Genomic DNA, 109,313 nt, shown 5'->3' on the forward strand with positions numbered 1-109,313 from the left:
AGTAAGTGTGTCGTTAGTTTAAGAGTTCTGGCTGTAAAACAAACCTCGTCAGGATTATGATTTTATTATGATTTTGTGCCATGTTGATACAACTAAACTGGAATTAATTAACGTGTAGTTTTAAAGTGATAAAGTGCTCTCACAGCAGAGCAGACTTTTAAATATTTAAGAACTAATATGACAAAGTGAAACGTGGTAATGTTGTATTACTGCAGTATTATGGGATTATTATACAAACTATAGCTAGTGTTTAATTCTGGGTGGTTTATCATTATTATATTAATTATGGAATAAAAGTAGAAGTTTGATTATCAGAACCGTATTTGGCCATATTATTAGGCACATGTGAATGTGTTTTGTTTCATATAAAAAACAAGATTTCATGTACATTTAAACTAAAACAAGTATATTTTACTCTATTGTCTCATTAGAATATAGTTTAATTATGAAAATTCCCATATTTTGACAAGCTGGTGAATTTGTGGTGTGGCTGTAGCTCAGGAGGTGCAGCAGGTCAGTTCCAGTGAGCTCCAGTTTACCTGGACAGCAGACGTGGCTCCGATGGGATAGATGGTGTACACGCCGCTGGGTCGGCTGCTGTCTCCATTGTAGATGTCGCTGCAGTCCAGCGGGAGCACGAGAGGAGCACAGCTGCTCAGCAGAGGCACCAGGAGGAGGAGGAGGACTGACAGCAGCTGGAACAGACATTCTCATGTTATTTCAGCATCATGTAGAGCTGCTGCATTTCTGACTGTCACTCAGCAGCAGTGCAAACTCAACCTCAGAGCCGACGTTCTCCGATTTTATGAAAACATCGTGAAGATCAACAATTTAAAGAAAAGAATAAAAAAAGAAGAAGAAGATTTTTAATCTAATCAAATATCAAATTACTGGTGAATCTTTCAGATGTTTGAAGTTCTGAGCTCACCTTCATCGTCATAGTTCTGATGAAACGATCTGATGAAAACCTCAAGTCTGGGATTTTTATGTGGAAAGGTTAATAATTAACTGATCCGCTCTGTGTGGTTCAATCTGGGTAAGATGACTGTATGGGATTTATAACCCTTATTAGCTCTGACATGGTCCTTGAGGACTTTGACTTATTGTCAAACTTGAGCTTTGAGTTAGATTAATTATTCTGGCACATTAGCACAGCCTCTGGATATCCACTGTCCTTCAGATCAGCCAAAACCCTGTCAGCATGTCGGACAGAAGCAAGAAACATGGGAATAAATGATCAGAATGATCGATCACACACGCAGAGCTTTACAATCTGTAAACACGTTCTAGACCAGAAGATAATGTTTGTGTTTTTCTTCTATCGGTCCAACAAATACACGTTTGTACTTCCTCGAGCGCTGATATAAAACTACAATAATAAGTCAGAATTAGTACTGAGTTACTGATACAAACAGCTCAGGTTATTATAGCAGCACAAACACTGACTCGTTGATTGGTTGATTGGTTGGTTGGTTGGTTGGTTGGTTGGTTGATTGGTTGGTTGATTGGTTGGTTGGTTGGTTGGTTGGTTGGATGATTGGTTGGTTGGTTGGTTGGTTGGTTGGTTGGTTGGTTGGTTGGTTGGTTGGTTGGTTGGTTGGTTGGTTGGTTGGTTGGTTGGTTGATTGGTTGGTTGGTTGGTAGTCATTAGTGTATTGTGAATGTGGAACACCAGACTCTTTCCTAAAGCTGAACCTGCTGTGGTTTGCAGTGACTGGGATTAAAGTGAAAAACACAAATAAACACATGAAGGTCTGAGTGGAAAGTAAACCACTGACAAACAGAAAAACAGCACCCAGAACACGTGTGCTGTAAGGCACAGACCTTACTTTCAGCTTCACGCTACATTATCTGTAATGTTTTGTACTGTGTGATAACTGTAAGGGAACAGATCAGTGCATGACTGCAGACCGCGTGGGGCTGATGGTCCAGCCTCTGGCCCAGAAACAAACTTCCTGACACGTGCAGTTTGTAGAGTCTGGGCCACCCGCGGTGAGTGTTTCATTCCACCAAAGCGCTGTTATCAGGTGAAGTCATTCCTGGTAATGTTTGTGGGAAACACCTTCATGTACCTTCTGGAAGTCCATGTGTTGTATCGGCAGTCGTGAACAGGAAGCACATCAGAGACAGAGACCGTTTGCTTTAAGCCAAAGCAGCCGGACGACAGCAAGACTCCAGAGGGAGTCATGGATGAATTAAAGCTTTGGGAAGAAACGCAGGAAATCAAAAGGCACTGCAGCAGTTTGAAGCTTGCACACACAAAATCAAGCAAAATGTCAGGGACACAGTAAGGCTGGACAACCAGGACAACAAACTGAAGACAAAAGCACAGAAACTTCAAGAAGCAGAACTGCAGACTGAGTCAGCACAGGGAGAACTGGCAGATTCATGTTTATTATAAAGCACCAAATGACAACAACAGTCACCTGGAGGGGCGTTATACTGCAAGATAAACTCTACGGGAGAAACCCAACAATCACACGACCCCCACGAGCTGATCCGGGATCAGGGTGAGGCATCCATCTGTGAAGGGGAGGGGAGGAGGGCAGAAGGAGGCAGGTCAAAGGAATATATACGCCCCTTTCCATTAGTACCTACTCGAATCGATTCGGCACGGTTTGCCACAGTTTCCCATTAGGTCACAGTATCTGCTACTTTTTTAGTACCTGCTCGGTCGGGTTCCAAGTGATCCGAGCAGGTACCAAAATGTGATGTCGGCAGACTGCATGCCACCGATTGGCTGGTCAGTGGTGTCATCGATGAGTTGTGAGAGCTTCTCATTCACGAAAATGAAAACTGACATTTTTGGAACCCGACAACGAGGGAAATGTCTCTAAAAACAAAACTGTGGTCCCCGAGTGAGACGAAAAGCCACAGACTGAGCAGCAGGTGCATCATCGCCTCAACGTCCACCTTTGTTGTTGTCGTGTTGCATACTAATGATGTCACTGGATTCTCTGAGTCGAGCCGAGTAGGTACTAATGGACACGGGGCTATAATGATGCATGGCTGTGGATCCATCCACAGAAGAGGGGCCTGAAAACTGAAGCTCTGCCTCCCATTCTACTTTTAAATACTCTAGGAACAACAAGTAGGCCTGCAGAGCGAGAGCGACGTGCTCTGATAGGGTGATATGGTACTACAAGGTCATTCTCTGCATTATTGTAGGGTCCACCTTACAACATAAAGCACAGTGAAGCGACTGTTGTTGTGATTTGATGCTGTTTCATTAAAATTGTTTTAGCAGAACGACATCATACAGATTAATATTCTCACTGAAAAAGGTGGAGCTGTAGTTCGAGGCTGTGACCACTAGGGGGCTGCAACCAGAGCACATCAGCTGTTTGTGTCTCGTTTATTATCGGTGAGCTCCACACAGACAGACTTCACCCAGCAGCACACTGTGGGTCAAACATTTAAAACATTTATTTTCGTTATATTTGTTAAAACGCAGGCAGACGATCAAAGTTTACATCACAGATCAGAAAGAGGCGGGAACATATAACACGAGGAGCATGTATAATTTCTCAGTGATTCATTTTAATTAAGTATTCTGACTGTGAACATGTGACCATCACGGCGTAGGGTGCATCGTCATGCTGACGGCCTTCAGGGAGTGGTTTCACCTTTCCAGGATTTCCACTGCAAAGTTAGGCATGGTGCAATCTTGACAACCCCCCCATGTGAAGTTTGGCACACAGTCCTTGTCAAAGGACCAGGACATGCATCTTTCTGCATGTGAGACATTCATGTGTCTCTGGAGCTGCAGCGGAGAACTTGAAAGGATGTTCTCCTCAGCCTCACACTTATGGAGCTGTTAGCAGCTACACTGAGAGATGTTTGCTCAGGGGGAGAAGTCAGAACAGACTAAACTCATGGGCTCATCACCTCACAGGTTATTGTGAATGACCACAAACCAACACCTCCTCCAGCTTCTCCAGGTCAGACCCCGAGGCCTCCTCAAACCAGCCGTTACGTCCCGGGTCTGTCCAAGGGTCAATGTGCCAAAAACGCCTGACCTTGGAGGCATCCATGTCAGCTGCTCCTTCCCATCAGCTGAGCAGAGACACCCACGTTTCTAACTGTAGACCCCATTAAAGGCTGAAGGACAAACTGAAGCAGGTGTATGTGCTCCTGACAGATTTGTGCCTAACATAATCAAAGCTCTCGGTCCCCTTTTGTGAAATCGTCTATCAGGAACTTTGGGGTAACGTTTGACTCCGCCTTACTTTGGATGTTCATGTCAAATCTCTGGTTCAGTCCTGCTTTGATCACTTAAGAAACTTTGCTAAATTAAGTCCTGTTGCCTCCTCCAGGTACTCACAGCTGCTGCTAATACAGCTGCAGTGGCTCCCCACTGAATTCAGAGTCCATTTAAAGATTCTGCTTCTGACCTTTAGAGCTCTTCATGGACCAGCACCAGCTTACACTATTGAACTTCTACAGCCCTGTGTGAGGTCATGTGATCAGCACACGAGGCTTTTGCCACTGTGACCACAGAGCGTGGAGCTCTCTCCCTCTGAGCTACAGATCTGTGGACTCACTCTCTTTTAAAAACAAATAAAACTCATCTTTCTTGAATTACGTTTGGTCTTTTCTTTTTGTTGCTCTGGTATTTTTCGTGATCTCTGTTGTGACAGGTCAGATATAAATCTAATTTTACTTTATTTCAGGTGAAGCTGCTCGTATGAGCCCAGAGCTCAGAGTAAGAATGTACAGTGACCACTAAACAACAGTCGCCTCAAGGCTCTTTATGAGGTCGAGACCCTCCAATAATACGAAAGCGTGCTGCTCTCGTGCTCAGACATCACCCTGACACGGTGAAAGTCCTCCATGTGGGGCAGCAGCTCGTTTGGATTTCCTCTGTGTGACAGTGTGACCACACCAACACACAATGAGGTGCATCTATTTGAAAGACTGAGTGTAAACACACAAAAATTATTTTATGTGCTGGAATGTGCAGAAAATAGGTTTAAATGTTAAACTAATTTCTTCCAGTCAGAGAATGGTGCAGATAATTAAATGTTTGCTTGATGCATAAATTTAAAAGATTAAAACTAATAAAACAAGTTTTAAAAAGAGACTTTTCCATTTGATTACAGATTAGAATTGAGCTGAAAGATCTATCACTTTATCACCTGTTCAGGTTGTAAATCGTGTTTTTAGAAACAAAAAAAGGTTTCTTCCTGTTAAAAGGGAGTTTTTCCTTCCCACTGTCACCAAAGTGCTGCTCATAGGGGGTCATATGATTGTTGTGTTTTTCTCTGTATCTGTTATTGTAGGGTCAACCTTACAATATAAAGCACCTTGAGGTGACTGTTGATTTGGCGCTGTATAAATAAATTGAATTGAATTGGCGCCACCCGAGTGCCGCACTGCCTGCTGGGTAATACTCGTAGAATCAGAGACGGGACTTTTTAAATAGGGAGCTGATCCAGACTTCCTGTGTTGGGGCGCTGCAATTTTAATGTAAGTGAAAAGTGAATTGACTCCATTTTTGAACAAGGCTGCAACATGACAGCATCAGTGACTTTGTGGATGTGCTGCACAGGCACCTGAGACAAAAGCTCAGTACGAACTTCTCACAAGTAAAATCCGGTTGTGTAACTTTAGGTATAGAAATACTGAATATTAATATCAGTGTCTTCACCCTGAAGCAGGTGGAGCTGTAGTGCGAGGGCGGCTCCAGAATCCAGACAGAAACACACAAAGACCACGAGAACACCTCAGCTGTTTGCTTCTCATTTATTATCAGGATACAGCAGATAATGATTCACACCAGCTATCAGACCTCCACCAAACAGTCAGTGAGACGTTAAATCTGAGTGTGCTGAGCTGCAGACTGAGGAACAGCAGAGACCTCTAGTGGAGGAACGTGTTCATTGCAGCTGCTCTCATACAGGTGAACTACATCAGCTCAAACTGGTCTCCGTCCATCATTTCACTCCACCTGCAGCTGTTTGACAGCTGCTCACTCACACTCTGACTGCTCTTCTGAAATATTTACGTCTTCGACTGACTCTGAAAGTTAAAGATTCTCTGGGATTACATGATAAAGGAGAGAAAAGAGAGATCAACACGAAATGTTCTGCTGTGTTTGTCCTGCAGATTTACTGCACAGGACGGATCTTCATGCTGATGGTCTTCAGAGAGTAATCATAACCTTTCCACTCTTTCCACTCCACACCAACACCATGGATAGTACCATCAGCCCCCCAACGATAAACCCCGTTAGGGCCTGCAAGGTGACAGTCGCTGTACCAGAACCCCCCCAGATATGATTTTGCACAGTTTCCTGACCAGATGTCCTGGTCTTTGTCAAATGTGGAGAACTTCTTTCCGTTGTGATCACGCAGGGAATCTCCTGCAGAAACACAGATGAACAATCACAAAATTACCACTAATCCCAGTCAGACTGGTCTGCATGTGTACTGGGAGTGTTTTCAGTGGGCCATGACACAGACTGGACTCATACTGGGGAGTAAAAAGCAGCAGGTGCACAGTTTTGGGTTGGGTTTTTTTTCCTGTCCCGTTTGGCTCTTTTGCATCAGAATTATTGTCTAAAGGCGAATAAAGATGCCCAACGGATTTACTTTACCAAATTGACCATCCCAGCTTTGCCGTAATGGTCTATTTGATTCACCTTTTATTGTTTATTTTATTTTCACTTGCTGAATACGGGACAGACTTGACTGGGGGAAAGAAAAGGGAGAAAGAAAGAGGGAAAAAAAACAGTGGAGAAGAGGGACGGAGATAAAGGGCAAAAAACAAAAACCAACTAAATAAGCAGACAAAAAAATACATCCATCAATCACCTGGATCACCTGTTGAGAAAGAAAAAAGAAAACAAGCAGAAGAAGACTAGAGTAATACAATAAACAACATCATCGTGATGATATATGTGAATAACAGTAAATACTAAATATTAAACATTATTGTGCAGCACGTAAGATCGACAGCACAGTGTGCTTTGAGGTAGGAGCCAAAAAGGGTGTAGTTTGTGTGTGTGAGCACCCGTGTGTACACCTGTGAGCATGGACGCGCTTGTTTTTAAAAGGTTCCTTCATGTAATGATCTGCTAGAGGGTGTGGGGGGGCCACAGCCCCGTCCTCCAGGGCATGAAACAGGTATGGAGGAGATCAAGACTCCAGACATCCAGAGGCCCCCAGAACACAAGAGACCAAGAAGACCAACAGAGGGGCAGCTGCACCACTGTCCCAGCAGGTGCACAGTTTGAATCATACGTGGTTGACAGACTCCAGTTTGTTCATGTGAACTGGGAGACTTCGTCACACACTAAAGTCATTTTCATTGGTGTGTAGCTGATACCAGCTTTATTTATCCCTGAAGGCACATGAGACAAGCCAAGTAGTTAAACTGTGTCTATGGTCCTGACAACCTCACATAAAAAGTCCTGAAAACTGAAGGCTCTGCCATGACACAGACTGGACTCAAAGCAGGTTCAGCTCCCTGCTGATCCTGTATGTCTCCGCACCACCTGATCTGTGGTGGGATACAGCTCCAACCTTTTTATCTGTTTCCATGGAAACAGTCAGCAGAGACCTCGGTTAGCGACTCCTGTTTGCACAGCACGAAGGTCACATGATGCTGTGATGACATCATCAGTAAATGGAACAGCTGGAACATCTCTGGAACTAAACTTGTTGGAAGTTTAAGCTTAAACGAGGAACCAGATTTAAGACCTGACACTTATTCATCTTTCAGAGTCAGAGCAGAATATTTCCCCACCTGCCCCTCCGTTAATGAATCCAGACACGTGCAGTCTGTATCCGTCGGACTCTGGATCGATGGAGAACGAGGAGTAACGGGCAAACGCCATGTTTCCACTGAAGTCCTCCATGTCGACCAGCAGCTCGTACCTTTTCCCCAGAGTGAGGTGGAAGAGACTCTCGAGGCCTATAAACAACCAGAAACATGCACAAGTCTCTGATATGTGAAGCTTCTCTGGTTCAACATGTGTCCACAAAGTCACATCAGAGTTTCAGCTTTGCACTTTGCTCACCGAGCCAGTACTCTCTGGCAGCGTCACCGAAGCCCATCTTGTATTGACTCCAGGGTCTGTAGAAGTTCACCGAGCCGTCCATCCTCCTCTGGAACACCTGGGGACGAGAAGGTGGGTAACCAGCTGGACATACACGGCATTCAAGATTAGTCAGAACCACAGACAGGTACCACTAACGCCCTGCGACTTTAGTTTGGACATCGTGCAGACAGCTGGGCTGATTCCTTGTAGCCTCCAACAGTGAGTATCTGGAAGCCTGCAGCAGTGCAGCCAGACTCCTGTTTGCAGGTTTTCCCCACACCGCTGCTCCTCTCTGCTTGTTACAGAGAAACTCTGGTTTTCTCTCAGATGACAGCAAACAGTACATTCACAGTCTTTTACACACTTTAACTGTTTCTACAGCACTGTATCCTTTCTCCACACACGACCACCTCATGTTCTCCACCATCAGGTCATCATGAGCTTGTTGTGATCAACACCAGGGTCAGTGCTGTTCCTGTTACTGAACTGGTCGACCCCATTCTCCAGCCTCCTCTAAGAGCTATCTACACTTTTGCTGCTCCAGCATCAGACTCAAAATCCAGAGCTGATGCTGGTCACCGCCCATCCTGTTCCTGCACCACCTGACCTCCTCGTTCCTCAGGAGGAGACATTCAGGGAGACTGCTGTTCACATCAGTTGCCTCTGCTTGTCCTAGTAGGAGTTCCACCTCATTCACCTGCTACCGTAATCATCTGCCTTCCTGTGTACGACCACTGTGATCACCAAAGATGTGGGCTTCATAGATAATTGGGAAACTTTCTGGAGGAAACCTGGTCTTGTTAGGAGAGACAGTTATGCAGACTGCACGTGTCCATCAAAACAGTGGTTTGCTGCATGTATATTTTAACTTTGGTTTTTATTTCATTTGAAGGAGACCTTCAACTCAGTGTGTCTTTTTACAGAGTTCAGAATGTTTTCTTTGCATAAATAAAATTTCACCAGCAACTTTGAGCGTTAAAGGTTGCCAACCCCTGCCTTAGGCAGCATCATTAGAAGACATAGCATACATTTACACTGCTATGCAGATGACACCCAGCTCTATCTGTCCATGAGGCCAGATAACACACACCAATTAGTTAAACTGCAGGAATGTCTTAAAGACATAAAGACTTGGATGGCCACTAACTTTCTGCTTCTTAACTCAGATCAAACTGAGGTTATTGTACTCGGCGCTGAAAAGCTTAGAAATATGGTATCTAACCAGATTCTTACTCTGGATGGCATTACCTTGGCCTCCAGTAACACTGTGAGGATTTTCACAGGTTTCTTCCTGTTAAAAGGGAGTTTTTCCTTCCCACTGTCGCCAAAGTGCTGCTCATAGGGGGTCAAATGATTGTTGGGTTTCTCTCTGTATGTATTATTGTAGGGTCTACCTTACAATACAAAGCACATTAAAGCGACTGTTGTTGTGATTTGGTTCATAAATAAAACTTAATTTTACACACAAAATGAAAATAAGCTGGGAGTTCAAATACTCACAGTCCAGCGTCCATTTAGTGAGTCCATGTCACAGTACACCTACAAACACACACACACACACACACTAATGAAACATCTCAGTGTGTAATACTGATATCAGTTTGATTAGAAGTATCAGCAGGAACTGGTTGTAACTGGTCACAGTTTAACCTCCTATTGAGTCCTCAGCTCAGACTTTATAAATTAGACATTATAAATAAATTAGTATCATTAAACTGTAAAAGTATTTTATTAAAAACTATTTCATATACATTTCACAGAATATTAAAATATTATTTTAAATACACTGAACAAAAATATAAACACAACACTTTTGTTTTTGCCCCCATTTTTCATGAACTCAAACTCAAACAATTTTTCTACAGGGTGGGTCATTTATATGGATACACGATAATATCATGGGAATGGTTGGTGATATTAAAGTCCTGTTTGTGGCACATTAGTATATGTGAGGGGGCAAACTCCTCAAGATGGGTGGTGACCATGGTGGCCATTTAGAAGTCGGCCATCTTGGATACAACTTTTGCTTTTTCAGTAGGAAGAGGGTCATGTGACACATCAAACTTATTGGTAATGTCACAAGAAAAACAATGGTGTGCTTGGTTTAAACGTAACAACAGCAGCACTTTTAAGCTTGATCAGCTGTTGTTAGAATTTATTTAATATTATTTCTACACCAGGATCTTTTTCTACAGCTGACGTAACTGTGCAGGGGCGGATCTAGCAAAGTGTAGCCAGGGGGGCCGATAGGGCATGAACAGGGAAAAGGGGGCACAAAGACATACTTTTCTTTCTTATTCTCATTTAAAATGTCGAGCTTTTAATAAATAATTATCTGAATCTTACACCCAAAGTTTTAATCTGATGTAAAATATATAGAAGTCCATTACTGTATATAGTAACTGTTAAGTCTAATATACCCTAGTAAGCTATAGTACTTTTTCCTTTGGGAACCATCTGTGCAGTCTGCAGTTCTGTTGAAGAAAGATGTTGAATCTATTTAATTATTCTTGAAAAATTATTTATTTCTGTGTATTTTTTTCACACTGCATCAAATTAAAGTTGATTACGTCGATTAAGCATCATGAGGTGGAGGGGGGGGGGGGGTTCACTATTTTTTTTTTTTTTTTGCTGGGAGTTTGCAGCCCTATTAGTTAGGTTGCTTAATATTTCTGCTAAGTACTCTTTAAAATACCAGAATAGGGAGGATGGAGCAGGTTTAAGTTTATTTGATCAGTTTTGCTGAACTATGAAATATTTTGAGTGCAGTGTGTTTTTCACACACAGGTATTGTTTTGGAGGAAGGAAGGTTCAGGGTTTAAGTAGTCATCATCATGGGCTCATCCGATTAGAATGAAAATAAGCAGTCAATCATTTACAGGTTTTGTCGTTTTATTGAATAATGGGTAAAGGAAGGAAAGACACACATGGACTGCTATCTCTCAGCTGCCGCCCCATGTGGGAGTGAAGAAAAAGTGAGGGGTAGGTGAGTGCAATTAAGGCCAAGCACCACCCCCAATCAAAGGTGAGGAAAAGAAACAAGGTGCATTTGGTGAAGTGGATGTGCTGAAAGGTGAGCCTTTACAACAGGTGTAACAGAATAGCTTTAGTGTTTGTTTTTTAAACTTCAGTTTGAACTCATACAAAATGCAGCAAGATATAAAAAAAAACAGTTTTATTGATTAAACACACTATATCAGATTCATATCGGTATCGGACATAAAAAAAAAGTGGTATCGTGCATCTCTAGTCCAAACATCTTTAGCTGCTTTAGTTTGACTCTAGGCTAACTTTGACTTGTTAAAGTTAAGCTCTTATTAATTAAATCCAGTTTCACAGAGTTAAATCTGCGTCACTCTTTGGGACTCCACAGAGTAAATGAGTCTTTATTCATGTCACCTTTAATTGTTGGATGTTTTTCATTTTATTCCTGTTTTGTAGCCATTTGAAGAGAAAACTGTTGTGTTGGTTTTCTTGCATTTTCTGTTGCGTTGTTCCGGGACAGGAAGTAAGTGTGTCGTTAGTTTAAGAGTTCTGGCTGTAAAACAAACCTCGTCAGGATTATGATTTTATTATGATTTTGTGCCATGTTGATACAACTAAACTGGAATTAATTAACGTGTAGTTTTAAAGTGATAAAGTGCTCTCACGGCAGAGCAGACTTTTAAATATTTAAGAACTAATATGACAAAGTGAAACGTGGTAATACTGCAGTATTATGGGATTATTATACAAACTATAGCTAGTGTTTAATTCTGGGTGGTTTATCATTATTATATTAATTATGGAATAAAAGTAGAAGTTTGATTATCAGAACCGTATTTGGCCATATTATTAGGCACATGTGAATGTGTTTTGTTTCATATAAAAAACAAGATTTCATGTACATTTAAACTAAAACAAGTATATTTTACTCTATAGTCTCATTAGAATATAGTTTAATTATGAAAATTCCCATATTTTGACAAGCTGGTGAATTTGTGGTGTGGCTGTAGCTCAGGAGGTGCAGCAGGTCAGTTCCAGTGAGCTCCGGTTTACCTGGACAGCAGACGTGGCTCCGATGGGATAGATGGTGTACACGCCGCTGGGTCGGCCGCTGTCTCCATTGTAGATGTCGCTGCAGTCCAGTGGGAGCAGGAAAGGAGCACAGCTGCTCAGCAGAGGCACCAGGAGGAGGAGGAGGACTGACAGCAGCTGGAACAGACATTCTCATGTTATTTCAGCATCATGTAGAGCTGCTGCATTTCTGACTGTCACTCAGCAGCAGTGCAAACTCAACCTCAGAGCTGACGTTCTCCAATTTTATGAAAACATCGTGAAGATCAACAATTTAAAGAAAAGAATAAAAAAAGAAGATTCTGATTTTTAATCCAATCAAATATCAAATTACTGGTGAATCTTTCAGATGTTTGAAGTTCTGAGCTCACCTTCATCGTCATAGCTCTGCTGAAACGATCTGATAAAAACCTCAAGTCTGGGATTTTTATGTGGAAAGATTAATAATTAACTGATCCGCTCTGTGTGGTTCAATCTGGGTAAGATGATTGTATGGGATTTATAACCCTTATTAGCTCTGACATGGTCCTTGAGGACTTTGACTTATTGTCAAACTTGAGCTTTGAGTTAGATTAATTATTCTGGCACATTAGCACAGCCTCTGGATATCCACTGTCCTTCAGATCAGCCAAAACCCTGTCAGCATGTCGGACAGAAGCAAGAAACATGGGAATAAATGATCAGAATGATCGATCACACACGCAGAGCTTTACAATCTGTAAACACGTTCTAGACCAGAAGATAATGTTTGTGTTTTTCTTCTATCGGTCCAACAAAAACACGTTTGTACTTCCTCGAGCGCTGATATAAAACTACAATAATAAGTCAGAATTAGTACTGAGTTACTGACACAAACAGCTCAGGTTATTATAGCAGCACAAACACTGACTCGTTGATTGGTTGATTGGTTGGTTGGTTGATTGGTTGGTTGATAGGTTGATTGGTTGATTGGTTGGTTGGTTGGATGATTGGTTGGTTGGTTGGTTGGTTGGTTGGTTGGATGGTTGGTTGGTTGGTTGGTTGGTTGGTTGGTTAATTGGTTGGTTGGTTGGTTGGTTGGTTGATTGGTTGGTTGGTTGGTTGGTTGGTTGGTTGGTTGTTTGGTTGGTTGGTTGGTTGGTTGGTTGGTAGTCATTAGTGTATTGTGAATGTGGAACACCAGACTCTTTCCTAAAGCTGAACCTGCTGTGGTTTGCAGTGACTGGGATTAAAGTGAAAAACACAAATAAACACATGAAGGTCTGAGTGGAAAGTAAACCACTGACAAACAGAAAACCAGCACCCAGAACACGTGTGCTGTAAGGCACAGGCCTTACTTTCAGCTTCACGCTACATTATCTGTAATGTTTTGTACTGTGTGATAACTGTAAGGGAACAGATCAGTGCATGACTGCAGACCGCGTGGGGCTGATGGTCCAGCCTCTGGCCCAGAAACAAACTTCCTGACACGTGCAGTTTGTAGAGTCTGGGCCACCCGCGGTGAGTGTTTCATTTCACCAAAGCACTGTTATCAGGTGAAGTCATTCCTGGTAATGTTTGTGGGAAACACCTTCATGTACCTTCTGGAAGTCCATGTGTTGTATCGGCAGTCGTGAACAGGAAGCACATCAGAGACAGAGACCGTTTGCTTTAAGCCAAAGCAGCCGGACGACAGCAAGACTCCAGAGGAAGGAGTCATGGATGAATTAAAGCTTTGAGAAGAAACGCAGGAAATAAAAAGGCACTGCAGCAGTTTGAAGCTTGCACACACAAAATCAAGCAAAATGTCAGGGACACAGTAAGGCTGGACAATCAGGACAACAAACTGAAGACAAAAGCACAGAAACTTCAAGAAGCAGAGCTGCAGACTGAGTCAGCACAGGGAGAACTGGCAGATTCATGTTTATTATAAAGCACCAAATGACAACAACAGTCACCTGGAGGGGCGTTATACTGCAAGATAAACTCTACGGGAGAAACCCAACAATCACACGACCCCCACGAGCTGATCCGAGATCAGGGTGGGGCAGCCATCTGTGAAGGGGAGGGGAGGAGGGCAGAAGGAGGCAGGTCAAAGGAATATACACGCCCCTTTCCATTAGTACCTACTCGAATCGATTCGGCACGGTTTGCCACAGTTTCCCATTAGGTCACAGTATCTGCTACTACTTTAGTACCTGCTCGGTCGGGTTCCAAGTGATCCGAGCAGGTACCAAAATGTGATGTCGTCAGACTGCATGCCACCGATTGGCTGGTCAGTGGTGTCATCGATGAGTTGTGAGAGCTTCTCATTCACGAAAATGAAAACTGACATTTTTGGAACCCGACAACGAGAGAAATGTCTCTAAAAACAAAACTGTGGTCCCCGAGTGAGACGAAAAGCCACAGACTGAGCAGCAGGTGCATCATCGCCTCAACGTCCACCTTTGTTGTTGTCGTGTTGCATACTAATGATGTCACTGGATTCTCTGAGTCGAGTACTAATGGACACGGGGCTATAATGATGCATGGCTGTGGATCCATCCACAGAAGAGGGGCCTGAAAACTGAAGCTCTGCCTCCCATTCTACTTTTAAATACTCTAGGAACAACAAGTAGGCCTGCAGAGCGAGAGCGACGTGCTCTGATAGGGTGATATGGTACTACAAGGTCATTCTCTGCATTATTGTAGGGTCCACCTTACAACATAAAGCACAGTGAAGCGACTGTTGTTGTGATTTGATGCTGTTTCATTAAATTTGTTTTAGCAGAACGACATCATACAGATTAATATTCTCACTGAAAAAGGTGGAGCTGTAGTTCGAGGCTGTGACCACTAGGGGGCTGCAACCAGAGCACATCAGCTGTTTGTGTCTCGTTTATTATCGGTGTAATGAGCTCCACACAGACAGACAGGAGGGAACATATAACACGAGGAGCATGTATAATTTCTCAGTGATTCATTTTAATTGATTAAGTATTCTGACTGTGAACATGTGACCATCACGGCGTAGGGTGCATCTTCATGCTGACGGCCTTCAGGGAGTGGTTTCACCTTTCCAGGATTTCCACTGCAAAGTTAGGCATGGTGCTATCTTGACAACCCCCCCCCCCCCCATGTGAAGTTTGGCACAGTCCTTGTCAAAGGACCAGGACATGCATCTTTCTGCATGTGAGACATTCATGTGTCTCTGGAGCTGCAGCGGAGAACTTGAAAGGATGTTCTCCTCAGCCTCACACTTATGGAGCTGTTAGCAGCTACACTGAGAGATGTTTGCTCAGGGGGAGAAGTCAGAACAGACTAAACTCATGGGCTCATCACCTCACAGGTTATTGTGAATGACCACAAACCAACACCTCCTCCAGCTTCTCCAGGTCAGACCCCGAGGCCTCCTCAAACCAGCCGTTACGTCCCGGGTCTGTCCAAGGGTCAATGTGCCAAAAACGCCTGACCTTGGAGGCATCCATGTCAGCTGCTCCTTCCCATCAGCTGAGCAGAGACACCCACGTTTCTAACTGTAGACCCCATTAAAGGCTGAAGGAAAAACTGAAGCAGGTGTATGTGCTCCTGACAGATTTGTGCCTAACATAATCAAAGCTCTCGGTCCCCTTTTGTGAAATCGTCTATCAGGAACTTTGGGGTAACGTTTGACTCCGCCTTACTTTGGATGTTCATGTCAAATCTCTGGTTCAGTTCTGCTTTGATCACTTAAGAAACTTTGCTAAATTAAGTCCTGTTGCCTCCTCCAGGTACTCACAGGTGCTGCTGCTAATACAGCTGCAGTGGCTCCCCACTGAATTCAGAGTCCATTTAAAGATTCTGCTTCTGACCTTTAGAGCTCTTCATGGACCAGCACCAGCTTACACTATTGAACTTCTACAGCCCTGTGTGAGGTCATGTGATCAGCACACGAGGCTTTTGCCACTGTGACCACAGAGCGTGGAGCTCTCTCCCTCTGAGCTACAGATCTGTGGACTCACTCTCTTTTAAAAACAAATAAAACTCATCTTTTTGGAATTACGTTTGGTCTTTTCTTTTTGTTGCTCTGGTATTTTTCGTGATCTCTGTCGTGACAGGTCAGATATAAATCTAATTTTACTTTATTTCAGGTGAAGCTGCTCGTATGAGCCCAGAGCTCAGAGTAAGAATGTACAGCGACCACTAAACAACAGTCGCCTCAAGGCTCTTTATGAGGTCGAGACCCTCCAATAATACGAAAGCGTGCTGCTCTCGTGCTCAGACATCACCCTGACACGGTGAAAGTCCTCCATGTGGGGCAGCAGCTCGTTTGGATTTCCTCTGTGTGACAGTGTGACCACACCAACACACAATGAGGTGCATCTGTTTGAAAGACTGAGTGTAAACACAAAAATTATTTTATTTTATGTGCTGGAATGTGCAGAAAATAGGTTTAAATGTTAAACTAATTTCTTCCAGTCAGAGAATGGTGCAGATAATTAAATTTTTACTTGATGCATAAATTTAAAAGATTAAAACTAATAAAACAAGTTTTAAAAAGAGACTTTTCCATTTGATTACAGATTAGAATTGAGCTGAAAGATCTATCACTTTATCACCTGTTCAGGTTGTAAATCGTGTTTTTAGAAACAAAAAAAAGGTTTCTTCCTGTTAAAAGGGAGTTTTTCCTTCCCACTGTCACCAAAGTGCTGCTCATAGGGGGTCATATGATTGTTGTGTTTTTCTCTGTATCTGTTATTGTAGAGTCGACCTTACAATATAAAGCACCTTGAGGTGACTGTTGATTTGGCGCTGTATAAATAAATTGAATTGAATTGGCGCCACCCGAGTGCCGCACTGACTGCTGGGTAATACTCGTAGAATCAGAGACGGGACTTTTTAAATAGGGAGCTGATCCAGACTTCCTGTGTTGGGGCGCTGCAATTTTAATGTAAGTGAAAAGTGAATTGACTCCATTTTTGAACAAGGCTGCAACATGACAGCATCTGTGACTTTGTGGATGTGCTGCACAGGCACCTGAGACAAAAGCTCAGTACGAACTTCTCACAAGTAAAATCCGGTTGTGTAACTTTAGGTATAGAAATACTGAATATTAATATCAGTGTCTTCACCCTGAAGCAGGTGGAGCTGTAGTGCGAGGGCGGCTCCAGAATCCAGACAGAAACACACAAAGACCACGAGAACACCTCAGCTGTTTGCTTCTCATTTATTATCAGGATACAGCAGATAATGATTCACACCAGCTATCAGACCTCCACCAAACAGTCAGTGAGACGTTAAATCTGAGTGTGCTGAGCTGCAGACTGAGGAACAGCAGAGACCTCTAGTGGAGGAACGTGTTCATTGCAGCTGCTCTCATACAGGTGAACTACATCAGCTCATACTGGTCTCCGTCCATCATTTCACTCCACCTGCAGCTGTTTGACAGCTGCTCACTCACACTCTGACTGCTCTTCTGAAATATTTACGTCTTCGACTGACTCTGAAAGTTAAAGATTCTCTGGGATTACATGATAAAGGAGAGAAAAGAGAGATCAACACGAAATGTTCTGCTGTGTTTGTCCTGCAGATTTACTGCACAGGACGGATCTTCATGCTGATGGTCTTCAGAGAGTAGTTATGACCTTTCCACTGTTTCCACTCCACACCAACAGCATAGAAAGTACCATCAGCCCCCCAACAATAAACCCCGTTAGGGTTTGCATGGTGACAGTTGTCGTACCAGAACGCCCCCAGATGTGATTTTGCACAGTTTAGGCTTGAGATGTCCTGGTCTTTGTCAAATGTGGTGAACTTCTGTCCGTTGTGAAAACTCAGGGCATCTCCTGCAGAAACACAGATGAACAATCACAAAATTACCACCAATCCCAGTCAGACTGGTCTGCATGTGTACTGGGAGTGTTTTCAGTGGGCCATGACACAGACTGGACTCAAAGCAGGTTCAGCTCCCTGCTGGTCCTGTATGTCTCCGCACCACCTGATCTGTGGTGGGATACAGCTCCAACCTTTTCAAATGTTTCCATGGAAACAGTCAGCAGAGACCTCGGTGAGCGACTCTTGTTTGCACAGCACGAAGGTCACATGATGCTGTGATGACATCATCAGTAAATGGAACAGCTGGAACATCTCTGGAACTAAACTTGTTGGAAGTTTAAGCTTAAACGAAGAACCAGATTTAAGACCTGACACTTATTCATCTTTCAGAGTCAGAGCAGAATATTTCCCCACCTGCCCCTCCGTTAATGAATCCAGACACGTGCAGTCTGTATCCGTCGGACTCTGGATCGATGGAGAACGAGGAGTAACGGGCAAACGCCATGTTTCCACTGAAGTCCTCCATGTCGACCAGCAGCTCGTACCTTTTCCTCAGAGTGAGGTGGAAGAGACTCTCGAGGCCTATAAACAACCAGAAACAGTCTCTGATATGTGAAGCTTCTCTGGTTCAACATGTGTCCACAAAGTCACATCAGAGTTTCAGCTTTGCACTTTGCTCACCGAGCCAGTACTCTCTGGCAGCGTCACCGAAGCCCATCTTGTATTGACTCCAGGGTCTGTAGAAGTTCACCGAGCCGTCCATCCTCCTCTGGAACACCTGGGGACGAGAAGGTGGGTAACCAGCTGGACATACACGGCATTCAAGATTAGTCAGAACCACAGACAGGTACCACTAACGCCCTGCAACTTTAGTTTGGACGTCGTGCAGACAGCTGGGCTGATTCCTTGTAGCCTCCAACAGTGAGTATCTGGAAGCCTGCAGCAGTGCAGCCAGACTCCTGTTTGCAGGTTTTCCCCACACCGCTGCTCCTCTCTGCTTGTTACAGAGAAACTCTGGTTTTCTCTCAGATGACAGCAAACAGTACATTCACAGTCTTTTACACACTTTAACTGTTTCTACAGCACTGTGTCCTTTCTCCACACACGACCACCTCATGTTCTCCACCATCAGGTCATCATGAGCTTGTTGTGATCAACACCAGGGTCAGTGCTGTTCCTGTTACTGAACTGGTCGACCCCATTCTCCAGCCTCCTCTAAGAGCTATCTACACTTTTGCTGCTCCAGCATCAGACTCAAAATCCAGAGCTGATGCTGGTCACCGCCCATCCTGTTCCTGCACCACCTGACCTCCTCGTTCCTCAGGAGGAGACATTCGGGGAGACTGCTGTTCACATCAGTTGCCTCGGCTTGTCCTAGTAGGAGTTCCACCTCATTCACCTGCTACCGTAATCATCTGCCTTCCTGTGTACGACCACTGTGATCACCAAAGATGTGGGCTTCATAGATAATTGGGAAACTTTCTGGAGGAAACCTGGTCTTGTTAGGAGAGACAGTTATGCAGACTGCACGTGTCCATCAAAACAGTGCTTTGCTGCATGTATATTTTAACTTTGCTTTTTATTTCATTTGAAGGAGACCTTCAACTCAGTGTGTCTTTTTACAGAGTTCAGAATGTTTTCTTTGCATAAATAAAATTTCACCAGCAACTTTGAGCGTTAAAGGTTGCCAACCCCTGCCTTAGGCAGCATCATTAGAAGACATAGCATACATTTACACTGCTATGCAGATGACACCCAGCTCTATCTGTCCATGAAGCCAGATAACACACACCAATTAGTTAAACTGCAGGAATGTCTTAAAGACATAAAGACTTGGATGGCCGCTAACTTTCTGCTTCTTAATTCAGATCAAACTGAGGTTATTGTACTCGGCGCTGAAAAGCTTAGAAATATGGTATCTAAGCAGATTCTTCCTCTGGATGGCATTACCTTGGCCTCCAGTAACACTGTGAGGATTTTCACAGGTTTCTTCCTGTTAAAAGGGAGTTTTTCCTTCCCACTGTCACCAAAGTGCTGCTCATAGGGGTCAAATGATTGTTGGGTTTCTCTCTGTATGTATTATTGTAGGGTCTACCTTACAATACAAAGCACATTAAAGCGACTGTTGTTGTGATTTGGTTCATAAATAAAACTGAATTTTACACACAAAATGAAAATGAGCGTTCAAATACTCACAGTCCAGCGTCCATTTAGTGAGTCCATGTCACAGTACACCTACACACACACACACACACACACACACACACACTAATGAAACATCTCAGTGTGTAATACTGATATCAGTTTGATTAGAAGTATCAGCAGGAACTGGTTGTAACTGGTCACAGTTTAACCTCTTATTGAGTCCTCAGCTCAGACTTTATAAATTAGACATTATAAATAAATTAGTATCATTAAACTGTAAAAGTATTTTATTAAAAACTATTTCATATACATTTCACAGAATATTAAAATATTATTTTAAATACACTGAACAAAAATATAAACACAACACTTTTGTTTTTGCCCCCATTTTTCATGAACTCAAACTCAAACAATTTTTCTACAGGGTGGGTCATTTATATGGATACACGATAATATCATGGGAATGGTTGGTGATATTAAAGTCCTGTTTGTGGCACATTAGTATATGTGAGGGGGCAAACTCCTCAAGATGGGTGGTGACCATGGTGGCCATTTAGAAGTCGGCCATCTTGGATACAACTTTTGCTTTTTCAGTAGGAAGAGGGTCATGTGACACATCAAACTTATTGGTAATGTCACAAGAAAAACAATGGTGTGCTTGGTTTCAACGTAACAATAGCAGCACGTTTAAGCTTGATCAGCTGTTGTTAGAATTTATTTAATATTATTTCTACACCAGGATCTTTTTCTACAGCTGACGTAACTGTGCAGGGGCGGATCTAGCAAAGTGTAGCCAGGGGGTCCGATAGGGCATGAACAGGGAAAAGGGGGCACAAAGACATACTTTTCTTTCTTATTCTCATTTAAAATGTCGAGCTTTTAATAAATAATTATGTGAATCTTACACCCAAAGTTTTAATCTGATGTAAAATGTATAGAAGTCCATTACTGTATATAGTAACTGTTAAGTCTAATATACCCTAGTAAGCTATAGTACTTTTTCCTTTGGGAACCATCTGTGCAGTCTGCAGTTCTGTTGAAGAAAGATGTTGAATCTATTTAATTATTCTTAAAAAATAATTTATTTCTGTGCATTTTTTTCACACTGCATCAAATTAAAGTTGATTACATCGATTAAGGATCATAAGGTGGAGGTGGTGGGGGTTCACTATTTTTTTTTTTTTTTTTGCTGGGAGTTTGCAACCCTATTAGTTAGGTTGCTTAATATTTCTGCTAAGTACTCTTTAAAATACCAGAACAGGGAGGATGGAGCAGGTTTAAGTTTATAAGGTTGATCAGTTTTGCTGAACTATGAAATATTTTGGGTGCAGTGTATTTTTCACACACAGGTATTGTTTTGGAGGAAGGAAGGTTCAGGGTTTAAGTAGTCATCATCATGGGCTCATCCGATTAGAATGAGAATAAGCAGTCAATCATTTACAGGTTTTGTCGTTTTATTGAATAATGGGTAAAGGAAGGAAAGACACACATGGACTGCTATCTCTCAGCTGCCGCCCCATGTGGGAGTGAAGAAAAAGTGAGGGGTAGGTGACTGCAGTCCTTATATAATGAGTGACAGGTGAGTGCAATTAAGGCCAAGCACCACCCCCAATCAAAGGTGAGGAAAAGAAACAAGGTGCATTTGGTGAAGTGGGTGTGCTGAAAGGTGAGCCTTTACAACAGGTGTAACAGAATAGCTTTAGTGTTTGTTTTTTAAACTTCAGTTTGAACTCATACAAAATGCAGCAAGATATTAAAAAAACAGTTTTATTGATTAAAAACACTATATCAGATTCATATCGGTATCGGACATAAAAAAAAAGTGGTATCGTGCATCTCTAGTCCAAACATCTTTAGCTGCTTTAGTTTGACTCTAGGCTAACTTTGACTTGTTAAAGTTAAGCTCTTATTAATTAAATCCAGTTTCACAGAGTTAAATCTGCGTCACTCTTTGGGACTCCACAGAGTAAATGAGTCTTTATTCATGTCACCTTTAATTGTTGGATGTTTTTCATTTTATTCCTGTTTTGTAGCCATTTGAAGAGAAAACTGTTGTGTTGGTTTTCTTGCATTTTCTGTTGCGTTGTTCCGGGACAGGAAGTAAGTGTGTCGTTAGTTTAAGAGTTATGGCTGTAAAACAAACCTCGTCAGGATTATGATTTTATTATGATTTTGTGCCATGTTGATACAACTAAACTGGAATTAATTAACGTGTAGTTTTAAAGTGATAAAGTGCTCTCACGGCAGAGCAGACTTTTAAATATTTAAGAACTAATATGACAAAGTGAAACGTGGTAATACTGCAGTATTATGGGATTATTATACAAACTATAGCTAGTGTTTAATTCTGGGTGGTTTATCATTATTATATTAATTATGGAATAAAAGTAGAAGTTTGATTATCAGAACCGTATTTGGCCATATTATTAGGCACATGTGAATGTGTTTTGTTTCATATAAAAAACAAGATTTCATGTACATTTAAACTAAAACAAGTATATTTTACTCTATAGTCTCATTAGAATATAGTTTAATTATGAAAATTCCCATATTTTGACAAGCTGGTGAATTTGTGGTGTGGCTGTAGCTCAGGAGGTGCAGCAGGTCAGTTCCAGTGAGCTCCAGTTTACCTGGACAGCAGACGTGGCTCCGATGGGATAGATGGTGTACACGCCGCTGGGTCGGCCGCTGTCTTCATTGTAGATGTCGCTGCAGTCCAGCGGGAGCATGAGAGGAGCACAGCTGCTCAGCATGGGCACCAGGAGGAGGACTGACAGCAGCTGGAACAGACATTCTCATGTTATTTCAGCATCATGTAGAGCTGCTGCATTTCTGACTGTCACTCAGCAGCAGTGCAAACTCAACCTCAGAGCCGACGTTCTCCGATTTTATGAAAACATCGTGAAGATCAACAATTTAAAGAAAAGAATAAAAAAAGAAGATTTTGATTTTTAATCTAATCAAATATCAAATTACTGGTGAATCTTTCAGATGTTTGAAGTTCTGAGCTCACCTTCATCGTCATAGCTCTGCTGAAACGATCTGATGAAAACCTCAAGTCTGGGATTTTTATGTGGAAAGGTTAATAATTAACTGATCCGCTCTGTGTGGTTCAATCTGGGTAAGATGATTGTATGGGATTTATAACCCTTATTAGCTCTGACATGGTCCTTGAGGACTTTGACTTATTGTCAAACTTGAGCTTTGAGTTAGATTAATTATTCTGGCACATTAGCACAGCCTCTGGATATCCACTGTCCTTCAGATCAGCCAAAACCCTGTCAGCATGTCGGACAGAAGCAAGAAACATGGGAATAAATGATCAGAATGATCGATCACACACGCAGAGCTTTACAATCTGTAAACACGTTCTAGACCAGAAGATAATGTTTGTGTTTTTCTTCTATCGGTCCAACAAAAACACGTTTTATACTTCCTCGAGCGCTGATATAAAACTACAATAATAAGTCAGAATTAGTACTGAGTTACTGACACAAACAGCTCAGGTTATTATAGCAGCACAAACACTGACTCGTTGATTGGTTGGTTGGTTGGTTGGTTGGTTGGTTGGTTGGATGGTTGGTTGGTTGGTTGGTTGATTGGTTGATTGGTTGATTGGTTGGTTGGTTGGTTGATTGGTTGGATGATTGGTTGATTGGTTGGTTGGTTGATTGGTTGGTTGGTTGGTTGGTTGGTTGGTTGGTTAATTGGTTGGTTGGTAGTCATTAGTGTATTGTGAATGTGGAACACCAGACTCTTTCCTAAAGCTGAACCTGTTGTGGTTTGCAGTGACTGGGATTAAAGTGAAAAACACAAATAAACACATGAAGGTCTGAGTGGAAAGTAAACCACTGACAAACAGAAAAACAGCACCCAGAACACGTGTGCTGTAAGGCACAGGCCTTACTTTCAGCTTCACGCTACATTATCTGTAATGTTTTGTACTGTGTGATAACTGTAAGGGAACAGATCAGTGCATGACTGCAGACCGCGTGGGGCTGATGGTCCAGCCTCTGGCCCAGAAACAAACTTCCTGACACGTGCAGTTTGTAGAGTCTGGGCCACCCGCGGTGAGTGTTTCATTCCACCAAAGCACTGTTATCAGGTGAAGTCATTCCTGGTAATGTTTGTGGGAAACACCTTCATGTACCTTCTGGAAGTCCATGTGTTGTATCGGCAGTCGTGAACAGGAAGCACATCAGAGACAGAGACCGTTTGCTTTAAGCCAAAGCAGCCGGACGACAGCAAGACTCCAGAGGAAGGAGTCATGGATGAATTAAAGCTTTGGGAAGAAACGCAGGAAATCAAAAGGCACTGCAGCAGTTTGAAGCTTGCACACACAAAATCAAGCAAAATGTCAGGGACACAGTAAGGCTGGACAACCAGGACAACAAACTGAAGACAAAAGCACAGAAACTTCAAGAAGCAGAACTGCAGACTGTGTCAGCACAGGGAGAACTGGCAGATTCATGTTTATTATAAAGCACCAAATGACAACAACAGTCACCTGGAGGGGCGTTATACTGCAAGATAAACTCTACAGTAGAAACCCAACAATCACACGACCCCCACGAGCTGATCCGGGATCAGGGTGAGGCATCCATCTGTGAAGGGGAGGGGAGGAGGGCAGAAGGAGGCAGGTCAAAGGAATATACACGCCCCTTTCCATTAGTACCTACTCGAATCGATTCGGCACGGTTTGCCACAGTTTCCCATTAGGTCACAGTATCTGCTACTACTTTAGTACCTGCTCGGCCGGGTTCCAAGTGATCCGAGCAGGTACCAAAATGTGATGTTGTCAGACTGCATGCCACCGATTGGCTGGTCAGTGGTGTCATCGATGAGTTGTGAGAGCTTCTCATTCACGAAAATGAAAACTGACATTTTTGGAACCCGACAACGAGGGAAATGTCTCTAAAAACAAAACTGTGGTCCCCGAGTGAGACGAAAAGCCACAGACTGAGCAGCAGGTGCATCATCGCCTCAACGTCCACCTTTGTTGTTGTCGTGTTGCATACTAATGATGTCACTGGATTCTCTGAGTCGAGCCGAGTAGGTACTAATGGACACGGGGCCATAATGATGCATGGCTGTGGATCCATCTGATAGGTTTGTAGCTTAAACCTATTCGCTGGAACGTTGAAGACAATATAATTACACAGCAAAGCAAGACGCAAAGTAGGCAAAGTTTTTCATGTTACTCATGCATGAGGGAGACCTGCCTGGAGCCAAGTGTCGTTCCACCACTTGACCTCCATCAGACTCTCAGCCAGGTTCCCCATAGCACTCCTTTTATTGTGGTTACATGAATATGCATAGGTTCATTAACATATAACATCTTACATAGGTATACATGTGAACAAAGAATACTGTGTGTGTGTGTGTGTGTGTGTGTGTGTGTGTGTGTGTGTGTGTGTGTGTGTGTGTGTGTGTGTGTATGTGGGGTCAGAGTATGACCCCATAAATGACTTCCCTAAACCTACTGGTCTGGAAAGTCCAGCAGTCTATCTAAACAAAGGGCACTTAGACTAAAACAGATATTGCTATGTTAATCCTACTGTAAAACAATAAAACAAGGTACGACCTCTTCCCATGCTCCCAGGATGTAGGTGTGGATTCCAGAACACTCTGAATGCACACCAAGCCTTTGCAGCCTGCTAAAGATCACACATCCTATCACTACACAATTAATTATACACCTATAAGCATATATAAGTAGATATTTCTAAGCATAAATGACAATCAACAATACAAAACCTAACATTCCCCCCTTTTTGACCTTTATGCTAGAAAGGTTCCCAGTTATGATTACCTCATATCTGACAGTTTCAATGCAAACATTTTTATACACAGCATATGTCAATCACCCTAAATTACTGTAGAAGTACACAGTTTAACAAATGTATTAGCAGTTATCCCATTCCTCATTGATCTCATCCAATGGCAAAATGCATCCTACGACCAAACAAACGAATTGTTAATTTAATAGTCAAAAGAGAAATTAACATTTTCAAAAACATCTCAGCTTGGTGGTGCTCCTCTGGGCGTTCAAATCACATGTCTCTCTGCAGAGTGGTTTAAGTTCTGCAGGGCGTCATGAATGTCTCTTCCAGTTGTTTCCATCACTGTCCATAGGACCGGAGTCCAAATGTATGTAGAATAGACATTCAAACATACCAGTTGGGTTTGTCGTTTGTCAACATGGGTCTCAGTTATCTCCAAAGCTGCAGACCTCTTCAGCACTCTAGTTTTATGGCCTCTATCAACCCCCATCACCTCACTTCAGGCCTTCGTCCTGCGAGGGGGATACTTATGACTCCTCCATTGTCCATGCTCTGCAGAAAAACCCCTCTGTGGAAAGGGTGCTGGGTCCAGTTATCTTACTGCTGTTATGATCCCAGCAGTCTTCAGAGTGTCATCGTATGCACAGTACAGTGACACAGCATTAGGTGATGTTCATAGGAAACTGCTGCCATCACCACCATAGCTTCTGGTTCATGTGCTTTTCATAGAATCATGATGTCATCCTCGGACTCCCCCTGCGCTGTCGATGGAGCTTGGCACGCTCCCCTCATCCTTCAGGTGCCCGTCTGTTGTCCACAACCTCCTCTGTTGGCCTCTGGAAAGCCCCCTTGGCACAGCTCTCATTCCAACGCAGCTTCAGTTCCTTGCTGTGGCTCCAAAGTCTGATCTCATGATGGGCCCAAACAGAGTAATAAAGCATTCAACATCAGCAAGACAAGTATCATGTGCAGGTTTTTTCAAATCAGTAAACTACAATTATTTCCATAATTTGCCTCAGACATGGATCATCCCATGTACTCAGTTAACATTAATGTAATCGGTGACTTCCCTTAAGCAAAGTCACTCCACTCATGTATCACTAGGAGCTCAAAAGTGGCCAGTTAATGAGCTCCATATTTAACTATTCCATAAACACTGCATCTCTTATTTGTTTTTCTCATGTCACTTGTCCGCTTCTGCTGAATTCTCTACATGTACTCTTAGAAAAACAAACATTAGCAATACACATTGACCATCCCGGTGGTCAGACGCAGGTCGACAGGTTCCAGAGGTGCTATAAAAGGACCATAAAGTTAACCATCCATAGCTGTGGAAAGAAGTGACACTAGTTTTCAACACAGGAAATTTCTCACATGTTATTCACATTGTCAAAGTAACCTTCACATTTTCCCAAAAACACAGTGTAACAGCATCACCACTCATAACCTATAAACACAGTTTTCTTCACACATAAACCCAGAAATCCTGTAGGAAAAAAACATCAACCAGCTGTCCTGGTATAAATCACATGATCAATTCACATGAAGAACTGTAATGCTGTAGAAAAGAAAATGCAAATGTTAGCGCTGCGCAGATGTATACACTCTTTCTCACAGTTTCCTCTGTGAGCAACACAAGGTAGTGAATAACACCCCTGGTAGATGCACAGACACAGAAAGTGGCACCTAAAAGGTTAAATCATGACGCAACCTCGAATGTTGCTGGCATCTTTCTGCTCCTGTAAAAAGAAACACACATAGATTCATCCACCCCTTTGTCCTGTCTAGGTGGAGGTTAACCTTGAGTAGTGGTCAAGCCTTGTCAGCTTTTGTCAGCTTTTACCAGTCAGTCAGTTTTTTTTTCCTCTTTCACTCATTCATTCATACATTCATTCATTCTTTCTTTGCTGATAGTGGAAACTATCGTCGCATTTAGTTTCCACTCTCAGCAAAATGACGTCATTTCAAAAAGAAAAAGAAGAACTTTAGCTCGGATTACCTCGCTGAATCCTTTTTGGGCAGGAACTTACTCTCTAATTGTCCCAGATAAGTGACTTTCTCCTGAGCCCATTTTAATGTGGAGAAGCTCACTTGTAACAATTTTTTCGACGACGTGTCGTACAGCGCTTTCTGTTCTAATCGTGCAGATCTGCTCAAACAGAGATTATCGAACAAAACTTTCAGTGCACAGTGAAAGTAACAAAATAAAAAGGCCTTGTTAAGTCATGACACAAGCTCCTCATCTCAGGAGGGTAAATCATACCATCAGCATGGTTTATCATACCATCATACTAATTGGCAGGCTCAACTTCACAACAAAAGAAAAATCATCAGCTAGATTCACTCCAAACCAACCATCAGCTGCACAACACACAACATAACCCTAATATGTTATGAGTTTAATCCCCAGGTCTGTGCTCTTCACTCATTTAGGCCACACACCCATTTTATTCAGTTTTCCTTTTTCCCTTCATCATAAAACATGTGACATGTTGTCATGCACTTCACAAAAGAAGTTTGTTCTGACGTATTCAGAGTTGTGTATCTAGGTACAGGATACACTCGCACATCAAAACAGGAAACTCAGTGTTTTAGAGTCTCCACTCAACACACAACAAACTCCAACACATCTCATTCACTCATGCTAGAATTCAGTCACCTTTCCTTAATCTAAGAACAATCAACTAATTTGCATATCAGCTATTAACCCACTAAGATGACAGGACAACAGAAATGCATGTTCAAAATGTAATCACGAAAATAGAATTTCCCTCATACAGTAAATTATTTGTGCTGCATCAATCAAGCAGAAAACATCTCCCAATTTACTATATTAACAACTAAATTTATTGTCTGATCACTGGGTGGTCAAACCAGAATCTTTTTTCCCACAAAAGTTAAACTGTTGTCCTGCAACCTAGAGAGTCAACTTTTTTTGCATTGGATAAATTCAGCATTTGATAACAAGTGTCTGTTAAATTAACACTATTTTAACACTGATGAGAGATAACAAGCTAATTTTCATTGCATGTGTGTTTGTGTTATTAGGCAGGTTTAATGCATGTCTGTGGAGCTGCATGTCCAGCAGAGCATGTTCTTAAAGCTGCCTGTCCTACACACTTCTCTGCTATTATTTGATCATTTCTTAACTAATGTGCTATGAGTCCATTGATCTTTACATCACACTAAGTGACTTGGACAAGATGATAACCAGACTCACATGCTTAAGATGTTGTCTAATCTTCATGAGCTCTCTTGTGTTTGTGTTAGTAGGGTTAATGCATGTTTTGCTTGTGTGTGTGATTTTGTATATGTTTCTTTTTTTGCAGTGTTTCAGACTCCTTCACAATTTTCCAACTTAAGCAGTCAGTTTTGTTTTTCCCAGGTTTGCTAACCCAAATTTTGATTTCCCAGATTAAACAACAAAATTCCTATGTGTTCTCACCACTCCTCTCACTCTGTTGTCCTCTCCCACTTCAACAGTCCAATAGCAGGCAGTTCTCCTTCAGCTTTGTCTTGTGTTCCACTGTCTCTTCTTGCCATTTTACTCCGAAAGTGGCAAATGTCAAACTCCAACAGTCTCCTCAGTTCTCCTCAAACGTTCTTTTCACATGCACAGTGAATTTGCAGCTTGTTGGGAACACAGTGCCATTCATCCAATCAGGCAGGATGATGGGTTTGCTCTTCTTCTCTGATGCTGTTTGTCCACACTGCTGCTGCTTGCTGGGAATCTTTGCTCAGGACTCTGCTGCTGTCTCTTTATCTGCCATGTTATTGCTCTTTGGAGCTGCATTCCTTGTCTTCAGGGAGGAGTTAGAGCTCGCTTGTGAGTTTGAGAGACACATGGAGCTGTAAATAAGTTAGCCAGAAACTTGGCCTGAATGTTTTCAATGATGTTAAACTATAACTTTCTTCCGACCGCTGCATGTGGAAAATTGATTCAGGTCTGCTTGTCACCTGAAAGTGACAAACTAAGATATTTTCATTATTATTATCACTGCTTAATCAACACACATCTCTCTCCCTCTGTTTTTGTGAACAGTCCTTTAAGCAGAAAATGAGATTGTAGTTGTTCTTGGCTGATCAACACAAAACCTTTTCTCTATGATTATTTTTCATCTACAATGTAAATTTTGTCTCTTTTGTACTCTTTTTTTTCTTCTTTACAATAGCTGGTGACCTGCAGAATCACAATCAGAGGCAATTACTTTTACACAGCGCACAAAAACACTGTGACGTCAGACACATTCACACTCACTTTTTTCATCTGCGTAAATAAATCATTTGGCCAATGGCATGTGCCATCGTGATCCATAAATAAGATCACACGTTTATTGAATTATTTTTTAACCCATACAGGTGAACTACATCAGCTCATACTGGTCTCCGTCCATCATTTCACTCCACCTGCAGCTGTTTGACAGCTGCTCACTCACACTCTGACTGCTCTTCTGAAATATTTACGTCTTCGACTGACTCTGAAAGTTAAAGATTCTCTGGGATTACATGATAAAGGAGAGAAAAGAGAGATCAACACGAAAAGTTCTGCTGTGTTTGTCCTGCAGATTTACTGCACAGGACGGATCTTCATGCTGATGGTCTTCAGAGAGTAATCATAACCTTTCCACTCTTTCCACTCCACACCAGCAGCATAGATAGTACCATCAGCCCCCCAACGATAAACCCCGTTAGGGTTTGCATAGTGACAGATGTTGTACCAGAACGCCCCCAGATGTGATTTTGCACAGTTTGCGCTTGAGCTGTCCTGGTCTTTGTCAAATGTGGAGAACTTCTGTCCGCTGTGAGCACTCAGGGCATCTCCTGCAGAAACACAGATGAACAATCACAAAATTACCACTAATCCCAGTCAGACTGGTCTGCATGTGTACTGGGAGTGTTTTCAGTGGGCCATGACACAGACTGGACTCAAAGCAGGTTCAGCTCCCTGCTGATCCTGTATGTCTCCGCACCACCTGATCTGTGGTGGGATACAGCTCCAACCTTTTTATCTGTTTCCATGGAAACAGTCAGCAGAGACCTCGGTGAGCGACTCCTGTTTGCACAGCACGAAGGTCACATGATGCTGTGATGACATCATCAGTAAATGGAACAGCTGGAACTAAACTTGTTGGAAGTTTCAAACTAAGCTTAAACGAGGAACCAGATTTAAGACCTGACACTTATTCATCTTTCAGAGTCAGAGCAGAATATTTCCCCACCTGCCCCTCCGTTAATGAATCCAGACACGTGCAGTCTGTATCCGTCGGACTCTGGATCGATGGAGAACAAGGAGTAACGGGCAAACGCCATGTTTCCACTGAAGTCCTCCATGTCGACCAGCAGCTCGTACCTTTTCCTCAGAGTGAGGTGGAAGAGACTCTCGAGGCCTATAAACAACCAGAAACATGCACAAGTCTCTGATATGTGAAGCTTCTCTGGTTCAACATGTGTCCACAAAGTCACATCAGAGTTTCAGCTTTGCACTTTGCTCACCGAGCCAGTACTCTCTGGCAGCGTCACCGAAGCCCATCTTGTATTGACTCCAGGGTCTGTAGAAGTTCACCGAGCCGTCCATCCTCCTCTGGAACACCTGGGGACGAGAAGGTGGGTAACCAGCTGGACATACACGGCATTCAAGATTAGTCAGAACCACAGACAGGTACCACTAACGCCCTGCAACTTTAGTTTGGACATCGTGCAGACAGCTGGGCTGATTCCTTGTAGCCTCCAACAGTGAGTATCTGGAAGCCTGCAGCAGTGCAGCCAGACTCCTGTTTGCAGGTTTTCCCCACACCGCTGCTCCTCTCTGCTTATTACAGAGAAACTCTGGTTTTCTCTCAGATGACAGCAAACAGTACATTCACAGTCTTTTACACACTTTAACTGTTTCTACAGCACTGTATCCTTTCTCCACACACGACCACCTCATGTTCTCCACCATCAGGTCATCATGAGCTTGTTGTGATCAACACCAGGGTCAGTGCTGTTCCTGTTACTGAACTGGTCGACCCCATTCTCCAGCCTCCTCTAAGAGCTATCTACACTTTTGCTGCTCCAGCATCAGACTCAAAATCCAGAGCTGATGCTGGTCACCGCCCATCCTGTTCCTGCACCACCTGACCTCCTCGTTCCTCAGGAGGAGACATTCAGGGAGACTGCTGTTCACATCAGTTGCCTCGGCTTGTCCTAGTAGGAGTTCCACCTCATTCACCTGCTACCGTAATCATCTGCCTTCCTGTGTACGACCACTGTGATCACCAAAGATGTGGGCTTCATAGATAATTGGGAAACTTTCTGGAGGAAACCTGGTCTTGTTAGGAGAGACAGTTATGCAGACTGCACGTGTCCATCAAAACAGTGCTTTGCTGCATGTATATTTTAACTTTGCTTTTTATTTCATTTGAAGGAGACCTTCAACTCAGTGTGTCTTTTTACAGAGTTCAGAATGTTTTCTTTGCATAAATAAAATTTCACCAGCAACTTTGAGCGTTAAAGGTTGCCAACCCCTGCCTTAGGCAGCATCATTAGAAGACATAGCATACATTTACACTGCTATGCAGATGACACCCAGCTCTATCTGTCCATGAAGCCAGATAACACACACCAATGAGTTAAACTGCAGGAATGTCTTAAAGACATAAAGACTTGGATGGCCGCTAACTTTCTGCTTCTTAACTCAGATCAAACTGAGGTTATTGTACTCGGCGCTGAAAAGCTTAGAAATATGGTATCTAACCAGATTCTTACTCTGGATGGCATTACCTTGGCCTCCAGTAACACTGTGAGGATTTTCACAGGTTTCTTCCTGTTAAAAGGGAGTTTTTCCTTCCCACTGTCGCCAAAGTGCTGCTCATAGGGGGTCAAATGATTGTTGGGTTTCTCTCTGTATGTATTATTGTAGGGTCTACCTTACAATACAAAGCACATTAAAGCGACTGTTGTTGTGATTTGGTTCATAAATAAAACTGAATTTTACACACAAAATGAAAATGAGCGTTCAAATACTCACAGTCCAGCGTCCATTTAGTGAGTCCATGTCACAGTACACCTACACACACACACACACACACACACACTAATGAAACATCTCAGTGTGTAATACTGATATCAGTTTGATTAGAAGTATCAGCAGGAACTGGTTGTGACTGGTCACAGTTTAACCTCCTATTGAGTCCTCAGCTCAGACTTTATAAATTAGACATTATAAATAAATTAGTATCATTAAACTGTAAAAGTATTTTATTAAAAACTATTTCATATACATTTCACAGAATATTAAAATATTATTTTAAATACACTGAACAAAAATATAAACACAACACTTTTGTTTTTGCCCCCATTTTTCATGAACTCAAACTCAAACAATTTTTCTACAGGGTGGGTCATTTATATGGATACACGATAATATCATGGGAATGGTTGGTGATATTAAAGTCCTGTTTGTGGCACATTAGTATATGTGAGGGGGCAAACTCCTCAAGATGGGTGGTGACCATGGTGGCCATTTAGAAGTCGGCCATCTTGGATACAACTTTTGCTTTTTCAGTAGGAAGAGGGTCACGTGACACATCAAACTTATTGGTAATGTCACAAGAAAAACAATGGTGTGCTTGGTTTCAACGTAACAACAGCAGCACGTTTAAGCTTGATCAGCTGTTGTTACAATTTATTTAATATTATTTCTACACCAGGATCTTTTTCTACAGCTGACGTAACTGTGCAGGGGCGGATCTAGCAAAGTTTAGCCAGGGGGGCCGATAGGGCATGAACAGGGAAAAGGGGACACAAAGACAAACTTTTCTTTCTTATTCTCATTTAAAATGTCGAGCTTTTAATAAATAATTATGTGAATCTTACACCCAAAGTTTTAATCTGATGTAAAATGTATAGAAGTCCATTACTGTATATAGTAACTGTTAAGTCTAATATACCCTAGTAAGCTATAGTACTTTTTCCTTTGGGAACCATCTGTGCAGTCTGCAATTCTGTTGAAGAAAGATGTTGAATCTATTTAATTATTCTTGAAAAATAATTTATTTCTGTGCATTTTTTTCACACTGCATCAAATTAAAGTTGATTACATGGATTAAGGATCATGAGGTGGAGGTGGGGGGGGTTCACAATTTTTTTTTTTTTTTTGCTGGGAGTTTGCAACCCTATTAGTTAGGTTGCTTAATATTTCTGCTAAGTACTCTTTAAAATACCAGAACAGGGAGGATGGAGCAGGTTTAAGTTTATAAGGTTGATCAGTTTTGCTGAACTATGAAATATTTTGGGTGCAGTGTATTTTTCACACACAGGTATTGTTTTGGAGGAAGGAAGGTTCAGGGTTTAAGTAGTCATCATCATGGGCTCATCCGATTAGAATGAGAATAAGCAGTCAATCATTTACAGGTTTTGTCCTTTTATTGAATAATGGGTAAAGGAAGGAAAGACACACATGGACTGCTATCTCTCAGCTGCCGCCCCATGTGGGAGTGAAGAAAAAGTGAGGGGTAGGTGACTGCAGTCCTTATATAATGAGTGACAGGTGAGTGCAATTAAGGCCAAGCACCACCCCCAATCAAAGGTGAGGAAAAGAAACAAGGTGCATTTGGTGAAGTGGATGTGCTGAAAGGTGAGCCTTTACAACAGGTGTAACAGAATAGCTTTAGTGTTTGTTTTTTAAACTTCAGTTTGAACTCATACAAAATCCAGCAAGATATAAAAAAAACAGTTTTATTGATTAAACACACTATATCAGATTCATATCGGTATCGGACATAAAAAAAAAGTGGTATCGTGCATCTCTAGTCCAAACATCTTTAGCTGCTTTAGTTTGACTCTAGGCTAACCTTGACTTGTTAAAGTTAAGCTCTTATTAATTAAATCCAGTTTCACAGAGTTAAATCTGCGTCACTCTTTGGGACTCCACAGAGTAAATGAGTCTTTATTCATGTCACCTTTAATTGTTGGATGTTTTTCATTTTATTCCTGTTTTGTAGCCATTTGAAGAGAAAACTGTTGTGTTGGTTTTCTTACATTTTCTGTTGCGTTGTTCCGGGACAGGAAGTAAGTGTGTCGTTAGTTTAAGAGTTCTGGCTGTAAAACAAACCTCGTCAGGATTATGATTTTATTATGATTTTGTGCCATGTTGATACAACTAAACTGGAATTAATTAACGTGTAGTTTTAAAGTGATAAAGTGCTCTCACGGCAGAGCAGACTTTTAAATATTTAAGAACTAATATGACAAAGTGAAACGTGGTAATACTGCAGTATTATGGGATTATTATACAAACTATAGCTAGTGTTTAATTCTGGGTGGTTTATCATTATTATATTAATTATGGAATAAAAGTAGAAGTTTGATTATCAGAACCGTGTTTGGCCATATTATTAGGCACATGTGAATGTGTTTTGTTTCATATAAAAAACAAGATTTCATGTACATTTAAACTAAAACAAGTATATTTTACTCTATAGTCTCATTAGAATATAGTTTAATTATGAAAATTCCCATATTTTGACAAGCTGGTGAATTTGTGGTGTGGCTGTAGCTCAGGAGGTGCAGCAGGTCAGTTCCAGTGAGCTCCAGTTTACCTGGACAGCAGATGTGGCTCCGATGGGATAGATGGTGTACACGCCGCTGGGTCGGCCGCTGTCTTCATTGTAGATGTCGCTGCAGTCCAGCGGGAGCATGAGAGGAGCACAGCTGCTCAGCATGGGCACCAGGAGGAGGACTGACAGCAGCTGGAACAGACATTCTCATGTTATTTCAGCATCATGTAGAGCTGCTGCATTTCTGACTGTCACTCAGCAGCAGTGCAAACTCAACCTCAGAGCCGACGTTCTCCGATTTTATGAAAACATCGTGAAGATCAACAATTTAAAGAAAAGAATAAAAAAAGAAAATTTTGATTTTTAATCTAATCAAATATCAAATTACTGGTGAATATTTCAGATGTTTGAAGTTCTGAGCTCACCTTCATCGTCATAGCTCTGCTGAAACGATCTGATGAAAACCTCAAGTCTGGGATTTTTATGTGGAAAGGTTAATAATTAACTGATCCGCTCTGTGTGGTTTAATCTGGGTAAGATGATTGTATGGGATTTATAACCCTTATTAGCTCTGACATGGTCCTTGAGGACTTTGACTTATTGTCAAACTTGAGCTTTGAGTTAGATTAATTATTCTGGCACATTAGCACAGCCTCTGGATATCCACTGTCCTTCAGATCAGCCAAAACCCTGTCAGCATGTCGGACAGAAGCAAGAAACATGGGAATAAATGATCAGAATGATCGATCACACACGCAGAGCTTTACAATCTGTAAACACGTTCTAGACCAGAAGATAATGTTTGTGTTTTTCTTCTATCGGTCCAACAAAAACACGTTTGTACTTCCTCGAGCGCTGATATAAAACTACAATAATAAGTCAGAATTAGTACTGAGTTACTGACACAAACAGCTCAGGTTATTATAGCAGCACAAACACTGACTCGTTGATTGGTTGGTTGGTTGGATGGTTGGTTGGTTGATTGGTTGATTGGTTGGTTGGTTGGTTGATTGGTTGGTTGGTTGGATGATTGGTTGGTTGGTTGGTTGGTTGGTTGGATGGTTGGTTGGTTGATTGGTTGATTGGTTGGTTGGTTGGTTGGTTGGTTGGTTGATTGGTTGGTTGGTTGGATGATTGGTTGATTGGTTGGTTGGTTGGATGATTGGTTGATTGGTTGGTTGGTTGATTGATTGGTAGATTGGTTGGTTGGATGATTGGTTGGTTGGTTGGTTGGTTGGTTGGTTGGTTGGTTGGTAGTCATTAGTGTATTGTGAATGTGGAACACCAGACTCTTTCCTAAAGCTGAACCTGCTGTGGTTTGCAGTGACTGGGATTAAAGTGAAAAACACAAATAAACACATGAAGGTCTGAGTGGAAAGTAAACCACTGACAAACAGAAAAACAGCACCCAGAACACGTGTGCTGTAAGGCACAGACCTTACTTTCAGCTTCACGCTACATTATCTGTAATGTTTTGTACTGTGTGATAACTGTAAGGGAACAGATCAGTGCATGACTGCAGACCGCGTGGGGCTGATGGTCCAGCCTCTGGCCCAGAAACAAACTTCCTGACACGTGCAGTTTGTAGAGTCTGGGCCACCCGCGGTGAGTGTTTCATTCCACCAAAGCACTGTTATCAGGTGAAGTCATTCCTGGTAATGTTTGTGGGAAACACCTTCATGTACCTTCTGGAAGTCCATGTGTTGTATCGGCAGTCGTGAACAGGAAGCACATCAGAGACAGAGACCGTTTGCTTTAAGCCAAAGCAGCCGGACGACAGCAAGACTCCAGAGGAAGGAGTCATGGATGAATTAAAGCTTTGGGAAGAAATGCAGGAAATCAAAAGGCACTGCAGCAGTTTGAAGCTTGCACACACAAAATCAAGCAAAATGTCAGGGACACAGTAAGGCTGGACAACCAGGACAACAAACTGAAGACAAAAGCACAGAAACTTCAAGAAGCAGAACTGCAGACTGTGTCAGCACAGGGAGAACTGGCAGATTCATGTTTATTATAAAGCACCAAATGACAACAACAGTCACCTGGAGGGGCGTTATACTGCAAGATAAACTCTACAGGAGAAACCCAACAATTACACAACCCCCACGAGCTGATCCGGGATCAGGGTGGGGCAGCCATCTGTGAAGGGGAAGGGAGGAGGGCAGAAGGAGGCAGGTCAAAGGAATATACACGCCCCTTTCCATTAGTACCTACTCGAATCGATTCGGCACGGTTTGCCACAGTTTCCCATTAGGTCACAGTATCTGCTACTACTTTAGTACCTGCTCGGCCGGGTTCCAAGTGATCCGAGCAGGTACCAAAATGTGATGTCGTCAGACTGCATGCCACCGATTGGCTGGTCAGTGGTGTCATCGATGAGTTGTGAGAGCTTCTCATTCACGAAAATCAAAACTGACATTTTTGGAACCCGACAACGAGAGAAATGTCTCTAAAAACAACAAACATCAACCAGCTGTCCTGGTATAAATCACATGATCAATTCACATGAAGAACTGTAATGCTGTAGAAAAGAAAATGCAAATGTTAGCGCTGCGCAGATGTATACACTCTTTCTCACAGTTTCCTCTGTGAGCAACACAAGGTAGTGAATAACACCCCTGGTAGATGCACAGACACAGAAAGTGGCACCTAAAAGGTTAAATCATGACGCAACCTCGAATGTTGCTGTCATCTTTCTGCTCCTGTAAAAAGAAACACACATAGATTCATCCACCCCTTTGTCCTGTCTAGGTGGAGGTTAACCTTGAGTAGTGGTCAAGCCTTGTCAGCTTTTGTCAGCTTTTACCAGTCAGTCAGTTTTTTTTTCCTCTTTCACTCATTCATTCATACATTCATTCTTTCTTCCTTTGCTGATAGTGGAAACTATCGTCGCATTTAGTTTCCACTCTCAGCAAAATGACGTCATTTCAAAAAGAAAAAGGAGAACTTTAGCTCGGATTACCTCGCTGAATCCTTTTTGGGCAGGAACTTACTTTCTAATTGTACCAGATAAGTGACTTTCTCCTGAGCCCATTTTAATGTGGAGAAACTCACTTGTAACAATTTTCTCGACGACGTGTCGTACAGCGCTTTCTGTTCTAATCATGTAGATCTGCTCAAACAGAGATTATCGAACAAAACTTTCAGTGCACTGTGAAAGTAACAAAATAAAAAGGCCTTGTTAGGTCATGACACAAGCTCCTCATCTCAGGAGGGTAAATCATACCATTAGCATGGTTTATCATACCATCATACTAATTGGCAGGCTCAACTTCACAACAAAAGAAAAATCATCAGCTAGATTCACTCCGAACCAACCATCAGCTGCACAACACACAACATAAGCCTAACGTCTTATTAGCTATGAGTTTAATCCCCAAGTCTGTGCTTCTCACTCATTTAGGCCACACACCCATTTTATTCAGTTTTCCTTTTTCCCTTCATCATAAAACATGTGACATGTTGTCATGCACTTCACAAAAGAAGTTTGTTCTGACGTATTCAGAGTTGTGTATTTAGGTACAGGATTCACTCGCACATCAAAACAGGAAACTCAGTGTTTTAGAGTCTCCACTCAACACACAACAAACTCCAACACATCTCATTCACTCGTGCTAGAATTCAGTCACCTTTCCTTAATCTAAGAACGATCAACTAATTTGCATATCAGCTATTAACCCACTAAGATGACAGGACAACAGAAATGCATGTTCAAAATGTTATCACAAAAATAGAATTTCCCTCATACAGTAAATTATTTGTGCTGCATCAATCAAGCAGAAAACATCTCCCAATTTACTGTATTAACAACTAAATTTATTGTCTGATTTCTGGTTGGTCAAACCAGAATCTTTTTTTCCCACAAAAGTTAAACTGTTGTCCACTCCTCTCACTCTGTTGTCCTCTCCCACTTCAACAGTCCAATAGCAGGCAGTTGTCCTTCAGCTTTGTCCTGTGTTTCACTGTCTTTTCTTGCCGTTTTACTCCGAAAGTGGCAAATGTCAAACTCCAACAGTCTCCTCAGTTCTCCTCAAACGTTCTTTTAACATGCACAGTGAATTTGCAGCTTGTTGGGAACACAGTGCCATTCATCCAATCAGGCAGGATGATGGGTTTGCTCTTGTTCTCTGATGCTGTTTGTCCACACTGCTGCTGCTTGCTGGGACTCTTTGCTCAGGACTCTGCTGCTGTCTCTTTATCTGCCATGTTATTGCTCTTTGGAGCTGCATTCCTTGTCTTCAGGGAGGAGTGAGAGCTCGCTTGTGAGATTGAGAGACACATGGAGCTGTAAATAAGTTAGCCAGAAACTTGGCCTGAATGTTTCTAATGATGTTAAACTATAACTTTCTTCCGACCGCTGCATGTGGAAAATTGATTCAGGTCTGCTTTTCACCTGAAAGTGACAAACTAAGACATTTTCATTATTATTATCACTGCTTAATCAACACACATCTCTCTCCCTGTTTGGTTTTGTGAACAGTCCTTTAAACAGAAAATGAGATTGTAGTTGTTCTTGGCTGAAAAACACAAAACCTTTTCTCTATGATTATTTTTCATCTACAATGTAAATTTGGTCTCTTTTGTACTCTTTTTTTCTTCTTTACAATAGCTGGTGACCTGCAGAATCACAATCAGAGGCAATTACTTTTACACAGCGCACAAAAACACTGTGACGTCAGACACATTCACACTCACTTTTTTCATCTGCATAAATAAATCATTTGGCCAATGGCATGTGCCATCGTGATCCATAAATAAGATCACACGTTTATTGAATTATTTTTTAACCCAACAAAACAAATAAACAAAAACATGATGCTGATGCTATGAACACGCTACACACATGAGTCAAGATGCAGGAAAACTGCTCACAGAAACGCTGCACACTCCAGTTATCACAGTTATCATAGTTATCATAGTTCTGTTTCCCTCTCTTTGATGAGTTCTCAGCCAGCTCCTGATCTGATAATGTGTAGCTTGATCATCAGCTCAGAAGAGACCACAACGCAACCTCACACAGTGGTTGCGTGCCTTGCCCCACAGTGGCAAAGACTTGCACTTTCATATTCAATTCAGCTTCTCCATCAAGTAGTTTTCAGCTGCTTCATACAGGGTTCAGCATATTAGTTTTCACAGGTGTGCTCTATATCTCAACAATGGCTCATATTAGAATGACAATTTTTCCAAACAGGTCAAGTGCCTCTATGCACATCATTAGTTTAAATATTTGCCTATATCACTTCATCTCATATGTCATTGTACTTAATTTGAACAACCCTAAGCTTAATGCAGATTCTTTTAACAATTATCCACCTCAATTAAATCTATGGTCTGGAGCACAGGCTGTTGTCGATCAGGGCAAGCTAAAGAATAAACATTTTGTGTCAGCAAGGGGTGGGGGAAAGCCATTCACCAGAGCATATCTTAAGTGCTGCTGATGTGGGCTGGCCTTCTCCACACGCTCTTCAAGGCTGGTGTGTTTTCTGAAAACTTCTAACATTTGAATCTCTTCCTTTTATAAGCCTGCGATTAACCGCACGGCTCAGGTCCGCGTGAAACCCGCGCGACCGTGCTCGCGTGTACGCGCGCAGCTAAGGAGCCGTCGCTCTCTTTTAAAAAGAATACTAATAATACTAAATACTTTGCGCTGCCAGGAGCAAAGTCCAACATAAACATCTGTCACCCTCTGACGCACTCTTGGTTGCTTAGGAACCCATGATAACAACAACAGCTGGCGTCTCAGACCACGTGTTCTACTCCACACTCACTCACACAAACACAACGAACAACAACAAAGAATAGGCCTATTGTCCAGCACAATCTGGACCCCGCGGAACTTCTCAAATCCCCACAAAGCAGCGGACCCCACACAGCGGTCTACATTTCGTCCCACTAAGACGGCGAACCAAAAAAGTTCGAACTGCGCAACTCTGCGACTTAATGCTTCTGTACAAAAAAACCCCACTGAGCGGCTTTGTACATCGCCCCACTAAGACGGCGAATTTTAGCCCCACTAAGCGGCCACGGACAACGCCCCACTTAGCGGCGAAGACGTACAGTTATAGAGTTGGACTCTAAACTTACTCGGTGTTGCTTAGCATGTAATATCAGCCTCGGATCCCGCCGATCGTCATTCATCGAGGAGGAAAGACAGACAGTTCATCCACAGGAACTTCCTGGCTGACGTCAGTCTTTCAGTGTGTCTCTTCTCCCCTCGGTGAATGTCGACTCCAGGGATCCGGCTCGAAGGACCAATTAATGATAGGTTTGTAGCTTAAACCTATTCGCTGGAACGTTGAAGACAATATAATTACACAGCAAAGCAAGACACGAAGTAGGCAAAGTTCTTCATGTTACTCATGCATGAGGGAGACCTGCCTGGAGCCAAGTGTCGTTCCACCACTTGACCTCCATCAGACTCTCAGCCAGGTTCCCCATAGCACTCCTTTTATTGTGGTTACATGAATATGCATAGGTTCATTAACATATAACATCTTACATAGGTATACATGTGAACAAAGAATACTGTGTGTGTGTGTGTGTGTGTGTGGTGTGTATGTGGGGTCAGAGTATGACCCCATAAATGACTTCCCTAAACCTACTGGTCTGGAAAGTCCAGCAGTCTATCTAAACAAAGGGCACTTAGACTAAAACAGATATTGCTATGTTAATCCTACTGTAAAACAATAAAACAAGGTACGACCTCTTCCCATGCACCCAGGATGTAGGTGTGGATTCCAGAACACTCTGAATGCACACCAAGCCTTTGCAGCCTGCTAAAGATCACACATCCTATCACTACACAATTAATTATACACCTATAAGCATATATAAGTAGATATTTCTAAGCATAAATGACAATCAACAATACAAAACCTAACACCATCCACAGAAGAGGGGCCTGAAAACTGAAGCTCTGCCTCCCATTCTACTTTTAAATACTCGAGGAACAACAAGTAGGCCTGCAGAGCGAGAGCGACGTGCTCTGATAGGGTGATATGGTACTACAAGGTCATTCTCTGCATTATTGTAGGGTCCACCTTACAACATAAAGCACAGTGAAGCGACTGTTGTTGTGATTTGATGCTGTTTCATTAAAATTGTTTTAGCAGAACGACATCATACAGATTAATATTATCACTGAAAAAGGTGGAGTTGTAGTTCGAGGCTATGACCACTAGGGGGCTGCAACCAGAGCACATCAGCTGTTTGTGTCTCGTTTATTATCGGTGTCGTGAGCTCCACACAGACAGACTTCACCCAGCAGCACACTGTGGGTCAAACATTTAAAACATTTATTTTCGTTATATTTGTTAAAACGCAGGCAGACGATCAAAGTTTACATCACAGATCAGAAAGAGGCGGGAACATATAACACGAGGAGCATGTATAATTTCTCAGTGATTCATTTTAATTAAGTATTCTGACTGTGAACATGTGACCATCACGGCGTAGGGTGCATCGTCATGCTGACGGCCTTCAGGGAGTGGTTTCACCTTTCCAGGATTTCCACTGCAAAGTTAGGCATGGTGCTATCTTGACAACCCCCCCATGTGAAGTTTGGCACAGTCCTTGTCAAAGGACCAGGACATGCATCTTTCTGCATGTGAGACATTCATGTGTCTCTGGAGCTGCAGCGGAGAACTTGAAAGGATGTTCTCCTCAGCCTCACACTTATGGAGCTGTTAGCAGCTACACTGAGAGATGTTTGCTCAGGGGGAGAAGTCAGAACAGACTAAACTCATGGGCTCATCACCTCACAGGTTATTGTGAATGACCACAAACCAACACCTCCTCCAGCTTCTCCAGGTCAGACCCCGAGGCCTCCTCAAACCAGCCGTTACGTCCCGGGTCTGTCCAAGGGTCAATGTGCCAAAAACGCCTGACCTTGGAGGCATCCATGTCAGCTGCTCCTTCCCATCAGCTGAGCAGAGACACCCACGTTTCTAACTGTAGACCCCATTAAAGGCTGAAGGACAAACTGAAGCAGGTGTATGTGCTCCTGACAGATTTGTGCCTAACATAATGAAAGCTCTCGGTCCCCTTTGGTGAAATCGTCTATCAGGAACTTTGGGGTAACGTTTGACTCCGCCTTACTTTGGATGTTCATGTCAAATCTCTGGTTCAGTCCTGCTTTGATCCCTTAAGAAACTTTGCTAAATTAAGTCCTGTTGCCTCCTCCAGGTACTCACAGGTGCTGCTGCTAATACAGCTGCAGTGGCTCCCACTGAATTCAGAGTCCATTTAAAGATTCTGCTTCTGACCTTTAGAGCTCTTCATGGACCAGCACCAGCTTACACTATTGAACTTCTACAGCCCTGTGTGAGGTCATGTGATCAGCACACGAGGCTTTTGCCACTGTGACCACAGAGCGTGGAGCTCTCTCCCTCTGAGCTACAGATCTGTGGACTCACTCTCTTTTAAAAACAAATAAAACTCATCTTTTTGGAATTACGTTTGGTCAACTTTTCTTTTTGTTGCTCTGGTATTTTTCGTGATCTCTGTCGTGACCAGTGTTGGTCAAGTTACTTGAAAAAAGTAATCAGTAATTAATTACTGATTACTTCCCCAAAAGAGTAATCCCGTTACTTTACTCATTACTTATTTTCAAAAGTAATTAATTACTTAGTTACTTAGTTACTTTTTAAAAACATGATTTACAACCTGAATAGGCGATAAAGTGATAGATCTTTCAGCCCAATTCTACTTTTTCTACATAATCCATCATACAAAATGTAATCAAATGGAAAAGTCTCTTTTTAAAACTTGTTTTGTTAGTTTTAATCTTTTAACTTTATGCATGAAGCAAAATTTTAATTATATGCACCATTCTCTGACTGGAAGAAATTAGTTTAACATTTAAACCTATTTTCTGCACATTCCAGCACATAATAAATATATTATTGTGTTTACACTCACTCTTTCAGATGCAAGTAAAACACAGCAGAAAAGAAATAAAGTCAAAGACTAGCGGTCCTTTTGCTCTATTTTCACCTGTAAAGCAGGAGTGGGGTAGGCGGAGGGTTATCCTGGTGCAGGTGTGCCGCAGCGGTCAGTGTAAGGAAACGGCAGTTTCTCTGTGAGTTTCCCATTACGTCGTAGCTACTCGGTGCTTGTTTGGAAGTTTAGGGTTTTTTTCTCTGTAAAAAGAAGTTTTCTTCCCACGCACAACGGACACTAATGTTTTTGTCACTTTTTATGGAATCAAACTCAAAGTAAGGTCAGTACTTCCACGCTTTAAACGCTGCACGCTCATACTCTCTCTGCACTCGATATATGATCCATTGTTGATCTGCACACAGCTGTTGTCACGAACGTCGCACTCGCTTACGTCACTGTCATGAGACATTCTCACAAAAAATCACGGTTTTAGTAACGCGGTAACGCAGCGTTCCTACGGGAAAGTAACGGTAATCTAATTACCGTTTTTGCAATAGTAATCCCTTACTTTACTCGTTACTTGAAAAAAGTAATCGGATTACAGTAACGCGTTACAAGTAACGCGTTACTGCCCATCTCTGGTCGTGACAGGTCAGATATAAATCTAATTTTACTTTATTTCAGGTGAAGCTGCTCGTATGAGCCCAGAGCTCAGAGTAAGAATGTACAGCGACCACTAAACAACAGTCGCCTCAAGGCTCTTTATGAGGTCGAGACCCTCCAATAATACGAAAGCGTGCTGCTCTCGTGCTCAGACATCACCCTGACACGGTGAAAGTCCTCCATGTGGGGCAGCAGCTCGTTTGGATTTCCTCTGTGTGACAGTGTGACCACACCAACACACAATGAGGTGCATCTCTTTGAAAGACTGAGTGTAAACACACAAAAATTATTTTATGTGCTGGAATGTGCAGAAAATAGGTTTAAATGTTAAACTAATTTCTTCCAGTCAGAGAATGGTGCAGATAATTAAATTTTTACTTGATGCATAAAGTTAAAAGATTAAAACTAATAAAACAAGTTTTAAAAAGAGACTTTTCCATTTGATTTCAGATTAGAATTGAGCTGAAAGATCTATCACTTTATCACCTGTTCAGGTTGTAAATCGTGTTTTTAGAAACAAAAAAAAGGTTTCTTCCTGTTAAAGGGGAGTTTTTCCTTCCCACTGTCACCAAAGTGCTGCTCATAGGGGGTCATGTGATTGTTGTGTTTTTCTCTGTATCTGTTATTGTAGGGTCGACCTTACAATATAAAGCACCTTGAGGTGACTGTTGATTTGGCGCTGTATAAATAAATTGAATTGAATTGGCGCCACCCGAGTGCCGCACTGCCTGCTGGGTAATACTCGTAGAATCAGAGACGGGACTTTTTAAATAGGGAGCTGATCCAGACTTCCTGTGTTGGGGCGCTGCAATTTTAATGTAAGTGAAAAGTGAATTGACTCCATTTTTGAACAAGGCTGCAACATGACAGCATCAGTGACTTTGTGGATGTGCTGCACAGGCACCTGAGACAAAAGCTCAGTACGAACTTCTCACAAGCAAAATCCGGTTGTGTAACTTTAGGTATAGAAATACTGAATATTAATATCAGTGTCTTCACCCTGAAGCAGGTGGAGCTGTAGTGCGAGGGCGGCTCCAGAATCCAGACAGAAACACACAAAGACCACGAGAACACCTCAGCTGTTTGCTTCTCATTTATTATCAGGATACAGCAGATAATGATTCACACCAGCTATCAGACCTCCACCAAACAGTCAGTGAGACGTTAAATCTGAGTGTGCTGAGCTGCAGACTGAGGAACAGCAGAGACCTCTAGTGGAGGAACGTGTTCATTGCAGCTGCTCTCATACAGGTGAACTACATCAGCTCAAACTGGTCTCCGTCCATCATTTCACTCCACCTGCAGCTGTTTGACAGCTGCTCACTCACACTCTGACTGCTCTTCTGAAATATTTACGTCTTCGACTGACTCTGAAAGTTAAAGATTCTCTGGGATTACATGATAAAGGAGAGAAAAGAGAGATCAACACGAAATGTTCTGCTGTGTTTGTCCTGCAGATTTACTGCACAGGACGGATCTTCATGCTGATGGTCTTCAGAGAGTAATCATGACCTTTCCACTGTTTCCACTCCACACCAACAGCAAGGATAGTACCATCAGCCCCCCAACGATAAACCCCGTTAGGGCCTGCATGGTGACAGCTGCTGTACCAGAACCCCCCCAGATATGATTTTGCACAGTTCCCTGGCCAGCTGTCCTGGTCTTTGTCAAATGTGGTGAACTTCTGTCCGTTGTGAAAACTCAGGGCATCTCCTGCAGAAACACAGATGAACAATCACAAAATTACCACCAATCCCAGTCAGACTGGTCTGCATGTGTACTGGGAGTGTTTTCAGTGGGCCATGACACAGACTGGACTCAAAGCAGGTTCAGCTCCCTGCTGATCCTGCATGTCTCCGCACCACCTGATCTGTGGTGGGATACAGCTCCAACCTTTTTATCTGTTTCCATGGAAACAGTCAGCAGAGACCTCGGTTAGCGACTCCTGTTTGCACAGCACGAAGGTCACATGATGCTGTGATGACATCATCAGTAAATGGAACAGCTGGAACATCTCTGGAACTAAACTTGTTGGAAGTTTCAAACTAAGCTTAAACGAGGAACCAGATTTAAGACCTGACACTTATTCATCTTTCAGAGTCAGAGCAGAATATTTCCCCACCTGCCCCTCCGTTAATGAATCCAGACACGTGCAGTCTGTATCCGTCGGACTCTGGATCGATGGAGAACGAGGAGTAACGGGCAAACGCCATGTTTCCACTGAAGTCCTCCATGTCGACCAGCAGCTCGTACCTTTTCCTCAGAGTGAGGTGGAAGAGACTCTCGAGGCCTATAAACAACCAGAAACATGCACAAGTCTCTGATATGTGAAGCTTCTCTGGTTCAACATGTGTCCACAAAGTCACATCAGAGTTTCAGCTTTGCACTTTGCTCACCGAGCCAGTACTCTCTGGCAGCGTCACCGAAGCCCATCTTGTATTGACTCCAGGGTCTGTAGAAGTTCACCGAGCCGTCCATCCTCCTCTGGAACACCTGGGGACGAGAAGGTGGGTAACCAGCTGGACATACACGGCATTCAAGATTAGTCAGAACCACAGACAGGTACCACTAACGCCCTGCGACTTTAGTTTGGACATCGTGCAGACAGCTGGGCTGATTCCTTGTAGCCTCCAACAGTGAGTATCTGGAAGCCTGCAGCAGTGCAGCCAGACTCCTGTTTGCAGGTTTTCCCCACACCGCTGCTCCTCTCTGCTTATTACAGAGAAACTCTGGTTTTCTCTCAGATGACAGCAAACAGTACATTCACAGTCTTTTACACACTTTAACTGTTTCTACAGCACTGTATCCTTTCTCCACACACGACCACCTCATGTTCTCCACCATCAGGTCATCATGAGCTTGTTGTGATCAACACCAGGGTCAGTGCTGTTCCTGTTACTGAACTGGTCGACCCCATTCTCCAGCCTCCTCTAAGAGCTATCTACACTTTTGCTGCTCCAGTATCAGACTCAAAATCCAGAGCTGATGCTGGTCACCGCCCATCCTGTTCCTGCACCACCTGACCTCCTCGTTCCTCAGGAGGAGACATTCAGGGAGACTGCTGTTCACATCAGTTGCCTCGGCTTGTCCTAGTAGGAGTTCCACCTCATTCACCTGCTACCGTAATCATCTGCCTTCCTGTGTACGACCACTGTGATCACCAAAGATGTGGGCTTCATAGATAATTGGGAAACTTTCTGGAGGAAACCTGTTCTTGTTAGGAGAGACAGTTATGCAGACTGCACGTGTCCATCAAAACAGTGCTTTGCTGCATGTATATTTTAACTTTGCTTTTTATTTCATTTGAAGGAGACCTTCAACTCAGTGTGTCTTTTTACAGAGTTCAGAATGTTTTCTTTGCATAAATAAAATTTCACCAGCAACTTTGAGCGTTAAAGGTTGCCAACCCCTGCCTTAGGCAGCATCATTAGAAGACATAGCATACATTTACACTGCTATGCAGATGACACCCAGCTCTATCTGTCCATGAAGCCAGATAACACACACCAATGAGTTAAACTGCAGGAATGTCTTAAAGACATAAAGACCTGGATGGCCGCTAACTTTCTGCTTCTTAACTCAGATCAAACTGAGGTTATTGTACTCGGCGCTGAAAAGCTTAGAAATATGGTATCTAAGCAGATTCTTACTCTGGATGGCATTACCTTGGCCTCCAGTAACACTGTGAGAATTTTCACAGGTTTGTTCCTGTTAAAAGGGAGTTTTTCCTTCCCACTGTCGCCAAAGTGCTGCTCATAGGGGGTCAAATGATTGTTGGGTTTCTCTCTGTATGTATTATTGTAGGGTCTACCTTACAATGCAAAGCACATTAAAGCGACTGTTGTTGTGATTTGGTTCATAAATAAAACTGAATTATACACACAACTTGAAAATAAGCTGGGAGTTCAAATACTCACAGTCCAGCGTCCATTTAGTGAGTCCATGTCACAGTACACCTACAAACACACACACACACACACACTAATGAAACATCTCAGTGTGTAATACTGATATCAGTTTGATTAGAAGTATCAGCAGGAACTGGTTGTAACTGGTCACAGTTTAACCTCCTATTGAGTCCTCAGCTCAGACTTTATAAATTAGACATTATAAATAAATTAGCATCATTAAACTGTAAAAGTATTTTATTAAAAACTATTTCATATAAATTTCACAGAATATTAAAATATTATTTTAAATACACTGAACAAAAATATAAACACAACACTTTTGTTTTTGCCCCCATTTTTCATGAACTCAAACTCAAACAATTTTTCTACAGGGTGGGTCATTTCTATGGATACACGATAATATCATGGGAATGGTTGGTGATATTAAAGTCCTGTTTGTGGCACATTAGTATATGTGAGGGGGCAAACTCCTCAAGATGGGTGGTGACCATGGTGGCCATTTAGAAGTCGGCCATCTTGGATACAACTTTTGCTTTTTCAGTAGGAAGAGGGTCATGTGACACATCAAACTTATTGGTAATGTCACAAGAAAAACAATGGTGTGCTTGGTTTCAACGTAACAACAGCAGCACGTTTAAGCTTGATCAGCTGTTGTTACAATTTATTTAATATTATTTCTACACCAGGATCTTTTTCTACAGCTGACGTAACTGTGCAGGGGCGGATCTAGCAAAGTGTAGCCAGGGGGGCCGATAGGGCATGAACAGGGAAAAGGGGGCACAAAGACATACTTTTCTTTCTTATTCTCATTTAAAATGTCGAGCTTTTAATAAATAATTATGTGAATCTTACACCCAAAGTTTTAATCTGATGTAAAACATATAGAAGTCCATTACTGTATATAGTAACTGTTAAGTCTAATATACCCTAGTAAGCTATACTAATTTTTCCTTTGGGAACCATCTGTGCAGTCTGCAGTTCTGTTGAAGAAAGATGTTGAATCTATTTAATTATTCTTGAAAAATAATTTATTTCTGTGCATTTTTTTCACACTGCATCAAATTAAAGTTGATTACATCGATTAAGCATCATGAGGTGGAGGGGGGTTCACTATTTTTTTTTTTTTTGCTGGGAGTTTGCAACCCTAGTTAGGTTGCTTAATATTTCTGCTAAGTACTCTTTAAAATACCAGAATAGGGAGGATGGAGCAGGTTTAAGTTTATTAGATCAGTTTTGCTGAACTATGAAATATTTTGGGTGCCGTGTATTTTTCACACACAGGTATTGTTTTGGAGGAAGGAAGGTTCAGGGTTTAAGTAGTCATCATCATGGGCTCATCCGATTAGAATGAGAATAAGCAGTCAATCATTTACAGGTTTTGTCGTTTTATTGAATAATGGGTAAAGGAAGGAAAGACACACATGGACTGCTATCTCTCAGCTGCCGCCCCATGTGGGAGTGAAGAAAAAGTGAGGGGTAGGTGAGTGCAATTAAGGCCAAGCACCACCCCCAATCAAAGGTGAGGAAAAGAAACAAGGTGCATTTGGTGAAGTGGATGTGCTGAAAGGTGAGCCTTTACAACAGGTGTAACAGAATAGCTTTAGTGTTTGTTTTTTAAACTTCAGTTTGAACTCATACAAAATGCAGCAAGATATAAAAAAAAACAGTTTTATTGATTAAACACACTATATCAGATTCATATCGGTGTCGGACATAAAAAAAAAGTGGTATCGTGCATCTCTAGTCCAAACATCTTTAGCTGCTTTAGTTTGACTCTAGGCTAACTTTGACTTGTTAAAGTTAAGCTCTTATTAATTAAATCCAGTTTCACAGACAGAGTTAAATCTGCGTCACTCCTCATTTACTCCACAGAGTAAATGAGTCTTTATTCATGTCACCTTTAATTGTTGGATGTTTTTCATTTTATTCCTGTTTTGTAGCCATTTGAAGAGAAAACTGTTGTGTTGGTTTTCTTGCATTTTCTGTTGCGTTGTTCCGGGACAGGAAGTAAGTGTGTCGTTAGTTTAAGAGTTCTGGCTGTAAAACAAACCTCGTCAGGATTATGATTTTATTATGATTTTGTGCCATGTTGATACAACTAAACTGGAATTAATTAACGTGTAGTTTTAAAGTGATAAAGTGCTCTCACGGCAGAGCAAACTTTTAAATATTTAAGAACTAATATGACAAAGTGAAACGTGGTAATGTTGTATTACTGCAGTATTATGGGATTATTATACAAACTATAGCTAGTGTTTAATTCTGGGTGGTTTATCATTATTATATTAATTATGGAATAAAAGTAGAAGTTTGATTATCAGAACCGTATTTGGCCATATTATTAGGCACATGTGAATGTGTTTTGTTTCATATAAAAAACAAGATTTCATGTACATTTAAACTAAAACAAGTATATTTTACTCTATTGTCTCATTAGAATATAGTTTAATTATGAAAATTCCCATATTTTGACAAGCTGGTGAATTTGTGGTGTGGCTGTAGCTCAGGAGGTGCAGCAGGTCAGTTCCAGTGAGCTCCGGTTTACCTGGACAGCAGACGTGGCTCCGATGGGATAGATGGTGTACACGCCGCTGGGTCGGCCGCTGTCTCCATTGTAGATGTCGCTGCAGTCCAGTGGGAGCAGGAAAGGAGCACAGCTGCTCAGCAGAGGCACCAGGAGGAGGACTGACAGCAGCTGGAACAGACATTCTCATGTTATTTCAGCATCATGTAGAGCTGCTGCATTTCTGACTGTCACTCAGCAGCAGTGCAAACTCAACCTCAGAGCTGACGTTCTCCGATTTTATGAAAACATCGTGAAGATCAACAATTTAAAGAAAAGAATAAAAAAAGAAGATTCTGATTTTTAATCCAATCAAATATCAAATTACTGGTGAATCTTTCAGATGTTTGAAGTTCTGAGCTCACCTTCATCGTCATAGCTCTGCTGAAACGATCTGATAAAAACCTCAAGTCTGGGATTTTTATGTGGAAAGATTAATAATTAACTGATCCGCTCTGTGTGGTTCAATCTGGGTAAGATGATTGTATGGGATTTATAACCCTTATTATCTCTGACATGGTCCTTGAGGACTTTGACTTATTGTCAAACTTGAGCTTTGAGTTAGATTAATTATTCTGGCGCATTAGCACAGCCTCTGGATATCCACTGTCCTTCAGATCAGCCAAAACCCTGTCAGCATGTCGGACAGAAGCAAGAAACATGGGAATAAATGATCAGAATGATCGATCACACACGCAGAGCTTTACAATCTGTAAACACGTTCTAGACCAGAAGATAATGTTTGTGTTTTTCTTCTATCGGTCCAACAAAAACACGTTTGTACTTCCTCGAGCGCTGATATAAAACTACAATAATAAGTCAGAATTAGTACTGAGTTACTGACACAAACAGCTCAGGTTATTATAGCAGCACAAACACTGACTCGTTGATTGGTTGATTGGTTGGTTGGTTGATTGGTTGGTTGATAGGTTGATTGGTTGATTGGTTGGTTGGTTGGATGATTGGTTGGTTGGTTGGTTGGTTGGTTGGTTGGATGGTTGGTTGGTTGGTTGGTTGGTTGGTTGGTTAATTGGTTGGTTGGTTGGTTGGTTGGTTGATTGGTTGGTTGGTTGGTTGTTTGGTTGGTTGGTTGGTTGGTTGGTTGGTAGTCATTAGTGTATTGTGAATGTGGAACACCAGACTCTTTCCTAAAGCTGAACCTGCTGTGGTTTGCAGTGACTGGGATTAAAGTGAAAAACACAAATAAACACATGAAGGTCTGAGTGGAAAGTAAACCACTGACAAACAGAAAACCAGCACCCAGAACACGTGTGCTGTAAGGCACAGGCCTTACTTTCAGCTTCACGCTACATTATCTGTAATGTTTTGTACTGTGTGATAACTGTAAGGGAACAGATCAGTGCATGACTGCAGACCGCGTGGGGCTGATGGTCCAGCCTCTGGCCCAGAAACAAACTTCCTGACACGTGCAGTTTGTAGAGTCTGGGCCACCCGCGGTGAGTGTTTCATTTCACCAAAGCACTGTTATCAGGTGAAGTCATTCCTGGTAATGTTTGTGGGAAACACCTTCATGTACCTTCTGGAAGTCCATGTGTTGTATCGGCAGTCGTGAACAGGAAGCACATCAGAGACAGAGACCGTTTGCTTTAAGCCAAAGCAGCCGGACGACAGCAAGACTCCAGAGGAAGGAGTCATGGATGAATTAAAGCTTTGAGAAGAAACGCAGGAAATCAAAAGGCACTGCAGCAGTTTGAAGCTTGCACACACAAAATCAAGCAAAATGTCAGGGACACAGTAAGGCTGGACAATCAGGACAACAAACTGAAGACAAAAGCACAGAAACTTCAAGAAGCAGAGCTGCAGACTGAGTCAGCACAGGGAGAACTGGCAGATTCATGTTTATTATAAAGCACCAAATGACAACAACAGTCACCTGGAGGGGCGTTATACTGCAAGATAAACTCTACGGGAGAAACCCAACAATCACACGACCCCCACGAGCTGATCCGAGATCAGGGTGGGGCAGCCATCTGTGAAGGGGAGGGGAGGAGGGCAGAAGGAGGCAGGTCAAAGGAATATATACGCCCCTTTCCATTAGTACCTACTCGAATCGATTCGGCACGGTTTGCCACAGTTTCCCATTAGGTCACAGTATCTGCTACTACTTTAGTACCTGCTCGGCCGGGTTCCAAGTGATCCGAGCAGGTACCAAAATGTGATGTCGTCAGACTGCATGCCACCGATTGGCTGCTCAGTGGTGTCATCGATGAGTTGTGAGAGCTTCTCATTCACGAAAATGAAAACTGACATTTTTGGAACCCGACAACGAGAGAAATGTCTCTAAAAACAAAACTGTGGTCCCCGAGTGAGACGAAAAGCCACAGACTGAGCAGCAGGTGCATCATCGCCTCAACGTCCACCTTTGTTGTTGTCGTGTTGCATACTAATGATGTCACTGGATTCTCTGAGTCGAGTACTAATGGACACGGGGCTATAATGATGCATGGCTGTGGATCCATCCACAGAAGAGGGGCCTGAAAACTGAAGCTCTGCCTCCCATTCTACTTTTAAATACTCGAGGAACAACAAGTAGGCCTGCAGAGCGAGAGCGACGTGCTCTGATAGGGTGATATGGTACTACAAGGTCATTCTCTGCATTATTGTAGGGTCCACCTTACAACATAAAGCACAGTGAAGCGACTGTTGTTGTGATTTGATGCTGTTTCATTAAATTTGTTTTAGCAGAACGACATCATACAGATTAATATTATCACTGAAAAAGGTGGAGCTGTAGTTCGAGGCTGTGACCACTAGGGGGCTGCAACCAGAGCACATCAGCTGTTTGTGTCTCGTTTATTATCGGTGTAATGAGCTCCACACAGACAGACAGGCGGGAACATATAACACGAGGAGCATGTATAATTTCTCAGTGATTCATTTTAATTGATTAAGTATTCTGACTGTGAACATGTGACCATCACGGCGTAGGGTGCATCTTCATGCTGACGGCCTTCAGGGAGTGGTTTCACCTTTCCAGGATTTCCACTGCAAAGTTAGGCATGGTGCTATCTTGACAACCCCCCCCCCCCCCCCCCCCATGTGAAGTTTGGCACAGTCCTTGTCAAAGGACCAGGACATGCATCTTTCTGCATGTGAGACATTCATGTGTCTCTGGAGCTGCAGCGGAGAACTTGAAAGGATGTTCTCCTCAGCCTCACACTTATGGAGCTGTTAGCAGCTACACTGAGAGATGTTTGCTCAGGGGGAGAAGTCAGAACAGACTAAACTCATGGGCTCATCACCTCACAGGTTATTGTGAATGACCACAAACCAACACCTCCTCCAGCTTCTCCAGGTCAGACCCCGAGGCCTCCTCAAACCAGCCGTTACGTCCCGGGTCTGTCCAAGGGTCAATGTGCCAAAAACGCCTGACCTTGGAGGCATCCATGTCAGCTGCTCCTTCCCATCAGCTGAGCAGAGACACCCACGTTTCTAACTGTAGACCCCATTAAAGGCTGAAGGACAAACTGAAGCAGGTGTATGTGCTCCTGACAGATTTGTGCCTAACATAATGAAAGCTCTCGGTCCCCTTTTGTGAAATCGTCTATCAGGAACTTTGGGGTAACATTTGACTCCGCCTTACTTTGGATGTTCATGTCAAATCTCTGGTTCAGTTCTGCTTTGATCCCTTAGGAAACTTTGCTAAATTAAGTCCTGTTGCCTCCTCCAGGTACTCACAGGTGCTGCTGCTAATACAGCTGCAGTGGCTCCCACTGAATTCAGAGTCCATTTAAAGATTCTGCTTCTGACCTTTAGAGCTCTTCATGGACCAGCACCAGCTTACACTATTGAACTTCTACAGCCCTGTGTGAGGTCATGTGATCAGCACACGAGGCTTTTGCCACTGTGACCACAGAGCGTGGAGCTCTCTCCCTCTGAGCTACAGATCTGTGGACTCACTCTCTTTTAAAAACAAATAAAACTCATCTTTCTGGAATTACGTTTGGTCAACTTTTCTTTTTGTTGCTCTGGTATTTTTCGTGATCTCTGTCGTGACAGGTCAGATATAAATCTAATTTTACTTTATTTCAGGTGAAGCTGCTCGTATGAGCCCAGAGCTCAGAGTAAGAATGTACAGCGACCACTAAACAACAGTCGCCTCAAGGCTCTTTATGAGGTCGAGACCCTCCAATAATACGAAAGCGTGCTGCTCTCGTGCTCAGACATCACCCTGACACGGTGAAAGTCCTCCATGTGGGGCAGCAGCTCGTTTGGATTTCCTCTGTGTGACAGTGTGACCACACCAACACACAATGAGGTGCATCTATTTGAAAGACTGAGTGTAAACACAAAAAATATTTTATTTTATGTGCTGGAATGTGCAGAAAATAGGTTTAAATGTTAAACTAATTTCTTCCAGTCAGAGAATGGTGCAGATAATTAAATGTTTGCTTGATGCATAAATTTAAAAGATTAAAACTAATAAAACAAGTTTTAAAAAGAGACTTTTCCATTTGATTACAGATTAGAATTGAGCTGAAAGATCTATCACTTTATCACCTGTTCAGGTTGTAAATCGTGTTTTTAGAAACAAAAAAAGGTTTCTTCCTGTTAAAAGGGAGTTTTTCCTTCCCACTGTCACCAAAGTGCTGCTCATAGGGGGTCATATGATTGTTGTGTTTTTCTCTGTATCTGTTATTGTAGGGTCGACCTTACAATATAAAGCACCTTGAGGTGACTGTTGATTTGGCGCTGTATAAATAAATTGAATTGAATTGGCGCCACCCGAGTGCCGCACTGCCTGCTGGGTAATACTCGTAGAATCAGAGACGGGACTTTTTAAATAGGGAGCTGATCCAGACTTCCTGTGTTGGGGCGCTGCAATTTTAATGTAAGTGAAAAGTGAATTGACTCCATTTTTGAACAAGGCTGCAACATGACAGCATCAGTGACTTTGTGGATGTGCTGCACAGGCACCTGAGACAAAAGCTCAGTACGAACTTCTCACAAGTAAAATCCGGTTGTGTAACTTTAGGTATAGAAATACTGAATATTAATATCAGTGTCTTCACCCTGAAGCAGGTGGAGCTGTAGTGCGAGGGCGGCTCCAGAATCCAGACAGAAACACACAAAGACCACGAGAACACCTCAGCTGTTTGCTTCTCATTTATTATCAGGATACAGCAGATAATGATTCACACCAGCTATCAGACCTCCACCAAACAGTCAGTGAGACGTTAAATCTGAGTGTGCTGAGCTGCAGACTGAGGAACAGCAGAGACCTCTAGTGGAGGAACGTGTTCATTGCAGCTGCTCTCATACAGGTGAACTACATCAGCTCATACTGGTCTCCGTCCATCATTTCACTCCACCTGCAGCTGTTTGACAGCTGCTCACTCACACTCTGACTGCTCTTCTGAAATATTTACGTCTTCGACTGACTCTGAAAGTTAAAGATTCTCTGGGATTACATGATAAAGGAGAGAAAAGAGAGATCAACACGAAATGTTCTGCTGTGTTTGTCCTGCAGATTTACTGCACAGGACGGATCTTCATGCTGATGGTCTTCAGAGAGTAATCATAACCTTTCCACTGGTACCAGTTCACACCAACAGCAGGGACAGTACCATCAGCCCCCCAACGATAAACCCCGTTAGGGCCTGCATAGTGACAGTCTTTGTACCAGAACGCCCCCAGAAATGATTTTGCACAGTTCCTTGCAGAGATGTCCTGGTCTTTGTCAAATGTGGTGAACTTCTGTCCGCTGTGATAACTCAGGGCATCTCCTGCAGAAACACAGATGAACAATCACAAAATTACCACTAATCCCAGTCAGACTGGTCTGCATGTGTACTGGGAGTGTTTTCAGTGGGCCATGACCAGTGTTGGTCAAGTTACTTGAAAAAAGTAATCAGTAATTAATTACTGATTACTTCCCCAAAAAAGTAATCCCGTTACTTTACTGATTACTTATTTTCAAAAGTAATTAATTACTTAGTTACTTAGTTACTTTTTAAAAACATGATTTACAACCTGAATAGGTGATAAAGCGATAGATCTTTCAGCCCAATTCTACTTTTTCTACATAATCCATCATACAAAATGTAATCAAATGGAAAAGTCTCTTTTTAAAACTTGTTTTGTTAGTTTTAATCTTTTAACTGAAGCAAAATTTTAATTATATGCAACATTCTCTGACTGGAAGAAATTAGTTTAACATTTAAACCTATTTTCTGCACATTCCAGCACATAAAAATAAATATAAATATATATATATATATATATATATATATATATATATATATATATATATATATATCACTCTTTCAGATGCAAGTAAAACACAGCAGAAAATAAATAAAGTCAAAGACTAGCGGTCCTTTTGCTCTATTTTCACCTGTAAAGCAGGAGTAGAGTAGGCGGAGGTTTATCCTGGTGCAGGTGTGCAGCGGTCAGTGGAAGAATCCGCAAGTTTCTCTGTGAGTTTCCCATTACGTCGTAGCTACTCGGTGCTTGTTTGGAAGTTTAGGGGTTTTTTTTTTCGCTGTAAAAAGAAGTTTTCTTCCCACGCACAACGGACACTAATGTTTTTCTCACTTTTTATGGAATCAAACTCAAAGTAAGGTCAGTACTTCCACGCTTTAAACGCTGCACGCTCATACTCTCTCTGCACTCGATATATGATCCATTGTTGATCTGCACACAGCTGTTGTCACGAACGTCGCACTCGCTTACGTCACTGTCATGAGACATTCTCGCAAGAAAATCACGGTTTTAGTAACGCAGTAACGCAGCGTTCCTACGGGAAAGTAACAGTAATCTAATTACTGTTTTTGCAATAGTAATCCCTTACTTTACTCGTTACTTGAAAAAAGTAATCGGATTACAACGCGTTACTGCCCATCTCTGGCCATGACACAGACTGGACTCAAAGCAGGTTCAGCTCCCTGCTGATCCTGCATGTCTCCGCACCACCTGATCTGTGGTGGGATACAGCTCCAACCTTTTTATCTGTTTCCATGGAAACAGTCAGCAGAGACCTCGGTGAGCGACTCCTGTTTGCACAGCACGAAGGTCACATGATGCTGTGATGACATCATCAGTAAATGGAACAGCTGGAACATCTCTGGAACTAAACTTGTTGGAAGTTTCAAACTAAGCTTAAACGAGGAACCAGATTTAAGACCTGACACTTATTCATCTTTCAGAGTCAGAGCAGAATATTTCCCCACCTGCCCCTCCGTTAATGAATCCAGACACGTGCAGTCTGTATCCGTCGGACTCTGGATCGATGGAGAACGAGGAGTAACGGGCAAACGCCATGTTTCCACTGAAGTCCTCCATGTCGACCAGCAGCTCGTACCTTTTCCTCAGAGTGAGGTGGAAGAGACTCTCGAGGCCTATAAACAACCAGAAACATGCACAAGTCTCTGATATGTGAAGCTTCTCTGGTTCAACATGTGTCCACAAAGTCACATCAGAGTTTCAGCTTTGCACTTTGCTCACCGAGCCAGTACTCTCTGGCAGCGTCACCGAAGCCCATCTTGTATTGACTCCAGGGTCTGTAGAAGTTCACCGAGCCGTCCGTCCTCCTCTGGAACACCTGGGGACGAGAAGGTGGGTAACCAGCTGGACATACACGGCATTCAAGATTAGTCAGAACCACAGACAGGTACCACTAACGCCCTGCGACTTTAGTTTGGACATCGTGCAGACAGCTGGGCTGATTCCTTGTAGCCTCCAACAGTGAGTATCTGGAAGCCTGCAGCAGTGCAGCCAGACTCCTGTTTGCAGGTTTTCCCCACACCGCTGCTCCTCTCTGCTTATTACAGAGAAACTCTGGTTTTCTCTCAGATGACAGCAAACAGTACATTCACAGTCTTTTACACACTTTAACTGTTTCTACAGCACTGTATCCTTTCTCCACACACGACCACCTCATGTTCTCCACCATCAGGTCATCATGAGCTTGTTGTGATCAACACCAGGGTCAGCGCTGTTCCTGTTACTGAACTGGTCGACCCCATTCTCCAGCCTCCTCTAAGAGCTATCTACACTTTTGCTGCTCCAGCATCAGACTCAAAATCCAGAGCTGATGCTGGTCACCGCCCATCCTGTTCCTGCACCACCTGACCTCCTCGTTCCTCAGGAGGAGACATTCGGGGAGACTGCTGTTCACATCAGTTGCCTCGGCTTGTCCTAGTAGGAGTTCCACCTCATTCACCTGCTACTGTAATCATCTGCCTTCCTGTGTACGACCACTGTGATCACCAAAGATGTGGGCTTCATAGATAATTGGGAAACTTTCTGGAGGAAACCTGGTCTTGTTAGGAGAGACAGTTATGCAGACTGCACGTGTCCATCAAAACAGTGCTTTGCTGCATGTATATTTTAACTTTGCTTTTTATTTCATTTGAAGGAGACCTTCAACTCAGTGTGTCTTTTTACAGAGTTCAGAAAGTTTTCTTTGCATAAATAAAATTTCACCAGCAACTTTGAGCGTTAAAGGTTGCCTTAGGCAGCATCATTAGAAGACATAGCATACATTTACACTGCTATGCAGATGACACCCAGCTCTATCTGTCCATGAAGCCAGATAACACACACCAATGAGTTAAACTGCAGGAATGTCTTAAAGACATAAAGACTTGGATGGCCACTAACTTTCTGCTTCTTAATTCAGATCAAACTGAGGTTATTGTACTCGGCCCTGAAAATCTTAGAAATATGGTATCTAACCAGATTCTTACTCTGGATGGCATTACCTTGGCCTCCAGTAACACTGTGAGGATTTTCACAGGTCTTCCTGTTAAAAGGGAGTTTTTCCTTCCCACTGTCGCCAAAGTGCTGCTCATAGGGGGTCAAATGATTGTTGGGTTTCTCTCTGTATGTATTATTGTAGGGTCTACCTTACAATACAAAGCACATTAAAGCGACTGTTGTTGTGATTTGGTTCATAAATAAAACTGAATTTTACACACAAAATGAAAATAAGCTGGGAGTTCAAATACTCACAGTCCAGCGTCCATTTAGTGAGTCCATGTCACAGTACACCTACAAACACACACACACACACACACTAATGAAACATCTCAGTGTGTAATACTGATATCAGTTTGATTAGAAGTATCAGCAGGAACTGGTTGTAACTGGTCACAGTTTAACCTCCTATTGAGTCCTCAGCTCAGACTTTATAAATTAGACATTATAAATAAATTAGCATCATTAAACTGTAAAAGTATTTTATTAAAAACTATTTCATATAAATTTCACAGAATATTAAAATATTATTTTAAATACACTGAACAAAAATATAAACACAACACTTTTGTTTTTGCCCCCATTTTTCATGAACTCAAACTCAAACAATTTTTCTACAGGGTGGGTCATTTATATGGATACACGATAATATCATGGGAATGGTTGGTGATATTAAAGTCCTGTTTGTGGCACATTAGTATATGTGAGGGGGCAAACTCCTCAAGATGGGTGGTGACCATGGTGGCCATTTAGAAGTCGGCCATCTTGGATACAACTTTTGCTTTTTCAGTAGGAAGAGGGTCATGTGACACATCAAACTTATTGGTAATGTCACAAGAAAAACAATGGTGTGCTTGGTTTCAACGTAACAACAGCAGCACGTTTAAGCTTGATCAGCTGTTGTTACAATTTATTTAATATTATTTCTACACCAGGATCTTTTTCTACAGCTGACGTAACTGTGCAGGGGCGGATCTAGCAAAGTGTAGCCAGGGGGGCCGATAGGGCATGTACAGGGAAAAGGGGGCACAAAGACATACTTTTCTTTCTTATTCTCATTTAAAATGTCGAGCTTTTAATAAATAATTATGTGAATCTTACACCCAAAGTTTTAATCTGATGTAAAACATATAGAAGTCCATTACTGTATATAGTAACTGTTAAGTCTAATATACCCTAGTAAGCTATACTAATTTTTCCTTTGGGAACCATCTGTGCAGTCTGCAGTTCTGTTGAAGAAAGATGTTGAATCTATTTAATTATTCTTGAAAAATAATTTATTTCTGTGCATTTTTTTCACACTGCATCAAATTAAAGTTGATTACATCGATTAAGCATCATGAGGTGGAGGGGGGTTCACTATTTTTTTTTTTTTGCTGGGAGTTTGCAACCCTAGTTAGGTTGCTTAATATTTCTGCTAAGTACTCTTTAAAATACCAGAATAGGGAGGATGGAGCAGGTTTAAGTTTATTAGATCAGTTTTGCTGAACTATGAAATATTTTGGGTGCCGTGTATTTTTCACACACAGGTATTGTTTTGGAGGAAGGAAGGTTCAGGGTTTAAGTAGTCATCATCATGGGCTCATCCGATTAGAATGAGAATAAGCAGTCAATCGTTTACAGGTTTTGTCGTTTTATTGAATAATGGGTAAAGGAAGGAAAGACACACATGGACTGCTATCTCTCAGCTGCCGCCCCATGTGGGAGTGAAGAAAAAGTGACTGCAGTCCTTATATAATGAGTGACAGGTGAGTGCAATTAAGGCCAAGCACCACCCCCAATCAAAGGTGAGGAAAAGAAACAAGGTGCATTTGGTGAAGTGGATGTGCTGAAAGGTGAGCCTTTACAACAGGTGTAACAGAATAGCTTTAGTGTTTGTTTTTTAAACTTCAGTTTGAACTCATACAAAATCCAGCAAGATATTAAAAAAACAGTTTTATTGATTAAACACACTATATCAGATTCATATCGGTATCGGACATTAAAAAAAAGTGGTATCGTGCATCTCTAGTCCAAACATCTTTAGCTGCTTTAGTTTGACTCTAGGCTAACTTTGACTTGTTAAAGTTAAGCTCTTATTAATTAAATCCAGTTTCACAGAGTTAAATCTGCGTCACTCTTTGGGACTCCACAGAGTAAATGAGTCTTTATTCATGTCACCTTTAATTGTTGGATGTTTTTGAAAGTCCTCCATGTGGGGCAGCAGCTCGTTTGGATTTCCTCTGTGTGACAGTGTGACCACACCAACACACAATGAGGTGCATCTATTTGAAAGACTGAGTGTAAACACACAAAAAATATTTTATGTGCTGGAATGTGCAGAAAATAGGTTTAAATGTTAAACTAATTTCTTCCAGTCAGAGAATGTTGCAGATAATTAAATGTTTGCTTGATGCATAAATTTAAAAGATTAAAACTAATAAAACAAGTTTTAAAAAGAGACTTTTCCATTTGATTTCAGATTAGAATTGAGCTGAAAGATCTATCACTTTATCACCTGTTCAGGTTGTAAATCGTGTTTTTAGAAACAAAAAAAAAAGGTTTCTTCCTGTTAAAAGGGAGTTTTTCCTTCCCACTGTCACCAAAGTGCTGCTCATAGGGGGTCATATGATTGTTGTGTTTTTCTCTGTATCTGTTATTGTAGGGTCGACCTTACAATATAAAGCACCTTGAGGTGACTGTTGATTTGGCGCTGTATAAATAAATTGAATTGAATTGGCGCCACCCGAGTGCCGCACTGCCTGCTGGGTAATACTCGTAGAATCAGAGACGGGACTTTTTAAATAGGGAGCTGATCCAGACTTCCTGTGTTGGGGCGCTGCAATTTTAATGTAAGTGAAAAGTGAATTGACTCCATTTTTGAACAAGGCTGCAACATGACAGCATCAGTGACTTTGTGGATGTGCTGCACAGGCACCTGAGACAAAAGCTCAGTACGAACTTCTCACAAGTAAAATCCGGTTGTGTAACTTTAGGTATAGAAATACTGAATATTAATATCAGTGTCTTCACCCTGAAGCAGGTGGAGCTGTAGTGCGAGGGCGGCTCCAGAATCCAGACAGAAACACACAAAGACCACGAGAACACCTCAGCTGTTTGCTTCTCATTTATTATCAGGATACAGCAGATAATGATTCACACCAGCTATCAGACCTCCACCAAACAGTCAGTGAGACGTTAAATCTGAGTGTGCTGAGCTGCAGACTGAGGAACAGCAGAGACCTCTAGTGGAGGAACGTGTTCATTGCAGCTGCTCTCATACAGGTGAACTACATCAGCTCATACTCGTCTCCGTCCATCATTTCACTCCACCTGCAGCTGTTTGACAGCTGCTCACTCACACTCTGACTGCTCTTCTGAAATATTTACGTCTTCGACTGACTCTGAAAGTTAAAGATTCTCTGGGATTACATGATAAAGGAGAGAAAAGAGAGATCAACACGAAATGTTCTGCTGTGTTTGTCCTGCAGATTTACTGCAGAGGACGGATCTTCATGCTGATGGTCTTCAGAGAGTAATCATTACCCTTCCACTGGTACCACTCCACACCAACAGCATGGATAGTACCATCAGCCCCCCAACGATAAACCCCGTTAGGGTTTGCATGGAGACAGCCGTGGTACCAGAACGCCCCCAGATATGATTTTGCACAGTTTCCTGGCCAGATGTCCTGGTCTTTGTCAAATGTAGTGAACTTCTGTCCGCTGTGATAACTCAGGGCATCTCCTGCAGAAACACAGATGAACAATCACAAAATTACCACTAATCCCAGTCAGACTGGTCTGCATGTGTACTGGGAGTGTTTTCAGTGGGCCATGACACATACTGGACTCAAAGCAGGTTCAGCTCCCTGCTGATCCTGTATGTCTCCGCACCACCTGATCTGTGCTGGGATACAGCTCCAACCTTTTTAAATGTTTCCATGGAAACAGTCAGCAGAGACCTCGGTGAGCGACTCCTGTTTGCACAGCACGAAGGTCACATGATGCTGTGATGACATCATCAGTAAATGGAACAGCTGGAACATCTCTGGAACTAAACTTGTTGGAAGTTTAAGCTTAAACGAAGAACCAGATTTAAGACCTGACACTTATTCATCTTTCAGAGTCAGAGCAGAATATTTCCCCACCTGCCCCTCCGTTAATGAATCCAGACACGTGCAGTCTGTATCCGTCGGACTCTGGATCGATGGAGAACGAGGAGTAACGGGCAAACGCCATGTTTCCACTGAAGTCCTCCATGTCGACCAGCAGCTCGTACCTTTTCCTCAGAGTGAGGTGGAAGAGACTCTCGAGGCCTATAAACAACAAGAAACAGTCTCTGATATGTGAAGCTTCTCTGGTTCAACATGTGTCCACAAAGTCACATCAGAGTTTCAGCTTTGCACTTTGCTCACCGAGCCAGTACTCTCTGGCAGCGTCACCGAAGCCCATCTTGTATTGACTCCAGGGTCTGTAGAAGTTCACCGAGCCGTCCATCCTCCTCTGGAACACCTGGGGACGAGAAGGTGGGTAACCAGCTAGACATACACGGCATTCAAGATTAGTCAGAACCACAGACAGGTACCACTAACGCCCTGCGACTTTAGTTTGGACATCGTGCAGACAGCTGGGCTGATTCCTTGTAGCCTCCAACAGTGAGTATCTGGAAGCCTGCAGCAGTGCAGCCAGACTCCTGTTTGCAGGTTTTCCCCACACCGCTGCTCCTCTCTGCTTATTACAGAGAAACTCTGGTTTTCTCTCAGATGACAGCAAACAGTACATTCACAGTCTTTTACACACTTTAACTGTTTCTACAGCACTGTATCCTTTCTCCACACACGACCACCTCATGTTCTCCACCATCAGGTCATCATGAGCTTGTTGTGATCAACACCAGGGTCAGTGCTGTTCCTGTTACTGAACTGGTCGACCCCATTCTCCAGCCTCCTCTAAGAGCTATCTACACTTTTGCTGCTCCAGTATCAGACTCAAAATCCAGAGCTGATGCTGGTCACCGCCCATCCTGTTCCTGCACCACCTGACCTCCTCGTTCCTCAGGAGGAGACATTCAGGGAGACTGCTGTTCACATCAGTTGCCTCGGCTTGTCCTAGTAGGAGTTCCACCTCATTCACCTGCTACCGTAATCATCTGCCTTCCTGTGTACGACCACTGTGATCACCAAAGATGTGGGCTTCATAGATAATTGGGAAACTTTCTGGAGGAAACCTGGTCTTGTTAGGAGAGACAGTTATGCAGACTGCACGTGTCCATCAAAACAGTGGTTTGCTGCATGTATATTTTAACTTTGCTTTTTATTTCATTTGAAGGAGACCTTCAACTCAGTGTGTCTTTTTACAGAGTTCAGAATGTTTTCTTTGCATAAATAAAATTTCACCAGCAACTTTGAGCGTTAAAGGTTGCCAACCCCTGCCTTAGGCAGCATCATTAGAAGACATAGCATACATTTACACTGCTATGCAGATGACACCCAGCTCTATCTGTCCATGAAGCCAGATAACACACACCAATGAGTTAAACTGCAGGAATGTCTTAAAGACATAAAGACCTGGATGGCCGCTAACTTTCTGCTTCTTAACTCAGATAAAACTGAGGTTATTGTACTCGGCCCTGAAAAGCTTAGAAATATGGTATCTAACCAGATTCTTACTCTGGATGGCATTACCTTGGCCTCCAGTAACACTGTGAGGATTTTCACAGGTCTTCCTGTTAAAAGGGAGTTTTTCCTTCCCACTGTCGCCAAAGTGCTGCTCATAGGGGGTCAAATGATTGTTGGGTTTCTCTCTGTATGTATTATTGTAGGGTCTACCTTACAATACAAAGCACATTAAAGCGACTGTTGTTGTGATTTGGTTCATAAATAAAACTGAATTTTACACACAAAATGAAAATAAGCTGGGAGTTCAAATACTCACAGTCCAGCGTCCATTTAGTGAGTCCATGTCACAGTACACCTACAAACACACACACACACACACACTAATGAAACATCTCAGTGTGTAATACTGATATCAGTTTGATTAGAAGTATCAGCAGGAACTGGTTGTAACTGGTCACAGTTTAACCTCCTATTGAGTCCTCAGCTCAGACTTTATAAATTAGACATTATAAATAAATTAGTATCATTAAACTGTAAAAGTATTTTATTAAAAACTATTTCATATAAATTTCACAGAATATTAAAATATTATTTTAAATACACTGAACAAAAATATAAACACAACACTTTTGTTTTTGCCCCCATTTTTCATGAACTCAAACTCAAACAATTTTTCTACAGGGTGGGTCATTTATATGGATACACGATAATATCATGGGAATGGTTGGTGATATTAAAGTCCTGTTTGTGGCACATTAGTATATGTGAGGGGGCAAACTCCTCAAGATGGGTGGTGACCATGGTGGCCATTTAGAAGTCGGCCATCTTGGATACAACTTTTGCTTTTTCAGTAGGAAGAGGGTCATGTGACACATCAAACTTATTGGTAATGTCACAAGAAAAACAATGGTGTGCTTGGTTTCAACGTAACAACAGCAGCACGTTTAAGCTTGATCAGCTGTTGTTACAATTTATTTAATATTATTTCTACACCAGGATCTTTTTCTACAGCTGACGTAACTGTGCAGGGGCGGATCTAGCAAAGTGTAGCCAGGGGGGCCGATAGGGCATGTACAGGGAAAAGGGGGCACAAAGACATACTTTTCTTTCTTATTCTCATTTAAAATGTCGAGCTTTTAATAAATAATTATGTGAATCTTACACCCAAAGTTTTAATCTGATGTAAAACATATAGAAGTCCATTACTGTATATAGTAACTGTTAAGTCTAATATACCCTAGTAAGCTATACTAATTTTTCCTTTGGGAACCATCTGTGCAGTCTGCAGTTCTGTTGAAGAAAGATGTTGAATCTATTTAATTATTCTTGAAAAATAATTTATTTCTGTGCATTTTTTTCACACTGCATCAAATTAAAGTTGATTACATCGATTAAGCATCATGAGGTGGAGGGGGGTTCACTATTTTTTTTTTTTTGCTGGGAGTTTGCAACCCTAGTTAGGTTGCTTAATATTTCTGCTAAGTACTCTTTAAAATACCAGAATAGGGAGGATGGAGCAGGTTTAAGTTTATTAGATCAGTTTTGCTGAACTATGAAATATTTTGGGTGCCGTGTATTTTTCACACACAGGTATTGTTTTGGAGGAAGGAAGGTTCAGGGTTTAAGTAGTCATCATCATGGGCTCATCCGATTAGAATGAGAATAAGCAGTCAATCATTTACAGGTTTTGTCGTTTTATTGAATAATGGGTAAAGGAAGGAAAGACACACATGGACTGCTATCTCTCAGCTGCCGCCCCATGTGGGAGTGAAGAAAAAGTGACTGCAGTCCTTATATAATGAGTGACAGGTGAGTGCAATTAAGGCCAAGCACCACCCCCAATCAAAGGTGAGGAAAAGAAACAAGGTGCATTTGGTGAAGTGGATGTGCTGAAAGGTGAGCCTTTACAACAGGTGTAACAGAATAGCTTTAGTGTTTGTTTTTTAAACTTCAGTTTGAACTCATACAAAATCCAGCAAGATATTAAAAAAAACAGTTTTATTGATTAAACACACTATATCAGATTCATATCGGTATCGGACATTAAAAAAAAGTGGTATCGTGCATCTCTAGTCCAAACATCTTTAGCTGCTTTAGTTTGACTCTAGGCTAACTTTGACTTGTTAAAGTTAAGCTCTTATTAATTAAATCCAGTTTCACAGAGTTAAATCTGCGTCACTCTTTGGGACTCCACAGAGTAAATGAGTCTTTATTCATGTCACCTTTAATTGTTGGATGTTTTTCATTTTATTCCTGTTTTGTAGCCATTTGAAGAGAAAACTGTTGTGTTGGTTTTCTTGCATTTTCTGTTGCGTTGTTCCAGGACAGGAAGTAAGTGTGTCGTTAGTTCAAGAGTTCTGGCTGTAAAACAAACCTTGTCAGGATTATGATTTTATTATGATTTTGTGCCATGTTGATACAACTAAACTGGAATTAATTAACGTGTAGTTTTAAAGTGATAAAGTGCTCTCACAGCAGAGCAGACTTTTAAATATTTAAGAACTAATATGACAAAGTGAAACGTGGTAATGTTGTATTACTGCAGTATTATGGGATTATTATACAAACTATAGCTAGTGTTTAATTCTGGGTGGTTTATCATTATTATATTAATTATGGAATAAAAGTAGAAGTTTGATTATCAGAAGCGTATTTGGCCATATTATTAGGCACATGTGAATGTGTTTTGTTTCATATAAAAAACAAGATTTCATGTACATTTAAACTAAAACAAGTATATTTTACTCTATTGTCTCATTAGAATATAGTTTAATTATGAAAATTCCCATATTTTGACAAGCTGGTGAATTTGTGGTGTGGCTGTAGCTCAGGAGGTGCAGCAGGTCAGTTCCAGTGAGCTCCAGTTTACCTGGACAGCAGACGTGGCTCCGATGGGATAGATGGTGTACACGCCGCTGGGTCGGCTGCTGTCTCCATTGTAGATGTCACTGCAGTCCAGCGGGAGCACGAGAGGAGCACAGCTGCTCAGCATGGGCACCAGGAGGAGGACTGACAGCAGCTGGAACAGACATTCTCATGTTATTTCAGCATCATGTAGAGCTGCTGCATTTCTGACTGTCACTCAGCGGCAGTGCAAACTCAACCTCAGAGCCGACGTTCTCCGATTTTATGAAAACATCGTGAAGATCAACAATTTAAAGAAAAGAATAAAAAAAGAAGATTTTGATTTTTAATCCAATCAAATATCAAATTACTGGTGAATCTTTCAGATGTTTGAAGTTCTGAGCTCACCTTCATCGTCATAGTTCTGCTGAAACGATCTGATGAAAAACCTCAAGTCTGGGATTTTTATGTGGAAAGATTAATAATTAACTGATCCGCTCTGTGTGGTTCAATCTGGGTAAGATGATTGTATGGGATTTATAACCCTTATTATCTCTGACATGGTCCTTGAGGACTTTGACTTATTGTCAAACTTGAGCTTTGAGTTAGATTAATTATTCTGGCGCATTAGCACAGCCTCTGGATATCCACTGTCCTTCAGATCAGCCAAAACCCTGTCAGCATGTCGGACAGAAGCAAGAAACATGGGAATAAATGATCAGAATGATCGATCACACACGCAGAGCTTTACAATCTGTAAACACGTTCTAGACCAGAAGATAATGTTTGTGTTTTTCTTCTATCGGTCCAACAAAAACACGTTTGTACTTCCTCGAGCGCTGATATAAAACTACAATAATAAGTCAGAATTAGTACTGAGTTACTGACACAAACAGCTCAGGTTATTATAGCAGCACAAACACTGACTCGTTTATTGGTTGATTGGTTGGTTGATTGGTTGGTTGGTTGGTTGGTTGGTTGGTTGGATGATTGGTTGATTGGTTGGTTGGTTGGTTGGTTGGTTGATTGGTTGGTTGGTTGGTTGGTTGGTTGGATGATTGGTTGGTTGGTTGGTTGATTGGTTGGTTGGTTGGATGATTGGTTGATTGGTTGGTTGGTTGGTTGATTGGTTGGTTGGTTGGTTGGTTGGTTGGTTGGTTGGTTGGTAGTCATTAGTGTATTGTGAATGTGGAACACCAGACTCTTTCCTAAAGCTGAACCTGCTGTGGTTTGCAGTGACTGGGATTAAAGTGAAAAACACAAATAAACACATGAAGGTCTGAGTGGAAAGTAAACCACTGACAAACAGAAAACCAGCACCCAGAACATGTGTGCTGTAAGGCACAGGCCTTACTTTCAGCTTCACGCTACATTATCTGTAATGTTTTGTACTGTGTGATAACTGTAAGGGAACAGATCAGTGCATGACTGCAGACCGCGTGGGGCTGATGGTCCAGCCTCTGGCCCAGAAACAAACTTCCTGACACGTGCAGTTTGTAGAGTCTGGGCCACCCGCGGTGAGTGTTTCATTCCACCAAAGCACTGTTATCAGGTGAAGTCATTCCTGGTAATGTTTGTGGGAACCACCTTCATGTACCTTCTGGAAGTCCATGTGTTGTATCGGCAGTCGTGAACAGGAAGCACATCAGAGACAGAGACCATTTGCTTTAAGCCAAAGCAGCCGGACGACAGCAAGACTCCAGAGGAAGGAGTCATGGATGAATTAAAGCTTTGGGAAGAAACGCAGGAAATCAAAAGGCACTGCAGCAGTTTGAAGCTTGCACACACAAAATCAAGCAAAATGTCAGGGACACAGTAAGGCTGGACAACCAGGACAACAAACTGAAGACAAAAGCACAGAAACTTCAAGAAGCAGAGCTGCAGACTGAGTCAGCACAGGGAGAACTGGCAGATTCATGTTTATTATAAAGCACCAAATGACAACAACAGTCACCTGGAGGGGCGTTACACTGCAAGATAAGCTCTACAGTAGAAACCCAACAATCACACGACCCCCACGAGCTGATCCGGGATCAGGGTGGGGCAGCCATCTGTGAAGGGGAGGGGAGGAGGGCAGAAGGAGGCAGGTCAAAGGAATATATACGCCCCTTTCCATTAGTACCTACTCGAATCGATTCGGCACGGTTTGCCACAGTTTCCCATTAGGTCACAGTATCTGCTACTATTTTAGTACCTGCTCGGCCGGGTTCCAAGTGATCCGAGCAGGTACCAAAATGTGATGTCGGCAGACTGCATGCCACCGATTGGCTGGTCAGTGGTGTCATCGATGAGTTGTGAGAGCTTCTCATTCACGAAAATGAAAACTGACATTTTTGGAACCCGACAACGAGAGAAATGTCTCTAAAAACAAAACTGTGGTCCCCGAGTGAGACGAAAAGCCACAGACTGAGCAGCAGGTGCATCATCGCCTCAACGTCCACCTTTGTTGTTGTCGTGTTGCATACTAATGATGTCACTGGATTCTCTGAGTCGAGCCGAGTAGGTACTAATGGACACGGGGCCATAATGATGCATGGCTGTGGATCCATCTGATAGGTTTGTAGCTTAAACCTATTCGCTGGAACGTTGAAGACAATATAATTACACAGCAAAGCAAGACGCAAAGTAGGCAAAGTTTTTCATGTTACTCATGCATGAGGGAGACCTGCCTGGAGCCAAGTGTCGTTCCACCACTTGACCTCCATCAGACTCTCAGCCAGGTTCCCCATAGCACTCTTTTTATTGTGGTTACATGAATATGCATAGGTTCATTAACATATAACATCTTACATAGGTATACATGTGAACAAAGAATACTGTGTGTGTGTGTGTGTGTGTGTGTGTGTGTGTGTGTGTGTGTGTGTGTGTGTGTGTGTATGTGGGGTCAGAGTATGACCCCATAAATGACTTCCCTAAACCTACTGGTCTGGAAAGTCCAGCAGTCTATCTAAACAAAGGGCACTTAGACTAAAACAGATATTGCTATGTTAATCCTACTGTAAAACAATAAAACAAGGTACGACCTCTTCCCATGCTCCCAGGATGTAGGTGTGGATTCCAGAACACTCTGAATGCACACCAAGCCTTTGCAGCCTGCTAAAGATCACACATCCTATCACTACACAATTAATTATACACCTATAAGCATATATAAGTAGATATTTCTAAGCATAAATGACAATCAACAATACAAAACCTAACATTCCCCCCTTTTTGACATTTATGCTAGAAAGGTTCCCAGTTATGATCACCTCATGTCTGACAGTTTCAATGCAAACATTTTTATACACAGCATATGTCAATCACCCTAAATTACTGTAGAAGTACACAGTTTAACAAATGTATTAGCAGTTATCCCATTCCTCATTGATCTCATCCAATGGCAAAATGCATCCTACGACCAAACAAACGAATTGTTAATTTAATAGTCAAAAGAGAAATTAACATTTTCAAAACCATCTCAGCTTGGTGGTGCTCCTCTGGGCGTTCAAATCACATGTCTCTCTGCAGAGTGGTTTAAGTTCTGCAGGGCGTCATAAATGTCTCTTCCAGTTGTTTCCATCACTGTCCATAGGACCGGAGTCCAAATGTATGTAGAATAGACATTCAAACATACCAGTTGGGTTTGTCGTTTGTCAACATGGGTCTCAGTTATCTCCAAAGCTGGAGACCTCTTCAGCACTCTAGTTTTATGGCCTCTACCAACCCCCATCACCTCACTTCAGGCCTTCGTCCTGCAAGGGGGATACTTATGACTCCTCCATTGTCCATGCTCTGCAGAAAAACCCCTCTGTGGAAAGGGTGCTGGGTCCAGTTATCTTACTGCTGTTATGATCCCAGCAGTCTTCAGAGTGTCATCATATGCACAGTACAGTGACACAGCATTAGGTGATGTTCATAGGAAACTGCTGTCATCACCACCATAGCTTCTGGTTCCTGTGCTTTTCACAGAATCATGATGCCATCCTTAGACTCCCTCTGCGCTGTCGATGGAGCTTGGCACGCTCCCCTCATCCTTCAGGTGCCCGTCTGTTGTCCACAACCTCCTCTGTTGGCCTCTGGAAAGCCCCCTTGGCACAGCTCTCATTCCAACGCAGTTTCGTGGTCCTTGCTGTGGCTCCAAAGTCTGATCTCATGATGGGCCCCAAACAGCTCGACCTTTGACCTCAACCACTGCCTGGACTGTCAGCTATGCCTGGAATGGTTCTTGTTTCTCACTGGGCCTCTGAAGATTTCTCAGGAGATGACTGCTGCACCTGTATTTCCTTGCTAGGAGGAAAAACTTCTATTTGGAGAGCATGTCAACAATCATCAAACCACATTCTTTAGTTCAGTGAACTTCACTTATAGGTCATCAAAGCCTCATCTGAACATGGATGCACCACTTGCATAGGTTTAATACCCATAAATGAACGGTTAATCACACAAATCACTGCAACAATAATAGAAAACATTGTTTCATGTTAATCCTGGACCCCTCCTCTTGACGCATGGACACTCCCATGAGTCAACTCATCAACCCTAGATTCCTGTCTTAAAGAAAAAAGGTTAGCTAGATCATGTCCCAGGCAACATCAGGGTGTCTCCTCTGGAGTAGCTCCGTAACCCTGCAATAAAAGATGTTAGTGTGTTTTGCATATTAGGTTTGCTTAACACCTGGCTCCGCCAGGAGCCTGCATACACACCATCATGGCCTGGAAAACAAGATCTGGAAGTGAAATCAAACTTCACACCTATAAACAATTGTATCATAAGAGTAATAAAGCATTCAACATCAGCAAGACAAGTATCATGTGCAGGTTTTTTCAAATCAGTAAACTACAAGTATTTCCATAATTTGCCTCAGACATGGATCATCCCATGTACTCAGTTAACATTAATGTAATCGGTGACTTCCCTTAAGCAAAGTCACTCCACTCATGTATCACTAGGAGCTCAAAAGTGGCCAGTTAATGAGCCCCATGTTCAACTATTCCATAAACACTGCATCTCTTATTTGTTTTTCTCATGTCACTTGTCCGCTTCTGCTGAATTCTCTACATGTACTCTTAGAAAAACAAACATTAGCAATACACATTGACCATCCCGGTGGTCAGACGCAGGTCGACAGGTTCCAGAGGTGCTATAAAAGGACCATAAAGTTAACCATCCATAGCTGTGGAAAGAAGTGACACTAGTTTTCAACACAGGAAATTTCTCACATGTTATTCACATTGTCAAAGTAACCTTCACATTTTCCCAAAAACACAGTGTAACAGCATCACCACTCATAACCTATAAACACAGTTTTCTTCACACATAAACCCAGAAATCCTGTAGTAGGAAAAAAAACATCAACCAGCTGTCCTGGTATAAATCACATGATCAATTCACATGAAGAACTGTAATGCTGTAGAAAAGAAAATGCAAATGTTAGCGCTGCGCAGATGTATACACTCTTTCTCACAGTTTCCTCTGTGAGCAACACAAGGTAGTGAATAACACCCCTGGTAGATGCACAGACACAGAAAGTGGCACCTAAAAGGTTAAATCATGACGCAACCTCGAATGTTGCTGGCATCTTTCTGCTCCTGTAAAAAGAAACACACATAGATTCATCCACCCCTTTGTCCTGTCTAGGTGGAGGTTAACCTTGAGTAGTGGTCAAGCCTTGTCAGCTTTTGTCAGCTTTTACCAGTCAGTCAGTTTTTTTTTCCTCTTTCACTCATTCATTCATACATTCATTCTTTCTTTCTTTGCTAATAGTGGAACCTATCGTCGCATTTAGTTTCCACTCTCAGCAAAAAGAAAAAGGAGAACTTTAGCTCGGATTACCTCGCTGAATCCTTTTTGGGCAGGAACTTACTTTCTAATTGTCCCCAGATAAGTGACTTTCTCCTGAGCCCATTTTAATGTGGAGAAACTCACTTGTAACAATTTTCTCGACGACGTGTCGTACAGCGCTTTCTGTTCTAATCGTGCAGATCTGCTCAAACAGAGATTATCGAACAAAACTTTCAGTGCACAGTGAAAGTAACAAAATAAAAAGGCCTTGTTAAGTCATGACACATGCTCCTCATCTCAGGAGGGTAAATCATACCATTAGCATGGTTTATCATACCATCATACTAATTGGCAGGCTCAACTTCACAACAAAAGAAAAATCATCAGCTAGATTCACTCCAAACCAACCATCAGCTGCACAACACACAACATAAGCCTAACGTCTTATTAGCTATGAGTTTAATCCCCAAGTCTGTGCTTTTCACTCATTTAGGCCACACACCCATTTTATTCAGTTTTCCTTTTTCCCTTCATCATAAAACATGTGACATGTTGTCATGCACTTCACAAAAGAAGTTTGTTCTGACGTATTCAGAGTTGTGTATTTAGGTACAGGATTCACTCGCACATCAAAACAGGAAACTCAGTGTTTAGAGTCTCCACTCAACACACAACAAACTCCAACACATCCCATTCACTCGTGCTAGAATTCAGTCACCTTTCCTTAATCTAAGAACGATCAACTAATTTGCATATCAGCTATTAACCCACTAAGATGACAGGACAACAGAAATTCATGTTCAAAATGTTATCACAAAAATAGAATTTCCCTCATACAGTAAATTACTTGTGCTGCATCAATCAAGCAGAAAGCATCTCCCAATTTACTGTATTAACAACTAAATTTATTGTCTGATTTCTGTTTGTTCAAACCAGAATCTTTTTTTCCCACAAAAGTTAAACTGTTGTCCTGCAACCCAGAGAGTCAGTTTTTTCATTGGATAAATTCAGCATTTGATAACAAGTGTCTGTTAAATTAACACTATTTTAACAATGATGAGAGATAACAAGCTAATTTTCATTGCATGTGTGTTTGTGTTATTAGGCAGGTTTAATGCATGTCTGTGGAGCTGCATATCCAGCAGAGCATGTTCTTAAAGCTGCCTTTCCTACACATTTTTCTGCTATTATTTGATCATTTCTTAACTAATGTGCTATGAGTCCACTGATCTTTGCATCACTTCTCATCACACTAAGTGACTTGGACAAGATGATAAACAGACTCACATGCTCAAGATGTTGTCTAATCTTCATGAGTTCTCTTGTGTTTGTGTTAGTAGGGTTAATGCATGTTCTGCTTGTGTGTGTGATTTTGTATGTTTCTTTTTGCAGTGTTTCAGACTCCTTCACAATTTTCCAACTTAAGCAGTCAGTTTTCTTTTCCCCAGGTTTGCTAACCCAAATTTTGATTTCCCAGATTAAACAACAAAATTCCTATGTGTTCTCACCACTGCTCTCACTCTGTTGTCCTCTCCCACTTCAACAGTCCAATAGCAGGCAGTTCTCCTTCCGCTTTGTCTTGTGTTCCACTGTCTTTTCTTGCCATTTTACTCCGAAAGTGGCAAATGTCAAACTCCAACAGTCTCCTCAGTTCTCCTCAAACGTTCTTGTCACATGCACAGTGAAGTTGCAGCTTGTTGGGAACACAGTGCCATTCATCCAATCAGGCAGGATGATGGGTTTGCTCTTCTTCTCTGATGCTGTTTGTCCACACTGCTGCTGCTTGCTGGGACTCTTTGCTCAGGACTCTGCTGCTGTCTCTTTATCTGCCATGTTATTGCTCTTTGGAGCTGCATTCCTTGTCTTCAGGGAGGAGTTAGAGCTCGCTTGTGAGTTTGAGAGACACATGGAGCTGTAAATAAGTTAGCCAAAAACTTGGCCTGAATGTTTCTAATGATGTTAAACTATAACTTTCTCCCGACCGCTGCATGTGGAAAATTGATTCAGGTCTGCTTTTCATCTGAAAGTGACAAACTAAGACATTTTCATTATTATTATCACTGCTTAATCAACACACATCTCTCTCCCTGTTTGGTTTTGTGAACAGTCCTTTAAACAGAAAATGAGATTGTAGTTGTTCTTGGCTGAAAAACACAAAACCTTTTCTCTATGATTATTTTTCATCTACAATGTAAATTTGGTCTCTTTGTACTCTTTTTTTCTTCTTTACAATAGCTGGTGACCTGCAGAATCACAATCAGAGGCAATTACTTTTACACAGCGCACAAAAACACTGTGACGTCAGACACATTCACACTCACTTTTTTCATCTGCGTAAATAAATCACTTGGCCAATGGCATATGCCATCGTGATCCATAAATAAGATCACACGTTTATTGAATTATTTTTTAACCCAACAAAACAAATAAACAAAAACATGATGCTGATGCTATGAACACTCTACACACATGAGTCAAGATGCAGGAAAACTGCTCACAGAAACGCTGCACACTCCAGTTATCACAGTTATCATAGTCCTGTTTCCCTCTCTTTGATGAGTTCTCAGCCAGCTCCTGATCTGATAATGTGTAGCTTGATCATCAGCTCAGAAGAGACCACAACGCAACCTCACACAGTGGTTGTGTGCTTTGCCCCACAGTGGCAAAGACTTGCACTTTCATATTCAATTCAGCTTCTCCATCAAGTAGTTTTCAGCTGCTTCATACAGGGTTCAGCATATTAGTTTTCACAGGTGTGCTCTATATCTCAACAATGGCTCATATTAGAATGACAATTTTTCCAAACAGGTCAAGTGCCTCTATGCACATCATTAGTTTAAATATTTGCCTATATCACTTCATCTCATATGTCATTGTACTTAATTTGAGCAACCCTAAGCTTAATGCAGATTCTTTTAACAATTATCCACCTCAATTAAATCTATGGTCTGGAGCACAGGCTGTTGTCGATCAGGGCAAGCTAAAGAATAAACATTTTGTGTCAGCAAGGGGTGGGGGAAAGCCATTCACCAGAGCATATCTTAAGTGCTGCTGATGTGGGCTGGCCTTCTCCACACGCTCTTCAAGGCTGGTGTGTTTTCTGAAAACTTCTAACATTTGAATCTCTTCCTTTTATAAGCCTGCGATTAACCGCACGGCTCAGGTCCGCGTGAAACCCCGCGCGACCGTGCTCGCGTGTACGCGCGCAGCTAAGGAGCCGTCGCTCTCTTTTAAAAAGAATACTAATAATACTAAATACTTTGCGCTGCCAGGAGCAAAGTCCAACATAAACATCTGTCACCCTCTGACGCACTCTTGGTTGCTTAGGAACCCATGATAACAACAACAGCTGGCGTCTCAGACCACGTGTTCTACTCCACACTCACTCACACAAACACAACGAACAACAACAAAGAATAGGCCTATTGTCCAGCACAATCTGGACCCCGCGGAACTTCTCAAATCCCCACAAAGCAGCGGACCCCACACAGCGGTCTACATTTCGCCCCACTAAGACGGCGAACCAAAAAAGTTCGAACTGCGCAACTCTGCGACTTAATGCTTCTGTACAAAAAAACCCCACTGAGCGGCTTTGTACATCGCCCCACTAAGACGGCGAATTTTAGCCCCACTAAGCGGCCACGGACAACGCCCCACTTAGCGGCGAAGACGTACAGTTATAGAGTTGGACTCTAAACTTACTCGGTGTTGCTTAGCATGTAATATCAGCCTCGGATCCCGCCGATCGTCATTCATCGAGGAGGAAGACAGACAGTTCATCCACAGGAACTTCCTGGCTGACGTCAGTCTTTCAGTGTGTCTCTTCTCCCCTCGGTGAATGTCGACTCCAGGGATCCGGCTCGAAGGACCAATTAATGATAGGTTTGTAGCTTAAACCTATTCGCTGGAACGTTGAAGACAATATAATTACACAGCAAAGCAAGACACAAAGTAGGCAAAGTTCTTCATGTTACTCATGCATGAGGGAGACCTGCCTGGAGCCAAGTGTCGTTCCACCACTTGACCTCCATCAGACTCTCAGCCAGGTTCCCCATAGCACTCCTTTTATTGTGGTTACATGAATATGCATAGGTTCATTAACATATAACATCTTACATAGGTATACATGTGAACAAAGAATACTGTGTGTGTGTGTGTGTGTGTGTGGTGTGTATGTGGGGTCAGAGTATGACCCCATAAATGACTTCCCTAAACCTACTGGTCTGGAAAGTCCAGCAGTCTATCTAAACAAAGGGCACTTAGACTAAAACAGATATTGCTATGTTAATCCTACTGTAAAACAATAAAACAAGGTACGGACCTCTTCCCATGCACCCAGGATGTAGGTGTGGATTCCAGAACACTCTGAATGCACACCAAGCCTTTGCAGCCTGCTAAAGATCACACATCCTATCACTACACAATTAATTATACACCTATAAGCATATATAAGTAGATATTTCTAAGCATAAATGACAATCAACAATACAAAACCTAACACCATCCACAGAAGAGGGGCCTGAAAACTGAAGCTCTGCCTCCCATTCTACTTTTAAATACTCGAGGAACAACAAGTAGGCCTGCAGAGCGAGAGCGACGTGCTCTGATAGGGTGATATGGTACTACAAGGTCATTCTCTGCATTATTGTAGGGTCCACCTTACAACATAAAGCACAGTGAAGCGACTGTTGTTGTGATTTGATGCTGTTTCATTAAAATTGTTTTAGCAGAACGACATCATACAGATTAATATTATCACTGAAAAAGGTGGAGTTGTAGTTCGAGGCTATGACCACTAGGGGGCTGCAACAGAGCACATCAGCTGTTTGTGTCTCGTTTATTATCGGTGTCGTGAGCTCCACACAGACAGACTTCACCCCAGCAGCACACTGTGGGTCAAACATTTAAAACATTTATTTTCGTTATATTTGTTAAAACGCAGGCAGACGATCAAAGTTTACATCACAGATCAGAAAGAGGCGGGAACATATAACACGTAGGAGCATGTATAATTTCTCAGTGATTCATTTTAATTAAGTATTCTGACTGTGAACATGTGACCATCACGGCGTAGGGTGCATCGTCATGCTGACGGCCTTCAGGGAGTGGTTTCACCTTTCCAGGATTTCCACTGCAAAGTTAGGCATGGTGCTATCTTGACAACCCCCCATGTGAAGTTTGGCACAGTCCTTGTCAAAGGACCAGGGACATTCATCTTTCTGCATGTGAGACATTCATGTGGTCTCTGGAGCTGCAGCGGAGAACTTGAAAGATGTTCTCCTCAGCCTCACACTTATGGAGCTGTTAGCAGCTACACTGAGAGATGTTTGCTCAGGGGGAGAAGTCAGAACAGACTAAACTCATGGGCTCATCACCTCACAGGTTATTGTGAAATGACCACAAACCAACACCTCCTCCAGCTTCTCCAGGTCAGACCCCGAGGCCTCCTCAAACCAGCCGTTACGTCCCGGGTCTGTCCAAGGGTCAATGTTGCCAAAAACGCCTGACCTTGGAGGCATCCATGTCAGCTGCTCCTTCCCATCAGCTGAGCAGAGACACCCACGTTTCTAACTGTAGACCCCATTAAAGGCTGAAGGACAAACTGAAGCAGGTGAATGTGCTCCTGACAGATTTGTGCCTAACATAATGAAAAGCTCTCGGTCCCCTTTGGTGAATCGTCTATCAGGAACTTTGGGGTAACGTTTGACTCCCGCCTTACTTTGGATGTTCATGTCAAATCTCTGGTTCAGTCCTGCTTTGATCCCTTAAGAAACTTTGCTAAATTAAGTCCTGTTGCCTCCTCCAGGTACTCACAGGTGCTGCTGCTAATACAGCTGCAGTGGCTCCCACTGAATTCAGAGTCCATTTAAAGATTCTGCTTCTGACCTTTAGAGCTCTTCATGGACCAGCACCAGCTTACACTATTGAACTTCTACAGCCCTGTGTGAGGTCATGTGATCAGCACACGAGGCTTTGCCACTGTGACCACAGAGCGTGGAGCTCTCTCCCTCTGAGCTACAGATCTGTGGACTCACTCTCTTTTAAAAAGAATAAAACTCATCTTTTGGAATTACGTTTGGTCACAACTTTTCTTTTTGTTGCTCTGGTATTTTTCGTGATCTCTGTCGTGACCAGTGTTGGTCAAGTTACTTGAAAAAAAGTAATCAGTAATAAATTACTGATTACTTCCCCAAAAGAGTAATCCCGTTACCGTTTACTCATTACTTATTTTCAAAAGTAATTAATTACTTAGTTACTTAGTTACTTTTTAAAAACATGATTTACAACCTGAATAGGCGATAAAGTGATAGATCTTTCAGCCCAATTCTACTTTTTCTACATAATCCATCATACAAAATGTAATCAAATGGAAAAGTCTCTTTTTAAAACTTGTTTTGTTAGTTTTAATCTTTTAACTTTATGCATGAAGCAAAATTTTAATTATATGCACCATTCTCTGACTGGAAGAAATTAGTTTAACATTTAAACCTATTTTCTGCACATTCCAGCACATAATAAATATATTATTGTGTTTACACTCACTCTTTCAGATGCAAGTAAAACACAGCAGAAAATAAATAAAGTCAAAGACTAGCGGTCCTTTTGCTCTATTTTCACCTGTAAAGCAGGAGTGGGGTAGGCGGAGGGTTATCCTGGTGCAGGTGTGCCGCAGCGGTCAGTGTAAGGAAACGGCAGTTTCTCTGTGAGTTTCCCATTACGTCGTAGCTACTCGGTGCTTGTTTGGAAGTTTAGGGTTTTTTTCTCTGTAAAAAGAAGTTTTCTTCCCACGCACAACGGACACTAATGTTTTTGTCACTTTTTATGGAATCAAACTCAAAGTAAGGTCAGTACTTCCACGCTTTAAACGCTGCACGCTCATACTCTCTCTGCACTCAATATATGATCCATTGTTGATCTGCACACAGCTGTTGTCACGAACGTCGCACTCGCTTACTCACTGTCATGAGACATTCTCGCAAAAAATCACGGTTTTAGTAACGCGGTAACGCAGCGTTCCTACGGGAAAGTAACGGTAATCTAATTACCGTTTTTGCAATAGTAATCCCTTACTTTACTCGTTACTTGAAAAAAGTAATCGGATTACAGTAACGCGTTACAAGTAACGCGTTACTGCCCATCTCTGGTCGTGACAGGTCAGATATAAATCTAATTTTACTTTATTTCAGGTGAAGCTGCTCGTATGAGCCCAGAGCTCAGAGTAAGAATGTACAGCGACCACTAAACAACAGTCGCCTCAAGGCTCTTTATGAGGTCGAGACCCTCCAATAATACGAAAGCGTGCTGCTCTCGTGCTCAGACATCACCCTGACACGGTGAAAGTCCTCCATGTGGGGCAGCAGCTCGTTTGGATTTCCTCTGTGTGACAGTGTGACCACACCAACACACAATGAGGTGCATCTGTTTGAAAGACTGAGTGTAAACACAAAAGATTATTTTATTTTATGTGCTGGAATGTGCAGAAAATAGGTTTAAATGTTAAACTAATTTCTTCCAGTCAGAGAATGGTGCAGATAATTAAATTTTTACTTGATGCATAAATTTAAAAGATTAAAACTAATAAAACAAGTTTTAAAAAGAGACTTTTCCATTTGATTACAGATTAGAATTGAGCTGAAAGATCTATCACTTTATCACCTGTTCAGGTTGTAAATCGTGTTTTTAGAAACAAAAAAAAGGTTTCTTCCTGTTAAAGGGGAGTTTTTCCTTCCCACTGTCACCAAAGTGCTGCTCATAGGGGGTCATGTGATTGTTGTGTTTTTCTCTGTATCTGTTATTGTAGGGTCGACCTTACAATATAAAGCACCTTGAGGTGACTGTTGATTTGGCGCTGTATAAATAAATTGAATTGAATTGGCGCCACCCGAGTGCCGCACTGCCTGCTGGGTAATACTCGTAGAATCAGAGACGGGACTTTTTAAATAGGGAGCTGATCCAGACTTCCTGTGTTGGGGCGCTGCAATTTTAATGTAAGTGAAAAGTGAATTGACTCCATTTTTGAACAAGGCTGCAACATGACAGCATCAGTGACTTTGTGGATGTGCTGCACAGGCACCTGAGACAAAAGCTCAGTACGAACTTCTCACAAGCAAAATCCGGTTGTGTAACTTTAGGTATAGAAATACTGAATATTAATATCAGTGTCTTCACCCTGAAGCAGGTGGAGCTGTAGTGCGAGGGCGGCTCCAGAATCCAGACAGAAACACACAAAGACCACGAGAACACCTCAGCTGTTTGCTTCTCATTTATTATCAGGATACAGCAGATAATGATTCACACCAGCTATCAGACCTCCACCAAACAGTCAGTGAGACGTTAAATCTGAGTGTGCTGAGCTGCAGACTGAGGAACAGCAGAGACCTCTAGTGGAGGAACGTGTTCATTGCAGCTGCTCTCATACAGGTGAACTACATCAGCTCATACTGGTCTCCGTCCATCATTTCACTCCACCTGCAGCTGTTTGACAGCTGCTCACTCACACTCTGACTGCTCTTCTGAAATATTTACGTCTTCGACTGACTCTGAAAGTTAAAGATTCTCTGGGATTACATGATAAAGGAGAGAAAAGAGAGATCAACACGAAATGTTCTGCTGTGTTTGTCCTGCAGATTTACTGCACAGGACGGATCTTCATGCTGATGGTCTTCAGAGAGTAATCATGACCTTTCCACTGTTTCCACTCCACACCAACAGCAAGGATAGTACCATCAGCCCCCCAACGATAAACCCCGTTAGGGCCTGCATGGTGACAGCTGCTGTACCAGAACCCCCCCAGATATGATTTTGCACAGTTCCCTGGCCAGCTGTCCTGGTCTTTGTCAAATGTGGAGAACTTCTGTCCGTTGTGAAAACTCAGGGCATCTCCTGCAGAAACACAGATGAACAATCACAAAATTACCACCAATCCCAGTCAGACTGGTCTGCATGTGTACTGGGAGTGTTTTCAGTGGGCCATGACACAGACTGGACTCAAAGCAGGTTCAGCTCCCTGCTGATCCTGCATGTCTCCGCACCACCTGATCTGTGGTGGGATACAGCTCCAACCTTTTTATCTGTTTCCATGGAAACAGTCAGCAGAGACCTCGGTTAGCGACTCCTGTTTGCACAGCACGAAGGTCACATGATGCTGTGATGACATCATCAGTAAATGGAACAGCTGGAACTAAACTTGTTGGAAGTTTCAAACTAAGCTTAAACGAGGAACCAGATTTAAGACCTGACACTTATTCATCTTTCAGAGTCAGAGCAGAATATTTCCCCACCTGCCCCTCCGTTAATGAATCCAGACACGTGCAGTCTGTATCCGTCGGACTCTGGATCGATGGAGAACGAGGAGTAACGGGCAAACGCCATGTTTCCACTGAAGTCCTCCATGTCGACCAGCAGCTCGTACCTTTTCCTCAGAGTGAGGTGGAAGAGACTCTCGAGGCCTATAAACAACCAGAAACATGCACAAGTCTCTGATATGTGAAGCTTCTCTGGTTCAACATGTGTCCACAAAGTCACATCAGAGTTTCAGCTTTGCACTTTGCTCACCGAGCCAGTACTCTCTGGCAGCGTCACCGAAGCCCATCTTGTATTGACTCCAGGGTCTGTAGAAGTTCACCGAGCCGTCCATCCTCCTCTGGAACACCTGGGGACGAGAAGGTGGGTAACCAGCTGGACATACACGGCATTCAAGATTAGTCAGAACCACAGACAGGTACCACTAACGCCCTGCGACTTTAGTTTGGACATCGTGCAGACAGCTGGGCTGATTCCTTGTAGCCTCCAACAGTGAGTATCTGGAAGCCTGCAGCAGTGCAGCCAGACTCCTGTTTGCAGGTTTTCCCCACACCGCTGCTCCTCTCTGCTTATTACAGAGAAACTCTGGTTTTCTCTCAGATGACAGCAAACAGTACATTCACAGTCTTTTACACACTTTAACTGTTTCTACAGCACTGTATCCTTTCTCCACACACGACCACCTCATGTTCTCCACCATCAGGTCATCATGAGCTTGTTGTGATCAACACCAGGGTCAGTGCTGTTCCTGTTACTGAACTGGTCGACCCCATTCTCCAGCCTCCTCTAAGAGCTATCTACACTTTTGCTGCTCCAGTATCAGACTCAAAATCCAGAGCTGATGCTGGTCACCGCCCATCCTGTTCCTGCACCACCTGACCTCCTCGTTCCTCAGGAGGAGACATTCAGGGAGACTGCTGTTCACATCAGTTGCCTCGGCTTGTCCTAGTAGGAGTTCCACCTCATTCACCTGCTACCGTAATCATCTGCCTTCCTGTGTACGACCACTGTGATCACCAAAGATGTGGGCTTCATAGATAATTGGGAAACTTTCTGGAGGAAACCTGTTCTTGTTAGGAGAGACAGTTATGCAGACTGCACGTGTCCATCAAAACAGTGCTTTGCTGCATGTATATTTTAACTTTGCTTTTTATTTCATTTGAAGGAGACCTTCAACTCAGTGTGTCTTTTTACAGAGTTCAGAATGTTTTCTTTGCATAAATAAAATTTCACCAGCAACTTTGAGCGTTAAAGGTTGCCAACCCCTGCCTTAGGCAGCATCATTAGAAGACATAGCATACATTTACACTGCTATGCAGATGACACCCAGCTCTATCTGTCCATGAAGCCAGATAACACACACCAATGAGTTAAACTGCAGGAATGTCTTAAAGACATAAAGACCTGGATGGCCGCTAACTTTCTGCTTCTTAACTCAGATCAAACTGAGGTTATTGTACTCGGCGCTGAAAAGCTTAGAAATATGGTATCTAAGCAGATTCTTACTCTGGATGGCATTACCTTGGCCTCCAGTAACACTGTGAGAATTTTCACAGGTTTGTTCCTGTTAAAAGGGAGTTTTTCCTTCCCACTGTCGCCAAAGTGCTGCTCATAGGGGGTCAAATGATTGTTGGGTTTCTCTCTGTATGTATTATTGTAGGGTCTACCTTACAATACAAAGCACATTAAAGCGACTGTTGTTGTGATTTGGTTCATAAATAAAACTGAATTTTACACACAAAATGAAAATAAGCTGGGAGTTCAAATACTCACAGTCCAGCGTCCATTTAGTGAGTCCATGTCACAGTACACCTACAAACACACACACACACACACACTAATGAAACATCTCAGTGTGTAATACTGATATCAGTTTGATTAGAAGTATCAGCAGGAACTGGTTGTAACTGGTCACAGTTTAACCTCCTATTGAGTCCTCAGCTCAGACTTTATAAATTAGACATTATAAATAAATTAGCATCATTAAACTGTAAAAGTATTTTATTAAAAACTATTTCATATAAATTTCACAGAATATTAAAATATTATTTTAAATACACTGAACAAAAATATAAACACAACACTTTTGTTTTTGCCCCCATTTTTCATGAACTCAAACTCAAACAATTTTTCTACAGGGTGGGTCATTTCTATGGATACACGATAATATCATGGGAATGGTTGGTGATATTAAAGTCCTGTTTGTGGCACATTAGTATATGTGAGGGGGCAAACTCCTCAAGATGGGTGGTGACCATGGTGGCCATTTAGAAGTCGGCCATCTTGGATACAACTTTTGCTTTTTCAGTAGGAAGAGGGTCATGTGACACATCAAACTTATTGGTAATGTCACAAGAAAAACAATGGTGTGCTTGGTTTCAACGTAACAACAGCAGCACGTTTAAGCTTGATCAGCTGTTGTTACAATTTATTTAATATTATTTCTACACCAGGATCTTTTTCTACAGCTGACGTAACTGTGCAGGGGCGGATCTAGCAAAGTGTAGCCAGGGGGGCCGATAGGGCATGAACAGGGAAAGGGGGGCACAAAGACATACTTTTCTTTCTTATTCTCATTTAAAATGTCGAGCTTTTAATAAATAATTATGTGAATCTTACACCCAAAGTTTTAATCTGATGTAAAACATATAGAAGTCCATTACTGTATATAGTAACTGTTAAGTCTAATATACCCTAGTAAGCTATACTAATTTTTCCTTTGGGAACCATCTGTGCAGTCTGCAGTTCTGTTGAAGAAAGATGTTGAATCTATTTAATTATTCTTGAAAAATAATTTATTTCTGTGCATTTTTTTCACACTGCATCAAATTAAAGTTGATTACATCGATTAAGCATCATGAGGTGGAGGGGGGTTCACTATTTTTTTTTTTTTGCTGGGAGTTTGCAACCCTAGTTAGGTTGCTTAATATTTCTGCTAAGTACTCTTTAAAATACCAGAATAGGGAGGATGGAGCAGGTTTAAGTTTATTAGATCAGTTTTGCTGAACTATGAAATATTTTGGGTGCCGTGTATTTTTCACACACAGGTATTGTTTTGGAGGAAGGAAGGTTCAGGGTTTAAGTAGTCATCATCATGGGCTCATCCGATTAGAATGAGAATAAGCAGTCAATCATTTACAGGTTTTGTCGTTTTATTGAATAATGGGTAAAGGAAGGAAAGACACACATGGACTGCTATCTCTCAGCTGCCGCCCCATGTGGGAGTGAAGAAAAAGTGAGGGGTAGGTGAGTGCAATTAAGGCCAAGCACCACCCCCAATCAAAGGTGAGGAAAAGAAACAAGGTGCATTTGGTGAAGTGGATGTGCTGAAAGGTGAGCCTTTACAACAGGTGTAACAGAATAGCTTTAGTGTTTGTTTTTTAAACTTCAGTTTGAACTCATACAAAATGCAGCAAGATATAAAAAAAACAGTTTTATTGATTAAACACACTATATCAGATTCATATCGGTATCGGACATAAAAAAAAAGTGGTATCGTGCATCTCTAGTCCAAACATCTTTAGCTGCTTTAGTTTGACTCTAGGCTAACTTTGACTTGTTAAAGTTAAGCTCTTATTAATTAAATCCAGTTTCACAGACAGAGTTAAATCTGCGTCACTCCTCATTTACTCCACAGAGTAAATGAGTCTTTATTCATGTCACCTTTAATTGTTGGATGTTTTTCATTTTATTCCTGTTTTGTAGCCATTTGAAGAGAAAACTGTTGTGTTGGTTTTCTTGCATTTTCTGTTGCGTTGTTCCGGGACAGGAAGTAAGTGTGTCGTTAGTTTAAGAGTTCTGGCTGTAAAACAAACCTCGTCAGGATTATGATTTTATTATGATTTTGTGCCATGTTGATACAACTAAACTGGAATTAATTAACGTGTAGTTTTAAAGTGATAAAGTGCTCTCACGGCAGAGCAAACTTTTAAATATTTAAGAACTAATATGACAAAGTGAAACGTGGTAATGTTGTATTACTGCAGTATTATGGGATTATTATACAAACTATAGCTAGTGTTTAATTCTGGGTGGTTTATCATTATTATATTAATTATGGAATAAAAGTAGAAGTTTGATTATCAGAACCGTGTTTGGCCATATTATTAGGCACATGTGAATGTGTTTTGTTTCATATAAAAAACAAGATTTCATGTACATTTAAACTAAAACAAGTATATTTTACTCCATTGTCTCATTAGAATATAGTTTAATTATGAAAATTCCCATATTTTGACAAGCTGGTGAATTTGTGGTGTGGCTGTAGCTCAGGAGGTGCAGCAGGTCAGTTCCAGTGAGCTCCAGTTTACCTGGACAGCAGACGTGGCTCCGATGGGATAGATGGTGTACACGCCGCTGGGTCGGCCGCTGTCTCCATTGTAGATGTCGCTGCAGTCCAGCGGGAGCACGAGAGGAGCACAGCTGCTCAGCAGAGGCACCAGGAGGAGGAGGAGGACTGACAGCAGCTGGAACAGACATTCTCATGTTATTTCAGCATCATGTAGAGCTGCTGCATTTCTGACTGTCACTCAGCGGCAGTGCAAACTCAACCTCAGAGCCGACGTTCTCCGATTTTATGAAAACATCGTGAAGATCAACAATTTAAAGAAAAGAATAAAAGAAGAAGATTCTGATTTTTAATCTAATCAAATATCAAATTACTGGTGAATCTTTCAGATGTTTGAAGTTCTGAGCTCACCTTCATCGTCATAGCTCTGCTGAAACGATCTGATGAAAAACCTCAAGTCTGTGAATTTTATGTGGAAAGATTAATAATTAACTGATCCGCTCTGTGTGGTTCAATCTGGGTAAGATGACTGTATGTGATTTATAACCCTTATTATCTCTGACATGGTCCTTGAGGACTTTGACTTATTGTCAAACTTGAGCTTTGAGTTAGATTAATTATTCTGGCGCATTAGCACAGCCTCTGGATATCCACTGTCCTTCAGATCAGCCAAAACCCTGTCAGCATGTCGGACAGAAGCAAGAAACATGGGAATAAATGATCAGAATGATCGATCACACACGCAGAGCTTTACAATCTGTAAACACGTTCTAGACCAGAAGATAATGTTTGTGTTTTTCTTCTATCGGTCCAACAAAAACACGTTTGTACTTCCTCGAGCGCTGATATAAAACTACAATAATAAGTCAGAATTAGTACTGAGTTACTGACACAAACAGCTCAGGTTATTATAGCAGCACAAACACTGACTCGTTGATTGGTTGGTTGATTGGTTGGTTGGTTGGTTAATTGGTTGGTTGATTGGTTGATTGATTGGTTGATTGGTTGGTTGGTTGGTTAATTGGTTGGTTGGTTGGTTGGTTGGTTGATTGGTTGGTTGGTTGATTGATTGGTTGGTTGGTTGGTTGATTGGTTGGTTGGTTGGTTGGTTGGTTGGTTGGTTGGTTGGTTGATTGGTTGGTTGGTTGGTTGGTTGGTTGATTGGTTGGTTGGTTGGTTAATTGGTTGGTTGATTGGTTGGTTGGTTGGTTGGTTGGTTGGTTGGTTGATTGGTTGGTTGGTTGATTGATTGGTTGGTTGGTTGGTTGGTTAATTGGTTGGTTGATTGGTTGGTTGGTTGGTTGGTAGTCATTGGTGTATTGTGAATGTGGAACACCAGACTCTTTCCTAAAGCTGAACCTGTTGTGGTTTGCAGTGACTGGGATTAAAGTGAAAAACACAAATAAACACATGAAGGTCTGAGTGGAAAGTAAACCACTGACAAACAGAAAAACAGCACCCAAAACACGTGTGCTGTAAGGCACAGGCCTTACTTTCAGCTTCACGCTACATTATCTGTAATGTTTTGTACTGTGTGATAACTGTAAGGGAACAGATCAGTGCATGACTGCAGACCGCGTGGGGCTGATGGTCCAGCCTCTGGCCCAGAAACAAACTTCCTGACACGTGCAGTTTGTAGAGTCTGGGCCACCCGCGGTGAGTGTTTCATTTCACCAAAGCACTGTTATCAGGTGAAGTCATTCCTGGTAATGTTTGTGGGAAACACCTTCATGTACCTTCTGGAAGTCCATGTGTTGTATCGGCAGTCGTGAACAGGAAGCACATCAGAGACAGAGACCGTTTGCTTTAAGCCAAAGCAGCCGGACGACAGCAAGACTCCAGAGGAAGGAGTCATGGATGAATTAAAGCTTTGGGAAGAAATGCAGGAAATCAAAAGGCACTGCAGCAGTTTGAAGCTTGCACACACAAAATCAAGCAAAATGTCAGGGACACAGTAAGGCTGGACAATCAGGACAACAAACTGAAGACAAAAGCACAGAAACTTCAAGAAGCAGAGCTGCAGACTGAGTCAGCACAGGGAGAACTGGCAGATTCATGTTTATTATAAAGCACCAAATGACAACAACAGTCACCTGGAGGGGCATTATACTGCAAGATAAACTCTACAGGAGAAACCCAACAATCACACGACCCCCACGAGCTGATCCGGGATCAGGGTGGGGCAGCCATCTGTGAAGGGGAGGGGAGGAGGGCAGAAGGAGGCAGGTCAAAGGAATATACACGCCCCTTTCCATTAGTACCTACTCGAATCGATTCGGCACGGTTTGCCACAGTTTCCCATTAGGTCACAGTATCTGCTACTTTTTTAGTACCTGCTTGGCCGGGTTCCAAGTGATCCGAGCAGGTACCAAAATGTGATGTCGTCAGACTGCATGCCACCGATTGGCTGGTCAGTGGCGTCATCGATGAGTTGTGAGAGCTTCTCATTCACGAAAATGAAAACTGACATTTTTGGAACCCGACAATGAGGGAAATGTCTCTAAAAACAAAACTGTGGTCCCCGAGTGAGACGAAAAGCCACAGACTGAGCAGCAGGTGCATCATCGCCTCAACGTCCACCTTTGTTGTTGTCGTGTTGCATACTAATGATGTCACTGGATTCTCTGAGTCGAGCCGAGTAGGTACTAATGGACACGGGGCCATAATGATGCATGGCTGTGGATCCATCCACAGAAGAGGGGCCTGAAAACTGAAGGCTCTGCCTCCCATTCTACTTTTAAATACTCTAGGAACAACAAGTAGGCCTGCAGAGCGAGAGCGACGTGCTCTGATAGGGTGATATGGTACTACAAGGTCATTCTCTGCATTATTGTAGGGTCCACCTTACAACATAAAGCACAGTGAAGCGACTGTTGTTGTGATTTGATGCTGTTTCATTAAAATTGTTTTAGCAGAACGGGTGATATGGTACTACAAGGTCATTAAGATAAGATGTCTTTACAGCTGAGCTCTTCCTTCATGTGTCTGAGAAGCTGAAGTCGATTGTAATGGCAGCGACCGGCCAGCAGAGGGCGCCGTGCGACAGACCTGTGGTGGACCAGCTGCTCCATCAGCTCTTTAATGAAGAGTCAGGATGAATAATAAGAACTTGGATATAAAGCACAGAGATTTTAAATTTTTCTCTTGACTGTTTTCACGGCTTTGGCCTGTTATTCGTCGTGCAGTTCTACTGTCAGGGCGATTGGTGGATGGTGTTTTACCACCGAGTCATGCACCAGGTTTTACAATATCAGGCTACTGACAGCTGCACAGTCTCAATGATACAAACTTTAATCTTCAATACAATTTTAGTTGTGAACACTGATGATTGTCTCTGACCCCAGTTGCTCTGTTTATTATACCAGCGGTCCCCAACCCCCGGGCCTCGGCCCGGTACCGGTCCGTGAGTCGTTTGGTACCGGGCCGGAGAGTTGAGGCTCAGGTGTGAAATGTCTGGTTTTCAGGGTTTTTATTGGTTTTCAGTGTTATTTTGTTATTGTTTTTATCGTTAACATCTGGACGTGGACGTGTGAGGTGATTCCCGGATAAACGCTCTGCATGGGCAGCATGGTGCCGATCCTCTGCCCCTTCCTCGCCGTTCCTGAGGTTCGGTCCGGCCTCACATAGAACAGCTTGAAACAAAGACCTGCAGGACACAAACGCAACGCCTCGATCAGCAAATCAGAACCAGGATCAGTAAGTCTGTCAGTGCTGCTGCGCGTGATGACCCACCCTCTCCTGACAGGTTGATGCCCTCGTTGATGACTGCCTTGTTGGGGTCGGTGTAGACGGTCAGTCTCCCGTTAAGAGTCACGTCAAACGGAGCGTAGACGGCGTCGCCGTCGCTGCACTTGATGTCCAGCCCTTGGTGGAGTCTGGTCCCCCTGTAAGCAGCAGACATCCAGCTGTGAGCAGCTGTGCCACATCGTCCACACCAGCCTTACAACACAAACGTGATCTCTGAGTACCGTCCGGCTCCGTACTGTCCCTGTCCCCATCTGTCCGACGTCCTCCGGTTGTTGCTCGGGTTACTGCTGCACAGCTGACCGAACTTAACGCCGTCACACACCCACAAAACAGCTGGACACACACAGATGTAGACTTTTATGGACACAGCCTTGGGTTTTTAGTTAGGAGAAAATAAATAACCAGAATTATTGCATATTTATTCAGACCAAATATTTTCATATAAGTTAAAACACTAAAAGATGGTCTTTACGTAGTTAAACTCAGTTTAGGACAAAAGTATTCAGATTTTCTCTTTTATTCTAAAGTTTAACGTTAATTACGATTTGGTTCATATCATTACGTTACTAAATTTAATCATTTTATTCCCTCATTAATTAAATGCAAAGTTAAACTCAGATTTTCAATCAATTACAGATAAAAGTTTATGACATTTCTGAATAATCCCAAAACCTCGAGGAAAGTTTGATGTTTGTGGGGACCTGACGAGTCTCGCTGTCCTCAGTGAGTCCTTATGAGCAGGTCCCCGTAACGCCACAAAGGTAAGTTTATGTTTGTGACAATGAAACTTGTTTTTAAACACCGTCATCATTATCGGGCATGCATGTGAAAAATCTAAAGATTGATTTTAACAGGTTTATCATCAGTGCAGAGCAGAAAACTCACCCAGTAAAACTACGACGTGTCTCATTGTCAGGTCTTCAGATTTGATCCTGAGTTTCTGCTGCTTTTCTCTGTTTTTATAGTCTGAATTTGGAAACACCAGGAAACAAACACCATCAAATGATTTCACAGGAAAAACATCTTCTTCCTTCAGTGAAGCTGTAAAATCATAATCTGTATTGTCTGAACAAAGTTCAAAGGTCAGAGCTGCCAGTAAGATATTAAAGTCGTGTAAAGTGTGTGGGTGGATGTGCTGCAGGAGGACATGGAGGACAGTTTGGTGCTCGTTACTCAGACTAGACTGAGAACAGTTAACCCTCGACAATAAAACCTTGGCGTGTAAAGCTACTGTGACCAGGTACATGCTAGCTGGCTAACTTTCCTGTCACGCATCATTAGTTACTTACCTTTGCTTGTTACAGTCACCTGGATAACGTGAACTTTAAGGTAAACCAGCCAATTAACCCCTCCATGATTTTATTAGCAACAGCATTCATCGCCGCTGCAGGGTAGCATCGCCGCGATGGGTGAATCTGCCACAGACACGAATCATCACATTGAGATGAATCAGCTGATCTCAGACCAGCGGACTTTTGTCTTCGCTGCTCATTTGTTCATCATTTTATCAGTGGAGTCACAAAAGAAACCGAATCAGGACAAAACCACGTTCATGGTTCACCGGAGACACCGGGAACGTTTGCACTGGTGGGACGAACCTGTCCTTAAACCCTTAAACCCTTTGACCTTTAACCTCACTCAAACAGGATGCAGCAGCTTTTGGACTCACACATTTATACACAACTAAAAGTCAAAGGGCTCAAACTGTTCCAATAATGCGTCTGCAGACACGACACTGCACAACCCTGCAGCCCACAGGTGTTAATCAGTCACTGAAATGTGGTTGGTGCACGGTCCAAACAGCGTGACAAAGTAAAAGGATAGTGATGATTGCTCTGGCTCTGTCACAGCAGGAGGCCTGACACTGTTAACATTAACTGAAGAGGAGACGCACGACCAGCAGTAAGGCGTCCAAAGGGCCGAGTCGCTGCAGTATCCACACAGAGGAGCAGGTTTAAGGGTTTTATTGAACTGCTCGTAATCAGACACAGCCGGCACGTGTTTGTGGAAATGTCACGTTTTGAACTTGGCCCAGTTTTTCTAACTCGTGTTTATCCTTCGGCCTTATCGTGAGCCGACTGAATCACTGATCCAAACCTGGAAAGCTGGATCACAACACCCTGGCTCACATCCTCCAGCGAAGGTGGAGGCCGGTTAATTCTTTACAGCTCTGACTGAGAAACAGAAAGAGCAGCAGACACACAGTTTGCAGTAAAGTGGAGTCACACGTGTACAAATGCACATGGATCCAGATGTGAGCTGTCTTTGCAGTTTGCACACATCCAATCCAACTTTATTTATAAAATCGAAGCACAAAGTTCTTTCCAGTAAAACACAGTAACACACATTAAACAGACAAAGAAAATTAAATAACAATAAAATGAATAATTAATGAATAAAGAAAGAAGATTAAAATGAAGTAGGAGCATAATCTGGAGAAATGTGGAGGGGCAGCTTATTCCATAATCTGGGGGCCACAACAGCGAAAGCTCGACCCCCGTGTTTCAGTCTCGACATGAGGACAGCGAGGAGAGACTGCGATCTGAGAGACCTCTGTGGAGTGCACAGGTGCAGGTCTGCCAGGTACGTAGGAGCTCGGCCATTCGAATCTTTAAAAGCAAACAATAACATTTTTAAATGAATTCTAAGATAAACAAGCAACAAGTGTTTGTCCCTGTCAGCAGGCGAGCAGCAGCATCCTGCTGTAAGCGTCACAGTGAGGCCTGATCACACCGACATTACCTGCATCGTTACCTGCATCAGCTGTGTCAACTTTCACTCCAAGGCTGGTGACGCTGGTCTGATGGTGGCACACGTGGCTCATAGAGGTGGGAATCACCATACATCCCACAATACGATATTATTGCAATTTTTTAAAATATTTTGCGATATTCAGATTCTGTACATAAAGGTAAACTTTATCAATATTCATTTTCTCTAATATCAAAGTCTCACACTCAGTCTTTCTCTCATTTCAGTTTTATTGGTGACAAACTGAACGGTTTGTATCACAGTCTAGTCCAACTTAACTGAATCAACCATCTGGTACAATTATAGCTATTCTGAACTATGCAGTTTATGAAAACTATGCAGCCCCTTCAGCAACTGAAGAATTTGAAAGTAAATTAAAACAAAATATAATTTTACATTAAATAAAAAAGTTTTAAACTTAATTAAAATAAAACATGTCTTAAATTAAAATAAGTAAACTGTCATGTTTATTGCTGCCAAAAACAAGTTAAACACATTTGGACAGTGAAGGAATGTCAGGATTCTTGCTCAGAAAAAGGATCAACATGCTCTGAAGTCAGAGCACAAAAACCTTTTTTGTAACAAAGTATCGATTTCTGCTGTCCCTGTATCCATACATTATTAGCAAACAAAACATCACCATGCTACACAGTATCCATTTTTTCCCCCACCCTTAATGGCTCATGCACCAGGTGTTTCACAGGTGATCACACTCAGCGTGCTAATTGGTGGAGGGCTCCACCTGCTGGCCATGTTTCTCGGAGTGACGGCTGATAACACTAAACACACCAGAACATTTACTGTTGTCTGAAATGTTATTGGGTTACTGGGTTGTGTCACACCCCTCGGGTGTGTCACACTGGTTGCCGTGGAACACACTGTGCTCTCTCTGGCCTGTCTGACTGGAAATGCTTGTTTGCGTCACCCGACACCTGAGACATCCTCCCCTCAGTCAGCCCCACCCACCCCTGGCCCTGGGGGGAGGTAGGGTGTGGAGAACTAAGCGCTCCCTTCGCAGCGGTACTCTTTGCTGACTCTGCTCTCATCAGGGCCGGGCTGGGGGCCTCAGCGTTCACACAGTGTGGTTAATGATTGAGGGGTGGGGTGGGGGGGTGTCACTCATTGACCGCAGGAACTTTTACACCCACAGACAGAATTAGGGTGGCGGGACTTCACTGTCACTCCACTGGGACTCTACTGGGTTCGACTCGGACTTTTAATCTGCTGGAGACAATCTGAACGTCTTCCTTTCCTTCTTCTGTCCTTCTGCCTCCCAGCTTCACCTGGCCGATCTCCACCCCTCATTGGGGGAGGGCTGAGTGCCCCTGGATACCTGATCACCTGCGGTCCAAGCCACACTTTTACCTTTGTTTCTGCTGTTGTGAAGCAGCTGACCAGCTTCAGGTTTGCACCAGAAGCTCCAGGATCAGCTCCGTGGTGAAGCTGCAGCGATGGCTGCTGGAAAGCAGCGGCACAGCCGGGGGGTGCCACCAGATGGCGGGTGGGGGTGGGTGATTGTTGGATGCTGCTTCATGGTGACGGTGTGCACGCGTGCAGTGACCAGGTAAAGCACACACGCACATCCATATACTGGTCTTTATAGCTATGTGAGGACCCTTGCAGTCTGAGGCGCTTCACCTCAAAGGACTCACAGAGTGAGGGATCGTGGACGCCCACACCAACACTGCACACAGCCGTGTTAGTGTAGCTGCAGATGTCTGTTAGACTGGCTGTTGTATCGGAGTTTACTGATTTGTGCAAACATAAAAGAGACTGGCAAGAATCGCTTCTGTTGTTTTGCTTTGGGTTCATTATGGCCCTGATACACCTTTAAAGAGGCACCTGAGTGTGTATGTGGACATGTTTAAAGAGATCCAAACATTTTCAGAAACAAAATCTTCAGTGAAAGAAGAATCAAAGACAGACAACATTCCTGTGACTCAGGCGCCACATGACTCCATGACTCAGTAACGAGAACTTCAGGCCAATTACAGCGATTGGCAAACTGCCTTTAACCATTCAACAGAAAACGGTCCAGAGATCCAGAGATCTGCCCTAAAATTAAAACCAGTCTTCTCACTGTGACGCAGCAGCATGTTTCTCTCTCTGTTACACACGCAACAAAAAAGGAACATTGTGTACTACTTTTAAAAAAACCTGCTGGAGAAACATCTGCCAATTACTGAGGTTAATTATAGGGATGGGTACCGGTATCCAGTGCCATGATGGCACCGGTTCTGACATAAACGGTAGTAACCAGACCGAAAAGCAGCATACATTTCTTTTTTTCCCCTGAGATGTCACACACTTTGAATTCTAGCCAATCATTTTACCTTTGCAAGGATAGTAGACGGGTCCAGGTACGTACGTTCTTTTAGAGCAGAGCTACAGATTAAAAATGCCCAAGGCGAAGCGTCAAAAGTCTGGCTGTACTTCACAGCAAAAGATGCAAACTCAGCAGCTGCAACAAGTGCTTTAAGCTGATACTGTGATACTGTCAAAGGAGGTAACACCTCAAATCTGATGAAACACCTGGCGACGCATAGCGTTTTTTTTAAAAGCCGAGAAATGCGCCGTATTTGATAGCTTGCTGCGAGACCTCACACCGTGCACATCTACTGCCGGTGTGGTTCCTGTTATCGGACCGGAGTTAGCAACATCCCCCAAAAACCCGAAGAGGAGAGTCCTGGCCCCTAGCCCTGCCAGTGTAGCAGATGATGATGATGATGCAGCAGCAGCTTCTCTGCGTGAGTAGCTTAATGTTGTTCGTGTGTAATTTACGCTGAGTAGGCTAACCACGTTATTACATTAATGCATGTAAGGTGAACTAGCAAACACCATCATAGCTACATGCAGCTGTCTTCTTGTTTGATGGCAGATACTCCCTTCACCCTGGACAAAAAGGCTAAAATGACCAAAGAAAAAGTGGAAAACAGTTAAACATGAGAGGTTTTTGGACAAAGTGTGTGGTTTTTTTTCCATTGTTTAAGCTGCTTCCAGCCAAGAGTGATACCATATATGCCCCATAGCTGCAGAAAAGGCTAACATTGTTATCTTTTTACAAAAAAACAGCTGAACATGAGACGTTTTTGGACCAATTTTGTGTTCTCCATTCTTTAAGCACCGGTTTGAGCACCGTTTAAGCACCGGCACCGTTTCAAAAGTACTGGTTTGGTACTGGTATCGGATAAAACCTAAACGATACCCATCCCTAGTTAATTAGTGACGTGGCTGCGTGTGAAAAAGTGTCTGAGGCCTTAAGCTGGGTGGCGTGAAGTAGGGGTGGGCGATAGAAACGATATAAATTTGGCCAACAATAGAGATTTTGACTATATCGCTCTATCGCGATAGCGCATGTTGATGATGTCATCAAGCTGCGCCTGTTTTGGTCGAAAGCGTCACAGCGGCTACAACCATTATCATCTGCAGATTATGGCGACAGTCACAGCAAAGAGATGAAGCGCTTTTGAAATATGGGGAAAGCCAAAAACTGCGCTTCCTCCACTTCCGTAACATTGATTCATTAATGCTGAATTCTCTGCAGCTGCTCTGTTCCCATGTTGTTGCAGTATATTAATGACTAACCTCGTATTGTGGATGAATGATCTCAGTTGTTCTCCTGACTGAAGTTTGGCCCGTGTATAGCATCCTGCTATACACGGGCCAGCAGGATGGCCCGTGTATAGCGGGCCAGAATCCCTCACGTTAACTTTTATCGAGTGGAAAAAAGTTGGCGTTCATCCTCCAGCTTCACTGTGTTTATGCTAACATAGCTGTGTCGCTAGCAGTCACGTAGCACATCATTATATACCAGGTAGTGCAACTTCAGTAACCCTGCAAACGTCACTGCTGTTTAGTTTTCTGTCTTCATTTATGTTGGAAGTGATAACAGAGCTGTACGTTTGAATTAGTTTCAGAAATCTCTCAGTCAGAACATGGTATGAAATGTTTAGGTGGAAACTAGCGAGCTAACTTCCTGTTAACTTCTAACTCCGTTAAATGTAATAAATTCTATTTTCATGGATGCCTGGATGTTAAACTTAATTGTTGCACCTGATAAAGCAGCAACACTGATGATTTAATTAAAGATGAAAGAATTTAGACCGTTTTTAACTCTCAATGTTCGTTTGACTTTGGGACCTGAAGCTAACGGAGTTTTGGACCCAGATTACTCCGCGCAGCTCCTCACTACAGCAGCCATAATGCTCTGACAATCCATCAAGCAGTGCGGCTTACCAAAGCTGTACTAAAACATTTTTTAACAGATTTCTGCCAAAATCGGTTCGAGGTCAGTAAGCACAACCAGAATTCATACATAAGGCACACTCTCGATTTTTGAGAAAATGAAAGTATTTAAGTCCTTATAGTGTGGAAAATACATTATACAGAAGAAAAGAATATATCGCAATCAGTGTTGGGAAGGTTACTTTTAAAATGTATTCCATTACAGAATACAGATTACATGCCCCAAAATGTATTCTGTAACGTATTCCGTTACGTTACTCAATGAGAGTAACGTATTCTGAATACTTAATATATTATCATGCTGTTTACAACTACATGAATGTACTATTGCTGTGATTTATTACTGTTACTGAAGGTCCGCGGCTCCGAACCGTAGTAAAGGGACCTCTGGCTAATACGGTGGGTTCTGTGTCGGCTCGTAGCTGAAAACTAGCTTTACTTTGTTGTCTGGGTCAACTTTGCTAGCAGAGACAGAGAGAGGCGTTGAAAGGCTGCTCCAACAGAACTTATTGTTTCAGAGGAAAACACGAACACGGTGTACAGTCGAGTCTTAATAGCTTACTTACAGCTGGGCTCGTCAGGCTCTCTTCTTGGCTGCAGTGGTTATTATTATATTTACATGCTTCCAGCTCCCGTTTCTGCTCGATGACAGCTCGTACTTTTCCTTTTTCTCCCTCCCTCGCTCACAGACACATAACGGGTATGGCAGTCCATTCTCCCTGCAGCACGGACTACACTGCCCATGATGCTACATTCTTTAGAGCTATACCTGTAGCATTCTGCCTGTTAGCTTAGCACAACAACAACAAAAAGGCCTCTCTCACCCAGGAAACACGCAGAGAGAGAGCGTCACCCTGTAACCATGGCAACCGTAACGCTGCCGCCTGGAACAACAGAACGTAGCTGTCAAACAAAACCCAAACAGTCCTGGTGTTGCTGGATGTTTGTTGCTGGTACTTAGCATCCAAAGTTTTAAAGAGTATGAGCCTCAAACATGCCTGACGAGGTCTACAGAATTCATCCTTCTGCACAAAAAGATGCGACTTCTGCTCCGCCTCATTCACCATCACACGTCCACACCATCAGTCTGAACGCCCTGCATTAGGAGCATGCTCAGTAGAAATAACTTATAATTATATTGGGCACCTGTGCTTGTTTGTTAGAGTGGGTCATCGGTGGGACATCTCGTTTGACTGAAGTGTGTGAAAACTGAGACTGAGTAAAAAAGCAGTATAAGTACCATCACACCAGCTAGTGCTACGTGTTTATGATGAAGGATTACACTCTGCAGGTCGGGCAGTAATAACAGTAAAAACACCTCACAGGTATTTTCAGCAACATACAGGGGTGTGTCTACAGGGGGGCATGGGGTGTGCACTGTTTTACACTGTAGTTCCTCGTTATTCTGCAGATTAAGATCATTAATAAAATATTTAAGAATATGTTATGTGGTTACAGAGTAACAAACCAGCAGCATGTAAGCATGTTTCTCAGCACGTGACACTGGTCTGAGAGCAGTCAACATCTAATTATGTGTGTGCGTGTAGCTGGTCTCACTGGGAGATGGGGGCTGTGTGTCGGGATGAACTGGTTTTAATGGGTGGGAGAGGCTGAGCTGGCATTGGCTCCACATGGTCCTAGTGCCTGCAGGCTGCTTGTTTCAGGTTCAGTTAGTCTTAGTACTCAGATTACTTTTTCCTCGTAAGGAGTGAGCTGCGTGACCGGTTTTCCCTCTGAGATCGTCTCCGAACAGCCTCGGCCGGTGTTTGCTCGCCTTCTACCCTCAGAACGCCGTTCCAAGCTAACAGCAGAGCTCTCCAGCAGGAGAGCGTCTTTGTACGTGAAGGACACGTGCAGCTCAAAGACTCTGGAGCTCTGCTGCTGCGCTCGGGGGATTTACAGCCCCCAAACACCTGCACCGCTGCACCACCAGCAGCATCTGTGATGTTGTCGTTAAAGACTCCGCCCCCTGAGGACGGCAGAGCGGTTGACATTTCAGAAACGCCCTGACACTGCTGTCAGCCAAAGGAAACCTGCTTCCATCCAGTGATTAGTGACACTCAGCTGTGATTCCCGGGTGGACGCGTCTGACGGAGGAATCCTCAGTGCTCGCGGTGATCGTCTATGCTATTCCTGTCCTCCAAACAGGAAGTTTACCGGAGGCGCCGGGTCCGCCCTGCTGCGGCCTGGCCCCCGGGGCTGAATGGGTTAAACACAGAGACACGCGGCCTCCTCCTGTGACCTTTGACCCACATTTCCTGCTCCAACCAGAGACCGGCGTGACTGCTGCTGCAGCTGGAAAACTTCTCAGAAACATGTGTTCAAAGCTCCGCCTCCCTTCCATCAGCTCGCTGTGAAAGAGTGTGTTTGTGCGTCTGTGGGTGTGTTGTCCTCACAGTGAGGCGAACAGGCCCGTCCCCCATGTTTCTCTCTGCAGTTATACAACAACACATTAATCCTGAAGTTATGTGTGACTGGCACACATTACATAACACACTAGAGCTGGGCGATATATCGAGTTTTTAAAAAATATCGATATATTTTTATACGAGATATAAGATGTGACAATGTCGTTTATATCGATATAGTCTATGTTAGTTGTGGAGCCGCAAGTTTGCCTCTCTTTCGTCCACTTTTGTCTTTACGCAACATTACTCGGCCTCGCCTCTCCTTCACTGAACACAACTCCCCCTCCTCCCCCATCGCTTCACCTGCAGGAAGCGACAAGATGGACACGGCAAATCTCCGTTAACGAGTTACTGCGCATCGCCCCGTGCGTGGGGCTGGACGCCGTCAACGTGTTGGCTAGCTAACCACGCTAACGAGCTAACCACGCTAACGCCATGCAGCCCAGAGGCGCTGCACAGCCTAAAATCCTTTCATTCTCTCAAAAGTTGACAGCGCGTCTTATGTATGAATTCTGGTTGTGCTTGATGGCCGCGAACAGATTTTATGTGGTACACAGCGCTCAGCAATCTGTCAAAAAATGTTTTAATACGACTTTGGTAAGCTACGGTGCTGCAGCGCTTGATGGATTGTCAGAGCATTACGGCTACCGAGGAGCCTCGCGGAGTGATACGTACTGTGCTTCAACGTAATATTACCCTACTGTGTATAAGGACCATAAATGGCACCTGTTAAGAGACGTGGTTACGAAGAGGATTTCAAACTCAATGCTGTCAGTCACACAGTAGAAGTTGGGAACAGAGCAGCTGTGAAATCTGTCTTTGTTACTATGCTCTGCATCTTTTAGTTTACATTTTGACTGCCCAATTGTGAGCTTTTTGTTATGCACAAAAACAACATTGTTTTCTTTTATTTATGGAGCATTATTATTTAATAAATGCTCATAATTTATTTTTGAGTAAATTTTATGTACATCTATGCTCCATGTTAATAAAAGTGCCTGTGTGACATCTGGGACACAGCTTTGACTAAGAACTCTCTTTTTGTTCTTACTTTATGGCTTTAAAAAAAAAAAATCGAGATATATATCTTATGTCGCCGTCCAGGTAAAAAATATCGAGATATGAATTTTGGGTCATATCGCCCAGCCCTATAACACACACACACACACACACACACACACCTACACACACACACGCCTGCCCTGCTGGTTAACGGGGACTCTCTCTCTGCTGATAGGAAACAGGAACAGGCTTGTTTACAGGAAGTGCCACCTTAAACCCTCCCCTACTTCCTGCTCTGACTCTAATCAGCGTTAGGGAGAATGCACGTTCAAGACTTTACGTCCATCTTTATGTACAGTCTGTTTTGGGGGGAGAACTACAATTCCCAAGATGCATTTAAGCAACAAACATCCAATCAGTGAGCTACAAATCTTTGTGTTTAGCGCCTGTCTGTGAAAAGCGCTTAATAAATAAACTTTACTTACTTACAAAGTCAGCTGACTGCAAGAGAAGAAGAAATTCTATTTAAATCTGAGCAGCAGCAAAGAATCATGGGTAATGTAGTGCACTGAAACCTTTTTCAGGGACAGTCATGGTGTGTCGTTGCAGCCGAGCGTAAACGTTTTGCAGTGTTAACCCTCTCGTGTCTGCAGGTGTGTCTCCATCTTCTTCGTGGAGTTCCAGGCGCACTTCGGGGCCGACTACGCCGCCACCGCCTGGACCCACAGCCTGCTGGACTGCAGCACCATGCTGTGTGGTGAGTACCGCCAATCAGACATCACAGAGTGGTTCTTGTGGTCAGGCTGAGCGTGTCTGTGTGTGCAGCTCCCGTCGGCAGCCTGGTGGGGAGCCGCTACTCCTGCCGGGCGGCGGTGGTGGCGGGGGGCCTTCTGGCCTCCTGCGGCCTCCTGCTCAGCTCCTTCGCCACCAGCCTGGAGATGCTTTACTTCAGCGCCGGGATCCTGACAGGTCAGACTCAGACATGTCCTCCCCATCTTACAGCGGCGTGCTCTTTATCATGCTGACACGTAAAATCTGTCCACAGGTCTGGGCTTCGCCCTCTGCTACACCCCCGCCATCGCCCTGGTGGGCTGTTACTTCCAGCGGAGGAAGGCGCTGGCGTACGGTGTCGCCATGTCGGGCAGCGGGATCGGGACCTTCGTGCTGGCTCCGGTGGTGCAGATGCTCATCGAGTTGTACTCGTGGAGGGGGGCGCTGCTCGTCCTCAGCGCCTTCGTTGCAAACCTGTGCGTCTGTGGAGCGCTGCTCCGACCAATAGCGCTGCAGGAGGAGCAGTGTGGTAGGTTTTCATCAATCACATGTTCCCTCAGCGGGCCAATCAGACTCACCTGTGCGTTCTGGTGCAGGTGACATCTCACAGCAGGACGTGGAGAAACCTCCCAAAGAGTCTGTGGACCTCCTAGCTCCGCCTCCTCCACCTGAAAGCTCCGCCCCCAGGCTGAGGAGGATGCGGCGCCTCCTGTCCTGTGGGGAGTACCGCTTCCTGCTGCTGCCTGACTTTCTGGGTCTGGCCGTGTCCTTCCTGTTTCTGGCCAGCGGCTGCAGCCTCCCCTTCGTTTACCTGGTGCCCTACGCCCTGAGTGCCGGCATCAGCCACCAGCACGCCGCCTTCCTCATGTCCATCCTGGGGGTCATCGACATCGTGGGGAACATCACCTTCGGCTGGCTGACGGACAGAAGGTAAGGCGAGTGTGCGCGAGGACGAACACTGACGCTGTTCCACGCGTTACAGCCTCGTTCCAGAGGGGAACATTCAGGTGCTTCCTGCTTCCACTACTCTGGACCTCAGACTAGGGTTAGACGAGGGTTCGTCCTCCACCAGGTCATTGTCCTGGTGGAGGATGAACCCTCGACTGTGCAGCAGAACGTTTTCTGTCTGCTCAAAGGGACAGTTCACACAAACATGGCTGACATTTGAGTGCTGACGCCGTCGGACGTCCTGTTTGTCTCTCAGGTGTTTGAAGCCGTACCGCCTGGCCTGTTACGTCTCCTCGGTCGGGATGGAGGGTCTCTGCTGCCTCTTCACGCCATTACTTCGTTCCTTCCCGCTCCTCGTGCCCTTTGCCGTGCTCTACGGCTACTTCGACGGCGCCTACGTGGCTCTGATCCCAGTGGTGACGTCTGATGTGGTCGGAACTACGTGTCTGTCCTCAGCTCTGGGCGTTGTCTACTTCCTCCACGCCATACCTTACCTGGTCAGCCCGCCCATTGGAGGTGAGGGAAGCAGCTCCACCCTGCTGCTTCATCCGTCTTTAAAAGAGAAAAACTTTAAATCCACTTAAATTTTAAATATATATCAAAGACCGTCAGTACGAGCAGTAACTTCTGGAGCGTCTAATTGTCCCCACCTCCACCACCTCACCTGCTGATGATGTCACACCTGAAACTCTTCTTCTCTTCCTGCAGGCTGGCTGGTTGATGTTACAGGAAGTTACACAGCCACTTTCTTCCTCAGCGGCGCCGCTCTGCTGGCCAGCGCGGTCATTCTTTCCGCCGTCACTGGAATTCGCCATTGCCGCCATCGATCAGATTCGGTGCTGCTGCCATCTTCTGAAAACCGTCATCAGGGAGCCCGAGCCCCTCCACCTCAGTCTGTCTGACCAATCAGGTGGCTTCATCACCTTCAACAGGACGGTGTTACCTCACAACCCTCAGGCTACGTTCACTCTGCAGGTCTTGATGCTCAATTCAGATTTTTGATCAAATCTGATTTTTTTGTCTGCTCGTTCACACTACAAATAAAATGTGACAGCAAACGCGCTCTAGTGTGAACGCTCAAAGAAGACGTCACACACAACGCGCTCTGTTTAGACCCAGAGCAACAGTATGTTTGACTGATGGCCTTAATATAAAGACTTCGGACTTCACGTTTCCCAATTTTTGCTTTAAGTTATTTTGTTATTTACATAATAATGTAAATAACCTAATAATGATCCTTATTGCTGTTTTAGAGGAGCGGAGCTTCAAAGGATAGTTGCAGATTTCTGTCAGAATCTGCAGATTATACAGAACAAATAAAATGTTCACGTTTCTCCAACGTTGTTCCCAACAGTTTCACGGAAAAATATCAGATTTGTGCCGTTCACTCTGTCACACCATGATGGGATGGATGGTCGCAGAGGGTCAAAGAAGTCAGATCTGATGCTTTCGCCTGCAGCGTGAACGCAGCCTAAGAGAAAAGTACCAATCAGATTCCTCGACACAAAACCAAGCAGACGGCTGAACAGGCCGACTGACAGGTGCCAATCAAACGATGACTTCACAGGAAGTGAAATCTTTTTAGTCTGCTGAAAATGAAAACGATTTTGTTTTAATGCTGAAGAAACGCACAACTTCCTGTCTGAGCTGAGAGAGAGAGAGAGAGAGAGAGAGAGAGAGAGAGAGAGAGAGAGAGAGAGAGAGAGAGAGAGAGAGAGAGAGAGAGAGAGAGAGAGAGAGAGAGAGAGAGAGAATGGACCAGAATCAGGTGTGACTCAGGTTACCTTAGATTAGGTTACCTTACCTAAGATTACTTTAGGTTAGATGTCAGCGTGTGAGCAGCGGGGCTGAAACCGCTGCTGATTGGTGGAGAGTGTGATGTCACTGCTGATGTCAGAGTGATGCTGATGTTTGTAACGTGTTACAGGAAAATAAAAGCTTTGCCTCAGTTTGTGCCTCCTGCGTTTTCTTCATGGATCAGCTGGACGTTAGCTTAACCCTGAAATAAACAGCGAGGACAACTTTGCTCCGCCCTCCTCCACCCAGCAGGTCAGCCAGCGCAAGGAGAAGCTGCTGGTGTCAGACCTTGAGCTGAGGAATCAGCAGCTTCATCCTGATTCTGCGGCTCGAGTCCTCGCTGCCAGCAGAGGTTATGTCATTGAAGGAGCCCCAGGTGGCTCAGGTAAGACCTCTGAAGCCACTTTATCTGACACGCCCACCCCGACACGTGAGCAGCGTGAACACGCCAGCAGCGTGAACACGCCAGCAGCGTGAACACGCCAGCAGCGTGTCGCCCAGGGACAGACTGGAGCAGGGATCCAACTCCCAACAATCGGCTCCGCCTCCTGAGTAGGGATGGGTATCGTTTAGGTTTTATCTGATACCGGTGCCAAACCGGTACTTTTGAAACGGTGCCGGTGCTTAAACGGTGCTCGAACCGGTGCTTAAAGAATGGAGAACACAAAAGTGGTCCAAAAACCTCTCATGTTCAGCTGTTTTTTAGTAAAAAGATAACAATGTTAGCCTTTTCTGCAGCTATGGGGCATATATGGTATCACTCTTGGCTGGAAGCAGCTTAAACAATGGAAAAAACACAAACTTTGTCCAAAAACCTCTCATGTTTAACTGTTTTCCACTTTTTCTTTGGTCATTTTAGCCTTTTTGTCCAGGGTGAAGGGAGTATCTGCCATCAAACAAGTAGACAGCTGCATGTAGCTATGATGGTGTTTGCTAGTTCACCTTACATGCATTAATGTAATAACGTGGTTAGCCTACTCAACGTAAATTACACACGAACAACATGAAGCTACTCACGCAGAGAAGAACGGCTGCTGCTGCATCATCATCATCATCATTTCTGCTACACTGGCAGGGCTAGGGGCCAGGACTCTCCTCTTCGGGTTTTTGGGGGATGTTGCAAACTCTTCGTCCGATAACAGGCACCACACCCGCAGTAGATGTGCTCGGTGTGAGGTCTCGCAGCAAGCTATCCAATACGGCGCATTTTTCGGCTTTAAAAAAAAACGCTATGCGTCGCCAGGTGTTTCATCAGATTTGAGGTGTTACCTCCTTTGACAGCATCACAGTATCAGCTTAAAGCACTTGTTGCAGCTGCTGAGTTTGCATCTTTTGCTGTGAAGTACAGCCAGACTTTTGACCGCTTCGCCTTGGGCATCTTTAACCTGTAGCTCTGCTCTAAAAGAACGTACGTACCTGGACCCGCCTACTATCCCCGGAAACGTAAAATGATTGGCTAGAATTCAAAGTGTATCACATCTCAGGAAAAAAAAGCACCGAAATAAAGCACCGAAATGTGGCTGCTTTTCGGTCTGGTTACTACCGTTTATGTCAGAACCGGTGCCATCATGGCACCGGATACCGGTACCCATCCCTACTCCTGAGCTACAGCCGCCTCACCTCCCTCAAACACTGGAGTCTGAACGTTCATGTGACATCTCCACATTTCAGCACCAGACAGGAAGTGAGGTCACACACTGAGGAAGCTACAGTAAAACTTTATTTACAGCATGAATCCCTTTGAGTCACTGCAGACAGACTCGAGCAGAAACTTGGGTGGAGGCGCCCCGGCCTCCGCCCACTGCAGGGACGGACGAACACCGTCACCGAGACATTTTGTCTTTGTGTCGACGAGCTCACGTGAGTGCGGCTGAAAGAAGCTTCACCTGGACATGATTCAGCTCACCTTTATTTACATCACAGCAGTCACAGAGATCCACCTTAAACAATTCCACCTTAAATTTAAAGCCTCAAAGGTGAACTGGTGGTTTTTTTAAAGGTCCAAACATTAAAAAGAAACAAACAAACAAACGAAGAACGCCGCACATTAAAGATCAATCATGATGTCACTTCCTGCAGGTTTGAGAGCGTAGCTTCCTCTTCATGATGCTGTGGTCGCTCTCCCGATCCTCCGCCGCCGCTCCAGGCGTCTGACGGGACAAACAAAGACGCGTTCATATTTAGAAACAAACAGCCGCTTCACGCCTCAGAGTCGGACTCCGTCTCACCGTGTGTGGCGAGTCCACCATCGGCGCCCACGGGTCCATATTGTAAAGCTTCCTGCGGCCTCGCCGGGGTTTGGTTGCCACGGTTACCGCCTCCTTCTCCCCCGAGCTTGTGTTTTTATCTGCAGAGAGGATGGGACGGTGAGTTCGCTCTGGAGCCGCATGAGCCTGTTAGAAACACTTCAGCTAAACTTGTTTAAAGACACGGCGGCAGCTCAGCGCCGCCCCCTGCTGGCGCTGGGTGATGGAGGCGTGGCTGACCTTTGCTGCCCAGGACGCACGGTGAGGTGTGGATCGCCTCTTCAATCTTCTGCAGAGCGCATCCTCTCTCCTGCACCACAGAAGAAGAAGAAGGAGGTTTCAGGTGAGGGCTCTGAGGGCGTGTGAGTTCATCCACCTGTCGGCTGGGGCGGCTCACCTGAACGCAACGGGCGTTTGCCCTCGGTTTGTTCCTCTTGTTCTCACCGTACACCAAATCCTGAAACACAACAGCGCACACACGTCAGAGCGCCTGAGACACAAACACACTCTGGGAGGCGGCTCCACCCTCTGGTGACTTTCAGCGCTGCAGACAGATTTATACGAAAGGAAAGAAGAAGAACGGCGTGTTAGCTTGTCCAGGTGATGCTGGTGGCGTTCAGGAGAATACTGCGGCGGCTTCCTGCTGTCTAATAGATAGACTGAGTATACCGGCGCCCTTAGACTCCTCCGTGCTGAGAAGGCTGCTGGCGGCGAGAATCTGCCAGTCTGGCGAGATGAGGCGGCGCTTCAGAAGATGATAAAAGTCTAACACGTGGTAATTTTAACCCGGGATGCAGTGACGGCGCTCTCGCCTATCTCATGACCACGTTTGTTCTAAATGACTCTGAAACAACCAATCACGGCTCGTGTTACACATCTGAAGTCTGCAGTGAACCTTTATTCACCCAACCACAGCGATAGGCTTAAATAGGCTCCGCCCTACCTCCAGCTCGCAGCTCTTCCTCTTCCTCCCTGTGGTTCTGGGAGTTTTCTTCCTGGCGGCCATGTTGGACCTAAGAGGAGAGTCTCGAAGGTCCTGAAAGAAAAGTAAAAACATAAGCAGAACGTGAAAACCCGTCAGCATTTCTTCTTCTCTTGTACTTTTTGAGGCTGACTTACCTGAGTGTCTCTCTGCTTCATCGCTGCCTCACACTCCCCACTCTTCATCCTCTCGCCCCCCCCCTCCTCCTCCTGTCTCCTCTCCTGCAGTTTCTGGATCTCCTTCTTCAGCTCTTCCACCAGAGGCAGCGTCCTCCCCTCCTCCATCGCCCTGCTCTCCTCCTCCTCCCTCCTCTGCAGCTCTGACAGCAAAAACAGGTCGGAATCAAACCAAAGACTCACACAGACACACACACACACACACACACAGACACACACACACAGACACACACACACAGAGACAGACACACACAGAGACAGACACGCACGCACACACCTCGTGCGTATGGTACGACAACTTTTCTCCGTGCCCCTGGTACACTGCGCAGAAACACTTTGCCACACGCGCACACACAGAGACACACAAAGACACACACACAAAGACAC

At 43.1% G+C, this 109,313-nt stretch overlaps 9 protein-coding genes across 15 annotated transcripts in view; 1 reads left to right on the forward strand and 8 right to left on the reverse strand.

Annotated features, from left to right (window-relative positions):
• Nucleotides 1–5,731: 5,731 nt before the first annotated feature.
• LOC146512042 (microfibril-associated glycoprotein 4-like) lies at nt 5,732–15,525 on the reverse strand. The gene is made up of 7 exons (XM_085170982.1): nt 15,409–15,525; nt 12,472–12,490; nt 12,083–12,252; nt 9,545–9,583; nt 8,024–8,120; nt 7,750–7,917; nt 5,732–6,364 (listed from the first exon to the last, which is right to left on the reverse strand). The coding sequence occupies exons 1-7, from the start codon at nt 15,523–15,525 to the stop codon at nt 6,111–6,113; spliced, it is 864 nt and encodes a 287-aa protein (XP_085027108.1). The 3' UTR covers nt 5,732–6,110.
• A 1,704-nt stretch (nt 15,526–17,229) lies between these two features.
• On the reverse strand, nt 17,230–23,115 carry LOC146512043 (microfibril-associated glycoprotein 4-like). The gene is made up of 6 exons (XM_085171473.1): nt 23,010–23,115; nt 22,627–22,776; nt 20,048–20,086; nt 18,533–18,629; nt 18,266–18,433; nt 17,230–17,862 (listed from the first exon to the last, which is right to left on the reverse strand). Exons 1-6 carry the CDS (start codon nt 23,019–23,021, stop codon nt 17,609–17,611), a joined length of 720 nt encoding a protein of 239 aa, XP_085027599.1. The 5' UTR covers nt 23,022–23,115; the 3' UTR covers nt 17,230–17,608.
• Nucleotides 23,116–30,111: 6,996 nt separating this feature from the next.
• LOC146512044 (microfibril-associated glycoprotein 4-like) lies at nt 30,112–35,843 on the reverse strand. Its single transcript, XM_085170758.1, has 6 exons — nt 35,744–35,843; nt 35,361–35,510; nt 32,789–32,827; nt 31,273–31,369; nt 30,999–31,166; nt 30,112–30,600 (listed from the first exon to the last, which is right to left on the reverse strand). The coding sequence occupies exons 1-6, from the start codon at nt 35,753–35,755 to the stop codon at nt 30,347–30,349; spliced, it is 720 nt and encodes a 239-aa protein (XP_085026884.1). The 5' UTR covers nt 35,756–35,843; the 3' UTR covers nt 30,112–30,346.
• Nucleotides 35,844–45,941: 10,098 nt separating this feature from the next.
• On the reverse strand, nt 45,942–54,744 carry LOC146512045 (microfibril-associated glycoprotein 4-like). Its single transcript, XM_085170983.1, has 7 exons — nt 54,628–54,744; nt 51,701–51,719; nt 51,318–51,481; nt 48,779–48,817; nt 47,258–47,354; nt 46,984–47,151; nt 45,942–46,574 (listed from the first exon to the last, which is right to left on the reverse strand). Exons 1-7 carry the CDS (start codon nt 54,742–54,744, stop codon nt 46,321–46,323), a joined length of 858 nt encoding a protein of 285 aa, XP_085027109.1. The 3' UTR covers nt 45,942–46,320.
• A 1,705-nt stretch (nt 54,745–56,449) lies between these two features.
• On the reverse strand, nt 56,450–69,028 carry LOC146512046 (microfibril-associated glycoprotein 4-like). Of its 2 annotated transcripts, none has more exons than XM_085170910.1 (6): nt 68,908–69,028; nt 68,525–68,674; nt 60,312–60,350; nt 58,803–58,899; nt 58,529–58,696; nt 56,450–57,082 (listed from the first exon to the last, which is right to left on the reverse strand). In XM_085170910.1, exons 1-6 carry the CDS (start codon nt 68,917–68,919, stop codon nt 56,829–56,831), a joined length of 720 nt encoding a protein of 239 aa, XP_085027036.1. In that variant the 5' UTR covers nt 68,920–69,028; the 3' UTR covers nt 56,450–56,828. The 2 variants fall into 2 exon arrangements, with proteins under 2 accessions (XP_085027036.1, XP_085027035.1); XM_085170909.1 differs by lacking the exons at nt 56,450–57,082; nt 58,529–58,696; nt 58,803–58,899; nt 60,312–60,350 and adding exons at nt 63,150–63,782; nt 64,186–64,353; nt 64,453–64,549; nt 65,972–66,010 and having other exon boundaries at nt 68,908–69,016.
• A 13,484-nt stretch (nt 69,029–82,512) lies between these two features.
• LOC146512047 (microfibril-associated glycoprotein 4-like) lies at nt 82,513–88,311 on the reverse strand. Its single transcript, XM_085169398.1, has 6 exons — nt 88,265–88,311; nt 87,876–88,031; nt 85,339–85,377; nt 83,818–83,914; nt 83,544–83,711; nt 82,513–83,145 (listed from the first exon to the last, which is right to left on the reverse strand). The coding sequence occupies exons 1-6, from the start codon at nt 88,274–88,276 to the stop codon at nt 82,892–82,894; spliced, it is 726 nt and encodes a 241-aa protein (XP_085025524.1). The 5' UTR covers nt 88,277–88,311; the 3' UTR covers nt 82,513–82,891.
• Nucleotides 88,312–91,323: 3,012 nt separating this feature from the next.
• LOC146512048 (leukocyte cell-derived chemotaxin-2-like) lies at nt 91,324–91,979 on the reverse strand (the record flags this gene model as incomplete). The annotated part of the gene is made up of 3 exons (XM_085170984.1): nt 91,324–91,499; nt 91,586–91,737; nt 91,822–91,979. Coding segments are annotated over 3 exons (471 nt in total), but the record flags the coding sequence as incomplete, so codon positions are not given.
• A 3,477-nt stretch (nt 91,980–95,456) lies between these two features.
• On the forward strand, nt 95,457–106,070 carry slc16a12b (solute carrier family 16 member 12b). The gene is made up of 7 exons (XM_085169411.1): nt 95,457–95,915; nt 102,660–102,763; nt 102,832–102,975; nt 103,052–103,306; nt 103,374–103,707; nt 103,982–104,241; nt 104,434–106,070. Exons 1-7 carry the CDS (start codon nt 95,803–95,805, stop codon nt 104,625–104,627), a joined length of 1,404 nt encoding a protein of 467 aa, XP_085025537.1. The 5' UTR covers nt 95,457–95,802; the 3' UTR covers nt 104,628–106,070.
• Nucleotides 106,071–106,465: 395 nt separating this feature from the next.
• The window catches only part of LOC146512050 (uncharacterized), a 14,282-nt gene continuing 11,434 nt past the window's right edge, over nt 106,466–109,313 (reverse strand). For 5 of the 6 annotated variants that reach the window (XM_085169403.1, XM_085169402.1, XM_085169401.1 and 2 more), the window contains 5 exons: nt 108,888–109,069; nt 108,712–108,804; nt 108,009–108,225; nt 107,751–107,869; nt 106,466–107,672 (listed from right to left, as the gene is read on the reverse strand). In XM_085169403.1, coding sequence (XP_085025529.1) covers nt 107,589–107,672; nt 107,751–107,869; nt 108,009–108,225; nt 108,712–108,804; nt 108,888–109,069 — 695 coding nt within the window. In that variant the 3' untranslated portion in view covers nt 106,466–107,588. The remainder of the gene's footprint in view (nt 107,673–107,750; nt 107,870–108,008; nt 108,226–108,711; nt 108,805–108,887; nt 109,070–109,313) is intronic. The other variant, XM_085169404.1, reaches the window with a different exon arrangement.

Source organism: Neolamprologus multifasciatus, chromosome 8, assembly GCF_963576455.1.
Source record: "Neolamprologus multifasciatus chromosome 8, fNeoMul1.2, whole genome shotgun sequence".
Lineage (NCBI taxonomy): Eukaryota > Metazoa > Chordata > Actinopteri > Cichliformes > Cichlidae > Neolamprologus > Neolamprologus multifasciatus.

Excerpts from the sequence above, each read along its gene's own strand:
- slc16a12b (XM_085169411.1), top strand. The coding sequence starts at position 95,803 with ATGGCTGCTGGAAAGCAGCGGCACAGCCGGGGGGTGCCACCAGATGGC. Across the intron at positions 95,916-102,659 it reads TGCACGCGTGCAGTGACCAG|GTGTGTCTCCATCTTCTTCG; the intron begins GTAAAGCACACA and ends TCGTGTCTGCAG. Across the intron at positions 103,708-103,981 it reads GGCTGGCTGACGGACAGAAG|GTGTTTGAAGCCGTACCGCC; the intron begins GTAAGGCGAGTG and ends TTTGTCTCTCAG.
- LOC146512042 (XM_085170982.1), bottom strand. The coding sequence starts at position 15,525 with ATGGATGCCTCCAAGGTCAGGCGTTTTTGGCACATTGACCCTTGGACA. Across the intron at positions 9,584-12,082 it reads GAGCCACGTCTGCTGTCCAG|GTGTACTGTGACATGGACTC; the intron begins GTAAACCGGAGC and ends GTGTGTTTGTAG. Across the intron at positions 7,918-8,023 it reads TGCCAGAGAGTACTGGCTCG|GCCTCGAGAGTCTCTTCCAC; the intron begins GTGAGCAAAGTG and ends GGTTGTTTATAG.
- LOC146512045 (XM_085170983.1), bottom strand. The coding sequence starts at position 54,744 with ATGGATGCCTCCAAGGTCAGGCGTTTTTGGCACATTGACCCTTGGACA. Across the intron at positions 48,818-51,317 it reads GAGCCACGTCTGCTGTCCAG|GTGTACTGTGACATGGACTC; the intron begins GTAAACCGGAGC and ends GTGTGTTTGTAG. Across the intron at positions 46,575-46,983 it reads ATTCATTAACGGAGGGGCAG|GAGATGCCCTGAGTTTTCAC; the intron begins GTGGGGAAATAT and ends GTGTTTCTGCAG.
- LOC146512043 (XM_085171473.1), bottom strand. Across the intron at positions 20,087-22,626 it reads GAGCCACGTCTGCTGTCCAG|GTGTACTGTGACATGGACTC; the intron begins GTAAACTGGAGC and ends GTGTGTGTGTAG. Across the intron at positions 18,434-18,532 it reads TGCCAGAGAGTACTGGCTCG|GCCTCGAGAGTCTCTTCCAC; the intron begins GTGAGCAAAGTG and ends GGTTGTTTATAG.
- LOC146512044 (XM_085170758.1), bottom strand. Across the intron at positions 31,167-31,272 it reads TGCCAGAGAGTACTGGCTCG|GCCTCGAGAGTCTCTTCCAC; the intron begins GTGAGCAAAGTG and ends GGTTGTTTATAG. Across the intron at positions 30,601-30,998 it reads ATTCATTAACGGAGGGGCAG|GAGATGCCCTGAGTGCTCAC; the intron begins GTGGGGAAATAT and ends GTGTTTCTGCAG.
- LOC146512046 (XM_085170910.1), bottom strand. Across the intron at positions 60,351-68,524 it reads GAGCCACGTCTGCTGTCCAG|GTGTACTGTGACATGGACTC; the intron begins GTAAACTGGAGC and ends GTGTGTTTGTAG. Across the intron at positions 58,900-60,311 it reads CACTAAATGGACGCTGGACT|GTGTTCCAGAGGAGGACGGA; the intron begins GTGAGTATTTGA and ends TCTCGTCCCCAG.
- LOC146512047 (XM_085169398.1), bottom strand. Across the intron at positions 85,378-87,875 it reads GAGCCACGTCTGCTGTCCAG|GTGTACTGTGACATGGACTC; the intron begins GTAAACTGGAGC and ends GTGTGTTTGTAG. Across the intron at positions 83,146-83,543 it reads ATTCATTAACGGAGGGGCAG|GAGATGCCCTGAGTTTTCAC; the intron begins GTGGGGAAATAT and ends GTGTTTCTGCAG.